At 39.2% G+C, this 104015-nt stretch overlaps 1 protein-coding gene and 1 pseudogene across 3 annotated transcripts; both read right to left on the minus strand.

The window, feature by feature from the left end:
* Positions 1-16142: 16142 nt before the first annotated feature.
* Positions 16143-80150, minus strand: EDNRA (endothelin receptor type A). 3 transcript variants are annotated; one of them, XM_023227299.2, is made up of 8 exons: positions 79688-80086; positions 74917-75408; positions 40765-40892; positions 28669-28867; positions 25051-25203; positions 21164-21297; positions 20630-20738; positions 17428-18633 (listed from the first exon to the last, which is right to left on the minus strand). In XM_023227299.2, exons 2-8 carry the CDS (start codon positions 75334-75336, stop codon positions 18493-18495), a joined length of 1284 nt encoding a protein of 427 aa, XP_023083067.1. In that variant the 5' UTR covers positions 75337-75408; positions 79688-80086; the 3' UTR covers positions 17428-18492. The 3 variants fall into 3 exon arrangements, with proteins under 3 accessions (XP_023083077.1, XP_023083067.1, XP_023083082.1); XM_023227309.1 differs by lacking the exons at positions 28669-28867; positions 40765-40892 and having other exon boundaries at positions 16143-18633; positions 79688-80150; XM_023227314.2 differs by lacking the exons at positions 17428-18633; positions 20630-20738; positions 21164-21297; positions 25051-25203; positions 28669-28867 and adding an exon at positions 33469-34520 and having other exon boundaries at positions 79688-79967.
* On the minus strand, positions 54343-61312 carry LOC111551826 (annotated as a pseudogene).
* Positions 80151-104015: the final 23865 nt, after the last annotated feature.

The raw sequence follows: 104015 nt of genomic DNA on the forward strand, positions 1-104015 counted from the left end.
TTTCTTTCTTTCTTTCTTTCTTTCTTTCTTTCTTTCTTTCTTTCTTTCTTTCTTTCTTTCTTCCTTCCTTCCTTCCTTCCTTCCTTCCTTTCCTTTCCTTTCCTTTCCTTTCTCTTTTTCTTTCTTTCTCTATCTTCCCTTCTTTCTTTTCTTCCTTCCTTCCTGCCTTCCTGCCTTACTCCTTCCTTCAAGCTTTCTTTCTTTCTCTTTCTTTCTTCTCTCCCTTTTCTCTGGAAGTCACTTGTCCTGTTGGGCATGGGAGGAAGGTAGTAGTGAATGTTTGGGCAACCTTCTTTAGCATGGAAAGCAAACCTCTCCCTTCTCTTTCAGGATTGGGAGATCCGGAAATACTGTTTCTGGAGAAAGCTCTTCCTGACCTTGAGGAAAGGAATCAATGCTCTGGGGTTCAGGTTTAATGGATTATCATTCCTGTTAGCCATTAATAGCTACTGTGTCAGAAAAAGAGAAAATAGAATTTTTCTGCTGTGGCAACAGGAGAAAGGGGACATAGGTTAAATTGGCTGAGGAAGGGGGAAGAAGTGTATGTGTGGAGGTGAACACAAGAGCTAGCAGGGAGGTCACTGCCAGAGAAGTTCCACGCCCCACCCTGATGGTCCTGGTCTGTACTGGGAGCTTCAGTGCTGGCCTTAAGCGTCCTGCAGGTGAATCACAGCCACTGTGGGTGCCCAGCTGAGTCCTCTCTCCTTTACTCTGCAGCAATCAGAGGAAGCTACTCCCTGATTTGTAACCTACCTCTGTCTCCAGGACAACTCTAAGACCAAAGGACTCCTTGGACACCTAGTCAGGAGGGTGGTGAGTTGAACTGAGCAAGCTTGAGCATTTCAAACTGAAACATTAGAAGTGAACACTTGCACTTTATACAGAGTAAGGCCCAAATTGAATTAACCCGGAGTGAGTCTGCAATAAGCCTAGCGTCTGCATTTCTATGACTGACCTCAGCTAACACTGGAGCTACTTAAATTTCCAATGATTTTAGAAAACTATTTTTTTTTAAAGTGTGTGATTTGAAGGTAAATGAACCTATTCCAATTTAACTGCTTTATTTTTGTGGTTGTATATATAATCATATTTAAGCAATTTAAAATCCAAACTCCCTTTTGGAGCTGTTTTATTTTCTGAAGGGTCTTCCTTCCTTTTTCTTGCGGCCAAGATGGTGTCTGGGTGCAGAAGGGAGCTTATTTACCTTCTGGCTTTGGGGAAGGGCTCCTTGCCCAAGTGATGTGGTTCTCTCGTTTCCCTGTTGATCACCAGTTGAGATATGTACTCACCTCACTTGGCTTCTTTCTTTTTTTTATATTAAAAAAAATCTTTTATTTCTGTAGATTTTTGGGGAACAGGTGATATTTGGTTATATGAGTAAGTTCTTTAGTGGTGATTTTTGAGATTTTGGTGCACCCAGCACCTGAGCAGTATGCACTGAATGCAATTTGTAGTCTTTTATCCCCCACTCCACTCCCACCCTTTCTCCTGAGTCCCCAAAGTCCATTGTATCATTCTAATGCTTTTGTATCCTCATAGCTTAGCTCTCACTTATGAGTGAGAATATATAATGTTTAGTTTTCCATTCCTGAGTTACTTCACTTAGAATAATAATCTCCAGTTCCTTCCGGGTTGCTGTGAATGCCATTAATTCATTCCTTTTTATGGCTGAGTAGTATTACATCATATAGATATATACACAATTTCTTTATCCACTCATTGATTGATGGGCACTTGGGCTGGTTCTGCATATTTGCAATTGCAAATTGTGCTGCTATGAACATGTGCATGCAAGTATCTTTTTCATGTAATGACTTCTTTTCCAGTAGTGGGATTACTGGATCAAATGGTAGTTCTAATTTTAGTTATTTAAGGAATCACCACACTGTTTTTCATAGTGGTTGTACTATTTACATTCCTCCCCCCCCCCCAGCAGCATAGAAGTGTTCCCTTTTCATCGAATCCACACCAACATTTATTATTTGTTGATTTTTTTATTATGGCCATTCTTTTTATTTTATTTTTTTATTATACTTTATGTTCTAGGGTGCATGTGCACAATGTGCAGGTTTGTTACATATGTATACATGTGCCATGTTGGTGTGCTGCACCCACTAACTTGTCATTTATGTTAGGTATATCTCCTAATGCTATCCCTCCCCACTCCCCCCACCTCACAACAGGCCCTGGTATGTGATGTTCCCCTTCCTGTGTCCAAGTGATCTCGTTGTTCAATTCCCACCTATGAGTGAGAACATGCGGTGTTTAGTTTTCTGTTCTTGTGATAGTTTGCTGAAAATGATGGTTTCCAGCTGCATCTATGTCCCTACAAAGGCCATGAACTCATCTTTTTTATGGCTGCATAGTATTCCATGGTGTATATATGCCACATTTTCTTAATCCAGTCTGTCACTGATGGACATTTGGGTTGATTCCAAGTCTTTGCTATTGTGAATAGTACCACAATAAACATACGTGTGCATGTGTCTTTATAGCAGCATGATTTATAATCCTTTGGGTATATACCCAGTAATGGGATGGCTGGGTCAAATGGTATTTCTTGTTCTAGATCCTTGAGAAATCGCCACACTGTCTTCCACAGTGGTTGAACTAGTTTATAGTCCCACCAACAGTGTAAAAGTGTTTCTATTTCTCCACATCCTCTCCAGCACCTGTTGTTTCCTGACTTTTTAATGATTGCCATTCTAACTGGTATGAGATGGTATCTCATTGTGGTTTTGATTTGCATTTCTCTGATGGCTAGTGATGCTGAGCATTTTTTCATGTGTCTGTTGGCTGCATAAATGTCTTCTTTTGAGAAGTGTCTGTTCATATCCTTTGCACACTTTTTGATGGGGTTGTTTGTTTTTTTTCTTGTAAATTTGTTTGAGTTCTTTGTAGGTTCTGGATATTAGCCCTTTGTCAGATGAGTAGATGGCAAAAATGTTCTCCCATTCTGTAGGTTGCCTGTTCACTCTGATGGTAGTTTGTTTTGCTGTGCAGAAGCTCTTTAGTTTAATTAGATCCCATTTGTCAATTTTGGCTTTTGTTGCCATTGCTTTTTGTGTTTTAGACATGAAGTTCTTGCCCATGCCTATGTCCTGAATGGTATTGCCTAGAGTTTCTTCTAGGGTTTTTATGGTTTTAGGTCTAACATTTAAGTCTGTAATCCATCTTGAATTAATTTTTGAATAAGGAGTAAGGAAGGGATCCAGTTTCAGCTTTCTACTTACGGCTGGCCAGTTTTCCCAGCACCATTTATTAAATAGGGAATCCTTTCCCCATTTCTTGTTTTTGTCAGGTTTGTCAAAGATCAAATGGTTGTAGATGTGTGGTATTATTTCTGAGGGCTCTTTTCTGTTCCATTGGTCTGTATCTCTGTTTTGGTACCAGTACCATGCTGTTTTGGTTACTGTAGCCTTGTAGTATAGTTTGAAGTCAGGTAGCATGATGCCTCCAGCTTTGTTCTTTTGGCTTAGGATTGTCTTGGCAGTGTGGACTCTTTTTTGGTTCCATGTGAACTTTAAAGTAGTTTTTTCCTATTCTGTGAAGAAAGTCATTGGTAGCTTAATGGGGATGGCATTGAATATATAAATTACCTTGGGCAGTATGGCCATTTTCATGATATTGATTCTTCCTATCCATGAGCATGGAATGTTATTCCATTTGTTTGTGTGCTCTTTTGTTTCATTGAGCAGTGGTTTGTAGTTCTCCTTGAAGAGGTCCTTCACATTCCTTGTAAGTTGGATTCCTCGGTATTTTATTCTCTATGAAGCAATTGTGAATGGGAGTTCATTTGTCATTTGGCTGTTTGTCTGTTATTGGTGTATAAGAATGCTTGTGATTTTTGCACATTGATTTTGTAGCCTGAGACTTTGCTGAAGTTGCTTATCAGCTTGAGGATCACCTCACTTGACTTCTATCCTCACTGTGTCTGCTGATAAAATGTCAGTTTTGTCCTCCATTAGCTTTCTGGCCTACCCTGTGTAACTTGAGGCCTTCAGTGTCATCTCACCTCTCTCTGTAGTGACCCAAAGATGAAATCATAGACTCCTGACTCTTGGCTAACTTCTATGACTTTCTCTAGGAACGAGTAGGAGCTTCTAGCTCTTTTCTATAGGGCAAGGGAAAGTGTAGGAAACTTGAGGATGGCTAATACACTCTCCTCTGACAACTCATGTTTCTTTCTCCTCTGCTGCAAACCCCCATGCTGGTTTAGGCCAGCAGGCACTATGTGTGATGTGGTGGTCTGCCCCCTGTCCCAGAGAAGAATTGCAGTGCTTGAGGGCCTTTTTCCACCCAGGGCACAACTCGCCAGTTTGAGGTTTCTACCTTATCTCTCTTCTCTGCCTCATTTCTGCTCCACATTCAACTCCTCCACTGGCTAAATATTAGGGGTCTGGAGTGGGACCATTGAGATCCTAAAGAATCCAGGCAGGGTGTGCACTTTGCTCCCTGCTAAGCTCTCCTGCTGCTCGGGACAGGTGCGTGCCCTCTCCTCAATCTGGTAGATACTTCTTTCATCAATGGTTTTGAAATCCTCCACTGATGACTTTGTTGTTCTGGGTGTTTCCTCTGTCTTCTCCTCTCATATCTTAATGGTGGATAGGGTTTTAGGGATTAAAAAAACCCTGGATTACTGAAAAGAAAAATGTTTAGAGAGGCATTTAAGATGATTTTTCTTATTATCACTTTTAAACCCATGCTGAAGGTCTAGGTCCTATACCTGTTCTGTTGGACTCTTGGCCAGTCTCACGGTTTTTCTGGTCATTCTTAGAACAGTTATAATGGCCTTTGTTTAAAAAAAAGTTTCATATGAAAACTAAAATCTGCGGGTCAACATAATGATCAAACCCTTATACTCTTACCTAAATGTCATTATCTAGGTTTCCCCAAAAAATCACCTCCACAGGGAGGCTTTCTCTGACCATTAAATGTAGCTCATGGAAGTTCTAGGCAACCTTTGCCATTTCCTATTGTAACACCTTGATTTAGCTCACTTAACATATACATACTGGGGGCTTACTACATGGCATCCAGAATTATTCTAGGCACTGGGAATATCACAATAAATAAGATATAGCAGGTCCTTTACCTAGTGGAAGGAGACAAGCAGTAGGCAAACAATTAAATGAGCAAGAAAAATATTGTTTAGCAGCATGTGCTATGCAGAGAATTTTGAGACAGAGTCTCACTGTGTCACCCAGGCTGGAGTGCAGCAGCTCAATCTTGGCTCACTACAACCTCTGCCTCCTGGGTTCAAGCGATTCTCCTGCCTCAGCCTCCCAAGTAACTGGGACTACAGGCGCCTGTCACCACACCAGGCTAATTTTTTTTTTTTTTTTTTGTATTTTTGGTAGAGATGGGGTTTCACTATGTTGGCTAGGCTGGTCTTGAACTCCTGACCTCGTGATCCACCCACCTTGGCCTCCCAAAGTGCTGGGATTACAGATGTGAGCCACCACGCCCAGCCTATGCAGAGAATTTAAGCAGAGTGATATGATAGGGTGACTCAGTGACTAGTTTAGATTGTAGGGTCAAATAAGATCTCTCCAAGGAGAGACCTGAAATCAGGACAACCACCTTTAACTTGTTGCATACTGTGTGATCAACAGAGGCAAAATCTTGTAGGATTGTATACCATGCAGCATTATTTCTGGATGAGATTTCATGAGCATAAGCACAGAATATTCTTTGGAGTATTATGCAACAACCTGATGAAATGATGAGTAATTCCATGCATGGTAAGAGGTAATGGTCATTCCATGCATGGTCAGAGGTAATGCCATTATTTTGCCTCAGTCAATTCATGGTTCAGTAGAATATTAAGCTCCCATGATCCTTCTATATTTTGATTCAAAAAGGCCTGAAATTCTGGGCTGATTACAAAAATGGGTGGCTGTACCACCTAACCAAGTCCAAGGAGTTTTGCGATTCTTAATATAATGGTTGGATATTTAAAATGATACTGGATCTGGATCTGAGAAATAGGGGAACAATGTGGAGAAAGTAGTGAACTCAGAATCCCTTCTGCCTAGTGAATATTGAGCCCAAGTATATTTGGAATCTAACACTTGGTGGAGGTGTGTGGGAGGGGAAGGAAGAAGTTAGAAAACAGTCTACTATTTTTTTTTTTTTGAAACAGGGTCTCACTCTGTCACCTAGGCTGGAATGCAGTGGCATGATCTTGACTCACTGCAACCTCTGCCTCCAGGGTTCAAGCAGTCCTCTAACCTCAGCCTCCTGAGTAGCTGAGTCTACAGGCATGCGTGACCACGCCTGGCTAATTTTTATATTTTTTTGGTAGAGATGGGTTTCGTCATGTTGCCCAGGCTGGGACAATCAACTATTTTACAGATTTTCCATGGACATACACAGGAGTGGAAGATAGGCATGTTAGACTGCCCTGGGGCTTCATCTCCTGCAGCTACCCTAACTGATAGATTTGGAACACTTAGAAAGACTCTTTAATGTGGAACAGCTTTGAGATTAGGACATACCTGTCAAATAAAAGATTAAGGGATAGTTATGCAGATAGTATACACCTTCAGCTTCTTGGAAATGTATTTTCTCTGACTGGTTCTATAAGAAAACATACATATATAAAGAAAAGATTTTGATTTAACTTGGTTATATAGTGTATAGTCAACTGTTAAACTGAGGAAGTTTAAACACCATTATCATAAAAATTATATATAAATATAAATTATGTGTGTGGTGTGTATTTGACCACCAGAGCAATGAATATTCCTTATAGAAAAAAGTCTGCACAGTTATGTTCCCACTGGTATCCAAAACTAGCCTTGAGCATGACTGAGATGCCTTTTGACTCCAGCCCTAGGTGAGTCTTCCCCTAGTTCCCTGGCTAGATGGTGGCCAAGGTAAAGTATTCATACTGGTGCATTGGATGGTTATCTTTCCAGGATGCTCCTATAAGGCACTATTTAAAAAGGCACTGATATAGTTTGGATATTTGTCTGTGCCCAAATCTCATGTTAAATTGTAATTCCTAATTGTATTAGTCCATTTTCATACTGCTATGAAGAAATACCTGAGACTGGGTAATTTATAAAGAAAAAGAGATTGAATGGACTCACAGTTCCACATGGCTGGGGAGGCCTCACAATCATGGCCCAAGGCGAAGGAGGAGCAAAGGCACATCTTACATGGTGGCAGGCAAGACAGCACGTGCAGGGGAACTGCACTTTACAAAACCATCAGATCTCATGAGCCTTATGAACTATCAAGAGAATAGCAAGGGAAAAACCTGCCCCCATGACTCAATTACCTCCCACCAGGTCCTGCCCATGACATGTGAGGATTATGGGAGCTACAATTCAAGATGAGATTTTGGTGGGGACAGACCCAAACCATATCATTTCACCCTGGGACCCTCCAAAATCTCATGTCCTCAAATTTTAAAACCAATTATGTCTTTTCAACAGTCCCCCAAAGTCTTAACTCATTTCAGCATTAACTCAAAAGTCCACAGTCCAAAGTCTCATCTGAGACAAGGCAAGTCCCTTCTGCCTATGAGCCTATAAAATCAAAAGCAAGTTAGTTACTTCCTTGATACAGTGGGGTACAGACATTGGGTAAATACACTCATTCCAAACAGGAGAAATTGGCCAAAACAAAGGAGCTAAGTCCAAAATCCGGTGAACCAGTCAAATCTTAAAGCTCCCAAATGATATCCTTTGACTTCATGTCTCACATCCAGGTCATGCTGATGTAAGAGGTGGATTCCCATGGTGTTGGGCAGCTCTGCTGCTGTGACTTTGCAGGGTACAGCCCCTTTCTGGCTGCTGGTGTTGAATGTCTGTAGCTTTTCCAGGTGCACAGTGCAAACTGTTGGTAGATCTACCATTCTGGGGACTGGAGGCTAGTTGCCCTCTTCTCACAGCTCCACTAGGCAGTACTCCCATGAGGACTCTGTGTGGGGGCTCCCACCCCACATTTCCCTTCCCCACTGCCCTAGCAGAGGTTCTCCATGAGGGCTCTGCCCCAGCAGCACACCTCTGCCAGAACATCCAGGGGTTCCATACATCCTCTGAAATCTAGGTGGAGGTTCTCAAACCTCAATTCTTGACTTCTGCTCACCTGCAGGCCTGACACTATGTGTAAGCTGCCAAGGTTTGGGGCTTGCACCCTCTGAAGCAATGACCTGAGCTGTACATTGGCCCCTGTTATCCACAGCTGGCACACAGGGCATCAAGTTCCAAGACTGCACAAAACAGCAAGGCCCTAGGCTCAGCACATAAAACCATTTTTTCCTCCTAGGCCTCCTTACTTGTATTGGGAGGGGCTGCCATGAAGACCTCAGACATGCCCTGGAGACATTTTCCCCATTGTTTTGGTGATTAACATTTGGGTCCTTGATACTTACGTAAATTTCTGCAGCAGGCTTGAATTTCTCCTCAGAAAATGGGTTTTTATTTTCTATTGCATCATTAGGCTGCAAATTTTCCAAACTTTTATCCTCTGCTTCCCTTTTAAATACAAGTTCCAATTCCAAACCATATCTTTGTGAATACATAAAACTGAATGCATTTGGTAGCACCCAAGTCACCTCTTGAACATTTTGCTGCTTAGAAATTTCTTCCACCAGATACCCTAAATCATCTCTCTCAAGTTCAAAGTTCCACAGATCCCTTGGGCAGGGGCAAAATGCTGCCAGTCTCTTTGCCAAAACATAGCAAGAGTCAACTTTGCTCCAGTTCCCAATAAGTTCCTTATCTCCATCTGAGACCAACTCAGCCAGGACTTTATTGTCCATATCACTATCAGCATTTTGGTCAAAGCCATTCAACAAATCTATAGGAAGTTCCAAACTTTCCCACATCTTCTTGTCTTCTGAGCCCTCCAAGTCTCTAGGAAGTTCCAAACTTTCCCACATTTTTCTGTCTTCTTCTGAGCCCTCCAAACTGTTCCAGCCTCTGCCAGTTACCCGGTTCCAAAGTCGCTTCCACATTTTTGGGTATTCTTATAGCAGTACCCCACTCTACTGGTACTAATTTATTGTATTAGTTCATTTTCATACTGCTATGAAGAAAACCTGAGACTGGGTAATTTATAAAGAAAAAGAGGTTTAATGGACTCAGGTTTCACATGGCTGAGGAGGCCTCACAATCATGGCAGAAGGCAAAGGAGGAGCAGAGGCACATCTTACATGGTGGTAGGCAAGAGGGCATGTGCAGGGGAACTGCCCTTTATACAACCATCAGATCTTGTGAGACTTACTCACTATCAAGAGAATAGCCTGGGAAAACCCTGCCCCCATGATTCAATTCCCTCCCACCAGGTCCCTCCCATGACAAGTGGGAATTATGGGAGCTACAGTTCAGGATGAGATTTGGGTGGGAAGATAGCCAAACCATATCACCGATGTTGGAAGTGAGACCTGGTGAGAGGTATTTGGTACATGGAGACAGATCCCTCCATGTACCAAAGGCTTGGTGCTGTTTTCATGATAGTGAGTTCTCACAATCTGATTTAATGTTTAAAAGTGTGTGGCGCCTTCCCCCTACTCTTTCTCCCTTGCCCCTGCTTTTGCCATGTGACATGCCTGCTCCCTCTCCACCTTCCACCCTCCCAAGGCCTCCCTAGAAGCTGAGCAGATGCCAGCACCATGTCCTCTTCTGTAAAGCCTGCAGAACCAGGAGGCAATTAAACCTCTTTTCTTTATAAATTATCCAGTCTCAGGTATCTTTATAGCAATGCGAGAATGGCTTAATACAGGCATTTTCTATGTATGGCACAAATAGGCCTTTATCCTTAAGCCTGACATGCAGACAGAGGGCATGGAACTCATAGGAAATCCTATGGCAGGAGACACAGGCACTTTTGATCATCAGTGAAGAACATTCTTCCTTTCCAAGGCTGCCATTTCCTCTCCATCTCACCTTCTCTGGGAACTTCATCCATCAAATATCTTTTTATTTTCATCCCTACACAATGTTTTCCTTTCACTGGCATCAATTCTTCTGTCCTAAAAATGCTGAGGTTGTTTTTTTCTTGAATATACATACACCTTTCCTTCACCCATGCTGTTTCCTCTGGCTGCCGTCCGAGTTCCCGAGTGTTCTCACAGTCACACTCCTTGCACACTCACAAGTGTGTGCTTGCTGCCTGCACTTTCCCGCCCGCCCTGACTTAATCTTGTTACTTCTCTTATTGGTTTGCAGCTTCATAAATGACTCAAATGTTCATGTGACAGTTACTTGAGAGGGGCATGTTCTCTAAAGGGCAATTGCAGCTGGCTTCTGGCATGAGTAATATTTGGAGACACAGAAACGCCTAACAGCCATCCCCGCCGAGAGTCTGAAATGGAGCTCCTACAGGGGTCGATGTAACTGTCCCACAGAAAAGCCATGCTCTTTGACAGCAGCTGGGACTGCAACTGTGGGGGAGGAAGCTTGGATTGTCAATTAGGAGAGAGATTTTAGTATATTATACTAAGATGGCCCAGTAAAGAAAGTGAAAGAATAGTTTTAAATAGGAGCCCAAATTTAGTATGCTGAAGAATCTAACATGATCAATGTCTGGAATTTGTCATTTATGTTCAGTAGTGAAATAGAAATGTGTGTCTTTGCTCAGATTCTTCCTGAAGCTGACCTTGAACCAAGGATTTGGGTGTAAGTGGTTTGTTAAGGCACAGCTTCCAGAGGAAATTAGTAGGGGAGTGGAAGAAGTAGGCCGCGGGAAGGAAAGAGAGAAGCTAAGTAAAGTTGAGATGTCAGGTGAAGTCCCAGACTCAGCCTGATCTCCAGGGTGCGAGGTGTTTACCCCACCTTGAGATACAAGAGCTGGTGTAAGTCCACACCAGTAAGTCATTGGCTATAGGTTGTGGTAGGGGTGGAGGAGGACATACAATTCCCAGGCAGTTCTTCTTCTTACAGTCTAGGCAGGCTCCAGTGTCCAAGGGCGAGCCACCGAATGTTGCAGATGTAAATATTAAGCAGTAGAAACACTGAAGCTGAGACTGCGAATGGTGGCTGATGCCTGTAATCCTAGCACTTTGTGGGACAGAGGCAGAAGGATCACTTGAGCCCAGGAGTTTGAGACCAGTCTGGGTAACATAGCGAAACCCCTGCTCTATTAAAAACAAAAAGTAAAAAAAATTTAAAAAAGTCAGGTGTGGTGGCATACACCTGTAGTCCCAGCTACTCAGGAGAACGGGGTGGGAGGATTTCTCGAGCCCAGAAAGTCAAGGCCATAGTGAGCTGTGATCACACCACTGCACTCCAGCCTGGACAAAAGAGCAAGACACAAACAAAATCCCACAAAAAAACTCCCAAAACATTGGAGCTGGAGATGAATGAAGAGAGCTGGTAAAATGGATGCAAGGGGGTCTGGACTGGTCTTTGACAGTGTCTGCTTACATGTCCCTAACGGTGTATGCTTCTGCATTGTGGTGGTTCCAGCGTAAAGTGGGGCAATTGCATGGCATCTGGAGCTGCTGAACTCTTAAATGATGGATCAATCCAGGACTAGAGTGGCCATTCTGGAGACATCCTGGCTGTAATTGGTGATATTAACTATGCACAAACCTTATGATCCAGCAGCAGTCCTACTTACATCTCCCAGAGAATCATGCAAATCCCCCTGGAGACTTGACAATGATGCACAGCACAGTCTTGTTTAGGGTAGCAAAGGACTGGATAAGTAAGATATATATCCCCATATGTATTAGTCAATTTTCAAGCTGTTGATAAAAACTTACCTGAGACTGGGCAATTTACAAAAGAAAGAGGTTTATTGGACTTACAGTTTTATGTGACTGGGAAGGCCTCACAATCATGGCAGAAGGTGAAAGGCATGTCTCACATGGCAGCAGACAAGAGAAGAGAGCTTGTGGAGGGAAACTCCCCTTTTAAAAACCATCAGATCTCATGAGACTTATTCACTGTCATGAGAATAGCATGGGAAAGACCTGCCCCCATGATTCAATCATCTCCCACTGGGTCTCTCCCACAACATGTGGGAATTATAGGAGCTACAAGATGAGATATGGGTGAGGACACAGAGCCAAACCATATCACCATGTATAGAGTTTCCCTCCATATATACATGGATTGTTCATTAATTATTGTTCTGTAAGAGTTTTAAAGACATTTTTGACATATTTGATATATTCTTTTTATAATTTGAAAGGGAAAATTATTTTTAAAAACTAATAACAATCGAATAAACTGAATATGTCAAAAAGGAGCTGAAATAAGGAGTAGCAAGATATATAGACAAGTCTCCTTTCTTTCTTTCTTTTTTTTTTTTTTTTGGAGACAGAGTCTTGCTCTATCACCCAGGATGGAGTGCAGTCCAGTGATCTCGGCTCACTGCAATCTCCACCTCCTGGGTTCAACCAATTCTCCTCCCTCAGTCTCCTGAGTAACTGGGATTACAGGCACCTGCCACCATGCTTGGCTACCTTTTGTAATTTTAGTGGAGACGGGATTTAGCCATGTTGGCCAGGCTGGTCTTGAACTCTTGACCTCAGGTGATCCACCCACCTTGGCTTCCCAAAATGTTGAGATTACAGGCATGAGCCACTGCGTCTGGCCAATTCTCCTTTCTTTGGGAGAACCACCCTTCTACCCCCAGCTCCAGGGGTTGGCCCTGCTTGCTAGATCTAAGTTGGTCAGCAGAATTCCATTTGTCCCAATGGAATTGTGACTAAGAGTGAGGGATAGCAATCCAGGCCTAACCCTATCAGGTTTCATAACACAGAGAAAAAGTTGGACCTGTGACATTAATGTTTCATTAGGCACAAATGTATTCCCTTTACCTGCTCACACTTAGATATTCTCACTTTAGGATATTTTAAAAGCACAAGCACTTAATTGAAGTTAACCCTAAAAGTCATATTCTGAGAGAAATAGAGAGCTATAGTTCATGGAGAAATGGAATTATTCTGAAAAAAGCATGCAGAAATGGAGTAAGTAAGAGGCTGAGTGGGTTGGCTCACGCCTGTAATCCCAGCCCTTTGGGAGGCTGAGGCAGGTGGATTTCTTGAGACCAGGAGTTTGAAACTTCCCTGGGAAACATGGTGAAACCCCATCTCTACTAAAAATACAAAAAATAGCGAGGTACGGTGACATGTGTCTGTAGTGCCAGCTACTGGGGAAGCTGAGATGGGAGGATTGCTTGAGCCCAGGAGGTCGAGGCTGCAGTGAGCTGAGGTTGCACCACTCCACTCCAACCTGTGCAATAGTGAGATACTGTCTCAAAACAGAACAAAACAAACCACCCACCCCACAAAAAAAAAAAAAAAAAAGAAAAAGAAAAAGGAGTGAGAGCTGTGCTCTGGAGGTGGCTTGGGCCTGTGATTTGGCTGACAATGTGGTAGTATGCAGACTGCACAGGGTCATTACTCCCACCTGGGACAAATCTATCACACGACATCAAGTATACAATTGCATCCACCTTCATAGAATCAAATTCAAGTAAAAGATGACCAGTTCCATTTAGATAAACTAAATGGAAGATAAAGATCCTGCGGTTTAGGACTAAAAGAGAAAAAATTGTGGCATTCTCTATATTCCTCTAGGAAGATTCCATGACTCTTCTGATTCTAACTAGGATTGGCATTGCTGTTCCTAATTTATTACCGCCCCCAAAGAAATATAGCTGATAGAATCTAGAATGATATTGATGCTAAAAGCTTCGGAAACTAGGAGATATAATGCGTTCTGGCTTCATCAAATCAAAAGTGAACCATTCTAGCATGCCTCATAGGGAAAGCCCAGTTTTGCAGTTACAATGCTATTTTCAATCATTGATTCTTTCCTGATTCTGGGAACACAAGTCTGTCCCCTTTCAGTTTTAGAAACAAAAAAGTCGAAGTATATCAGTGCTGACCAAATATAGACACTGGTTTGTCTTTGTTACTATTTAGAGAAAAGTATGGCAGAAACTTTTTCAAATGTAGGATTATTAAAAAACAAACAAACAAACAAAAAAACCACTGGGTTTTCATTGTGAAGACCTCATTGGAATTTCAGAAACATTCAACTGCATATGGCGAACTTGTGCTCTGATTTAACTTTGCTTTGAAGTATGGAGTAAAATCAATAAATACAGGGCTGTACTGTATTATTTTACAAATAAAGAAATAGAAGACTCAGAATCATGAGTTTGGAGTGGTTTGGGAAGGCTGGCAGTACGTTTCCTTCACTCTACACATAGAAGGTTTTCCATGTTATCTCATGGACTAGTAATACTCATAAGAAAAACAATAGAGGTAATAGACTAGTCAAAGATTGACATTTGTCTCAGGTATTTCCTAATTATATTTAGGAATTGTGTTTCATTATTTTGATAATTTTAAATTACTTTTGAATGGAAAATAATATGTATTTACTGACCTCATAAAAACTCACAATGTAGAGACAATACTATATTGCTTATTCTTGTGCCTTTCTCCTAGAGGTGACATAACATTCATGCAAAGTAAAATGAGAGTCGTGGAAGCAAAGGCCCTCATACTTGTCTGCTGGTGTTCACCAACTGAAGTTACTACTCTTTCCTTTGTGCCTTTACCAGCCCCTATGCTGACGTCTATTGAGTCACCACAAAGCTCGTCACTGCATTTATTTATTTATTCATCTAATTTCCTGTTCCCAGCTATTAGCACAATGTAATATGATGGTTGTTCATGGTATCTGTGTTGAGTGAACAGATAAATCAAGAAGGGGATGGAGGGATAGATGAAATGATGCAGCACAGGAATTTTTAGGGCAGTGGGACTCTTCTGAATGATACTATAATGGTGGATATGTGACATTATATGTTTGCTCAAACCCATAGAATGTCGAGCACAGAGTGAACCTTAATGTAAACTATAATCTTTAGTTAATCATATTGCATTGGTTCATTTACTGTGACAAATGTGCCACATTAATACAAGGTGTAAAAAATAGGGGGAAACTGTATGGATAAGGGGGAGAAAGGAGGGCATGTAGGAATTTTCTGTAATTTTGGATCAATTTTTCTGTAAACCTAGAACAGCTCAAAAAACATAAAGTCTATTAACAACAAAAGATGACTCAAGATAACTTACATGAGATGGTCTTACAATGTGTGTATTGCAAGCAAAAGAAAACCAGATTTAACTAGTGTAGTTGAAAAGGTAAATGTGTTGGTTTGTTTACTGAAGCCATGAGAAAGCATCAAGGAGAGCTAGAACTGGGGACTTTAATGCTCTTCTTCATCTTCATGACACTCTAGATTGACTTTCTTAATAATGCTCAACCACAGTGTCCAGCCACGCCCAGGCTCACAACCTCCCAGCCCTGCTTTAGTAGGAAAATAGCTCTTTCTGACTTAGTTCTTACTAAGAAACTCCCAGAGGATGGTGGTCAGCCTCGCCTAACCTAATCACTTATGGGAGAGGAGAGACTGGCTCCAACTGGAATACAGCTGTTTACAAGGCTGGAAACGAGTAGGCATGTCAGGAGCCTATTGTGGTTATCCTGGCAAGAGAAGATGGTGCTCAGAGTAGGGAGGTAGAGGCAGAGACAGAGAACTGGTCAGGTTCTGGATATATTCTGAAGACAGGGCTCTCAGGACTTATGGAGATGTTGGCTGTAAGGTGTGAGGAAAAGGAATGAGCAATGACTTCAAAGTTTTTATCCTGAATAACTCCTAAAAAATGTGACTGTCTATAACTGAGCAGAGGAATATTAGGCAGTGCAGGCTGGAAGATATCAGGAGCTTCATTTCGGATACATGATGGTGTACTAGCCATCCAACTGTGGATGTCAAATAAACAGTTGGATATATATGAATCTCTTCCTCCAGCTATCTACCTGACATATTGCTTATTGACTGTAATTGTTTATTGCCTAGAATGCAAGCTCCTTGGGATCAGGGACTTTGCCTGTTTTGTTTACTATGTCCCCAATATCTGGAAGAATGCCTGGTGCATAGTAGAAGCCCAATTAAACTTTCTGGAAAGGTAAATGAAGGAATGAATGACAGAGTTAAACGCTCAGTACAACAAAATAGGTTGGTTGAGAATAGAAGTAGAAGTACCTGTTTGATAGTAAATTGCTTTCCAGGATATTACTAAGGAGAGGTTTGCAACAGGCATTATGTAACAAACATTTTCTATGGAAAACTATGTAAAAATGAAGAGACACTTGCAAGGTTTCTGTAAACTTTTATACTTATGGGCCACTGCCAACTCAGGGCCTTGGCTTCTGGCTCATTCCTACAAAGTTACTTGTTGAAAAGATGTCGTAAAGGTAGAAACTGGAAATATTCCTACTAGTAAACTACAATTACTTACTAGTCCATAAATAAAATGCACATCGAAGCCTTCAGAAATCTATGACTTTCTGAATTTATAAAATGCATTTTTTTCATGTGAAAGAAACAGAGCATCTTGAAAGAAAGATAATTGTCTAAACAAAATGGTATGAACCTATGACTTATATTATAGGCATATATCACTGCATATGATGTGCCAGTGGAATAATAGATTTGACTGCTAACACACAAAGGGGCAGTACTTCTCAGCCTTGCAATTCAAGCAACTGGAACCTGATGTTATTTTATCTATGCCTGTCCTAAAATACGGCCCAACAAATTATCTTACCTAATTTATTGTCAGCAATCTGTCTGGTGAAGTCTGAAAGAAACATCAGACAACCTGGCAATTTCATCACCACATTGAGTTGAGGATAAGAACAATATAATACTTCAAAGTTTAATGACTTTTGCTCCAGCACAGGAAACAATACGACCCCAAATACTGCTTTATCAAACCAACCAACCAAACAAAACCCTATATTGCTAGTCTACAGCTCATCCGCTTTCCCACTGCCTCTTCTATCCCATTTGTAATGGTAACATGGTTACAGGATTTATGAATGCAGAAGATTGTTACAGGTTAAAATGGACTGAGGCAGGTTGTCATGATGAACAATCACCTAGATTTTACTCAGACTATGCACTTTGACACAACTGCGGGGCACAATTATTAGATTAGATTAAATCCATACATACCATCACACACATGCATATATCACACACACAATACATTCCACAGAGACAGTCTAGAAAAATGGGCTAAAAGAAATTTACAATTGTTTATATATATATATACACACACACTAGTAAAAGAATTTCTGCTGTACTTCGCAGTCTGTAAACATCTGGGAAAATGCCCGGCAAAAGTCACTGTGGGCCCTTTGAAATGGTGGCAGTGTGGGAGGGAGACGTTGGGGTAGGGATTTAGGTTCATACTGAAAACCCCGAGAAGTGAAGAATCATTAAGTTCTGGTGGCAGTTGGGGGTAATTATTTTTCACTGATGTGATAAACTCATCTGGCCACTTCAAAATTATGTTTCCTGTATGGAAAAGGGAATGACCAAAAAAGGGTTACTGCCAGTTAACATTTTAAGAAAAATTAAGAGAATAGGAGGTGATATGTATATACATATATATGTCACTATTACAAATACCTGAATGAAAATTTCCAAATCATCTGAAAAATTCAATCTTTTCCTCCTAGGTGTGCTTTAGACTTCTATATACAGTGCACTGAAAGTCTCAGGTAGAGTTACTGACACACACATTAAAATTTTGGTACTTGACATTGATGTTTCATACAAAATTTACATGAAAAACAGATTGAACTTGTGAAAAAGATCTGATTGAAGCATTACTTTTGAATTTAACATACAAAACATGCTCAAGATTTCTTGTAATCAAACACCATTTAAAAAAGATAACACAGTTTAAAAAAATTCTTTGAGTAACATCTATTAAACTGCCAAATGTATCATCAGACTGTGCTTTAAGGGCCTGTAGTATTTGTTGTAGCTTTAGAATTTGTGTTTTAAAAAAATAAACAGTGACATGGAAAATACGAACCTAATTGCTCACCTGAATACTATTTTCGTCTTTTTTTCTTTTCTTTTTTTTTTTTGCAAACTATATGTAAATAAGTTCAAATAGTCATGTTAGGCTATTATGCAGTTAAAAAATACTGGCACCAAATGACATTTCAAATAAAAGTGACTTGAGCCCATATTGTGTTTGGCTGAAGGACAAAAAATCAGTTAAAAAAAGTAGAAAATCTTGTCATAATCTCTATAGTTGCATGGTGACCAGTTCCCATTGAACATTCACCAGAACTACCATAAAAGCTAGCCATGTACTTGAAAGCTCTATTTTCATGCAAAAGTAGTAAATATCCTTCCGGTTTCATTGAACAGTCTTCATTCTCTCCCAGCTCCCACCATGTTTTAGTGCTGAATACAACACGCAGAATATGTAAATCAGATTAATTAAAGAAGTACGATTCGTAGATGTCGTGGGTGGCTAAACCGGTCTACCCTTGCGGTTCTGGAAAGCATTTCTTCTTGAGTGTGGGAGTGAGTTAAGGAAGAAGGATCAGAGAAAAGATTTCAGGAGTCACAGTTGCCTTGTGATTTTTTTTCTCCGAGAGGATTATGGGAGTGCCGAGGAGTGGCTTCGCAGGGTGGTCAGTTCATGCTGTCCTTGTGGCTGCTCCGGTCTGTGTTGTGGTTGTTTTGATCGTGGTTCTTCCACTGGATGCTTGTTCCGTTCATGGGGACCGAGGTCATCAGACTTTTGGACTGGTAACAGCAGCAGCAGAGGCATGACTGGGGGAAGCAACAGACTCGAAGTAAGGCAAGCCTACCAGCCCATTCCCAGCCAAACACAGCGGCCTTGGGCCACGCTAAGGAGGGGCAAATGTCCATTCACACTGGAGGGAAGTGAACCTTGACAGTAACCTAGAGTGGAGAGCCTGTTATCACCAGGCAGGAGTTATACTATCCATTCCAGTGCAGAGAAATAGAACCCTTGTGGCTCGTTGTATTACCAAGTACAAGAGAAAGGGAAGGCAGTGCTGGCGAGAGGGAGGGCTCTCCACAGCTTGAGGCAGGCATGGGTAGCGCTGGGCCGGCGGGGGGTCCTAGCATTTCTTCAGTGTGCACCACCTGTGTGGCTCTCTGCACCAGGTACCTCATCAGATCCTCACAACAACCTTGAATGTTCCCCCATTTTATGCTATTCCCCCATTTTGTGAATGAGGACAGTGAGGTCCAGAGAGGATAATGAGAGGCAGAACTGGAATTAGAACCCAGGACTCTCTAGATTTGGGCTCTTTCTTTTGGGTATGCTGCCTTTTTAGGAAGATTCATCAAAAAGTGGGATTCATTTCTGATAATTTTTACCTTGATTTTCCCTCCCCCAATGAATATGTAAATTAATGAGTAAGTAATAATTAATTTCAGCTTATATAATGTACTAGTTTTAACCTGCATGTTTAGTCAGTCCATTTTGGGCAGAGTGTTTTGTGAGGGGCAGACATTTCCAAGAAGACCTCAGAAATATGGCTGCAAACTTCCATACCGAGTTTCATCTGTTTGTGTGATTCCTTGGTTAATATATGTCTGCTTTGTTTAGACTGTGAGTGCCATGCAGGCAGTTACTGTGTTTTTCCTCTCTACTCTGTCCCTAATAGTAATCAACTCATATTGAGCACTTATTATTTCAAGCATTTTACATATATTACCCTTCTTATGAGAGAGATACTGTGATTATCCAATTTTATAGGTGAGGAAACTGAAAAAGCAGGAGAGGGACTAACCAGACCTGGGGTAGACAGTTAGCAAGTGCAGGGCTGTGATGTCCATCGCGGCTCTTTGCTTCCAGAGCCTGCATTCTTGACCTCTACCCTACTCTGCCTTATATGTACTGTAAACTAAAGTTAAACAGCCTGGTCCAAGATAACAAAATCCAGTGAGGATTAAGCCTATGCTAAAATCATTTCAGGAACCAGAAAATGGCACATCAATAAGACAGGCTTAGAGCTTCTGAAGGACGTGGGTGGCTGAGCTGGCTGGAGGTTTGAAAACAGAAGGAAACTGATTTTGAATAAAATTATATTTGTTCAGATTCCCACAGCAATAAGCATTTACTTTCCTTGAAGATTCTATTACTAAGTACACAATTAAATAGCATTTAATGAGAACTTTCTTTTCTTTTCTTTTTTTTTTTCTGAGACACAGTCTTGCTCTGTCGTCCAGGCTGGAGTGCAGTGGCATGATCTCAGTTCACTGCAAGCTCCGCCTCCCAGGTTCATGCCATTCTCCTGCCTCAGCCCCCCCAGTAGCTGGGACTACAGGCGTCTGCCACCACGCCCGGCTAATTTTTGTAGTTTTAGTAGAGGCAGGGTTTCACCATGTTGGCCAGGATGGTCTAATCAGTGAGAGCTTTCTTAACAATAGAGTTTATATTTTGTCGAGACTTTGGTTCAAGTCTAAGACAGTGTAAGGTACGAATAGGTCTTATGTACTCTGTGTGGCTGGGAGCATACATTGAAACATTTCTCTCTAAAAGGAGGGTTCTAAACTGGCATGTGATTTAGTCCTTTTGATTTTAACCTCTTTGTCTGTGGTTGTCTAAATAGGAACTGCTTTTCTGTTATGCTGACAATCTGACTCTCTTTCTGGGTGATAAAACATGATTTTCACTTCACTGCTAAAAAGGAGTACAGCTGATCAAAGTACTATTACAGCTGGAATTGGCTGTGTCGACTGTTTAATATACTCATTTTGTTGTCTTTAAAAAATACTTGAAAAATCATCTTACCTGGAAACAATTTTTAAATTTCTTGCTCACAAAATACAGAGCTATGGGGTTTATACATGAATTCATGGTTGCCAAGTTAATACCGATGTAATCCATGAGCAGCAAGAAACTACAGCAAAAGAAAATAGTGTAGAATAATTAGAAAATATTGTTTTAAAATCTGCTAACTAGCATTTATTCCTAGAATAAGCATTTTTCTTGCCCAGAAGCCATTTCTTGTGGGTGGCAGTTAGAATTTTGTAAAAAGTGCCTCTTTAAATGGCAGTTTCAGTTTTGCAGGACAGTTACAGATACATCACTACTTGGTTAGCTCAAACCCTTACGCACAGCCTCAGGAGGGGAGTGGCAAGATAACAGACGTGGCTTGCACGAATTTTGGGATCAGTTATAGGCTATGTCAGCTAAAGACAAAAAGTCAGCTTTGCGCTTTTACTTTTCAGGGCTAATGGGCATGTAGAGTAGCTGGTTTTGTAAAAGTATTGTAAATGAAAATCTGAGAAACTCCAATTTTCTAGCGAGTACATAGGATCGTACCTAAGTAATTCACATCGATTCTTGTCCATCTCATTATACACGGTTTTCTTCAATATACGGCTTAAATGAAGAGGGAACCAGCAAAGAGCAAAAATTACAACCAAGCAGAAAACTGTTTTTGCCACTTCTCGACGCTAAAGGAAAGTGAGAAAAAAAAAAAAAAAAGGACAACAAATTTAGTGTTTTTATACTAGATGCAAGAACTACAGTACCAGGAAGTAGCAGACAACAGGGAAAGAATAATTCAAAGAAGAGCCAGGAGAACAGCCTGGCTTACAGTGTCTCTACCTCTTCAAGATTCTAAGGTCAGCGTTCTAACCAAGGAATTGCTAATGATGCTTCTGGGCAGCTTCCAGGAAGGATGGGGACCTCAGGTTGGTTATTAGCGCCAGGACAGAGGTTATATGCCGAGAGAGGTGGAAACTGGCTGGAGGTGAGCCAGCTGAGTCTGCGGCTGTGTGTGTGTAGGTGGCTGAGTCTGCCTGTGTGTGTGTGTAAGGGGGTGGGGTGTGACTGCATGGGGGAAAGGGTTAGCTAATGGCTCTTAATAACAGGTAACTAATTAGCATTAATGATGGCACGGCAGGCAAGGAGACTGAACATCACATTATAATATGCATGGACAAATCAACAAAGACCTTGGGAAAACAAACTAGGAGTGGGGAGCAGAAAAGGAAAAGTCATAGCACTATGTTTTTTCCTTTTCCTGATCTTGAACACAGTTACTATTGGGATTTTTTGCTCTTTAAATTCTTTTCTTAATGACACGCAGTTTCTTAATGACATATAAAAATATTATATATTGTTTGCAAGCAGAAGGATGAGGGTAAAGTATTATCAGCAGTGAGGACTAGAAAATCTGGAACATGCTGACCTTGGACTGACTTCATGGAAGGTTTGCATGCCTTTGAGTCTGCTCAGGATCAGAAAAACTATAAATTAGGAATTATCTGCAACTATTCATTGGCGTGCATTATTTGAGTATTATATTTCATGCATTTGTGTTCCTGACTAGGAACACAAAATGCAATTTGTCTGTAACTGGGATCAGCTAATGTCCAAATAAAACTGATTAAAAACAGCGCCTGGAAGGGTAATGCTGGCTCAACCTGAAACATATAACATTAAGTCTGGGAAGCCTATAATAAACTCACGTGATTGGCTGAGCCATTCAAAAATATTCTGGGGCAGTTTTGATAACTCGCTAATCTAGCTCAAAGAATTGGGAATTCTTTAACCTCTCATAGTCATTGGGCTAGCTGGGATATGGCTTTGGAGTAATGATTGAGGGAAGAAATAAAATATTCAAATCTTCAGGAATGGGGGCTCTTTTTAAAGGGTCATTTTGTGTGTCCAGAAAGACAGTGTGCCCAGAAAAATAGAAAAGCAGTGTATTAGGGGAGAGGTTACCTTTCTTGAGTGCATATTCAAAGAGGATAATGCTTTTAAAAGGTAGTAATTAGTACACTGCCCTGATAGTCTGATATTTGCTTAACCAATATCCAGTCTCCTGTCTTCCTTACCATCACTCAGGTCTTGATTTGTTAAGGCAGCTGGGGAACCTGGCCTAATTATCTACATGCCCACTTGGCACAGTTTTGACCCACTAGATGAAATAGAAACCATTGCATGGGTTTCTGGAAGAGCTACTGAGAAGTATAGGGACACTCCTTTGATGCACACCCACGATATGTTGTTTTCTGTTCTTCCCCTCTTGCTGATTGGAAATCAGATATAAAAGTAGAGCTGCTGCTACTGTCTTCTCAGACTGAAGGAAAGGTCAGCAAAACAGTAGATACCTGGCCTCTAAGTTGGCTTGACCACTAAATCTTGATGTCTGAACTTTTTGCTATGGGAGAAAGATAAACTCCTTCTTGGTCAACTGTTATTTTGGGTTTTGTGTTCTCAGCATCTAAACACAACCCCTGATTGATAAAACTGTCATCATTACGATGAGGAGAAATTAGAGACAACCAAGTAAGAAGCAAAACTATGAGCCCCCCAGAGTATTAGTCAAGATGGCAAGGCTTTGTGCTCTATGCTGGTTCTCCCACAGTCCCATCTGCAGGACCTCCAGCTACCCTTGCTTTTCTGTTCTTAGGATTTGCTGCAGCTTTGAGGGGCACCAAAAGGAACTTTAACTGCATGAGGGCAAAATCTTGGGTTCTAATCTCCATTCAGTTGAGCAAACCTCTTAATCACCTGTATAATAAAGAATATATATCCTACCAATCTCACAGGGCGCTTGGAGGAATCAAATAAGAAAAAGACATGGAAATGGACATGCACTTTAAAAACTTAAAAAATGCTATGTAAACATGAAACAGCATATGACAATTATTCCTAAACCTTATTTAATTATTTCCACAGCAAATACCACTCATAGCTTAAACAGTCTCAATCATGGCATGAATGTAAAAATCTGTATTTTAAAACACTGTTTTTCACAAACCCATTCTAACTACCTCCATTCCAAGGATGAAAGGAAATAATTGTAAACATATTAAGCAACTGGAGTATTTGAAACTTTCATGCCTGAGCAAAGTCATACTAAGGTTTCTCAATGTAATCTTCCTGCTAAATGTCAATGAAAGATAATAGCTACCATTTGTATGGCATGTTAGATTTTATAAAGTACATGCATATACATTCATCCTTTTGATTCTCATAATACTATTGATTCAAATATTATGCTCAATTTACAGATGAAAAGCTGAAGCTCAGAAAAATCAGTATAGTAGTTCAAAAGAGTTGTTGATGAGGAATGATGCTTGCACATGGTAATTATATAGGACAGATTTACAGACTCCATCAACAACTTACATTAACTTTTGATGTAGTTGACCATCATTATATACTCTTCTGTTGCAACAGAGAACTTACCTGAAGTCCTAGGTTTACTCTTAGAATTAATGTAAATTAACATTTGTTTAATACCTAGTAGGCGCTGGGTGCTGTTAGGCATCTTACATGTCTCAGGACATCCCCAGGATGTATTATTATATACATATTATGAGGAACTAGATGTTCAGAGAGATTAAGCAATTTGCCCAAGGTCAGAGAGCCAAGTATGAGTCTAGTTTTGCCCTTGAAAGCCCACAGCTTTACCTGTTCTAATTTCACCCAGGAGGGACCAACATTAGCCTCCTGTTGATATGTTCAAATTCCTTCTAGAACTTTGGGTCTTCCAACATTTTACCTCTTCTAATGTACATGATCCCATTTCCTAGCGTAAGTCTCACATTAGACATTGCTCTGGAGGGGTTCATCTCCTTTTTCCCATTCCCCAAATGCATGGTTCCTATTCCACATTCTAACTAGACTCCCGTTCTTCCACCTGAAATGCTTTCTGTCAACTTCTTCCCCATCAAATCCCATTTAGCCTCCAAGTCTGGTTCAATCCCCCTCATCCATGAACAGCTTCCCCATGACTCTGTCTCATACCCTTCCTGGCTTTCCATAGCACAGGCTACTTTTACCACACCTGTGATTCTATTTTCAAGTTGTTTTGCATGCATATTTTATTTCTACAACGAGACTGTAAATCTGCATGGGGAGAAAGTCATATGCTTCTTTGTGTCCTGGTACAGTTCTAAGCCCAATTCAATGCATGAACTCACATACACACATGCTCAGTACACTCTTGGCAAAATAGAGGGATAGTTCTTCTCTCTCTGGGCCCAGCCTTCAGGACCACTTGTTTCACAAGCAGGCTTCCCATTTTACAAAAGAAATTTCTAACAATATTACCATAAATAAAACAGTTACAAGATAGTATTTTTATTTTAGGAAATCAGGCTAATTCTACTAAAGATGGTATTTGCAGGCCTGCTGCTGTCAAGGACTAACCAGTCCTGGCCAGATTTTCATGATGTTATGGGATTTACCTGCTTAAGATGTTCACTGAGGGCAATTCTCAAGCTGCCATTCCTTCTGTTCAACATCTCACAAGTCATGAGGGTGTAGAAGATCGCAGTGCACACCAAGGGCATACAGAAATAGAACCCAAAGAGCCACCAGTCCTTTACATCTTGGTAGAACTTCAAAGTGAAAAAAAAAAAAAAAAAAAAAAAAAAAAGAAAAAGAGGAGCAGAGTCATGTCAATTAACTGTGCTGTGCCTCTGGTAGCTTTAAGGTCTTTAAACTTGCAGATATGTCTTTTTTTTTTTTTTTTTTTTTTTGAGACGGAGTCTCGCTCTGTCGCCCAGGCTGGAGTGCAGTGGCCGGATCTCAGCTCACTGGAAGCTCCGCCTTCCGGGTTTACGCCATTCCTCTGCCTCAGCCTCCTGAGTAGCTGGGACTACAGGCGCCTGCCACCTCTCCCGCCTAGTTTTTTGTATATTTTTAGTAGAGACGAGGTTTCACCGTGTTAGCCAGGATGGTCTCGATCTCCTGACCTTGTGATCTGCCCGTCTCGGCCTCCCAAAGTGCTGGGATTACAGGCTTGAGCCACCGCGCCCAGCCAAACGTCTTTAAAATCATGCTCTCTTGTTGCAGTAATGGGTTTGGGAGTGGTCCTCAAAATTCAATTAAATTGGAAACTTCAGAAATTATCCTGGCTTTAAACAACACAAAAAGAAACTGCACTTCAAAAATTATCTTGACAAGGATACTTTTCATAGATGGAAGGTTTCAACTACACAATGGAAGAGCCCTAATCAATAAAAATAATGTCCTTCTAAAGCTCATAAAACATGATTTTGAGACAAAAGAATATATATGTTTATCTTTATTTCTTGATGAACCTCAACATTTTGTTAGCGCCTGCTTTACTTTTGACTGTTGTGGTGAAAGTGTATTTAACCTGAAACAGTGAAGGTTATGAATGGCTTGTCTGTGTAGCTTTGGTTAATAGGGTTTAACCCTCTGCCTGGTATGCCTGCTATGTGACCTCAAAGCCAGCCACTTTGAACATCAATAACAATACTCTTCTCCCTCCTTTAATACTTAACCACCTGGAAACGATTGAGGCTGCATATCTCAACTGGGCCATATCTGGTATTAGCTAACTGGGTGGGATTTATAAATACTAAGGTTATTCAGTTTTATGTCTGCTTAAAGAAGAAAACTTAATACCCTATAAAAATGGAAAATGAAAAATGATATCTAAATTCTTCTTCCCATGAAATTAATCACCAACTTGGGAAGAAATGCTTTTTCTTTCCTTATAATGCTTCTTCAGATTGTTAATTTACTAAGGACAATGCAGTTCCCACAGTAAAAAAAAAAACATGCTGCTCTGTAAAAATGTGACAGTTTCTGAATATAGAAAGAGGCTAAGTGGGCTGCATTTATAACATGTCTATTAAAATAATCTAAAAATGGTTCCCAAAGACAAAAAATTTGGGGGAGGAGTTCTTGACTATTTTTATACCACAGACCCTTTTGGAAGTCTGGTAAAGACTATAATCCCTTCTGAGAATAATATTTTTACATGCATAAAATAAAATATATAAGATTGCAATGGAAACCAATTACATTAAAGCACAGCTATCAAAATATTAGAAATTAAATTTTGATGTAGTAATATTGTGTTTATTCACAAATAACAAACTTAATGATGGTTCCAATAACTACCAAACTATTGAAGTATTGAAGTTCTGATCAGCATAAATAATATTTCGAGATTACACAACTGTTACATGGTAAGAAAATGTCTGCTATTTTTATTACTGAAAAAGTCATGATACTGTTAAACACTATGGTGATTTGTTGGGTACATTCATAATGGAAGGAAATGATAAATTCAGTTAGAAGTTAGTGAAAATAAACATGTTGTTTCTTTTCCAACCAAGTTCACAGATCCCTGAATTCTATCCTCAGGTTAAATGCAAACTCCCAAAGGAGTTGGTTTATTCTAAACTGCTTACACAAACATTTCCCTGTTCTCAACACACTGTAGGAAGATTTCAGTCCTGAACTTATAAAAAGTCAGAAGCACTCTCTCTCTCTCTTTTTTTTTTTGAAGTGCAACATGAACACTCCTTTGAGCACCCATTCTCCCTTCTTTTGTATCCTCTTTTTCCTGGTGCACTTGCTGACTGGGTATGAATGACCCAGAAGCAGCTGCAGAGGGTCTGGAGGCTGACCCTTGAGAGGGCTGAATGGAGTCCCCTGCCCCCTCCATGGCAAAGGCCCACAGAGAAATGGGTAATGCATCTCTTTGGAACTGATGTCATCCCCATGGGTAGAGAGGGGCCTCTCATCAGTCTAGGGTAAAGTTGAAGAGCAAGAATAGAAAAAAGAGGGAAAATAAATTTAGAAAAAAAGAACAGGACTTCAGACTTGGAATGAACTCTAAAAAATTATCTGTTCAACTCATACCCTTTACTACAACCGTCTAGCCCACCCATGCCTGAAGGGTGGCTACCCTTTACTTGAACATGTCTAGAAAGGAGACTCCGCCTTTAAGAAACAGCCCATTTCATTTTGTCCGGCTCTAAGGATTAGTAAGCTTCTTCTTATAGTGAACCTCTTTTCTCTAATGTTTGCGTCTGGAATATCTAGATTGCTTATTCACACTGCCCAAATTCTGACAATCTCCTACTGTCTGCTTTGTTTTTCACTTTGAAGACTGACCCAATAAGAAACTTCAATTTTAAGTTGTTAGTTTGGCAGTTTTCATGAGCACTTTTAATTTTAAAACAAGAATTTCCAAGCAGGATAACTGGTCAACTGTAAAACCACGAATTCTGTGAATTTTCCAAGTTGGGAAAGCATACCTTGAGATGTCTGTAAATAATTACATGTGGAATGTGAGCTACATGAAACTTACATCAAAGCACTAAATTACGCTGATTTAAGAGAAATAGTTATCCCTTTGGTTTTCCTCCTCAGTCCACATGTAACTAGTTTTGCAAAAAGATGCATTTTAAATAGGTTTCCCAAAACACTCAGTCATGTGATTAAGCTTTTCAGAAAAACATTAATATGGTCAGGTGTATTAAAAAAAAAAACAACTGAATTTGTTAAACCAAAATATTCTTTTAAAAATTCTACAATTTTATATTATTTGTATATTAGACATAGAAACCATTCTAAAGTAAGTACATGTAAGTACTACTCTCTACTTTGAATTAGTAAATTCATCTTTAAAGAATGTGAGAAATATGCTTCTCCCTAAGTGACATAAGATAAACATCAGTATGTCTTCCAGATGGAAATTGTTGTGTTGTATTCATTATTTCAAAAACAAATAGCATATGTGTACACACACACACACCCCTAGTCCCTCTTTCTTAGTAAATTTGCTTTGGTATTCTTAGTGGTTTGGTGCAGAATAACAGATGTGTCTACCATTGGGGTATAATACAAGAGTGAAAGCCAAAATAACTGTTCTATTCAAGAATCTAGACACAGGTTTAACTACTTTTCATGCAACTGAGGAATATTTGACAGAATAAACCACACTTGGCATTGTGGTGATGTCATCAAATCTCAAGATGGTGAAGTCTAACGGAGGACCTCCTCCCTTCCCCGGTTAATTAATTTTAAACGTTTAGTACCTCCATGAATTTTGACGTAGCATTGAGCATACAGGTTTTATGCTGTTCACCCCTATATTCAAAGGGTACCATGACGAAGCCAATCGCTTCAGGAATGGCCAGGATGAAGGACAGGATCCAGATGGAGACAATTTCAATGGCAGTTACCAAAGGAATCCCAATTCCCTGAACACGACTCCAGGAGGCAACTGCTCTGTACCTGAAAAAAACGGTAATGGAACCAAGTTGTTAGGAAATTTTAAATGTATTTCAATTAAACAAAAATTGTAAGTGCTGGGAAGCTCCTCCCCATTGCCAATACTAGTAATTGGCTTTTTAGGAATTTTCTGAGTCTTGATATGAAAACCAAGTGGGTTTTTTTTTTTTTTTTTTTGAGACGGAGTCTTGCCCTGTCGCCCAGGCTGCCAGGCTGGAGTTCAGTGGTGGGATCTCAGCTCACTGCAAGCTCTGCCTCCCAGGTTCACACTATTCTGCCACCTCAGCCTCCCAAGTAGCTGGGACTACAGGCACTGCCACCACACCCGGCTAATTTTGTTTTTGTATTTTTAGTCGAGATGGGGTTTCACCGTGTCAGCCAGGATGGTCTCAATCTCCTAACCTTGTGATCTGCCCACCTCAGCCTCCCAAAGTGTTGGGTTTACAGGCGTGAGCCACCACATCCGGCCACAAGTGGGGCTTTTAAGAGTTCCACTCATCTGGAAATCAATTGCCTGGCAGGCCTGAGTCTGAGGTCTTCATTTGGTCTAGTGAAATCTTAAGAGCGTTTAGAATGTGGCAGTAACAGACAGTTGTGCCTATGTCTTTTAAGCTGGGGGAGAAATTGGATGGATGGGAGGGATCATGAAAGCTGCTCGTACTTGTTACAGTCATATCTTATTCCTCTTTATAAAATAAAAAAAGAAACCTTAAAGCATTATCTATGAAGTGGGCCTAGATATCCTTGAGTGAATAATAACCACAGATATTCCGTTGTTTCCTCCCTTCTTTCACCCCCAAAATGTCAGCACAGTGGGCTTGTACCAGGTGGCAGTTTTAGTAAATACCTATTTGTGGTAAATGTTAAAGAGGGACTATATCACTCCCATTATGGCCCTGTGCTAGAGTAGATAAAACTTATTTAAAAATACTTTGGTTCCTAACCTTTAGGGTTTACAATCTAACAGAAAAGAATGGTTCATACAGAATATATAACATAAATGTGACTGAACAATTATGTCAGTCAAAAAACTATCTGGTAATAAGAAATTATGCTCACTTTATTTTTTACTTCACTATTTTAATGATAATAATCACATTTAAATGTTATGTCTAAGGAAGGTTTGGTTTAGAAATTCTATGCTCTTTGACCTGATGTGATGGTCTGATGCTAACTGCTTTTAGACTTACTATTAAGAAGAGGCCTGTGATGTGGTATGGTATTTTTGTGGCCTCATTCCTGAAATTTTTGTTGCTGCTGTAGTGGAAAAGAAACATTTTCTTTTTATAGTTTTCATTAGATAGTGCCAGAAGAAGGCTGTAAAACAGACCAAATGCATTGGAGACAGGTGCTCATGGGTTTGCAGCACATACAAAGTAATGTAGAAGATTAATCAATAAAGCCAAGGCAACATACAAGCTACCCATATCCACCAAGACGAGCCCCATCAGTTACATTTAGTGTACTGTCTCAGTACAGTTACACAGTACATGCGTGAAAACACAACTCTTAGAATTATGCTGACTTGATTCTTCACCAGAATTCCCTAGAGATGAGCATGTACAGATTTGTGTATTTTATGATGATGCCACATGGCGTACTATATAGCACGATTTGCTGCAGAAATGTTTTATAAAAGATTTTTCGGGTAAATAAGATTTATGTACAATAAAAATCTCAAAAAAGTCCAGATTATTTCAAAATGGGATAAAATACAGCTATGCAAACAGACCAAGAAAATCCTTTTATGATCTAACCAAGATTCAATTTTAAAATTTATGGTTATTTCCATAAATTGTCCAGTGGGATAAAAATCATTGTTTATTTTTCTTTGTTCCCTTATTAAACTGGCAGCCTGATACCCAGTAAAAGCTAAGAGGAATGGAGACGGGATGTCTATATCCCAAGGCTGTCAACGGAGTTACATCTATTTCTTCTTCCCTTCTCTCAGGTTGTTTACCGGGGAAGGTGATTTAAATAAAACACCCTATTTCAATAGAGAGTAAGAAAGCCTGATTTCCCTGCCGGGATTTGGGGTGAAAAGTGGCTTAAGGAATAAAATGTGGTCAACATGTTCTTATGGTGAACATATTCACAGACCAGCTTCATTTTTATAAAGTGCCATGAGTTCCCAGAATATTACACATCCATAATCCAATGTAAATTCAACATTCACAAATAAGTAAAAGTCATTTTTAGAGTCTAGTTTAGCAAATAATTCATGATCAGTCTGCTCCTTCATTAACCCACTTGCTGAGAATTAGAATATTTTCCATTTATAATCACACAGATCTTGATAACATCTCCATGAGCTAAGGGGAAAACGACCATAAGAGCAATTAGAAACAATCATTTGTGATCATGAAGGTGGGGAAAGGTATGGAAACCATGAAACACTGGATGTTTCAAAACTGATTTCTATTTGGAATACAATGGCACAACATACTGACATACAAATACGCTTTTCTTATGAGTTGCGATTATAAACAGCCTTCCATCTAGTCAGTATGTATATACATCTCTCTCTGTATATCTATGACATCTTCAGTTGTCATGGAAAATCTGCAAGTGTAGATTCCACCACTGACAACTGCTGTTCCAGAAAGAATCCCTCCTCTCTGAAATGCTTTCTTCACTTGGTTTCCACCACAGTCTCCCAGTTTTCCTTCTGACTTACTGGCCATTCCTTCTCATTTACCTGGCTGGACCCTGCTTTCTCCACAAATTCTTAGCACTGGATTTGTCTGAGGGCTTAGTGCTCAGACGTTTTTTCTATCTATGCGCTCTCCTTTGGTGATCTCATCTAGTCTCATGGCTTTAGTATCATTTTAACTATCCATCTACTGGTAATTCCTAAATGTATACCTCTAGCCTGGTGCCTCACCTTTAACTCTAGACTTGTATCTCCAACTGCTTACTTGCGAGCTCCACTAGGACACCTAATAGGCATCTAAACACTCCCAAATCAGCCCTTGTTTTCCTTGCCACTAAATCTTTCTGCAGTTTTTACCATCTCTGGCCCCAAACACTGGGTTAGATTTTACTCCTCTTCCACCACACATCCAGTCCTTCAGCAAATCTTGCAACAACTTCCTTCAAGGTATATCCAAAGGCAACCACTTTTCACCATTGTACCTGTTATTGCAGTGCCTTGATGATTGCCATAGCTTCCTAACTGATCTCCCTATGTCCACCTTGCTTTGCCACAGCCTACTCTGAACATAGCAACTGGAGTGAGGCTGTTGCGTCAGACCATAGCACCCTCTGCTCCAAACCCCCCAGTGGCTTCCCACCCCTGTGAGAATGCCCACAGGTGTCCTTAGAGCTGCTTCCTCACTTCCTTCAGGTTTTTACTCACTTGGAGTTTTTCACGGAAGCCTTCCCCGGAAACCCTAAAGTTTGCCAACTCCCCCTCCAGAATTGTTTCTCTCACCCTGATTCATTTTCCCCCAATGCACTACTATGCTCTATTTATTTATTTGGTTTATCATCTATGCTCTCCCCTCTCCTTTAGAATATAAGTTCCCAGCTGGGTGCGTTGCCTTGTGCTTGCAATCCCAGCACTTTGGGAGGCTGAAGGGGTGATCACTTGACACCCTGGGCAACATGGTGAAATTCCATCTCTACAAAAATACAAAAATTAGCTAGGCATGGTGGTGCGTGCCTATAGTCCCAGCTACTTGGGAGGCTGGGATGGGAGGATCTGCTGAGCCCAGGGAGGTTGAGGCTGCAGTGATCCATGATCATGGCACTGCACTCCAGCCTGGGCAACAGAGTAAGGTCCTGTCTGGGGAAAAAAAAAAAAAAAAAAAAAAAGAAAAGAAAAAAAGTGAAAAAAAACATATAAGCTTCATAAGGGCTGACATTTTGTATGTTGGTCACAATACCTAGAACCACAAATGCCGAATAAACATCTGTTGAATGAAGTGTTTTTTTGTTGGCGTTTTCATGTATGTTACCATGCATGTACCTTACTTTAATTGGCTAGGGAGTTCTTAATCTCTAGGGAATTCTGGTGACGAACCAGTCAGCATAATTCTTAGATTTGTGTTTACACAGATGTACTGTGTAAACTTACCTTACCTTAATTGGCTAAAGCTAATAACACACTACATTCTGATCATTTTCCTATTTTTCAAGCTAGCCATGAATTAGGCCACAGATTAAAAGCAAATACTTTTAGAGGTCTAGATTCAATAATTTAAAGGAGGGATTTATGGGCTGATCTTTCTGCCCCATATGTTCCAGTTGGGAACCTGAGAACTGGCATCTTGCCACATCCTCTGCCTGGTCTCCAGTGAACCTGGGGCGTCTGGACTGTGGCTCAGCGCTGCCAACTCCTGGTAGAGCCTTTTCCCATTATATCACCTTGTACCCTGTCATGTGATAGGCCAAAATAAAAGTATAAAATATATATTTATTCATGTAAAGATGTTTGTTAGTGTCTGTATCTATAAATAGATTTTTACATGTTATCAAGGCCAGAGGCATTTAATGCATGTTTATTGAATCTTGAAGGTGTGGTCTGGGAGAGTCATTAAGTTTAAAAATGTTTATTCTGAAAGAACTTTAAAGCATTATAAAATAAAATTTAAAAAGATCACTTCAACAAAATCTATTTTTTTTACTCTTTTCTTGTTTTTATTCTCATAGGCATAGTTTGAATAGACTATAATCATATGACTCACAATTTTTAAATTTTAGCTTTATTTACATTAAAAATACTCTTCTATGTTTCTACATGGGTGTGGCACTTATCAATTTAATGGCTACACAGTATAACAAGATTTTGATATAATTTACTTGAATCTTTTTTCTATGTTCACATCATTTCTAGTGTTTCACAGTTGTCAATAAGACACCTATAAGCTTGTTTGTACACGTAATTTTTTCTCTTTCTGAATGATTTTTCTGGATTAATTATCTTGAGTGGGATTACTGGATCAGGGAATAAATAGGTGGCTGAAGTGCCTTAAAAAAGAAGTTTCTACCAAGTGCCTATCAATGAATGCTTGCCTGTGTTAGAATTTATTATTTATTCTTATTTGCCACTTCCATAAGGTACAGTGCCACCCCTATCTTTACCTCTGCACATCTTTAATTAACAGCAAACTTGATCATTTGTAATGGTTGCTAATGATTTATATCTCTCATACCATATGGAGGTTTGGAAGCTAAATACTGGCAGGAAGAATTCTTCTTTAGAGACAGGGTCTTACTCTGTCATCCAGGCTGAAGTGCAGTGCACAGTCATAGCTGCGGCCTCAAACACCTGTGCTCCCTTAAGGGATCCTCCTACCTGAGGCTCCCAAGTAGCTAGGATTATGGGTGCGCACCACCCTGCCAGGCTAATTTTTAAAAATATTTTTTGTAGAGACAGGGATCTCGCTATGTTGTCCAGGCTAGTCTCGAATTCCTGATTTCAAGCCATCCTCCTGCTTTGGCCTTCTAAGGCTGAGCCACTGCAACTGCTTGGCCAATTCCAATTTAGAAGAGAATCAGGTATGGTGAATTAAAAGAGAGCCGCAAATGCTTTACCACTTCTTCAGCTGAGTTCTTAAATTGAGCTGACCTGTGACTACTTTGATCAATTGAGTGTGGCTAGAATGATGTTTTGCAGTTCCAGGTCTGGCTTCTGACAGGAGCCTTGAGCCTGCTGGAGCAAAAACGTTGCGAGGACCCTGAGACTACATGGAGGGGGAGATGGGCTCTGCTGAGCTCAGACTTCCAGCTGTCCTTGCTAAGGTGCCAGGCATGTGTGTGTTGGACCTCTGAAACAAGCTCAGAGTCAGCTGAAGTCCACCAACCGCAGCTGAAGTGACAAGGAGCAGAAGAATTGCCCAAATTCCTGACCTGCAGCATGGCGAGATATGATAAAATGGTTGCTGTTCTGAATTGCTAAGTTTTGGGGTAGTTATCCAAGAGAAATGGGGTAGCAAAATTAACCAGTTGCCTTATCTTAACAATAGAATAAGAAAAAAGAACAAATAACTCAGTGCAATAGTGAACAGACCCCCAAATAAGATCCTATTGCCCTAGCCAGCCCTGGACTTTGTCCAGTTCCTCGCTCGTGTCTTCTGGCTCAGACCCCTCCTCTGTGTCTTCACTATTGTCATGATGCAATAGAAAACCATAACACCAAGAAAATAAGGAGAAACCAAGTCCAGCTCTAACAAAGAGGTTTTTCTGAAAACCACCTTCATGTTTCTTAAGTTAGGATATGTCTTTGAGAATATCACAGAGACCACTGAGCAATTATTTGAAATGATAGGTTCAAGAACTGACATCAGGTTTTCAGCCATATAAAACAAAGCTGCCTTATTAATGGATCTTTGCAACTTTTCCAAGTATCTAATAACACATCATCTGGAATAGTTGTTAAAAGAGTTTTATCTTTTTACAGCCTACTTCCCCAGGCAACTTTTAACAAGTTGGATCTGTACCCAGACCTTTTTACTGGTCTGACTCCATCATCATCATCTTCCACTTTAACACGACTTAGCAAAGAACAACAGTGATCCCTCCTATCCCCCTCCTGCTGCTGCTGTTTTTTTTTTTTTTTTTTTTTTTTTTTTTTTGCCTCCAAACAAACTCAAAGTAATATATAAAACTTGTCACTTTCAGCATGTAAAAATACCTATTTTAATAGCTGGTAATGGCTGGTTATTCATTTTTGTTGGGAAAAGTTTATTCATTATAGAAGTATACTGCCTTAGAATTAAAAAGATATTTCACCGAGAAAGCTGGATTGGGGTCAAAATTTGTTTCTGAATTTCTTCAGTTCCTGATTTATCTTTTTCTCAAGTGACCAAGGATGTGAAGCTAGATTCATGGAGAATTATTCAAAAGGTTAAACTGAGACAAGTCCATAGTTGAAATTAGCAACGAAAGCCTATCCATTCTGGCAGAAATCTCGTGCTTTCTCTCAGTCCTGTTTCCCTTATTCAGATTAAAAGCTGATAGTGAGAAAGCTAGATCTTTTCTTTGATCTTACATCATTCTGTAATCATTGATTAATGAAGTAATAAAGAAATCCTATAGAACTTGGATGTATGGGTTCCCTCATTTTCTTTCAAACAACTCTGAAATGTGAGATAATAATTATATTTTAAAAATACTGTGTAAAAATATCATGGGAACTCTTTGTCCTGGGCCATAATTTATGCAGCTCATAAAACGAAAGTAGGGATTCACAAACTGCAACAGGTTCCAAACTCTCTTTTTATTCCTTGTTTTATTTGAAAAAGTGTTTTTTTTTTTTTTTTTTTTGTAGTAGAATATAATGCAACCAAATGGAGAGTTAAAGCAAATGGAATCTTATCTTCAGGAATTAAGTGTGAATGATTCATTCTCTGTGTGAAAGCTTTTGAAATAGAAATGTCAAATAGATTCCCTACATACAAGTCCTGGAGCTTACCAAATGAAATGTAAATGGTAAAGTGTGTGTCTAGGGAACAAAGAATGATTAGTTTATTTTCAAGGAAAAACTTTTTGGATTAAGGCTGATTTTTTTGTGAGAGTGGAATTTTAAAATAGTTCATCTCCTTGATCTACAACTCAGATCAAATCTTAATGAGATAGATTCTTGGCATTATTTTTTCTTTCTTTCTTTTCTCTTTGTTTCTTGTCTTTCTTTTCCTTCTCTTTCCTCCTTCAGTCCTTCCTTTCTTTTTAACTAAGAATGACTCACATTTCATTTGATACACAACTATTTATCGTGACGGAACATCTTATTTCTTGTTCTTCATGCATGAGATGAAGACAGGAGGTGGTATGGGTGAGGTGACCCAACACTAGACATAGGAATCTACGACCTAACCTTCCCCCATCTCCCCGACTCAACACTGGGCATGATTGAACTGGGCATGATTGAAGCTGGGCATGATGCTGTGAGATCCCCTCAAAGAAGAAAGAGGAGGCAGAACAAAAAAGCGAGGAGGAACCAGCTCTGCCCCCTGGGCCTATGAGAGGAGTGACAAATATTTTCCCCAGCTTATTACTTGTTTTTTTTTTTTTTTTTTTTTTAAGTTTTATGAATGTTTAATCTGAAGGTTTTAAAGTACTATATCGTAAAATACATTTATACTTTTATCCAGAATTTCTACCATTGTTTTAAAGTTCAGAAGGGTCTTCCTTCCCTTTCCAGAGATCAAAAAGATAGTCTATTTTCTTCTACTGCTTTATGGTGTAAACAAAAAATAAAATTCTAAGCCCCTCAAACGACTGAATGGATCCCTCCTCTTGGCCAAGGGGATTTCAAAGAAACCTAAAAAACGAGTTCAGGCCATGATGGGAAGGGGATGTCGGACCTGCCTCTTCATACTCTCGTCTCTTTGGAATTCAGGCACAACAGGCCAGCATTAACGTTAAAATAGATCTTAAGACAACAAAACAGATTCTCTGTAGCAGTGAGATACCAAATCCCAACCATACTCTAGTATAGCATCACATGACAGAGAGAAGGCCCTGAAAGAAATAGAACTATTTCACTCCAAAATATATTTCTTTGACCTATTTTGAAATGACCCTGTATAGCCATCTCTTGTGGGGAAAATTTACATTCTGTAGATAATTCCCTTCCATTTCCAGGTCTTTTCCTGATCCAGGAGAGATTTAACTAAGAGTCTGGCACCTTTTAAGATCTGATAAGAGATATTTACCATCTATTCTCATACTACCTGGAGGTTTCATCTACATAGAACCTTGGCTTCCACAACCCCCTTATCCTAACCCCAAGCACTTCTTGTCAGCATTTGCTGACTTCAAATCTTTAGGCAAAACTTAACTCTTTCAACTAAATGCCAGTCAGGAAATATTTGAATCCACCTATGACCTGGAGGCACCGCCCTGCCCTCCTTGCCCACCCTCCACTTCAAGATGTCCCACATTTCCAGGCCAAACCACTGTAAACCTTACATGTATGGATTTATGTTTTTGCCCGTAACATCTGTCTCCCGCAAATGTATAAAATTAAACTGTAACTCAACAACCTTGGGCACAGGTTCTCGGGACGTCCCGAGGCTGTGTCACGGGTCATGATCTTCACATTTGGTTCGGAATACATCTCTTCAACTATTTTTCAGAGTTTGACTTTCTTCGTCAACAATGGTTTGAGTTTTTACGTGCTTGAGTATAGTGGTTAAGAATGCAGACTACCAACATTTGATTACTGGCTCCAGCACTTAGTAGCCATGCTGACTTGGTTAATCTCTTTCAACCTCAGCTTCCCTATCTGTAAAGTGGAGATAACACACCAACTATCACCGTTACATAAACTAATTTTTTTTTGAGACAGAGTCTCACTCCATCACCCAGCCTGGAGTGCAGTTGTCTAATCTCGGCTCACTGCAACTTCTGCCTCCTGGGTTCAAGTGATTCTTGTGCCTTAGCCTCCCAAGTAGCTGGGACTACAGGTGCCTGCCGCCATGCCCAGCTAATTTTTGTATTATTTGTAGAGATGAGGTTTAACCTGTTGGGCAGCCTGGTCTTGAACTCCTGGCTTCAAGCGATCTGCCCACCTTGGCCTCACAAAGTGCTGGGATTACAGGCATGAGCCACCTCACTCAGCCCTAAACTAATTTTTGTAAAGTATTTTCAACAGGGCCTAACACTTAGTAATACTCAATAAATGATAATAATTATAAATATTATTATTGATATGTAGCAGAAGACTTTAACATGCTTTTTCCCTCAGATGGCTAAATAGCATTATTTATTGATAAAACTTTCCTTCCCTGATTATATTCAAAGTGATTTCAGCCTATATTATTAATACACTCTTGTGTATTCCAGCCCCTGAGTCGAGTTTTCCCACTGATTTGTCATTGTGTTCATGGGTTTGCATTATATTGTTTAAAACACTGTAGCTTTATAGCACTTAAAATGACCACATAGGCCACTGCATTCTAGTCTGGATGACAGAGCAAGACCCTGTATTTTAATAAAAAGACAAATCATATAGGAAGAACATGTGTGTGGGACACATTGATCTTTTTTCAAAATGTCATGATTATTTTCCCATTTCTTTTCTCTACATGAATTTTAGAGTTATAACTAAAAAATTTAATTAGATATTATAATGAAAATACATGGTTACATCTCTGAAAGAAATGTAACTTGATAATATACAGCTTGATGAATACAGGAAAAATTTTACTTGTATTAGCAATGTAAAAGAGGCGATTTAATGCCTTTAACTTTTAGATAATAGAACAATTTGAATGAAAGAAGAAATGATGTTGGGATGCTGGGAGTGGGAACATCAGAGTGAGAATTTATTAGTGAATCAAATCCACATCGTAAGTGTTTATTCAGCTTTTTATGGTCTGAGTTACCATGATCTATTTAGTCAAGTGGAGATTATACAGTTGCCACTTATGGTATGCAAGTGTTTTTATGCAGCAGCCTTTAACATCTAATATAATGTAGATGTAACCCAAAGAGACCCTAGGCTTTCCTGCAAATCAGTGAAGGGTCTTATTAATAGATGATAAAATTATTTCTAATCTTTGGGTTTACCATTGCAATGGGAACATTTTTGTCAATGGTATGATTGCATTTTAAATTACTAATGAAATTATTTTTTGTGTTTTATTTTTAATAATACTAACGATTTTTATTTTGTGTTTCACAGTTAAAGTCATTTATTCATTCATTCATTCATTCATTCATTCATTCATTCATTCATTCATTCCTGGGCTCAGGTGATTCTCCCACCTTAGCCTCCTGAATAGCTGGGACTACAGGCATGCACCACCATGCCCAGCTAATTTTTTGTATTTTTGGTAGAGATGGGGTTTTACTATATTACTCAGGCTAGTTTCAAACTCCTGGGCTCAAGCAATCAGCCCACCTTGGCCTCCTAAAGTGCTAGGATTACAGGTGTGAGCCACCGTGCCCAGCTGACATAAATTTATAACAAGGATACCATTCTAATTTTCTAATTACTGACTGAATGCACATTTTTATGTTTTAACAGTAACAATTTTTGTCCTAACAATAATTATAAATGTAAAATAACAGAATATCTGTAAACACTTTAATGTTCTTTAGGAGAGTGGGCCTTTTATTTCTGTAATGATGAGACTTAGGTTCCCTCATAAAGTGTCAGGGAATAAGTTAGAATGAAAACCTCTTTTAAATTGTATGTAGGCTAATTAAATAGGCCATTATACACCACTTGTGTGAAATTATAGTAAATTTAAAAGAGTACCACAGAATGTGTTATAAAGTTCCTAATTTCATTCTTTATCATTGCTGCTATGAAAACCAGAAGGTAAAGAAAATATCATCTAGAAGTTCACAGAATTCAGAAGGGCTTCTTTAGAGAATTCTTAACAATCATGTGTGCAGATTCTGGAAAGACTAAGGGACATTTGATGAAGTTTTCAGAATTGGATAAAGGGATGCTTCTGGTGTTGCCTTCTTTTTAAAACTTATGAAACATTTCAGGCTTTCAAAAAGGCAGGGAGAAGAACATAGCAATATGGAGCACTTACCTCTCACTCAATTAATTAAACATTACGGATATAATTGAACAGTATCATCATTTTTTAATGATAAATTTACCAGGTGAAATATAGGATTTGCATATCCTGGAATCTCCTTTTCACAAAGTTTATTCCATCTAATATGTTAATTTTCCCTTTGTTGTCAAAAGGGTGTCAATGGGTATTATTGATAAAATGCTCTATGTACATAATTGTCTGAGCCAAAGATGGCTAATAATCAGCAAATGTGGAAGGTAATTCTAAACAGCAAAGGCAAGGTGGTTAATGCTTTAATTCACTTGAAGCTGTATCAACAACTGTCCTGGGCACCAATTCTCTTGACTTCTCTTCTTTTTGAGAAAAATGCTTTTCTAAGCCCAGCAAAAGAGCAAAGGGAAAGAACCACGTTACCTGTCAACACTAAGAGCGCAGAGGTTGAGGACGGTGATCCCCACTGAGGACTTCTGCAAAAAGGGGAACAGCTTGCAAAGAAATACGCCAAAGTCATTGTGATCAAAAGGCCAGCGCCCAGCCAGCAGCTGAAAGAAGGAGACACAGTGGTAAGAAGTGGTAGAGCTGGCACGGAGCATGCGGGCACTTACATTTCTAGTTATGCGTCCCAGCTTCTAAATTTTATTCACAGTGCTTTTCAGTTAGCACTGTAGCAAAAGAATATTACTATTGTTATTTTTTTCTTTCATGTTTTAAAGCCTCAGCAATTTTTAGTCTGGAAAGATATAGAGAATATATTATAATTATTAATATATAGTAACATATGAATCTATTGATATATATTTAATATATAATACATAATATAGTGTATTAATACTATAATACATACTTATATATTAAATATATTACAGTTATATAACACAATTTAATAACACAAGAGATGTGGCTTTGATCTCACATCAACTAGTGATGCTGCCTACTTTTCAAACAGTAGCAAAAGTTTGGGATTTTGGGAGACAGCTCAGCTGAGACGCAGACAGTAGTTTTTTATCTGTGCTTACTAAACCATGGGTAAAGCAAATAATTTCAACTCCTGAAATTGGCAGATTATATTATCTCCTGACAAGCAGCCAAAACTATGAAAGGTTAGGGAGAATACTGGAAAAAAACAAAGGGGTGTAGAAGCTACTAATTTTGGCAGGTAGCTAACACCTAAAGCCACTTACCTTTTCCTCTGTGCTTAAGGGGCTGACTCTGCTTCAGTAGATGTGATGTAAGTGGCTTTTCTCTATTTAGGCTCAAACTTCCCCTTACTATACAGAAAAATGTGATTACCTTGCTCTGTTGGTATCATTTGCAGAAAAATCTGTTCTTCCATGTTGACAATTTCCAATCTTGTTTGCAAGGCAAGAGTGGACACCCTCTGGTGGCTGTGCTGGGTAGCAGACACATAACAATAGCTACCAGTACTCTGTATTTGTCTAATTAGGTATTGTACTGAGAGCATGGGCTTAAATAATAGCTCAGCTACCTAAAAGGGGGAAGGAAGTTCCTGCTGAACATATGATGCCTTTTCAAGTGTGAAAATGGTATTGATTTCCTTTCTAATTTGTTGCTTAGTGACTCAATTTAAACTTAACTCACTAGGAAACAGTATTCTACTAACCTGACAAACACTCCTTTTTCTCTTTTTTTGAAAAGTTCTTTTTGCCATAGTAACTCTAAGCTAGGCTTTGAATTTCTTTTCTACTATTTCCAAAAGATGATGTGAGGTTTAATTTCATGGTCAGTGTGATCCATAACACCAGTCTATTGAAAGAGATTGGGAAACCAGTACCCCGTAGATAAAGAATGAGAACTTGGTTACACAGGGAAGTGTCTCATTCTGTGATTTTTGGCTAAGACCCTATACAACTTCATTACAGAAATTTTCTCTCTTTAGTTTTCAAGCTTACTTCCCTTTCTTCTAAATTGTTTTTGAAAAGAACCTTTTTCTTCAATCCAATTGTGCTTCTGGTTTCTTCTTCATCTCACTATAAACAGTCTCGATTGGTGTCTTCTCAAAATTTCCTCATAAACTTTTGTCCAAGGACAACCACAAAACTCTGCACAAACACTGCCTTCATTTCTTATGGTTTTCATGAAGCTGACAAATAATTATGCCATTGCTGACTGCTGGTTATTAATGCTTGGTGCAAGTAAAGACGTAAAACACTATTTCTGGGATGAATCACCCTATAAAAACAAGAAAACCTGAAAACTACTTTTTATAGAGTAAGAATTTAGAATTCTGGCCTAGAATTATAATTCTTCAAAGACCACAGATATATAATTAAACAGTGTAGGCACGGTTATGAGATATGCTCTGGAACAGTTGAATTGTTTGTTTGTTCATTTCCGGAGATTAAGAGGACCCTGATAATCCACATGAATGGATTTCCCAATTCACACATCTAACAATGAGAGAAAAGAAAAAGATGTTCTTGCTTAATAAGGGAGACTTTGAAATCCTGTGACGGTCTCAGTGGCAAGTGCTAAGAAAATGATCCAGAAAAACCACAACTGAACATGGATTCTCTCAGATTCTTCCAATCTCAATTATATTTTTTCCTTTTACATGCTTCCTTAAACTTTTAACTAGGATTAGGTTAGGGTCAGGCATAAAGAAGGACAGAGAGGAAAGACATCATGGAATCGATAGGAAGCAAGAAGGTCATGGAATTGTCTTTCTTTGAGACAAACAGGGGTGTTGGTGGTGGTGGTGTTCTTTTTCCTTTTCCTAGGAGTGAGCACTGATTCTTCTCGGGAATTATAGATAAAGGGGAAGGAAAGAAATCATTGGAGAAAATTATTAGGGGAAATCATTGTGTAGATTTCCCTAACTTGTATCTCCTTCATTTTGAAAGGATGTATGGGTAGTAAGTGTCCAATGCTGCTAGTAGGAAATTAGGTCCCTGCCTATAGGCAACGTCCCCCTCTTTTCCTTTTCCTCTCTGGTTGCATGTGGCTTCCTCAAAGAGGCCCTCGTTAACTATCTAACCTCAAGTAGAACCTGCTTGTTAATCTTTTCCATGGAACCATTGTTGGAGCAGTCCTACATTCAAAGTCTCCTTTCAGCTTGCTTTGCTGGAGCAGAATCAGGAGTCCTCATGGAGGCAAACAGTGGGGCTCACTGGTTTTCTCTTATTTAGCAGAAACACTTGGAGCTTCTGAAGGACTACTGGGAATGCATCCTGTTATTTATTAGCACTTAAAAATATAATACATAAGATGGCAAAAATTAAGCTGTATAAAAGCTTATATAATGAAAAGTTAAGTCTCCCTTCCAATCAAGGCCCCCAAACTCCCTGCCCAAAGGCAACCACTGTTAATTGCTAAGTGTGTTTTCTTTGAGAAAACATCCTACATACATAGAAACATATGCTTTTTTTTTTTTTTTTTTACAAAAAGAAAACAAGTGGGAACATATAGAAATAATATGTTTTAGTAATGTATTATGATCTGTTTTTCCTGGAGTAATTTTCTGGAGAGCAATTCTATTGCTTAATCAAAAAGTTTTGATTTTTAAAAGCATACTAATGAAATAGACTAGGAGAGGAATAAATACGTAACTGTTTAAGAAAATACATCCTAGACCATGGTAAAGAACTCACTGATTTCATTAATGTTAACAAGCTACTGTCAAATCAATTAAAAAAAAAAAAAAAACCAAAAGAGTCTGACAACCTGACGAGTAGTATCAGTTCAAAGGGTTCATCAGGCACCTCAGATCAATCATAGCTTATTTTTGCTACAAAAGAGTCTATGTACCCTAATATTTATAATTTGCCACCCTTGTATTTATAATTTCCAAGGACATTACACAGTACCTAGCACAGGTAGGTGTTGGATGAATCAATGACTCCAACTCTTTAAATCAGATCGTATTTTCATAGTTTGAAATGAGACGGTATCAATTTTAACCTGAAAACACATTCACCTTGAAATTTATTTTCTATTTGAAAGTTGTTTATCAGTGTCTCAAAGTAGTGAGTAGTTTAAACATAAACACTCTTTATGTTTAAAGAAACCTGCCATGGAGTTGTTTGAGGAAGTGGGAGAATACTGTGCTATTTAAGAGTCTAGGCTGAAGAGAGGCTGCCATTCACTCTTTGCTTGGAGACATCTCACTCTGGGCTGTGATGAGTCTGCCCACCTTCCTAAGAGCTGCAGGGCAGGCCGTTGGAGGTGAGGCACATCCTGTGGTCTAAATGTACGTCATGTTCTCCTCTTCTCAAGCAGATCACAGAAGAACACCACAGAAAGAATCATGGAGACACAGAAGGCAATCTGCTGAGCCAGGATTTTGCATGCCTTTGTTCTAACTGAGGGGAGTTTTCTTTTCTTTTCTTTTTTTTTTTTTGAGACGGAGTCTCGCTCTGTCACTGTGGCCGGATCTCAGCTCACTGCAAGCTCTGCCTCCCGGGTTCACGCCATTCTCCTGCCTCAGCCTCCCGAGTAGCTGGGACTACAGGCGCCCGCCACCTCGCCCGGCTAGTTTTTTGTATTTTTTAGTAGAGACGGGGTTTCACCATGTTAGCCAGGATGGTCTCGATCTCCTGACCTCGTGATCCGCCCGTCTCGGCCTCCCAAAGTGCTGGGATTACAGGCTTGAGCCACCGCGCCTGGCCCTGAGGGGAGTTTTCTATAGTTGAAATATAGTTAAAGCCCCTGATCCCCACCTGAAAATGAAAGCGCTTCTAAACGGCATAGATTAATATAGAAATTTTGCATTTGTGTGGTTGATTTGGACTGTATCAAAATCAACATCATAAAAATTGACAGGCTGCACTTTTTAACCTGTCAAAAACAGATTTAGGTAAGAACTTGTACTGTATGATACATTGATATGCACCCTGTTTGTAGAATGGATAGAGCCAAATGCAGGATGTACATTCACCACTATATTTAGTGCAATGCAAGATCTCACTTGGCTGGGACCTCTTAAGTATGGGGAACATACTTGTTTACATTAGTTTTCTGGAACATATCTGACAACCAGAAAGTAAGGAGCCAAATCGTTGTGAAATTTATGCCCTAAAGCTCATGTGCTTTAGTCCTCAGCAAATTGCCTGAGTCTTCACTACAGGGGGATTGATTCTCACTTTACACCAGTGGTGTGAAGCCTAGCTCTTATTGTGCTCTAGCCCATTGCACATCCAGAGCTGTTCATTAATAGAGACTCTCCAGAGGCATAGTTCTCAGTGTTGCCTGTATATTAGAATGATTTTGGGAGCTCTTACATATCCCAGTGCCTTGGCCATCACCCTAGGCCAGTGCTTATCAACCAGGGGCAATTTTGCCATCCTCCTTCCCCCCACCACCACAGGGGACACTTGGCAATGTCTTAGATATTTTTAGTTATTACAGCTGGGGGTGGGTGTGCTACTGGCATCTAGGGGTAGAGGCTTGGGATGCTGCTAAACATTTTGCCATATACAGGACAGACCACCTTCCCCAACAAATAATCACCCCGCCCAAAATACCACTGGTGCTGAGATTAAAAAACTGTGTCCTAGACCAATGAAATTAGAATCTTTAGAGTTGGGACATAAGCATTAGTAGTCTTTGAGGCTCCTCGGGGGATTCCCAAGGACAGCCAAGGTTGGGAATCGTTGCTGTGCAGCAGCGGCTCCCAAGACTTAGCAGCTGCAGAATCACCTGGAGGGCTGATTGAAACACAGATGGCTGGGCCCCATCCCCAGAGTTTCTGATTCAGTAGGTCTGGGGCAGGGCCTGAGAATTTGCATTTCTAGCAAGTTCTCAGGTGATGTTGATGCTGCTGCTTCACCAACCATACTTTGAGGACCACTGCTCTAGAGGCACCATGGTCAGCAAAAATGACAGCTGACAGTCAGATGGAACAGGAGGAGCAGAAAAAGGTATAAAATATAGTCATAAGAAATAAAAAATCTTGGACTAGGTGTGGGGGCTCACACCTGTAATCCCAGCACTTTGGGAGGCCGAGGTGGATCGATCACTTGAGGCCAGGAGTTCGAGACCAGCCTGGCCAATGTGGTGAAACCCTGTCTCTACTAAAAATACAAAAATTAGCCAGGTGTGGTGGCATGCACCTGTAATCCCAGCTACTTGGGAGGCTGAGGCAGGAGAATCACTTGAACCCGGGAGGCAAAGGTAGCAGTGAGCCAAGAGCATGCCATTGTACTCCAGCCTGGGCAACAAGAGTGAAATTCCATCTCAAAATAAATAAATAAATAAATAAAAAACCGTAATGTTTGGGGCCATGTAGCCTGCATCCCCTTACATTCTTACCCAAAGACATCAGTCCCTAAAGACATCAGCACATAAAGTCACAGTACAATAACAGATGTTCTACTGCCCCAGGCCTCACCAGCTTAGCACTACAAAATAAGGTCATTCTCACCTATATTCAAGATGGGTTGTGAACCTATAAGACTTAGGTGCAAGTACAAGATTGACCTATTGCTAACTGTGATCTTGGGTAAGCCAGTTCCCTGTTTTAAGTCTGTGTTTGTGTATTTGTTAAATTTACAAACCTCATACCTGTCACAGGGATATGATGCTCATTTGGGGGGCTCAAATGGGATAATGCATATGAAAGAATCCTACAAACTGAACATACACCACACAAATGTTATTTTGAATCGCTACAATTTGTAATCACAAACTGAAATGGACCATTTATACACAACCATGAAAATATAATGAACTTAAGCCTCTTTATCCATTCCAGATGTTAATATCCCCTGCTACTTAATCCTATTACTTGTACGTTATTTTTGTTATTGTCATGGCATCTTAATATGGTACAAATGGTACAAAGAAAAACTTTGTGCTAATTTTCCTCTCATCCCATCCTGTGAGGCCAAGGGATTTTTTTTCCTCTCCTTCATCTCCTGCCCGTCCTAGACAGAAATGAGGGATTTACAAGTATGGTCTGTAATGGCTGCAAACCTCAAAGCAAAGAAAATCTTCTTTTCCCTTCAATATGAATTATTATAGGGTTACTTAGAATTGGACATGACTGACCAGGTATCAGGCTTTAAAAACTGAGGTTCTGAGGTTTTTCTTTCTTCCTTGGGGAGGGACTGGGATGTAAAAGTTGGTACATAGTTGACTTTAGTAGCAAACAAAAACATCTTCCAACAGCACAGACTGAGATGATTATAAAGCTTGTGATGCCCAGGACAGGCCATTTATGAGAACATGCTCTCTGACCACTGCAGATCTCAAATCAGATACTACAAAATAAAGTCACTGCGTGTGACCAAGAATAGATTTTGTTCTTCTGTTATGCATTAATTGCTTCAGGATTGAGACAGAGCGTTCATACAAATGTCATAAAAGCTATGGTGTCTCCCTATCCCCTGTCCATACACTTTTTCCTTTGAACAGGCTCTTCTTGCCTCCTGACCAGTCCAAGAATTCAGGATGTATGACAAATGCAGAGTAGAACAGAAATTCCATAAATGGTTTTGACTCTGGCCTTGGGAGCCCTCCATGAGCTGGGGGGATGGAAAAGCCCTCCTTTTAATCAAGACAGCTGGCTTGGCATAGTAGCTCAGAGCATGGGCCCTGAAGCTGGACTCCTTGGGGCAGACTGACCCCAAGCTCTGCTGTTTTCCTGATCTTGTGACATTGACGTGTTTGTTAACCTCTGTGCCTGTTAGTTTTCTCTTCTATAAAATGAAGATCATTCTGGTAGCTACCGCAGAGGATTACTGTGGGCCAGAGAAGACAGCGTCCAGAGGAAATGCTTAGCAGAAGTCAGAATATGGAAGGGTGAGCAATAACTATTGATGGTTCATAGTTATGGTCACCCATGGTACAGGTCAGCAAGTGCAGGGTGGTGGCAGGCCACACAAGAACAAAAGACCCCACTCTCTAGGAACTCATCCTACAAGATAAGCAGAAATAATGGCTTCTCAAGAAGCTCTAAGCAATCCTCCCTGGGCACTCCACAGAAGAGGATGGTATGACTTAACAATAAAGAGAACAGGCTCAGTGGCTTTGTCTCCTGGCGTGACTTAGACATGTTAACTGTTCCTCACGGAAAACTGCGGATAAAGAGAGTGCCCATGCATATGGCTGATGTATTAAATGGGTTCATACATGAAAAGCACCTAGAGCAGGGCCTGATCTAGAGCAAATCATAAACATTAGTTCCCGTAGGAGATGGATTCTGAGGAACTGCTTCTTGCTAAACTGCATTTAGATGGAAAGAGATGGAATTGTTGATACTCGCTAACCACATCTTTCACTATTGAATATTCAGTGTTTCAGTCTCTGCTGAGGTCTTCACTTTTTAGAATCTGAAATACATAGATGTTAATAACAACAAGGTGGATGAGAGGAAACAAGGAGAAAAAAGAACTTTTTAAAGCCAGAGTTCCAGAGCCATGAAGATTTTTTCCTTTGAGGACAGATTGTTCACCCAAGATATGGGCTTATCACCCCTGAGAGTCTCAGTCACCTGAAGGCTGGGAATCAAGAGGAACATCTCTTTTTAACAACTCTGTTTGCTGTAAGAGTACCAATTCAAAAGTGAATTGAAGCTTCTACTTATTTTATAAGCATACAACCAAAGGATCATTGCATAGAGGAAAATAGAACTTTAAAGAAGAAAAATTAGATAGCTTCAATATTGAAACTGCAAGGTTTGTGCTGATTGTATGTGTCAATACTTTAAGGTTTAATTCATAATGGAGAGAAGATTCATGCTAGAAAGAAAGAACCCTGGCTTTCCTGGAATGGAGAAAAGATTTTCCATGTGTTGTGAGTGGAGCCCTAGATTTTGTCATAACAACGTACAAGCACAGTTTTGGGCCTCATCTGTGTCTGGGTCAGAGCTCCCATCATAGAAATGGGGTGCTCGGACCTGGACAGACAATAAGTCCCAAAACCGAATGGAAACGTTTTATAGTTGATTTTAATCATCAGTCTCTGTGGTCAGACATGCTAGTGCTTATTTAAAATAAACAGGCAAACAAAACCAAAGCAGAACAAAACAAGATAAAATGGAATAGCAGAGATCCCCACATACAGATTTAGGTAGTGGATCCAAAATCTTATCAGTGATGTAGGTGATGATGAATAGGAAAAAGGAAAAACAAATGGTATATTTGAAAGCATGCAGCTGATTTAATGATCTACTATATAAGTTCTGAAGAAACTTGAGTTCTTTATTGTAAAGTTTGTCATGTGGTCACAATTATACTGAGTGTAGATGGAAACAATGAGCCAACAAAGATATGGTATGCAGCATAAGCAAAGTAATATCATATGTGTGTTTCGGGAAAAAAATAATAAAGTAGAATAAAGTTGATGCTCTCACTGACTTATTAGTAAATATAGTTGAGGTGATTTTAATATTTAATAACAGAAATTCGTTAGAAAATAAAACTTCACAATTACTCATAGCTGAGGCATAAAGCAAAATAGAAAGACAAAGTCAGGATGGCTGGGTTACTAACCATATTATGAAACCCCAGATAAGAACGGCATACATTTTAATAATTCACTCACTAAAGTTTTAGAAGCCAGGCTGTCTTCTAGGGAAATGCAATTTGTGGTGTCGAGAGTTATAAAACCACAAAAGTTCCATTGAATGCAGATATGGAAGGATGGAACATACTGAAGGAGAAGTTAGAAATGCTGGTTTCTAGTCTAGCTCTGTCAAAAATCTTAAAGATTTAGCTCCCTTCTCTGCCAAAGAAGAAGTGTTAGACTAGAACTAGATACTCTCTCAATTCTCTGCCAGCTCTGAAATTGTACGATTATTTTCATGTCAGAACTCTAGTCTGTAACTAGTTTATCTGAAACTGTTATTAACTCCATTTATCCCTAAATTAATCTGTACCCTTCCCTGTACTGTATATGATTAATTTTACTTTCTCAATTTCTTTTCATTCTTCCCATGAAAGAGTGTTTTAGTCCCTTTTTTTCTAACTAAAAAGATTAAGGATGTCAGAACTTGGGGAATCCCAGATTGAAGCCTTGAGACTATTTATTTACCTTGAATATATGAACAATATTTCATTACTCTCAAATGAAAAGTCAAAATCTATAGTAAATTTGCCCAGTGAGCTGCTGTAAGCATCATATTATATACACAATTTGAATTATATATAAAACGTAGAAAAAATATCAGTTAAGTGGTGATTTTAAACTTCCAACCAGGGGTCTGTTGTAAACAATAATGTAAAATTAAAGCTTTTTGAAAAAGTTGTAAAAATTAGTTTGATGTTACTTTACGTCTTATGGTTATTTGGAAATGAGATAACATTAGGTTGTACTAGTCTAGAATGATAGATTTTTACCTAGTTTTACTTCTAGCTTTGAGCTTTGATATATATTGTATCTCCACTATAAGCATTTTGTTTTTAGTAGAACAAAAAATACACAAATTTGAGGTCTAATACAATCAGCCTGCAGTGACACTGGGTTCCTTTCCTAGATACCTGCACACCTAGAGAGCCTTCTTTTGCCATTTTCTTGAGATTAGGACCAGTGTTCTATTTCCTTTCCATCTCTCTCAAAGGACTAGATACATTGTTCCACAGGCAGCAATTGCCTAAGAAACATTGACTGCCAAGAAAACCAGCCATTTAAGTACATTTTGTAAAGACAAATCTGGTCAACACTGTTCATCTTAGGTTTTAAAAATTATAGCATTTTACACTTGGATGGGGGCTTAGAGACCATCTAGATCAGCAGTCCCCAACCTTTTTGGTGCCAGGGACCCGTTTTGTGAAAGACAATTTTTACACGGACGTCGCAGAGGGGCAGGATGGTTTTGGGATGATTCAAGCATATTACATTTATTGTGCACTTTATTTCTATTATGATTACATTGGAATATATAATAAAATAATTATACACCTCACCATAATGTAAAATCAGTGGGAGCCCTCAGCTTGTTTTCCTGCAACTAGATGGTTCCATCTAGGGTTAATGAGAGACAGTGACAGATCATTAGGCGTTAGATTCTCATAAGGAATGCACAATCTAGATCCCTTGGGTGTGCAGTTCACAATAGGGTTCATACTCCTATGAGAATCTGATGCTGCTGCTGATCTGACAGGAGGCAAAGCTCAGGAGGTAATGCGAGCGATGGGGAGCAGCTGTAAATACAGAAGAAGCTTCACTTGCTTGCCTGCCACTCACCTCCTGCTGTGTGACCGGTTCCTAACAGGCCATGAACCTGTACTAGTCCGTAGCCTTGGGGGTTGGGGACCTCTGATCTAGATCACTGGTTCTCTCAGTGTTGTCTGCAGACCACTGGGGAACCCTGGGAACCTTCTGTGAGGTCTGCAAAATCAAGATAACACTCAGAGATTATTGCCTTTTTTCACTGGTTGACATTTGCACTGTTAGTACAAAAGCAATGGGTAAACTGCTGGTGCCTTCACATGAATCATGACAGTGGCACTAAACTACCTAAGGGTCATTGTACTCTTCACCATCACACATTCGCAGGAAGAAAGCTGATGGTGTAAAATAAATAGAACTTGAAAAAAGTCATAGGATACAAGATCAATATGCAGAAAACAATTGCATTTCTGCATACTAGCCATGAAAAATAAAAAAAAATTTAAAAAATTGCATTCAAAACTGTACCAAAAAAGAATAAAATAGTTGAGAATACATTTAACAAAAGAAGAATTAAGATTATTAAGATGGCAATTCTCCCCAAATTCACCTAAAGGGTCAATGCAATTCCTATCTAAATCCAAGGAAACTAAAAAATTCATCTTAAAATTTACATAAAAATATAAGGGATCTAGAACAGCCAAAACAATTTTGACAAAAAGCAAAGTAGGATAACTTATAGTACTTATTTAAAAACTTACTATTATAATCCTTTATAAAGTATAAAAAAGTTCTTTAAATTAAAAAAAAAAACTTACTATTAATATAAAGCTCCAGTAATTAAGACAGGATGGTATTGGCAAAACAATAGAACACAGGTCACTGGAGCAGAAAGAAAATCCAGATACAAGCCCTTATATTTATTGCCAATTGAGTTTTAATAAAGGTCCAAGGCAATTCAATGAGAATAGTCTTCAAAAAATGGTGTTGAAAAACTGAGTATCCACATGCAAAAAAAATCAACTTAGATGCCTGTCTCATATTATACACAAAACTTTAACCAGAAAAGATTACAGACCTGAATGTACGAGCTAAGCCTCTAAAACTGTTAGAAGAAAACAGAGGAGAAATTCTCTGTGATATTGGGTTAGGCAAAGATTCCATAGATAGGACACTAGGGCATGATCCATAGACGAAAAATGTGATAAACCAGATTTGATCAAAATAAGAATTTTTGCTCTTCAGGCTGGGTGTGGTGGCTCACGCCTGTCATCCCAGTGCTTTGGGAGGCCAAGGTGGGTGGATTGCCTGAGGTCAGGGGTTCGAGACCAGCCTGGCCAACATGGCGAAACCCTGTCTCTACTAAAAATACAAAAATTAGCCGGGCATGGTGGTGCATGCCTGTAATCCCAGCTACTCTGGAGGATGAGGCACAAGAATTGCTTGAACCCAGGAGGCGGAGGTTGCAGTGAGTGGAGATCGCCCCACTGCACTTCAGCCTGGGTGACAGAGTGAGACTCCATCGTAAATAAATAAATAAATAAATAAATAAATAAATAAATAAATAAATAAATAAAATAATTTTTGCTCTTCAAAAGACATGAAGAGAACAAAATCAAATCCACTAACTGGGAAAAATATTTGCAAATCATACATCTGATGAAGGACTTCTGTCTAGAATCTATAAAGAACTACAACTAAAATAAAATAAATATAAGTAACTTAATTAAAAATGTGCAAAGAAAGTAGATGTATAAGTAGGTAAGGACATAGAAAATGCTCAACATCCTTAGCCATTAGGGAAATGCTAGTTAAAACCACCATGGCATACCACTATACACTATTAAAATGACTGTAATGAAAAAGACTGACAATAATAAGTGTTGGGGTGAGGATGTGAAGAAATTAAAACCCTCATATAAAGCTGGTGGGAATATGAAATGGCACAATTTTTTTTATGTTGATATAATCTACCAATATTATTTTATTTCCCCAGTTTCACATATACTAATTTGCATGCATTTAGCTCTGTGCAATTGAGTAACATGTGTAGCTTCGTGTATTTATCACCAGTCAAGATACAGAACAGGTTTATCACCACAAGGATCCCTTTTGATGTCCTCTTCTACCCATATTTCCCTTCTCTCCCCTTCCCATTCCTAACCCCTAGCAACCATTAATCTGTTATCCATCTCTACAACTCTATCATTTCAAGAATGTTCTATAAATGGAGTAATAATAGTATGCAATCTTTTGAGATTGGTTTTTTTCACTCAGCACGGTTCTCTGGAGATTCACCCAGATGGTTGTGTGTATCAATGACTTGTTTCCTTTCATTGCTGAGTAGTAGTCTCTGGTATGGATGTACCATGGTTGGTTTGACCACTCACGTTGAAGAACATCTGAGTTGTCTCCGGGGTTTGGCTATTACAGGTGAAACTACTGTGAGTGTTAAGGTACAGGGTTTTAAAAATTTTTTTCCTCAAAATAAGGAACTTTGGCTTTTTATTCCTTTTAAGAGTTTCTGTAGTTGACTGTTTTTTTCTTGCTATACTATTCTCTCTGATTCTGTACTACCTCAGCCCCTCAGAGATACAGCGAGGGCAGAGTCCTCATTTAAAAACTGTTTCTTAATTTTACATGCTAAAAGCTAATATTTAAGAGAAATCCTCCTAATCCTTCAACCCTTATTCCCATTGTGAATAACCTGGCTTAATACAAGTTAAGTCTATAAATAAATTTGTTCTTTCTCCTCAAAAAACACTGAAGAAACTTTACAATAGTTACAGGTTTAGAAAACTTACCAAGAGAAAGGAAAGTATTGCCACTTAGCCCCTATTAACGTACAGTGTTCAAGCCTTCCAGTATCAACGCATTTTGCTTAGCATCGCTGTTGTTTCACTAACATGCTGGCCAGGAGCCGTCTTAATCACTCATTTCTTCTCCTTGATGATGTCTGTACTCTGGCTTCAGCTCCCACGTGTTTTTGTGGATCTCTTTTACATTCTGAACACCAATTTCTTTTAAGAGTTCCCTCAGGTATACCACAGGTTGTTTTGTGACGTCCACCAAGTCCTTAAGATGATAATATTGTTGTTTCTAAAGGCTGAAAATAGCATGTCTGAAACGTGTTGTTTATTAGCTGGAGCTTGTTTTCCATCTGCTTTCTCTTTCCTTTCATATTCAGTAACGTACTGATGATTAGCAACAGGTTCGAAACTGGCTGTTACAACTTTGTCCAGTTGTTTTGATAGCCTTACAGATTTGGAAGATTCTTCTATTTGCAATCTTTTTAATCTCATGTACTTTTCACTGGCAGTCTGTTGGCATTCAGCTCTTTTTACCACTGTTCCTTCCAAAGACAGCTTATCTGATGAGCTCTCAGTAAATATTGTTCATATATGTCCTCCAACACTTTGCAAGACAAATGGATGTTCTTTATGAGCACTGACTGAAGCTGCTTTTCCGCCAATATCATGAATATTTGCAAGATCTTCATTCAAAGTAAATGACACCTCAGTCCTTCCTTGAGTCTTGGCAATCCACAGTTTCCCAAGTTCACCGTTTTCAGGAGCTTTAGCTTATTGCTGTGCCAAATATTCAGGAAGCTGCCAGGATACTGGGACCCCGGGGAAAGAGCAATGTACAGTTTTTGCATGAACGTAATTTTCACTTCTCTGGGATACCTGCTCAAGAGTGCAACTGCTAGGTCTTATGGAAACTGCATATTTAGTTTTATAAGAAACTGCTGGCCAGACAGGGTGGCTCACGCCTGTAATCACAGCACTATCGGAGGCCGAGGTGGGTGGATCGCCTGAGGTCAGGGGTTCGAGACCAGCCTAACCAACATGGTGAAACCCCATCTGGTGATACACACCTGCAATCCTAGTTACTCAGGAGGCTGAGGCAGGAGAGACTCGCTTGAATCTGGAAGGCAGAGGTTGCAGTAGCTTAGATCGTGCCATTGCACTCCAGCCTGGGCAACAAGAGTGAAACTCCATCTCAAAAGAAAGAAAAAAAGAAAAAAGAAACTGCCAAACTCTCTTTTAGAGTGGCTCTACATTCTGTTTCTACCAGCAGTTTCTCTTCATCCTTGACAGAATTAGGTGTCTCTCTCTCTCTCTTTTTTGTTTAAACATTTTAGCCATTCAGATAGGGTTTAGTGATATCTCACTGTGGTTTGACTTGCATTTCCCTAGTGGCTAATGATATTGAACATGTTTCCATGTGCCTATCTGTCATCTGCATATACCCTTCAGTAAAATTTCTGTCTCTGTCTTTTGTCCATTTTCTATTTGGATTATTGATTTTTTTACCATTGAGTTTTGAGAATTCTCTATATATTCTAGATACGAATCCTTTTTTTTTTTTTTTTTTTTTTGAGATAGGGTCTCACTTTGTTGTCCAGGCTAGTATGCAGTGGTGCAATCTTGGCTCACTGCAACCTCTGCCTCCCAGGTTTAAATTATTCTACAGCCTCAGCCTGCAGAGTAGCTGGGACCACAGGTGCATGTCACCATGCCTGGCTAATTTTTGTATTTTTTTTTTTGGTAGAGATGGAGTTTTGCCATGTTGCCCAGGCTGGTCCTTAACTCCTGAGCTGAAAGTGATCTGCCTGTCTTGGCCTCCCAAAGTGCTGGGATTACAGGCGTGAACCACTGCACACGGCTGTTGTCTTTTCATCCTCTTAACAGGGTCTTTTGCAGAGTGAAAGTTTTTAATTTTAATAAGGTCCAGCTTTTTTTTTTTCTTTTATGGATCATGCTTCATGAATTTCCCTTAAGATATCCCTGCTGAAGCAGCAGAGAAATGATAAATTTTGAATATATCTTGAGCTTAGGTACATGTCTTTTTAATATTCCATGTGACAAAAGATTGGTGGTGATATTAATGAATGTAGTTTTTTGATATTATATAATTAAATAAGGCAACATTGAGAAGATCCTTGTAATTGGTAAAGTAGTAATTCCTAATGGCCAATGTCTGATGTTACAAAACCATGCGTATGTAAAACATCTATGCAAAGTATAAGAGAGACAACATATTTTAATGTAATAGTGTCTGAAAAGTTCATTAATATGGTTTCAGATTCCACATTGCAACTAATCTTTACAAAACTGCCAATGGGAGAGTTTTGATGTAGTATCAAAGAATATTTGCAATTATCTGAAAAGACGATTAAATTCTACATTTTTTTGTGAGGCTAGAGTTTTTAAATATGTTTCAACCAAAACAACATAGTACAACAGATTGAATGCAGAAGCTGATATGAGTTTTAGCTGTCTTCTATTAAACCAGACATTAAATAAAGAGATTTGTAAAAATGTAAAACAATGCCATTTTTCTCACTAAATAATTTTTTTGTTTTGGAAAATATAATTTTTTTCATAAAAATATATCATTTATGTTAACATTTAATGGGGTTCATGAAAATTAATAAATATTTTTTATAAAATGATTAGTTTTAACTTGTAACATCATAAATATCAATCAATATAACATACATGAAGAAAAATTTGGTGTCCTCAATGATTTTTAAGAGTATAAAAGGGTGTTGAGAACAAAAATTTAGAGAAACGCTGATCTAGTTTAATACTTTGTTTTGAAAATGAAACTCTGAAGGTCACACATAGCTAGTCAGAAGCATCTTCATAATATTTTAAATATTTAATTTTCTTTGCTGGTATAGCAAAAAAATTACAATCTGTATTTCTCTTCCTTTCAAAATTGTGGTAATCACTTTTTTGAAATAGGTGGTTGCAATTTCTAACCTACTGTAACTTTTAACATAATGATTTGTATCTACAATGAACAGTATGGTGGCAGGTATCAGTATGGTTCAATACAGAGGCAGCTGAGCATTGTTTCCATGAATGCAGAGACATTCTACACCTGGGAACTAAAGGACCTTTTCCTGCTATTTCCTGCTTCCTGTTCCCTGCTTGTCCTGGGAGATCCGCCTAGATGCTGGAAGGGCAGTAGATTGAGATTCTTGTCACTTAGCTCGGTCAGAACAAGACTTGCAACCAAGGTATTCATCCAGTTGATTAGATTATGTATTACCTATATTAAGTTAGAATTGGCTTTCTATTAATTTCAGCTAAAAAGAAGTGTGTGTGTAGGATGAATTTAACAAAATGAAGCCTCATATCTATAAACATATTGTACAAAATAAATTTTAAAACATATCTGAAAAAATACAATGGTGTTTTACAATTCTCCCCAATTTTAAAATTACATTTCTCTTTTTTATCAAAACTAAAGCTCTCAAAACAAACTCAAGGCTGAACAAAAGAAAATGTAAAAAGATTATTTTATTTACTGGAAAGTCATTGTTTTCTTCAAAACACTAAACCTATGAATTTAGGTACAAAATTTAAATGTCAATTTCAGGCTGAATTCACACTACATGAAGTTATAAACTAGATAAATGAAAAAAAGCAGTCATACCAGTCTTTAAAATATAAAGTATTTCAGCAATTAGGCTAAATACTTATTTTTGAAGAGATACCTCCCATTCTATCATCCTAGATTGTTTCCAAAAAAGCTACAGACATGTTATCAGATGACATTAACACTCAGTTGTCACCGTAAAGTTGTCATGCAGAACGTCTGTCTCAGTCCTCAACTACTGCCTGAACAGTGGAAAGTTCTGCGGTAAAGCTTGGATATTGGCTTCTGGGTTTTTCATTCTGATCTGTGTCAAAAAATGGGAGTCGAAACTGGATGGAACTTAGCTACTACAATTCATAAATTAGTTTTCAAAACTGTTATATTTGGAAAAAGTACAATTCTTCAGCCTCAATGCACAGGCTTATCTTGGTTTCCACCTGAAATATCAAAAAGCTGTTCAAGATGGAGATGAAAATAATTTGGTTCCATTATGAGTCCTTTTTTGATATGTAAATGACTGGGAAAAATTGACACAAATACTTTACAGATCCTTTTTCTAAATATCAATACTCTAATAATTAGAGTTTATATATTTGGCAATTTTCAGGTATATGAATTCTGAAATAATTTAGTGTATAGAATCCACTGATAATCAGTGACTGCTTCAGAGTAGAAAAAATATCTAATTTTCTATGATACTTTCTTGAATTAGTATCCTCTTCATTATGGGTAAAAATGTATACTTTTGCAAAAGTAAATGACACATAAAATTATTATTGGGCATTTGATTCAGTGACCCAATACATTTTCCAAAATTAGTTTCCTATTTTTTCACCATTTTTTATAAGCAATCTTAGTGTGTAGGAGCAAAAAAAGACTTCCTCCCTGACATTTTCTATTTAAGATAATCCAAAGGAAAGATAAAATATGGTTAGAAAATGGGGAAATAGGGACTCCTATATTGCTAATGGGAGTGCAAGAGAGCACAATTATTATGGGGGATAATCTGGCAATTTATATCAAAGTAATACAGACACTTGACCTATGGCACAGGAATCCTATGTGTGGGAATTTGTCATATAGCTGCACCCACAGATATAAACATGACATGCACATGGTTACAATTGTACCATAGTCTGCAAAAACAAAAGATTGGAACAATTGATTATATAACCTATGGCACTCTCCCATAATGGGATACTATGAAACTATTTAAAAAATGAGGCAGCTTTTCATATATTGATATTCAGAGATCTCCAGGATATACTGTCAATTGAAAAAAGCAACATACAGAACATTGTATAATAAACAGGGGAGAGAATATAAATATATATTTGGATTTTCTTATATCTGCATGAAGAAACACTAGAAAGATACAGAAGAATCTTTTAAAGGTGAATTCGCTATAGAGGGTGGGAGTGGGGAAATTTGGTGATCAGGACTGGTCTAAGAGGAAGACTTCTCAATGTGTACCTTTTTCTATTTTCTTGATTTTTGATCTATTCAAATATATTCCCTATTCAAAACATGAAAAATTAGGATTTTCTCTAATTTATACAAAGGCATAAATGTGTGAGAGCGTACCTGCTACTAGTGTGGGAACTGCCCCTGCACAGGCATGTTTTTAGCAGAGAAGAGGCAGTCTGAACAGAATGTGGCGTGTACCAAGGATCACAACCTAAAAAGTAATTGAAGGACAAATATTGAGCCCTACCTAAGGCACTTACTTTTCTCCACTCATTCATTCATCCAAAATTTCTGGCTAAGAAAAATATACTTCATTAGACATCTTCAGTTCTAATACCAGTTTTTTCCTCTGGGCCATTTCCACAAATAAACTAAATGTTTATCACTTCATGAGGGTTCATTGGAGCTACTGCAAACAAGTAAAGAATTTCAAAACCACAAGAGAGATGGGCTTTGGTGTAGATACTGAGAGGCTCTTACACCAGCCTGCTTGGAGGGGCGATCTGAACGAGTGCCTCTGCAAAAATCACGAATAGGTCAATGCTCTGGTTCTTCAAGCGGCTTTCACATAGTTGGAATTACAGATGTTGACTCCTCACATTTTGAAAGTACATGCTTCCTCCCTTTCTTCCTCAAATATATGAAATGTCACCTGGGTGCTGGCAGAATGACATGGTTGAGTCCTAAGGATGGGTCTCCACTACCCAACTCTGCGTTTTTTCCTCCATCCTCTGTAGCTCCCCTGTCCTTTCCTCCCAACATTTTTTTTTCCTTCCAAGCTGGAGCACAGTGGGAGCAATCATGGTTCAGAAGCCTTGACCTGGGTTCAAGTGATTCCCCAACCTCAGCCTCCCAGTAGCTGGGACTGCAGGCACATGCCACTACACTCAGCCAATTTTTGTATTTTTTTGTAGCAATGGGGTTTCATCATGTTACTCTGGCTAGTCTCAAACCTCGGAGCTCAAATGAGCCTCTGGCCTTGGCCTCCCAATGTGCTGGGATTACAGGCGTGAATCACCTCGCCTGACCGCCAACAGTTTGGAAAAATCTAAGGTAAACAGAGAACATCTGTGTCACCAAAAATAACATGTATGCATACATACATACACCTAGTGATAAAGAAATGGACGTGAGATATTTCTTATCCTCCACTTTCCCCTTTGTCTAAGACATGGTCTTTCTGTCCATTATTAAAGAAACAGTCCCTGATTTTCACAGCATAGAGGTAAGAAAATTCATGTTTTTAGTTATGATCACGTAATTCAATTGGTCCACCCAAAGAAATATAAAGTGTTATGATTTTCTGACTAAGTACCTTCAAGTATGTAAAGCTTTATCTTTAAGACTTTTAGAGGCTGGGCGTGGTGGCTCACACTTGTAATCCCAGCACTTTGGGAGGCTGAGGCGGGCAGACCACCTGAGATCAGGAGTTTGAGACCAGTCTGACCAAGATGGTGAAACCCTGTCTCTACTAAAAATACAAAAATTAGCTGGGCATGGTGATGGGCACCTGTAATCCCAGCTACTGGGGAGGCTGAGGCAGGAGAATCGCTTGAACCCGGGAAGCAGAGGTTGCAGTGAGCCGAGATTGCATCACTGCACTCCAGCCTGGGTGACAGAGTAAGACTTCATCTCAAAAAAAAAAAAAAAAAAAAAAAAAAAAAGACTTTTAGAGAGTAACTCTATTTTCATATGAAATTTCTCTAAAATAAATGAAAAATCTTCATCATCTCCTTTTCCTTTTTCTTTTACTTAACTGAAACATAAATGGCTACCCAAAAATCTAGCCACCTGGCTTAGTGCTGCTTTTAATTACCCAAAGGACAATGTATTGAATATTTCTAAGTGTGTGACAAAGAGTTTAAAAAGTGTTTATTTTGGTTAGAAAACATGTGAAATGTGGTTGCCAAGACCTCTCATGAGACCAAAGTTCTGATATTTACTAACATAAATCGAGACGACGAAGAGACAATAGACCTTGGTTGTTGTAACTGATGTTGGCTGTCAGCTTAGGAATAAGCCTAGTTTGTGTCATTATGCCTAGTGGGATGCCATGAAATGGTCCCTTCATTATTTATTTTTTTCAAATAAAAATAATGACCTGGGCATGGTGGTTCATGCCTATAATGCCAGCACTTTGTGAGGCCGAGGTGGGAGGATCACTTGAGTCCAAAAATTTGAGATCAGCCTGGACAACACAGTGAGACCCTATCTTTACCAAAAATTCAAAAAATTAGTTGGGCATGGTGGCATGTGCCTGTAGTCCCAGCCACTTGGGAGGCTTAGGTGGGAGGATTGCTTGGGCTCAGGAGCTTGAGGCAGCAGGGAGCTGTGGTTATGCCGCTGAACTCCAGCCTGGGTGGTAGAGTGAGGCCCTTTCTCAAAAAAAGAAGAAAAAGAAAAAGAATGATGTAAGAGATCAAGTGATTTATTCAAGATCAGTGACAAACCATTTAAAAAAAAAAAACATATTTTGATTTCTTGAGATTATGCCCATTTACTTCTTGGGGTTAAGGCATGAGGCACTTAAAAATATCAAAGGTTATGAAGTGTCTGGGTGTAGTGGCTCATGCCTGAAATCCCAGTGTTTTGGGAGGTTGAGGTAAGAGAATTCCTTGAGTTTAGGAGTTCAAGATCAGCCTGGGAAACATAGTGAAATCCTGTCTCTATTGAAAAGAGAAAAAGGTTATGAAGCCTTATTCACATTTCTGAAGTTCAGATCTTGAGCTTTGACTGCCTGTGGGTCCAAGTGGAGGCAGATGAGAGGCAAGGATGAAAGGCAGGGGCAGGGCAGTTGGTGAGATGCCACCAGGCTTGACAAACTTTTTCCATAAATGGCCAGATCGTAAATATTTTAGGCTTTCTGGGCCATATGATGTCTGTTGAAACTACTCTCAAAAGCTGCAACAGAAAATACATAATAGGTATGGCTGTGTTCCAATAAAACTTCATTTACAAAAACAGGTGGTGGGCCAGATTTGGCTCACTGGCTGTAGTTTGCCAGGCCCTGGGTGAGCGAATCAAGCAGGAGAAAGCAGCAATGCTTGAAATTGGGCTCTGGAATATCACCTTAGTGCATACCACTCCCTCTGGGTTGACTTCCTTTATGATGGTACAGGAGCTGGAGATGATTCTGAAGTCACTGCATACAATTAATGAAAATATTACTGTGAAGCTATTTCCCCAGAACAAAAAGCAGGAAAAGTGTCAATGACTCACTTACATTTAAACTCTTATTCATAAGATTGCAAAAATCTAGTGCTCAGACATTTCACAGAGTTCTGAATGATTTCCTGGGAGTATTTACATTGTAAGATGGTTCCATTTCATATGTGGTCAGTGGGTTTTCATAAATAAAATTTCTTTTTGGGATGTTGCAAATGCAAATTTTGCTGATGATATTAAGGTAAATTTTTCTTTTAGGCCTGTCTTCATGTATCCCAATTTGGTAAATTTCTATGACAACCATCCCTACCCTGGCAATCTTGTATTGAGATGACAATCTTTGTACTTTCAATGAACACTTTTAGAGGTATTTCACATTAAAAATCGTATCTTTGTTCTTTGGTTTCAAGAAGTCCAAGAGAGGCCGGGAGCGGCGGCTCACGCCTGTAATCCTAGCACTTTGGGAGGCCGAGGTGGGTGGATCACGAGGTCAGGAGATCGAGACCATCCTGGCTAACATGATGAAATCCCATCTCTACTAAAAACACAAAAAATTAGCTGAGCATGGTGGCGGGCGCCTGTAGTCCCAGCCACTCGGGAGGCTGAGGCAGGAGAATGGTGTGAACCCAGGAGGCAGAGCTTGTAGTGAGGCGAGATAGCGCCACTGCACTCCAGCCTGGATGACAGAGCGAGACTCTGTCTCAAAAAAAAAAAAAGTCCAAGAGAATACTTGAGTATAAAACTTGAGTATAAAAACTCTGCTGGTATCCAGGCTAACTTTATTGAATATTTACTTGTATCCTCAAATAGAACATAAGCAACTTGAAGCCTAGATTCCTGTGTGTTTTCTACAGGTGCTTAGTCAATGTGTGAGTTGATCTGGGAATTATCCATTATGAAGGCAGATAATAGATTTTCTTGAAAGGCAAATAATTATCATGGACCAACTTTATATACAGGCCACACAGGTCTTAAAGCTTTTAGAATTAGAAAAGAATTCTGGGCCAGGCATGGTGGCTCATGCTTGTAATCCCAGCAATTTGGGAGGCTGAGATGAGAGGATTACTTGAAGCCAGGAGTTTGAAACCAGCCTGGGCAACAAAGCAAGAACCTATCTCTAAAAAAACAAAAAAACAAAAGAAGAATTCTATTGTCTAGTTCTTAATTCTGTACCTTACCCTCGTGTAATTCTCCAACATTACTGAATAGTAAAATATAAAAGGGTTATGATCAAGAAAAATTATATGAGAAGTATATATTTAGTATGTAGCTATATATGTTGATACATAAATATTACAGATATCATTATATACACAGCTATAGGTTTTTATATCTATATACTTACATAGATATTCAACATATATATGCACCAAAAAGATGCATAGGAGAATGTCCACAGCTGCACTATTCAAAATAGCTCAAAACTAGAAACTACTTAATAATGCCCATCTTTAGCAGAATTCATAAAGTGTGATATTCACACAGTTCAGTGCTATACAATAATGGGAATGACTGAACTACAACTGAATGCAACAATATGGATGACTCTCACAAACATAATGTTCAGTAAGAGAAGTCAGACACAAAACAATACATACAGGCATCATAGGATTCCATATGCTAGAAACACAAAAACAGGAAAGCAAATTCATGCTGTTAGAAGTCAGGAAAGTGGGTGGCTTAGGGGTTAGGATAGTGACTAGGAGACTTCAGCGTGCTGGTAATGCTCTGTTTGTTGATCCTGGTTATACATGTGTTCATTTTGTGAAAATTAACAGAGCCGATGCTTAGGCACATTATTCTATGTCTATGCTACATTTCAATAACGTGTTTAAAAGTTTAAAAAGTATTAAGATTCTTAAATGATATAAACCTAATTTTCATAGGTTTAGCTTCTTTAAGCAAGTAAAATTTGTGGAAACTGAAAATATGCAGAGAAATACCATACTTATGACATCAATGACACCATTTTAAAAGAGAAACTTTGCTGTATTCTAGATATTTCTATCTGGTGAAAACTGAGATTTAAATCTTCTTTCAAACTAAAAGTTCACAGTGGTTAGAGATTTTTTGTACAGACATTCTGCAAAATTACTTTATGTGACATAAAACTTATGTGGGGTGAGGTGTAATGTGTTATTCAATATTTTGTTAAGAAACATGTATCCATTACCTTTCATATTTTGATAAGCAATATTTTGGACATTGAAAAAATGTTCAATAGTGTTTCCTTTATTTGTTGCTTTTAAAATTAGGAATTAATAATGAAGTTCCTTATGTATTAGATTTCATGGAAAAGTTTCACAAAAGGTAAATTTTATATGCAAATCTTTAAAAACTGAGGATTACTGGCTTCTTTTTAATGATCAGTTTATACATATCCACAAATGTCATCTGTTATGCTTCCACATCCTCCTTTTAACTCCTGCGCATCTGGTAAACCCCCAAGGAGGAAGGTCTAGAAAAGCAACCTCTAGCTTTATCAGTCAAGCCTGATGTTTCTAACCCAACTGAAACTATGGGCTAGCCATAGACATTCATTCTTCTGTATCCTGTCCACAGACAAATTGCCTCGCCTTTCAAGTGATAACTAGATGAGCCATTCGTTTGGCAAAACGCATTTCTCTGAGCAGATGTGTTGAGGCAATTAGTCCATCAGAAACTCAATCTTTCCTCTCAGTTTATTTATTTTTTATTTTCTGGCTCTCCTTCTGTCAGTCGACCTCACTGACATGACAATGAATATAGGCTACACAAATCCTGTTCACCAGATGTCCCAAGGCCATCTGCAAGACTTACAACATAGATGCTATTTTGGAGTGCAATCTATTGTACACATTTTCTTTACAATGTGTTACTTCTGTCTTAAAGAAGGAACTAATGAAGCTGTTGGATTTAGTGGAGAGATAAAAGGGAATGATTTTCTTCTTTGAACAGTCTTTGAAAATCTATTTGTGTTAGGGATAACATTTTGGTAATTATAAGGTTTGTCTTACGAGGTGTGTGGAAGAACAGTATGGCAGGCTGGCTAACAGCACAGCCTCTGGGGTCAGGCTGGATCCAAATCCTGGCCCTGCCATTTCTAGCTGTGTGACTTTGAGAAAGTTTCTTAATACTCTGGGCCTCATTTTTTTCATATTCACATTCAAGCAACAGTAGCATGTCATAGATTTGTTGGGAGGCTCATATGACTTAGCTTGGCATAGAGTAAACACTACACTTTAGGTAATATTCTCATGTTATACATTAGTATATATAACATATTTTAAGATTGTATATTTTCCCTTCATTGATTTAGGAAATACTTTTCAACATAGTAGCCAACTCCTAGGCTCAAGCTAGCCTCCCACCTCTGCCTCCCTAGGTGTTGGGATTACAGGCATGAGCCATGGTGCCTGGCCAGAATGTTCCTGTTAAAATGTAAACCAGTTTGGGCCGGGCGCGGTGGCTCAAGCCTGTAATCCCAGCACTTTGGGAGGCCGAGACGGGCGGATCACAAGGTCAGGCGATCGAGACCATCCTGGCGAACACGGTGAAACCCCGTCTCTACTAAAAAATACAAAAAAGTAGCCGGGCGAGGTGGCGGGCGCCTGTAGTCCCGGCTACTCGGGAGGCTGAGGCAGGAGAATGGCGTGAACCCGGGAGGCGGAGCTTGCAGTGAGCTGAGATCCGGCCACTGCACTCCAGCCTGGGCGACAGAGCGAGACTCCGTCTCAAAAAAAAAAAAAAAAAAAATGTAAACCAGTTCATGTCACTCATCTGGACAAAACCTTCCAAAACTTCCTATCTCATTCAGAGAAAAAGCCAAAGACTTTTAAAGGTGTATAGGTTTTCCTTGTTTACCCAGGACAATAGGTTTATGCCTATTGTCTTGACATAATAGTGTCTCCCTTCACTCTCAAAATTGTCCTGTTTGGACAATAGATGATACAGTCACCATACTATCAGGCTCTATGTGCTCTACCTCTCCCCTACTCTTGCTCTATCCTCGTATCCTTGTGATCTCATTCACCATGACTCTCTCTCTCCCACTCAACCACCATGGCCTCCTTGCCCTTCCTTTAATCCTCCAGGCACATTCCTGCCACAGGGCCTTTGCACCTGCTGTTTCCTCTAACTGGAATGCTCTTACCTTAAATAACGGCATTGTTTTCTCCTTCATCCCTTCTTTTACTCAACTGTCACCTTGTATTGAGGTCACCCACTCAATATCTCTCTTCTTTCCACTCCCTTTCCCCATTGTACTTATCTACTTAGCACTTATCTTACATACTATGTATTTACTTATTTATTTCCCTTTTTGTCTTGCTCTTCTACCAGAATCCACAAGGGCAAGGATATCTGTCTGTTTTGTTTGCTGCTATTTACCCAATGTCTTTATTGAATAAATGAAGAGCAGTTAGAGAATAAAGACCTTATATTACTGAGTAAACAAGTGGTGAATGAGTTGCCATCTTTATTGCCTTCTAGTACAAATCTGATCTAAAATAACAGGAGTCTTATGTTTAGACTCCTGTTGCAAGTATGAGATGCAAGATTTGACTTGCTTCTTTACTTGGTACTAGTCTCCAAGGAAGTTGTTTTAAAAGTCAGAATGTCAATAAAACTCTTAGAGGTGTTTAAGTTCTGAGAAGCGACCTCTAAATGTGCACAACCAAAAATAATACTAAGTCTTTCTGAGGGCAGATTTGATTTTAGGTTCCAGAGCCCAAGAACACTGAGGGCTTCAAACCTTCCAAATTTATTTATTTTATTTTATTTTCCAGGTTGCTCTTCTGCAAAAACGTACCAAATTTAAATAGATGCTTCAGAGCAGAGTTTTGTGTAATATTTGATGTTCAAATTTAAACATAAGGCTACCAAAAATTAACACTGAATGACACATTCAGTTTTATTATTAAATTTAATTTCAACTACTAACTTTTAATCTTAGGACAGTTTTTCCAACAAAAACTAGACCTAGTTAAAAATAAAATTGTAGCTATAGAAAGCAGTAGTCCTAACTCCCAAGAGAATGTGGTAGATCCAGAAGGCAGTTGTAGAATTTCTGGCAGTATATCAAATTTATTTTGATGGAATTTCTTAGAACAGCCTTTATTTAACCACTCCAGTCTCAAAATCAACTTCAGAGACAGCAAATTTGATTCCCCAGCCCCCTGCATTTTAGTTCGCACACTCTTTATACTAACTGTATATACTTTGCATAATAATCAAGCAACTTATAAGACTACCCTATAGAAATATTTCAGGATAAAATGGCCTGAACTTCTGCTTTTATTGATCAGAAGGCTGAAACCAGAGCAACATTTACACACACACACACACACACTCATATACAATGTATCCTGTGAAAATTCTTTTCTAAAACCTAAAACTTTCCTGCATCATTATTTTATGTTAAATTTAGAATATAGCAAACTCTTCCAATGAGCTAAATGAACTCTTCGATGGGGCAATATCATCGGCCATGAATCTACATCTCAACACCTTACTAACAAGAACAGGACTGAAACCATCTCTCCCTCCTCAGCCATGGGAACAGTCTTGCAGTGATGGACGGTTTCCACCCCCCATCACTGACGCGGGAATAACTGTGCTGTGAGCCAAATGCTGAGGGTTAGCAGAGTAACCTCACATGAGAATAATTACTTAACATGACCATGAGAGAAGGCAAGGAGGTTCCCAGACACAGGAAACGAAAAGTCAGAAGGGGAGGTAGAGCTGGACGGGGCTCTGAAGCCTTTCCAGACAGCAACCTCCTCACAACAAACAGCAAATTGGCTGATACATTTATCACTCTGTCATTTTATACGTACATATATTCTTAAGCCATTAGCATAATGTTTTGCAAGGTACATATATCTTAGTAACGCCAGAAAAAATCAACCTATTTCCTATTCTCTCAAGAACAAAAAAAAATCTTCTGTGACATGAATGTTTATTTTGATATTCCAAATCACTTATAGGTTAATATTTCAATCAAAACTACAGTTACAACTATGCTTAAAGAATGGATATTGCACAGAAATAGTTAACACAATGCCTGAACCATGACACAAGAACTCTTGACCCCTAGAGACAAAGGGAAGGGGAAAATCATTTTGCTGTTACGTGCTGCTCTGCTTCCCACGAGCTTCTCACAGATTTATGGACCCTGAGACATTCTGGTTTTCAGAAAAAAAGGTAGAAATTCAATAAACTCAATAAGCAGGTCTGGTTGTAGATCTGTAATTGCAAGGGAGAAAAACATTCTAATAGAGGCACCTACAGTGCATTTTCGTTTTTCACTTATTTATCAAATATTTTTAAAGCTGGGCACTGGAGATACAGTGATAAATGAGAATGATGGCAGCACGCCTCAGGAAACTTGCAGACAGGCCAAAGAGCCGGTAAATACGATAGATTATGTGTTAAGTGCTAGTACAGGGTTAATAAAGGGGGTCTTGGGAGTGGCACTAACCCAGTTTGGATCACGGATACTTGCCAAAGAGATGATTAAGCTGAGATCCAAGGAATAAAGTGGAATAAGCCAGAGAAGGCCTGAGGAAAAAATATTCCAGGTAGAAGGACCATATTCCAGGTAGAAGGACTCAGATAGGTAAACCAGGTTAGCTGGAGTAGAGAGAAGTAGCAGAAAAGTGTGGAAAGAGAGGTGCCTGCAGAGGAGGCAGCATCAGGTTGGAATACAATCTAGCTGGAATACAATGCACCAGTGAGGAACAGGGATCTCCGTCAAGGAACACATTTTCTCTCTTAAAATTTAGAGAATACAGTTTCTATAGCTAATTTTATTATAGCATGATTCTTAGAAGACATGAGAAAAGTGTGTTTTTATTTGCTTGATGATGCAGTAAAAGGGAAATACGCTTATCATGTACAGAATTTGGTGGGTAATTTGACTAAGTTAGGGAATAGTATGTACATACCACAGATAATGTCTTCTGCCTTGTCTATAAATGAAGAATCCCTTTGACAAATCATCATCATCATCATCATCACCACCCCCACCCCCACCATCATTATCATTTTAATTTGAATATCTCAGATTAATCTGATTTGAAGTTAAGAGTGAAGGCCCTTATCAAATCAAATCATAACAACAAGCATTACTGAACATCTGCTATGCTTGAGGCATCTAATCTGTAAGTTGTGACAATTTATTTTTAAGGCACAAATTGCTGTGGTGATTTGATATGTCAAGAAGTAACTTTTGTAAAGCTGCCCCAGAAGGATGGATTCCAGTTGCACAAGATGTCAAAGGCTGTGTGAACATGGAGAAAACTGGCTCTATGTGAATGTCTCTCGTTTCCACATTGTTCAGATCCTCTGCCAGAGCAACATATTGAGAGTCTTGACTTTTCATTGCAAAATATTCGTGGTAATTTCATGCAGAAATAAGATGTGTTTATTATTCATTGTTGTCCTCAATAAGGGGTGGTTGCTTAGGGTAGACAAAATTAGTAATCAACAGTTACTGGATTCTATCACTGTTGTTCTCACAGATCTGCTTTGTGCCACATGCTAAGTGGAGACGTGATTTACGTGGCATATTATCCATGGTATCAATTCACTGCTATGCATGTCAAAAGCATCTATGGCAAGCCACTGGACTGTACCTCTTGCTTCTTTCCATGGCCACCATTCTAATCCTCTTTACTCCATCTCTCTCATACATACATTTCCCTGCATTCTTGTTTCTGCTTAAGAGATGAGATACAGTGGTATATGGAAATGTCTGTGTATACATATGGCGGAGCTGTTATCCTGAAGCTACACGGTGCCAAGCCTTGGCTCATGCACAAATATCACTTTTAGGGCTTCCACTCTGTTCAAAATTACAACCCATCTCCCTATGGACAACACTCGATGGCATATATTTCATGAATCATTAAATAATTATTAAATTCTATACTTTTCATCTATTTTGTCATCTAGTAATCAGGGGTTATTTTTGGTCTCCCAACATGGAGACAATGTTTTAACTATTTTGCCATTCTAACAAATGTAAATATCCTATATACAGATTAATTTACTTAGCTAAGTTTTTGTTCTTCTTGAAAATTTCAGATATTAGATAATGTAATTTATTGACAAATTGAATCCACCAGCAGTATGTGTTATAAGCTTGGGTATATGAAGAAATCTGCTGACTCCTTTCCCTTCCTCCTTCCTGCTTTTGTCAATCTTCTACTGCAATTAGTAATATTATACTTTTTTTGAACAACTAAAAATCAGTTATCCTTTGATAATCTTAGAAATAGTTTTTCTTTAACATTAACATCTGCAAGGCCATTGTGTTTGAAAACCAAGAAGGCAACTGGCATTCATTGGCTTGCCTTGGTTCCTTCTGCCTTGCATTTTACTTTCTTAGATTGCTGACTTTCTTTTATCATCAGGTTTTGTGTGTGTGTGTGTGTGTGTGTGTGTGTGTGTGTGTGTGTGTGTGTGAGTGTATGTAAGCAAGGGCTATAGGAACTTCTTTTCATCTTTTGGGTTATTTCTGTTTGATGCAATGTATATAATTCTAGGCCTAACTCATTTTTCAAACTAGGATCTGTAAATGCTTCAGTAGCAGTAATTCGGTGACTATATTCAGTCTCTCTGAGAATATTATTTAGGGCAAAGTATGTTCCCTGGGGGTAGTGATAGCATTTCGACAGACCTGAGCCATGTGTGTTGGGAATTACTTAGAAGGAGGTGAAGTATGGTCTAAGTGTGGAGGGCCTCGATTACTAAACATGGGGGACAAGGGGACAGGTGGGAGCTCCTGGGTGCTTTTGTAGAAGCAGTGGCACTTGACAGATGAAAGCAAAGTCCTGGATATATTATGGGGAAGAAGCTCTGAAGATATGGAGATCAATTAAGAAATTTCTGAAAATTTAGGTGTGGAATGACCCCACCCCACCTTCCATGCCACAGGCCATCCAGAGCCACCAAGCAACAGCTACACGGGTTAATGACATCTGAAATAGCCCAGCTGTTTGATACCTGTTGCATTACTTTTCAGTTGTGTTTTGTATCACATTGATCTATGAAACCGTTTCAGTACAATCTTTTTCAAAGTGAGAGAAAGGGAATAAAACATTAATAGGAAGAATACTTTATCATGCCTTCTTTTTCTTGTAACATTATTATAGTCTTATCAGCAATTCTAGCTTGCCTCAGCTATTAATACAATCTTTAAATAGTCTACTTCCACTTATGCTGACTCTGATATGACTCAAAGCAATGTTGTCTGTCTGGAGACACCTTAGAACTGAGCATAAAAGCAACTCAGAGTGGATGATGAGAAATTTCATAGTGGGCACAGCGTATGTTATTCTGGTGACGGATACCCTAAAAGCTTTGACTTCACCACTATGCAATATATGCATGTAACAAAGCTACATTTGCACCCCATACATTTATACAAATTAAAAAAGAAAAACAATTCATATAATTGTTAAACACAAAAATAGGTGTGGTTCAAAACTCATCTTTCTTTGAAGAGCATATTAGATACTTTCAACTATTTATTCTTCTTTCAAACTAATCCTTCTAATAGTGAGGGAAATAAAGAAGGCTCATGCATCCCTTTAACTGAATATTCTCCAATTGTATGCATTATTTTCACAGCTACATAAATGTAATGGTAAAGTGAGACGGACAGCTGCTACCTTGCTCTGCAATATAGAGGTAGTGAACTTGATATGGTTAGAGGAATCTATAGGTTTAATATGTGACAGACTCCAAAGCACCAGAATTTTACTGTGGGAGGCAGCTGTGGGGGAAAGAGATGGGGGGCTGTGACTCACATTGCTTGGAAGGATCTCTTGAGTATTCTGGTTAGAAGTCAGAAAAATAGCAACATGTATGATCTCATGACCTAGAGAGGAGGATGACAGAAAGATGTGGAGATCGCTCCTAAATACTGTGAGGCTCTTTAGCACACTCCAGTGCTTTTTTCTCTTTTCCTCTGGAAAAAGATTGAAATAACTAAAGAGTATTTTTTTTTTAGCCTAAAGGTTTACTTTCTAAAATTAATGATGTTTAAATGTACTCCTATGATGTGAAAGTACCAGTCAAACTGTCCGCATTATTTAGAACTACAGTAAGGTATACAAAGTATTGGATTCCAAGGAGGGGAGAACAATATGGTCAAATAAAAATGTGTTAATTTTTATTCATTGCTAGGTGAATGTAAAGCAAAGTTCTATTTGCATTTTTACCAAATCCAGAGACATTCCAGATGATCTGACTTAAAACACTGCCATGGAATAGAAATGATGTTTAGTCTGGTGATTGGCAGTATCACCTCCAAGAGATAAGCAGGTATCCTTCCCAGCAGTTGTGGATATTGATTGGCTAAGAAGCTGCTTTGCACATGGTCAAATCTACATAGTGTGCTTCAGGATGAACAGCAGCAGGGAGTTATTAATGCAGAGATGGTTAATTATTTTCTTGAGCCATGATGGGTTGGTTCACTAGTTCATAAGTATGAATAATCAATGTTTGATACTCCACACTCTGACGGCTGAAGAGTCAAAATTTGAATTTTCCAATTTATCATTAAGGAGAAATGTCAGGAAAAAGTCAAGTGGTTGCATGCACATAGTATTTCATAAAGAGAAAACTTTTTAAAAGAAAAACTTAAAGTTATGTAGCATATGCTAAACATTTTAAATCAATTATGCATTTTCAATTTTGCATCATAGTTTAGTTCTCAATTCCTATTTTAAGCTCTAATAGAAAACGCATGTATTTACACTATCCTGTGGAAAGAGATGATAATTTTTTGATTATTTGTTCTCTAATCTCTTCAATTTTGGAAACAGTGTATTGGTGTAATTTTGGGAAGTTTTTATTTGTAATGTCAAAATTGTAACCATTGTTTTCATCTATATTGTCAGACCACTGATTTTTCTGCTAGGGTAATATAATGTAATCACAGCTTAAGTGTACTTATTGGAAACTGAGAGATTACTGTTTTACTTAAAATGTGTTATATCTTCAATTGACAAAACTTGCCATTTAAAGTAATATTTCAGAATATTACCTCTTAGAATAGTTGCTTTCTATGTGTAATACATAGAAGGAAAAAACAAGGCTGAGGAAAATACTCTTCCTGGGTTTAGAATAAACACATTTCATAAAATCTGGCATAGATCAAGCCATTTCATTTGAATTTTAGTACATTTGAATTCTTGCAGCAATTTTTCCCTCACAACAACTAGACCAAATATGGAATATCTAATTCCTTCGGCTTTAGTTTGTTTTGGGACTAAGTAGTCTCTGATACAGTTTGGATGTTTGTCCCCTCCAAATCCCATGTTGAAATGTAATCCCCAATGTTGGAGGTAGGAACTGGTGGGAGGTGTCTGGCTCATGGGGGCAGATCTCCCATGAATGGCTTGGTGCTGTCCTTGAGTTAGTGAGTGATTCCTGAGACATAGGGTTGTTTGCAAGAGTGGTGCCTTGCCCCCTTCTCTCTCACTCCTGCTCTCGCCATGTTACGTGCCTGCACCCCTTCCCCTTCTGCCATAATTGGAAGCTTCCTGAGGCCCTCACCAGAAGCAAATGCTGGAGCCATGCATGTATAGCTTGCAGAGCCGTGAGCCAATCAAATCTCTTTTCTTTATAAATTACCCAGCTTTTTTTTTTTTTTTTTTTTTTTTAAATAGCAATGTAAAATGGCCTAATACAGTCTGTAAGCAAGGTGATCACAGACTGGTTAGTTATCTTCCTCTCACACTGAGGCACTGGCTTTGTTGTGTTTCTCTTCAGTTCCTTACTGCCTGGCTCAGGGGTGGGCACACAGTGGGTGCTCGATAAATGCAGACTGAAGAAATGAAGGAGACCACAGTGAAGCAGGCCAGTTTTAAGTGGTATTAGTAATGCTGCTCAGCAAGGTCAACACTGGCCTGCTATCATGTGGACCCCATTATCTCTAAGTCACCCAAATCACTGAGAAAAGCCAGGATGCCCTTTGGCTTTAATCATTAATCTAGACAGTCAAAATAAAATAAATACCATTCATTTCAAGTTGGACTGTAGATATCCAGCTTCTGAACAGCATCATATTCAACAGGTAACTAAACTCAAGGATATGTTTGTTTTAAGTATTTTCTGGGCTCAGTAGCTCTTATTCTGGAAATTACATTTCATAAAAATCCAGGGATCTTGGCAAGACTGCCTGTCTAACCAGCAAGCTCAGGGCTGGCATGAGAATCCAAGTCATGAAACACTATGATTTTGAACTATCATCTCTGAAATACTATTTTGTTACAATTGTTACAATTAAGGTAGAAACTAAGTGTAACATGAGACAGATAATACAATTTTTAAATCTTAAAACTAGTAGTTAGAAGATAGCAGAAATAGCTCTCAGTAAAAACACAGATAAAATTCCAAAGGTCAGAAAAGTCTGCAGCAACTCTCCATGTGGAATCAGAGCACGGGTTTAAATCTGCAAATACATTTGTGGTTACTTCCTACCTTAAATACATTGATAGGGAGATCAATGACCACATAGATAAGGTCTCCAAGGGCAAGGCTGGCTATCAGCGCGTTGGGGCCATTCCTCATACATTTGTTCTGGTAAATGATCCTGAGCAGAGTTGCATTCCCCACCATTCCCACGATGAAAATAGTACAAGATATCACAGTGTTAATGTATTTAAAAGCTGAAGTAATTTTAGTCTGCTGTGGGCAATAGTTGTGCATTGAGCCATTGCTGGGTAGGACCAAGTTAGTGGGTTGATGAGTGGTGACCAGGAGGCTGAGCTCTGTGCCATGAAAAGTGGTGAAATCATCCACATGATTGCTTAGATTTGTGCTGTATCTCTCAGGATTATCACTGATTACACATCCAACAAGTGCCAGCCAAAAGGATGCCCTGAGGCAAAAGGTTTCCATCTTGAGGCAAATTTGAGGAAATATCTCTTATTGCACTTGTGCTGCTTTTACACCTTCACTTTTTTTTTTCACCTGAAACAAAAGGAAAAATAATTTTTGTTACAAAACCCAGTTGCCAAAATGATTAGAGTCAATGATCATTTATTGATTAAATTAAAATGCAGGATATATTTGGTGATTAGATAAGATATATATCAGGTTACCCTATGGCAGAGTAAAGCCAGAAAAAAACCAAAGCTCTATTAGGGCAAGATCTATCTCCTCTATGTCAGTCTCCATCTCCATCTCCATCATTTCCGTCATCTCCGTCATCTTCGTCATCTCCATCTCTGTCTCCATTTCCATCTCCATTTCCATTTCTATCGCTATCTCTGTCTCTATCACCATCTCTAGCCCTATCTCCATCTCCCTATCTCTCTTGCTTTGTCTCTCTCACTCATCTCTATACATAGCTATACTTTTATCTACATCATAATATGGATGAGGCTATGGCAGTTTTTCCTTCAAGTAGTAGTTACTTATTTCTCTACATTCAGGTTGATGAGAACCTGAATTACAAAAATCTTCAACAGTTGAGATACAAACATATTTTTTAATGAAAGAGAAAAGGCATTATATGCTGAGTAAAAGGTACAGAGTATTGAGGCATAAAATAAAATTATCGAATGTAAAAATTCAATCTTCTAAAATGTGTGCTGTCTTGCATATGGTAAATAATGAACATAGGAGTGAAGTGCAGCACAGGTAGCCATCTAACGTGTTATGAAATGTTAATCAGAACTCCGGTTAACACCATTAACACATTTAACAATTTTAGTTTCAATTAAAAATGAAATAATTGATAAAAACAAAACATTTGTTTTGAAAACCTTGATGATTAATATATAAAATCTAAATTTTCTACATACGTTTTTTTGCTTTTTCATTTCTCAGAAATTATCATCATAATATGGTATTTGTTGATGAATGAAATGGGAGTAATGAACTTTCCCAGGTTAGTCATAGTATTGGTTTTCCAAGGGACATCTGTCCCCATGCTATCTTTTAACCATCCTATATAGCTACATTTGTTTTATGCCAGTCACTGTACCCAGTACTATATGTGCATGATGCCCTATAATCCATACAGTGGTCCTATGGCGGTAGATCCATGGCTCAATTTTGAAGACAGGGAAACAGAGGCCCAGGAAGGTGAAGCAGCTTGTCAAGGCCACGGGTGATGGGTGGCAACGCTGCAATTCTAAGGCAGGTCAGTCCAACTCTGAGCTGGAGCTGTTAACCACTAAACTATCCTGTCTCTCATTCTCATGCTTTATTTGTACGTAAAATATTTTAAAGAAGTCTCCAGAGTTTAGATGAAGCAATAGACTCAGGAGGGTGGTTAGACATTTTCAAAGACCATCTGGTGTGGTTGGTTGGTTGGTTTGTTTGTTTGTTTATTTATTTATTTATTTATTTATTTATTTATTTATTTATTTATTTTTAAGTCACTTGCAGAGAGCAAGTGGTCCTTCCTGTCCAGGAAGTCTAGGAGACTTTAATGAGGAATAATCAAAGATAATTAAAAATAGCTTATCCTATTTCAATATTTTATATATTTCCTTTTCTGTAGGCTTTTATGAATCTTCAAATGAAGACATAATCTGATTTATGCAATGGTGTTTGTATGTGTCTGTGAGGTATATACCCAGGTCATAATTTAATCTTAAAAAAATTGAGTCCTGGCTGGGTGTGGTGGCTCATGTCTATAATCCCAGCACTTTGGGAGGCCAAAGCAGGAGAATCGCTTGAGCCCAGGAGTTTGAAACTAGCCTGGGCAACTTAGTGAGATCCTTTCTTTACAAAACATAAAAAAGATTAGACAGGCATGGTGGCATGTGCCCGTAGTCTCAGCTACTTGGGAGGCTGAGGTGGGAGAATCACTTCAGCCCAGGAGGTTAAAGCTGCAGTGAGCTGTGATCGAGTCACTGCACTCCATCCTGAGCAGCAGAGAGTAAGATCCTGTCTCAAAAAAAAAAAAAAAAAAAAAAATTTAAATAAAATGTAAAAAAAATTGAATCCTTTTTCTGAATCTATTCAAGGTTGGTATTAACCACTTTTAGGAATTTTGACAATTATCTTGGGAAATCAGTAAACCTTAGGTTTGGCTAATACGTGGATAAAATAAGCTTTATTCAAGTTGTATAGGGTATATCTACATATATACCTTCCCCAGAGACTCCCCCCCGAACTCTGAAATAATAATAGTGTTTACATATAGTAACTTATTATATATGTATCTGTTATCTGCTTTGAGCTTTACAACTCTAGGTAGGCAGGAGCAATATCTCCATTTTACTTATAAGGAAACCGGAGTATTGAAGAAGTATTTAGGTCAAGGTTTCAAAGCCAAGAAATGGCAGGACACGTAATTTTGCTTATAGGACTTGACTCACTCTGATTAAATGGGAAAAATATCAATTTTTCAAGGTTAGAGGCAGGCCATGTAATTTTCAGCTCTGATTAGACTTAATTATAAACAGTTTGCAGTTTTTTCCTGCTTCTTACAATCTGGAGTGAGTATCTGGCCAAAAATTGATAGACCTATGAAATGACACCATTTCTATTCCACAGGGAAGACCAGGACTCCAAGAGAAAAGCTTCTTGTCATCCTCCTCTTTGGATCACAGAGACAGGGGGAGAAGAAATACTTTCATATCTTGTGCTGTTTAGTGACTAATGTCTTCCAGCTTCCCAACTGAAAGAGAACCTTCAATAACAGCTTTCTTAAAAATGAGAGAGAGAGAAGGCCTTTTCCAGAAATGGAATGGCTCCCCTCTGTCGGTCCCAGTCGGCTGGGAACCGACCTGTGAACTGACCTGGCTACGGTGGGTACTGCTCTACTCATCAGAGCTCCCGTGGTGCTTTGAACGTTAGCATGCTGGTCTGCTTGGTTAGCAGATTATGGCAGGAGGTAAGGCCAACGCTGTGGGTTCTTAAGGCACGAGCTAGCTATCATTAAAACCCCCTTCCTTCCTCCTCCAACAATGACACCACCACAGAAATAATTTCTGATGACTTCTCTGTCAGCTCTCCACACGTGGTAAGCTGCAAAACGAAGGGATACTTGGCAAAGGCATGCGGATGTCATATTATCATTGGGTGAAAGTACAAAATCAAATGAAAGAAGCCCATCAACTGCAGGTTCTTCCAAGGTGGGCCCGTAGTTCATTTCCAGGAATCTGAGTCAGGCTGTGCTTTGAATCATCAGTCATAATCAGTCACAGCGCTAGTGAAGCATCTCAGGTTCAGACCTGAAGGGCCTGGTCTACAGATTCAGCATTCTTCCTGTTTGGGGTCTGAGAGTTTGGGGAGTGCAAAAACTATTATTAAGGAAGAGGGCTGAATCCTTACGCTTACATTTTAACCATTTAACATATGAGACTCTCAGGATCAAAGTTCACCTATAATTGGTAATTTGGAAATTCAGACCTTATCAAAATGGCATGAGTTTAGAGCATTCAATTTACATGAAATGACTGCCAAGGTGTTTCTCAATTAGCTAACACATAGACAACTACAGGTGAGGGAAAAAAAACAAGTAAACTAGGAACTTTTTACAAGTTTTCTGTGGTTTTGCTCTCCGGTTAAGAAATGAGCAACTCTCCTTAGAGACAACGCCTGACTTTAACATGCCTCCCACCCCCAACTCTATCAGGGGAAAGCCATTAGGATGATGTAAACAGAGGGTGATTATCTAGAAGCAGCCCTTGTTTTCTGCACGTGCGAAGCAACAAGTGTCCTTTAAAGGCGAGCACAGAACAAAACACCCAGACCTTCACAGGCAGATTTCCAAAACTAGCTACACTGGAGGTTTTCCCAAACACCTCAGTCCCTCACACCGAGTGCCCTTGGCTACCCTTGGCATACCCAGACCCAGATGTGGGGGAGGAAAAGCAAGCGAGTAAGAAAAGGCTGTGGAACCAACTTCACAAGTAGGCGCTGGAGCAAGCCACAGAGCTCGGTGTTCCTCAAAGTTCTTGCATGCCTGGGGAAAAGGGTTCACCCAGGGAAAACTATTGGGCTTCCTCTTCCTAAAACTCCGAATCCTAAATCCTACACGTGGGGAGGTGAAGTTCCCCGAACCCTACACGTTCCCGGACCGCACCCCTCACGGAAGGCGCCCGCCTCCCCGCGCGCCCTGGGGCAGGTGGGTGCCAGCCCCTGCTGCGACGGGTCGCCCAAGCTGCACGGAGTTCGGGCCAGAACGTTCCTAGCTCTCGTCTTCTCCCGACCCAGGGGCCCAGGCAGCGTATCCGCCATCCCCGCACCCGCCCCAGTCCTAGTCCGGATAGGAAAGACTTGCACCGACCGTGGAGCTCGGCGGGCGCAGACAGCTGCCGGGTCCGCGAGGCGCCTGGGCCAGAGGAAGCCGGAGCCGGCGAGGGTGGGTGGCGCGGAGGGTGGCCGGTGTCCCGGGCTCCGGAGCGGCGGCGGCTCCGGCTGCACAGCTACCCCGGCTTCAGAAAACTTCCTGGGCACTGCTTCTCCGGGGGAGGTCTCTCTGGGACCCCAATCCCCCGCGACGACCGGGTGGGATGGATGAAGCCTCTCCACCTCCTCTCCACAATCGTCAGACCAGCCGGATGACTGTACGCGCGCGCGAGGGATCGCACGAAAAAGAAAACTCCGGAGGAACACGCCTCCAGTCTGTCCTCCGCGTCTCCTCCCAAAGCTCCAGACCTTCCACTCCACTCTGGGACCGCAAGAGAGTCCTAACCTTCCAGCTATCCTGGGACACAGCCACCACTAAAAAGCACAAAGCTGCCGCCCCCTTCCAGGCCCTGAAGGGCAGGAGTCTTTTTTAACTATTTCCTTCCTGAAAGAAGAGGTGGGGGATGTGGAGGAGAGAGGGCACAGTTTGACAGGCAAGACTCAGAATTCCGAAAGGCCTTGCAGAGGAACCCATCCTCTTAGTGCAGGCAGATTTGATTTGTGATGGAACAACTGGACCCAGAGCCAGGGCCTGCGAGTGGTTTCTTCTCCGTCTTCCCTGCCCCCTTTGCTTAGCTTGTGTGCTCCCTTTTAGGCTTGGGGGCCGTTGAGGAGCCGAAGTGGACAACAGTTTACTGGATCAGGTTCCCTTGTGGCCGGCATCCCACGGCTACAGACCTCCAGCCCAGGGCGAAGAAGGAGCCTCAGGAGAGACGATGGAAGGTTCCAGTGTATGGCTCCGTGAAACCTCAAGAAATTCAAACAATGAGGAAGCAGACCTTACAGAAAGTGGGTCTCAACATCTTTATCATGGCAGAGACTTTATCCTAAATTGGGGGTGGGAGAGGAGATGAGGGACAAAGGCCACTGCCTGTGACATGTGAGTAAAAACTGGGGGCTCCTCAGGGAAGGCCTGCCTTGGAGTCCTTCAGTGCACTGCTAGAGTCAGCACATTGTAGAAACGTTAGGTTGGAGCACTGGTCACGTTGTATCCCATGCTGTTCGGGTTATCTGTTGCAGCTAAACAAATCACTATAAAATGTAGTGGCTTAAAACAACAACACTCATTTACTCTGTTTATCAGTCTGCAGTTTGGGCAGAGCTTGTCTGGGACAGCTCGTTTTTGCTCCATGTAACAGGCGCTAGAGGATCCACTTCCAAGATAGTTCACTTGCTTGGTGTTGAGTGTTAGTTTTTCTCCACGTGCGTCTCTCCACAGAGACTTGTGGAGACTTGTGGTTTGGGCTTCCTCACAGCATGGTGGCGGGGATCCAAGAGTGAATGTCCCCAGAGACAGAAAGTGGAAGCTGCCAGTTTCTTAAGGGCTGGGCCCAGAAACTGGCACTGTCATTTCTGCTCCATTCTATTAGTCAAGCAGTCACAGATCCCAGATTGAAGGTGAGGATCTATAGAGCCCAACCCTCAATGTGAGGAGTGTCAAAGAATTTAGGGACCATTTTGTAAAACCATCAAAGAGATCTACAGAACACTACCATTGAAAAAGGCCTTAATAGTCATCTAGTAGGGTTAGACTAGGTATTACCCTGTGCATTAATCTTACAGCTTCTATATGAGGGAGAATTGGCCAATCAGAATAATAGCTTTTATAAGTGCCATCGTTTACATTAAAAAAAGGTGAGCCTTTGGACATGTGGCTTGGCAAGCTCACAATATTTTCGGGAAAGGAAAAGTTACTGCTTTGTCCCAGAAGAGGCAGTTCACATCTTGGCCTGTGAAACATGTGCTGGATTTCAGCCCTTATTCACTCTGTGGCCAGACACACTTGGACAGTGCATCACCTGCATATCTGAATGTGTCAGTCTGTCCAGTCTTTGCTAGAACACACCCATCAGGCCCTACCTCTTGGGACAGCTGATCTTACTGTGGTGTAGGACTAGTTACTAAAAATTCTTCCTTCACACCTATTAGGATAGCCATTATAGTAAAACAAAAGCAAAAACAGCAAAGAACAAGTGTTGGCAAGAATGTTGAGAAATTGGAACCCTTGTGCATTGCCAATCTGAATGTAAAATACAGTGTAGCAGCTGTGGGAAAACAGCATGCTGACCCTCCAAACATTAAACTTAAAATTACCCTATGATCCAGCAATTCCACTTTTTGGTATTTACCTAAAGAATTGAAAACAGAGACTCAAACAGATATTTGTACACCCACGTTCATAGCAGCATTATTCACAAAAGCCAAAAGGTGAAAACTAACCAAAAGATGGAAACAATCCAAATATCCATCAGTGGAAGAATGGATAAACAAAATGTGGTATATACATGTATGTATACGTATATAAATGCATGTACACAACACAGAACGTTATTCAGCTTTAAAAAAGAATGATACATGTTACCACATGGATGAACATTGAAGATATTATGTTAAGTGAAATAAGCCAGACACAAAAGGAAAGATATATATTTTATGATCCCACTTGGATGAGGTACCTAGAATAGTTAAATTCACAGATACAGAAGGTAGAATAGTGATTACCAGGGGCTTGGAAGTGCTAAGGGGAGAATGGGAACTTACTGTTTCACATGGTTCAGATATTTAGTTTGGGATGATGAAAAAGTTCCAGCGATGCATGGTGATGATGGTTGCACAACAATGTGAATGTACTTAACACCAATGAACTGTACACTTTGAAATGGTTAAAATGGTAAATTTATATTATGTATCTTTTACCAAAATAAATTCTTCCTGACATCAAAATGAAATCTGCCTCTATACATTACCTGTTGATCTGCCCTCTAAATTCATAAAATGAGTTTACTGTCTCTTTTAAGATCTTTAAATATAAATAAGTGTACTTATGTGAATCATCAGCACAGACGTGCTTTTGTAAGAGAATAGGATTGCCTAATTCTAGATGAGAACAACATAAATGTTCTTTAGCTGTTGGAGATTTATATCCTCATTTTCTCAGCTTTACTTTGGGAAAATGACTTCAGGGGACTTGAACCAGTTTTTAGTCAAGTTAACTTTACCTCCAGCTACCCTTCTCCCCATAGGTAATACTGTATATACTTGCCCCAATCTATATTCCATGCTTTGTACTTTCAAAGAACATATAACTAATATATTTGACTAAGCTTTTCAACTTGACTTTCAAAGGCTATTTCTTTCCCCCGGAAAGTGAGTTGGATGCAGATTTGCAGGTTTTCTGGGTTTCAGGGAAACTATCCTATTCACACTTGACTTCTGGTTCGAGCAGCTCACTAAGTGGAGGTTACTGTAATGAAGTTATCTTGGCATCATCTTAGTATTGTATTGATTTCATGAACAAAAATTGCTGAAGATTAAGAAGTACTCAATGTAGCACTTAAAAAACCATTTTTTTCATGTGTCCTTGGGGCAAATGTTCTTCTGAATTTAAGTTTCTTGATTTAAATTTACAAATCCATTTTATAGTTGCTAACTCCCAAGATTCTCAAACTTGAAATGCAGTAGTGGTTTTGCGTCTTACGGTATTTGCTAGAGATGTTATGTTCATGGTTAAGCTCTCTGGAAGAAATGAAACATGAAGGTTTCCCAGAAGAACCGCAAAGACTGGTTGTGAGAGTAAAGGCAGAGGAATTGGGGAAATGTATGTCAGAGATCTGAAACTGTCACTACAGTGCTCTCATTGGTTAGTGCTGTGGCCAAGACTATTGGCAGCAAACAACACCTGCCTGGAGATGAAAAGACAAGCCTTATTAGTTGAAGATCCATTTTTAATTAAAACTGACTGCAGGCAATTTGTTTTTGAAATAAGCACAGTCATGTGCCACATTACATTTTGGTCAATGGTAGAACACGCGTGGTCCCGTAGGATTATAATACCTAACTTACAAGAAATTTGAGAAATATGCTTTTAAAAAAAGAAGAAAACAAGATTATAGTACTATATATATATATTTTTTACCATACCTTTTCTATGTTTAGATATGTTTGGATACACAAGTACCATTGTGTTACAACTGCCTACAGTATTTAGTACAGTAACTTGCTGTACAGGTTTGTAGCCTATGAGTAATAGGCTATACCATATAGCTTAGATGTGTAGCAGGCTCTATCATCTAGGTTTGTGTAAGTACACTCTATTATATTCACACAACAATGAAACCACATTTCTCAAAACATATCCCCGTCATTAAGACACATGACTGTACTCCAAAATTAGTCTGTAGATGAGCTGCTGGAGATTCTAAAGTGTTTATGAATTGCAACGATGTTGCACATGGTGGTTTAGACTAGGTTATTCCATTAAAATATATTTAATATATCATGTAGCCCAAGGTTTTTTTTTAATTGCTGGTGGCCCCATTGGAGAGCTGAGAAATCAATCAATCTTAGTATTACTAATGATAGGGTAACCAGATATTAAGTGTCCACTGATCATGTATTCCATTCATTTAAAAATGTTTCAGTTGAATATAATCAGGTCTTCAGCTGTGACTTCCAGTTTCCAACAAAGATAGGGAATAGATGAACAAGGTAAACAAATACCATGAGGATGCAAGTAAACAAATCTGGAAGTTACAACATTTTACAGGGCAAGTAGCCTGTCTCTTCAACAAGTCAAGCAATGAAAAGATGATTATCTTTTTCTAGATTAGAAGAGATTTAAAGGAACACAACGTTCAGTTGCGCTGTTCTGGATTGGATCCTGGTTTGATTAAAACAACTATAAAGCTCAGTTTTTTTGTGGGGGGGCAGCTGAGAATATTTGCATTTAGACTAGGTACTAGATACTATTAAGGATTTATTAATTGTATTAAATGTGAAAATATTATTTTGGATATATAGAAGAATGGTCTTATATTTTAGAGATTCTTTTAGGGGGAGATATACCTTACTTTTAACTACCAAGACGCAAACAAAAGTGACATGAGTTAAAAAAAACTGAAAAGTACAATGAAATATAGTGGTGGACAGGCATAAAACAGACATTCCCACTCCAAAGGGAGACATAGGCAGGACCATAGAGCTATTCAGCTGCAAACGTGCATGGGTTATTCTTCAAGGAAAGGGAAGAATGGCCCCAAAGGTGATTCAGAGATCACTGGAGCTGCCACTCCAACCATGGGCCTGGAATCAAGGCTGTTTCCATTCTCACTTTCAAAGAGTGGGATTGCCTCTTAGTTTCAGCAGGCCAGGATGGCACCTCCCAGTGCCTCAGGGGCAGGGTTGCCCCACAGAGCGACAGGGTGACACTTTCACCCCAACATGCCTGAAGGGCAGAGTATGGAACTAAAGAGGATTATTCTCCAGCCTTAAGATCTGGTGGGATATTCCCTGCTAGGTTTTGAATTTGCTTGGGAGCTATCACTCCTTCCTATCTTCTGGTTTCTCCCTTTTGGAATGAGAATGTTTATCCTCAGCCTGTCCACCACTGTATTTTGGAAGTATGTAATTGTGTGTTTTCATAGGCACACAGCGAGAGAGAAATTTTGCTTCAGCATGAATTATACCTTGAATCTCACCCATATGTGATTTAGATGATTTTTAAATGACTTTGGACCTTCCACTGTAGAGTTGATGCTGAAATGAGTTAAAACTTTGGGGCTGTTGGGGTGGAATGAATGCATTTTGCAGGTGAGGAGGACATGAATTGTGAGGGGCCAGGGGCAGAATGTTATTTTTTGTATCATCCCAAATTCATATGTTGAAGCCCTAACCTCCATTGTGATGCTGTTTGGAAACAGAGCCTTTTGAAGGTAATTAGCATTGGATGAGGGCGTGAGAGTGGTGCCATCATGGTGGGATTAGTGCCCTCATTGGAAGAGACACCAGAAAGCTTGCTCTCTCTTTCTTTGCTATATGAGGATCCAGTGAGAAGGCAGCTATCTGCAAATCATGAAGAGAGGCCTGAACAGAACCAGACCTTGCTGGCACTTTGATCTTGGGCTTCCAGACTCCAGAATTGTGAGAAAATAAACTTTTGTTGTTTAAATTGCCCGGTATAAGGTATTTTGTTATGGCAACTGACTAAGACACTAATTTTGCTATTTGTAAATTTATTTCAATGTTTCTGATTGCTTATATGCATGTGGGTTTATTGAATTTTCTTTTGAACTTTTAGTGGGAATGTTCCCCATGGCCATATTTCTTTTTTTTCTTTTCAATTTTTTTTTTTTTTTTGAGATGGAGTTTCACTCTTGTTGCCCAGGCTGGAGTGCAATGGTGTAATCTCGGCTCACTGCAACCTCTGCCTCCCAGGTTCAAGCGATTCTCCTGCCTCTGCCTCCCGAGCAGCTGGGATTACAGGCACGTGCCACCACACCCGGCTAATTTTGTATTTTTAGTAGAGATGAGGTTTCTCCACGTTGGTCAGGCTCGTCTCGAACTTCTGACCTCAGGTGATCCACCTGCCTCGGCCTCCCAAAGTGCTGGGATTACAGGCGTGAGCCACTGCTCCTGGCCCTTGGCCGTATTTCTTCTACAGATAGTATTACCTTTAGTTAGAGTGGCTTTTCCTAATCTGCATATTTGCCAAAACATAACAATGGCAGTGGAATGATCCCTTTAAAATAATAATAACAAACACTGTTTTTCCATTTGCCACATGCAAACATGGTGTTGAGTGCTTTGTGTGTGTGATCTCATGTAAATACTACAACAGCACTACAAATTACTGTTTTGACTCCTAGTTTACAGAAAAGAAAACTGAAGCCTAAAAAGGTTAATTGACTTGCCCAAGGTTATAAACTTAGAGCTGTGGTTTGAATGTGTCCCCTCCAAAATTCATGTTGAAACTTAATCCCCATTATGATGGTATTAAAAGGTGAGGTATTTTGGGAAGTGATTTGGTCATGAGGGCTCTACTTTAATGAATGGATTAGTATTCTTCTAAAAGAGGTCAGAGTGAACTAGCCACAACCCCTTTTAGCCCCTCCATCCCTTCTGCCATGTGAGGACAGAGCATTCATCTCCTCCAGGAAGATGCAGCAACAAGGCGTCATCTTGGACACGGAGAGCAAACCATCCCCTGACATGGAACCTGCTGGTCCCTTGGTCTTGGATTTCTCAGCCTCCAGAACTGTGAGAAGTAAATTTCAGTTCTTTATGAATTATCTAGTCTTACATATTTTGTTATAGCAGCCACATAGACTAAGACATTTAATAAGTAGCAGACAGGGGGAAATGATTTTTGGGGGGCTGGAATGAACACTAGCAATCATCTATATCTATTCCCTCATTTTATGGAGAGGGAGAGAGTGTAAGTGGATTAAGTTTCCCAGTGGTGGCAATGGTTGCTTAGTAATTATGGTTCCTAATATCTGGCAAGTACTCTAATAGTACATTAACAAAACATCATAGAAAGTTATTGTTTTGCCTCCAGTTGCAGTAAATTTTCCATCATGTCATATTTAATTGACTCCTACCTACATTTGCCGTTAGTCTCTTTTACCATGGCACTTACTGCTGCCTCTTTGCCATCTTTTACTATGCTCCCAGGAAACTTCATCTGTTAATTCCAACTGCATTACTCCATGTTAACCAAAGAGTGGGAATCTCATATTTCTTCATTTTGTAGGCATATATAGCAATTCAATGCTCTTTTGAAGCTTCAAAATCTTCCTGCTATCATGGCAGTAAATCTTTGAGCAGCAAGCAACTTAAAAATCTACAGACAACCTGCATTCTTTTTCTTTGGAAACAAACCATAAAGTAGTATCTGTGGCTGGCAGAAAGGCTTTATTATAAAATTAATTGCTTCATTTCAATTAATAGAAAAGATAAGAGAGGTTTTGTCTAGACACAGAGAAAATGAAATCCAACTACAACACTGTACATTAAGAAAATTATGTTGACACAAAAAATAAATATAAGTGAAGGGAAAGAAGTCTCCAGGCAAAAAAAAAAAAAAAAAAAAAAATCCAATTCTTTGATGTGTATTTTGCTGTTATTGATAGTGTCTGTGACAGTTAAATTGATTAGAGCATGACCAGAGTGGGGTCATTCATGAGTCTGAGCCCTGGAGAGCCTATTAAACTTGTCCTTGTCATTGTTCTGGAGTGAGATTGCCAACTTTTTTTGTAAAGGACTGGATGTTAAGTATTTTTGACTTTGAGGGTCATATGGTCTCTGTTGCAATGATCCAATGTTGCCTTTGTAACTCAAAAGCAGCAATAGAAAATATGTAAACAAATGACCATGCTGTGTTTCAATAACACTTTATTTATAAAAAACATACGACTGGCTGAGTTTGATTCATGTACTGTAGTTTGACGACCCTAATAGAGAGGATCAAATATTAGTAGGCTAGCTTGCAGATAGATGACCATCACTAAGAAAAACAAAAAGCCATTTATAATGTTCTTTATGCTTCCTCTTGGGTGATGGTGGTGGTGGTAGCAGTAGTGAATTCTTGTCTCACCAAAAAAATTATCCAGGTAGTGCATAGATATATTGTCACTTCAAACAATGCAGAAGTATTTTTAAGATATTGTTTCTTAAAAAGCCTAAAAAATACAGAAATATATAACGTAAAACATAAAGGGGCTCCCCCATCATATTCTTTGATTTCACTTCCCTCTCTTCAGGTTGTCGCTTTTAACCATTTAGTGCTTATTCTTCCAATCCTTCTTCTGCTAATTTAGAAACATACATACACACATCTTTACATCTACACACATACACATATACTTTTTCACTTTTTTGTTTGCTTATTTTACATAAATGGGATAATATTATATCTTATGTAATGCGGTATGTGAATTGCTTTTCTATATAACTATATATCTTAGCAATTTTTTTATTTCACAGATATATAATTCTATTAAACAGTACTTCTTATTATAGATGTACCATAATTTGTTTCATCTGTCCCCTGCTCATGAATGTTTAGGTTCTTTACAATTTTTTCCTTTTATAAACAGGGTTGTAATGAAGAACTCTGTATATTTTCTACTGTGAAAGAATATACAGCAGTACGTTTTATATTATGTGTAGGTTATTCCTCTAGGATTGGTGATTTTGAGTGGCAGTTGCTGTCATCAAAGAAAGAATGATTGATTCACCTTAGAAAATGGTAAGCTCTAAATATGAGGTGACAGCTGACAGGATTCGGAGGTGAGACTGAGGATAAAACTTCCCACCATCATGGTGAGAAGCCCCTATTCCAAATGAACACTGTCTGTGGCTATAACTTTTAAAGTAATGGAGAATCTGGTCTTCTAATGTAGGAGTTCATTCAATAAGAAAAAGGTTTTTTTATAAGTTTTTATAGCATATCACAATTAAAAGAGAACTAGAATGAAAATTGGGGAATTAAAATTCTAGTTCACGCCTAATGTTAAGTAGCTGTGTAATCTCTGGCAAGTTCCTTTGACTTTTTGAGTCTCAGTTTCATCACATGTAAGGGGAAGTTGTAAGATTAAATGAACTAAAAGCATTCTCATGATTTGTAATTTTACAGTTTATTTCTCATGACAGTTCTCTTATAATTGTTTTAAGATCAAAGTAAATGTTTTGAATATAAAAATAGGCATTTAGGATAAAAATTGACTTTATATTTAGAAAATAAAATGCCATTACTTATCATTGATCAGGATGTGGTGAAGGAAAAGTTTTAGGAAGATTAATTTGGCAGAAGTGTTTTATATACCTGAATAGAAATTAGAGGTAAAAAGACAAGTTGGTGAGTTATTCTAGTATGGAGCATGAGGGTGGAGTATGTGATGATGCATACTGCTTCATTGGTTTGGGGTAAAGTTTAAGGCACAAATCCTAAAGATGTTTATAATGAAGAAGATCAATGTAGCGGCTAGCTTATGCTGTATAACAACCCCCTACCCCTCCCCACCTGCAAACATTGGCTTAAAACCGCAATGGTTTATTAGCTCATGATTTTATGGGTGAATGATTTGGGCTAGGTTCACTAGTTGTTTTTTTTTGCTGGCCTTGGCTGGGCTCATTCATGCAATGAGGTTTCCTTATGTACCTGCAATCAGCTAGCATTTGATGGCTTCACTCATCTCTCTGGCTCTTGGCTGCAGTAGGGGAGTAACTGGGCCGTGTATCTTTCATCATCCAGCACGCTAGCTTGGCTGTTTCACCTGGTGGCATCAGAGTTCTACATCCGGCAAGAGAAGTCAAGTTCCAGTGTTCGCATACCCTTCAAATGTCTGATTGCATCATATGTACCATTACTCCATTGGCCAAAGCAAGCAGCATGTTCAAGTCCAAAGACAGTACTGGAGGGCCCTAACCAAGGACATGGAAAGAGACAGGGAATTATGACAGCCATTTTTGCAAATGATCTAATGCAACAAATACTTTTTTTAGGGTGGCAGATTGAATCTAGGGGATATAGTGAGAAGAGTCAAAAGATGATTCTAAAATTTCCTAGAGGGAGTTCAAAATAGTTCAAAATTCCTTGAGTAAATACTGTGTACCAGGTGCTGTGCTAGGTATAGAAATAAAAAAAAGAGTAAGACTTGACCCTATTCTAAAGAAGCGTAGAGTCTAATGGGGAAAAGATGTGTGAACTGCTTAAAAACAAATTACTAAATGTTAGCATAGAGTTGTCTGCTAGATAGGAGGTGAGAAAATACTTCCTGTAAAGGACTGTCTAGTAAACATTTTTTTCTTTGTACATCATCTAGTCTTTGTCAAAACCACTGTACTCTGGTGTTATAGCACAAAAGGAGCCATAGACAATATGTAAAAAAGTGGTTGGGTAAGAGAAATAGACAGCAAAGAAAGTTTGAAAGGAAGCCAGATTTGGAAGGAATGCAAAAGGGGTTTATGTGGGAAGGAGAGCAATTCAATTTCGAAGCAGCTTGAAAACATTCCAGTGGAGATCGCTGATACCTGATGGCATATGGCACTGTAGGCCTTGGTCTAGGTGAGGACTTCAGGTTTGAAATATGAGAGTGTAGTAATTAGTAACTGCAGCCAAGAGTTGGATGCATTTGATTTAGAGACAGAATCTGAAAAAGAAAAGGTCAAAGAGACCAGGACAAATCTCATATAAGGCATGCAGTTAGGAAAAGCACTGGCTAGAAGCTTATCAAAAAGAGAAAGAAACATCAGGGAGAGAGTCAGGGAAGGGCAGTGTCTGCAGCACTAATAAAGAGGAGAGTCTCAGGAATGAATGGGTGGTCAGGAGAGGGCAGAGGTCACGAAGAGTGAGGACAGGCCATGGAGGGTCGATGAGGGGTATTGTTCTAAGGGAGTCAAGCCTCGCCTTTAGGAAAATTCTTCTTCCTGACATGCATTGAAGACAACTTAGTAATTAGAAACAGTGCAAAAGACATGCAGAAACATTGCTTAGCAGTGAGAATAACTCTTTTTGCTAAAATTTTTTACTTATTTTATTGTATAATAAATGGACAATTTATAGTTGTATAAATTTATGGGATACAAGGTGATATTATCATTCATGAATGCAATGTGAAAGAATTAAATCAAGCCAGTTAGTATATCTATCACCTCAAGTACTTAACATTTTTATGATGAGAACATTTGAAATGTAGTCTCTTAGCAATTTTGAAATATACAATACTCTATTATTAACTATATTCACTATGCTGTTCAATAGAACTAAAAAAAATCTCCATATTCGTCCTGTTTAACTGAGACTTTGTACTCATTGACTATCATCATTCCATTCCCCACCAGGCCCTAGCCTATGTAACCACCATTCTACTCTCTGCTTGGATTGTTTTAGATTCCACATATAAGTAACAATATTAGGTACTTGTCTTTCCGTGCTTGGCTTATTTTACTTAGCATAATGTTCTCATTCCATCCATTTTGTTGCAAATGATAAAATTTCTTTCTTTCTTCCTTCCTTCCTTCCTTCCTTTTTTTTTTTTTTGACAGAGTCTTGCTCTGTCACCAAGGCTGGAGTGCAGTGGGATGATCTCAGCTCATTACAACCTCCGCCTCCCAGATTCAAGTGATTCTTGTGCCTCAGCCTCCCAAGTAGCTGGGATTGCAGGTGCCCACCAGCATGCCTGGCTAATTTTTGTAATTTTTAGTAGAGATGGGGTTTCACCATGTTGGCCAGGCTGGTCTTGAACTCGTGACCTCAAGCGATCTGCCTGCCTCAGCCTCCCAAAGTGCTGGGATTACAGATGTAAGCCACTGTGCCTGGCTATTTTCTTTGTAAAAGCTGAATAATATTTCTTTATGTTTATATACCACATCTTCTTTTATTTATTTATGTGTTGATGGACACTTCAGTTGGTTCCATTTCTTGGCTATTATGAATAGTGCTGCAATAAACATGGGAATGCAGACATCTCTCTGACCAACTGATTTCAAATCTTTGGGTAAATACTCAGAAGTAGGGATTGCTGGGTCATACGGTAATTCTATTTTTAGTTTTTCTATTTGTGGAAGAAAAATCAACACCGTCTATTGTTAGCATGTGCTACATTAAGCTTTTTCAAGACTTTTTGGTAACTTCTGGAAAAGAAATTGTCTTAGGAAGCAATTCTAATTCTATTTTTATATGGAGGTGAAAAAGAAAGCAGTAAAGTTGTGAGAGAAAGCTTGAAGCAGTGCTGTTTTTTTTTTCTAATTTCTAATTTATATTTTTAAAATTTGAAGATATTCTTCATTACCTTAGCTGAATTCTGAGTTTAAAAAGCAATAATTGCCAAGCCTGGTGGCTCACGCCTGGAATTCCAGGTGTGAGAGGTCTTTGAGAGGCCAAGGTGGGAGAATCTCTTGAGCCCAGGAGTTGGATAGTAGCCTGGGAAACATAAGGAGACCCTATCTCTATAAAAAATTTAAAAAGTTATCTGGGTGTGGTGGCATGCACCTGTGGTCCCAGCTACTTGGGAGGCTGAGGAGGGAGGATTGTTTAAGCTTAGGAGTGTGGGGCTGTGGTGAGCCATGACTGCACTACGGCACTCAAGCCTGGGTAACAGAGCAAGACCCTGTCTCAAAAAATAAAAATTTTTAGAAAGGCAATAATTGAGACTTTCAGCTCTTAATGTAATTTTCAGTAATGTAAGTTTAAATAATGTCTAATGCAGAGTGTGTTCTGTAGCAAAGACTTACAATTTTTTTCATCATTAATTGCCAACCAAGGTTTTAAGACTACAGTTCTGAAATAGATGGGTTTTGTGCTGTAGAGAATTTTGAATCAAGATTTCAGAATTGTGTTCTTATTGTACCATCTCCAGCAACTCAGCCATATTCCATGGATATCCAATATTCTTCTCAGGCATTCTTTTTGTCCTGCAGTTGGAAGACTGAGAGGTAGAGGATGATAGATAGATTAGATGGTATTCCAAGGACATTTTTCTACAGCTTTCTGACTGAATATATTTAGGAGGGTGTCTGTATTAGTATGCAAAGGCTGCTGTAACAAAATACCAAAGACTGGATGGCTTAAACAACAGAAATTGCTTGTCTCACAGTTCTGAAGGTCAACAAGTTTGTTTTTTCTGAGATCTTGCTCTGTGCCTAGGAGATGGTTGCCTTCTTCCTTTGTCCTCACATGGTCTTTTTTCTGTAAGCATGCATATCTATCCTGCGAGTGTCTGTGTCCTAACCTCCTCTTCTTTGAAGGACACCAGTCCTACTGGATGGGGCCTGCTTACAGCCTCATTTTACCTCAGTTACCTCTTTAAAGGCCCTATTTCCAAGTATTGTCACATTCTGAGGTCCTGAAGGTTAGGAATACAATATATAAATTTTGGGGGATATAATTCAGCCCTTAATAACATCTCCAGTTGCTCTCTATGGCTTGAAATGACATTTTGCAGACATTTTTGTACATACCGCTGTACTCTGGACTCTGTAGCTTTGTTCCAACTTACTGCCTCGTGAATTGCCCTTTGGGCTTGAAAGAATTAAAAAATGTTCACAGATTGCTTTATATGCTTCATAAAGGTATATATTTCTGTGGAAGTACTGTAAAAATTATAGACATCATGACATTCACCCCAAGTACTTCATTATGTATCTCTAAAATATAAGAACATTTTCCTACTTAATTTATTTGTGATTCTATTCAATGTTTATTTCTTCTCAAACCTATGGATTCAATTTTGATATTTTCTTGAAGCATTTATTTTTTGCTCTTTCTTAATAAAGTGTGCACAATATCTTCTAGTTGGTGTTTTATCAACATTTTATAATTCCTAAAGCATTCTGTAGTTAAATCACATTAGGAAATGCTGATATAGGTGAGTCTTGAGGATGTGGTTATGCTTTATTACTCATCATTTTAGTGATACTATGTTGATGTTAGTCACTACAGATAAGGTTTACTCATGCTACAGTTTGTAATTTCTGTCTGCATGAGAATTAAAAAAATCATGCCTTGGAGATGCTAAAGAAGTGTCATGTCTTCTTTTGAGAAATGTCTGTTCATATCCTTTCCCCACTTTTGGATGGGGTTGTTTGTTTTTTTCTTGTATATTTGTTTGAGTTCTTTGTAGATTCTGGAAATTAGCCCTTTGTCAGATGAGTAGATTGCAAAAATTTTCTCCCATTCTGTAGGTTGCCTGTTCACTCTGATGGTAGTTTCTTTTGCTGTGCAGAAGCTCTTTAGTTTAATGAGATCCCATTTGTCAATTTTGGCTTTTGCTGCCGTTGCTTTTGGTGTTTTAGACATGAAGTCCTTGCCCATGCCTATGTCCTGAATGGTACTACCTAGATTTTCTTCTAGGGTTTTGATGGTATTAGGTCTAACATTTAAGTCTCTAATCCATCTTGAATTAATCTTCGTATAAGGAGTAAGGAAAGGATCCAGTTTCAGCTTTCTACTTATGGCTAGCCAATTTTCCCAGCACCATTTATTAAATAGGGAATCCTTTCCCCATTTCTTGTTTTTCTCAGGTTTGTCAAATATCAGATGGTTGTAGATGTGTGGCATTATTTCTGAAGGCTCCGTTCTGTTCCATTGGTCTATATCTCTGTTTTGGTACCAGTACCATGCTGTTTTGGTTACTGTAGCCTTGTAGTATAGTTTGAAGTCAGGTAGCGTGACGCCTCCGGCTTTGTCCTTTTGACTTAGGATTGTCTTGGCAATACGGGCTCTTTTTTGGTTCCATATGAACATGAAAAAATGCTCATCATCACTGGCCATCAGAGAAATGCAAATCAAAACCACAATGAGATACCATCTCACACCAGTTAGAATGGCAATCATTAAAAAATCAGGAAACAATAGGTGTTGGAGAGGATGTGGAGAAATAGGAACACTTTTACACTGTTGGTGGGATTGTAAACTAGTTCAACCATTATGGAAAACAGTATGGCGATTCCTCAAGGATCTAGAACTAGATGTACCATATGACCCAGCCATCCCACTACTGGGTATAAACCCAAAGGATTATAAATTATGCTACTACAAAGACACATGCACACGTATGTTTATTGCGGCACTATTCACAATAGCAAAGACTTGGAATCAACCCAAATGTCCATCAGTGACAGACTGGATTAAGAAAATGTGGCACATATACACCATGGAATACTATGCAGCCATAAAAAAGGATGAGTTTGCGTCCTTTGTAGGGACATGGATGCAGCTGGAAACCATCATTCTTAGCAAACTATCACAAGAAGAGAAAACCAAACACCGCATGTTCTCACTCATAGGTGGGAACTGAACAATGAGATCACTTGGACTCGGGAAGGGGAACATCACACACTGGGGCCTATCATGGGGAGGGGGGAGGGGGGAGGGATTGCATTGGGGAGTTATACCTGATATAAATGATGAATTGATGGGTGCTGACGAGTTGATGGGTGCAGCACAACAACATGGCACATGTATACATATGTAACCTGCATGTTATGCACATGTACCCTAGAACTTAAAGTATAATAAAAAAAAAAAAAAAAAAAAAAAAAGAAGTGTCATGTCTTGAAAATACTAAAGTGCTAGACGTTGTTTAAACCAAATTCTTGAAGATACTAAAGTTTTAGACATTGTTTTAAACAAAATTCTAAACTCTTTTATTTGAAACCCTAACCTGCTTTATTCATTGGAGATGTTCTCTCTCTCTCTCTTTTTTTTTTTTAGTTCTGGCTGTGGTAGTGTTTCTCAAGAATATTTTCTTTATCCTTAATACCTCATAGAAATTAACTTGAGAGTTTGTATGAAAGACTCCATTCCCATTCCCTCTTTCTATCTTTATTCAAAGCCAGTTCCAGGATTCAGAGAGCCATTATGTTGTTAGCTTCTTAGTCCATTTGGGTTGCTCTCACAAAGTACCATAAACTGGGTGGCTTGTAAAAACAGAAATTTATTTTTCATAGTTCTAGAGGCTGGGAAGCTCATGATGAAGGCACTGGCAGATTTGGTGTCTGGTGAGGTGTTTGGTTCCTGGTTCACAGATGGCACCTTCTCTCTGTGTCCTTACATGGTGGAAGGGAGAGCCAAGCTCTCTCAGGCCTCTTTTATAAGGGTGCTAATCCCATTCGTGAGCAGTCCACTCTCATGACCTAATCACCTCCCAAAAGGCACCCCCTGCCACTCCTAATACCATTACTTTGGGGTTAGAATTTCAACATATGAATTCTGGGGAAACACCAACATTCAGCTGTAATGGCTTGGGTCTACACCTCCATTCCAGAACCCTGCAAGGACATTAACTTTCTTCTACCCTGAACTACATTAAACTAAAACTTCTGGTGGTCTCATCTCTCCAACAACATTGCAAACTAAAATTCTACTTGTTTGTATTTATTATTTGACATGGGTAAGTCTCATCCTTGAGCCTGCATGCTCTTTGAGTTGAGTCAGAAAAATATATTTGATAATTTTCATGCAAGTTTCACCCTCTCTTCCCTCCAAGCCTTCACATATTCCACTAGCTCTGACCAGAATACCCTCCCAATTCCATTTCAGAAACACTCTCATTCTTTTATCACAACCTGACTCACCTCACTAGTGGGCTATCTTCAGATTTGGCCAGCTGAGTCCACTTACCCTCATCTCTCTAGGGGTTAGACTATATCCATTCTCTCTCTTCTAGATTACTGAAATGATTGTTAAATTACGTTCTTTTTTGTTTTCCTTATTTGGATTTTATAATGGAAACATATATTGTAGGTATAATCTTTGGTCCCACAAATTTTAAAAGCCATGTATAGCATGCTGGGCACCTTAGGATGGAATATTCCAGGGTATGAACTGAATTTTTTGATAGTAGTTTGCATCTAGTTCACTTAATTTTTTCAAAATGCAATTATAGCCAACACTTATAAAGTTTCATACTATTCCTGTGAGAAAGGTAGGACAGGTATAGGCATATCTCATTTCCTTACCAGTTTCTCTGAAAAGTGCATCATAAGGTGAATCATTGTAAGGAGATCCTACTTTCCCCAAAGGGCCGATGTTAAATTTGAGGGCTATGTACTTTAGGAAAAGCTCCCACTTACCTTAGAGCTATTCTAAAACAACATAGTAGGTGCCCAATGACAAACCTGACAAAATGCTTTCACATACTTCTTTTCACTGACTGTGTTCTTTAAGAGTGTTACCTTTATCCTCTCCAGCATGCTCAATTCATTCGAAGGTACAAATGTAGTTGCTTAATAGTAGACAGATGGAAGATTCCCAACCTTCAAAGATATTGGACCTCCAGACACTTTGTTGACAGATACCAGATATCAGAATTCCTCACACTCAATGATAAACTGTAAGTTGCATTACTAAGGTATAAGACCAGAGCTTTAAAATGAAACATTATTATAATAGTGCTACAATTGGAATAAGGTACTGTCTTAATTCAAGACTATAGACTTTTTTTGCTTGTTTGCTGACAGTGAATTGTCCCCGAGTGCCTGGATGGAGCCCAGCACCTCCTGAAACATGAAAGTGTGTGCATCCCCGGGGAAGTACGCTTCTTTCCTGGCTCCCATCTCCTCTTCCAAGCTGTATAATGAGGTCTGAGCCTGTAGGGAGAAGGATCATGACCCCGAGGCCCATTTTGAGGTGCCTTACCTGGTACGACTGCACAACTTTCACCAGCTGTCTGCATCCCAGCCCTGTTTCACCTTCAGCCATCCCAACAGAGATCCTACGATTGACAACAACTGCTACTGGACCTTGGAGTTTCCCAAGGAGGTGAATACAGTGCTGCATGGCTTTGCAGGCTACATTGAGACTGTGCTTTATCAGGACATCACTCTGAGTACCTGTCCAGAGACTCACTCTCCTGGGATGTTCTCATGGTTTCCCATCCTCTTCCCTACTAAGCAGCCCATAATGGTGCATGAAGGCCAGATCATCTGTGTGCATTTCTGGTGATGCAGCAATTCCAAGAAGGTGTGGTATCAGTGGGCTGTGACAGCACCAATCTGTTCTGCTATTCACAACCCCACAGGTCGCTTATATACCATTGGCCTCTAGCCCTGTGTGCAAGTGTCCAGAGCCTTGGAAGCAGCTTCAGGTTCTGCTCCTGTAGCATAGAAGATGCAGTACATCTATGGGCTGTGATTCCCCTTGCCCAACAGACAGGAGCATTTCAATCTGCTTTCCTGCCTTATATCAAGGTGGGCAAGGGATTAGAATTAATTGCAGGGCTCAAACCACCAATCTGTGAAGACCTCAGGCCAGGGGTAGAGGGACTAGTGCTGGATTTGAAGCTACACACTCAACCTCAAGAGCTCCCTGGAATAACTCAGCCTCAAGAGCTCCCTGGAATATCCCTGAGAACATGGGGTTTGAACAGATTTTCAGCCCTTCTCTGTTCTTGTTTTGATGGTTTTGTGTAAGAGGAAATACAAATAAAGTTACAGCCCTTTCCTGCACTAAAAAAAAGAATATAGACTTTAAAAAATTATTTGTTTATTTAATATTATTTTTTAAAATTTTACTTTAAGGTCTGGGATACATGTGCAGAACGTGCAGGTTTGCTGCATGGGTATACATGTGCCATGGTGGTTTGCTGCACCTATCGACCCATCATTTAGGTTTTAAGCATGGCGTGATTAAGTATTTGTCCTAATGCTCTCCCTCCCCTTGCCCCCACCCCCGACAGACCCCAGTGTTTGACCTTCCCCTCCCTGTGTCCATATGTTCTCAGTGTTCAACTCCCACTTATGAGTGAGAACATGCAGTGTTTGGTTTTCTGTTCCTGTGTTAGTTTGCTGAGAATGATGGTTTCCAGCTTCATCCATGTCCCTGCAAAGGACATGAACTCAAGGAATATATACTTTGGATAGTGGCAAGTATGGATTACTAAAGGCTATAAAATTAATGTGTGTGTTAATTATAATTGCATGAATATAGCATCAAAATCACTGATTTCACAAACTTAATTTTATTTTACTGAACTTCTATAGGCCAGGCAGTGGCCTACAGGCAAGAAGAGTATATTTGCCTTTATGGAGCTTATATTCTAGAGTAGGAGTCAGATGATTGACAACTGGACAAAATATACATATGAAACAAAATTTTAGTGATAAATGTAATAAGAAATGGAAATCGGGGTAGGTAAAGATTCTGATGGGATGGGGGCTCTTTTAAAAGAATGATCTAGAAGTGTCTCGCTGTAGCGTGGCATTGGAGCAGAGAACTGACTGAAAGAGGGAGCAAACCATTCGAAGGTTGAGAGTAGAGCAATCCAGGAGAGAAATCAGCATGCACAAAAGGCCTGGGCAAAACCACTTGGCAGGGGATAAATGAAGGGCAGTGCTGATAGAGTAGTATTTGTAAGGAAGAGAGAAATAAAGGCAAGATGGACAAGGCGGTCAGGAAGAAGATCAAACAGAGCCTTGTGGGTGTGCATGTTGGTCTGGGCTATCCAAGCATCAGATGTGAAGATGAGATTAAAAGTGGAAGCTATTCAGGAGGATGAGGCAGGAGAATTGCTTGAACCTGGGAAGTGGAGGTTACAGTGATTCAAGATTGCGCCACTGCACTCCAGCCTGGCAACAGAGCGAGACTCTGTCTAAAAAAAAAAAAGGGTGGTAGGATTTTATGAAGTGAATACCTGGGTGACAGAAAATAGCGAGAATCTAGTGAAGGCTAAGAGAGCCATGAGACTGTGATACTGGAATGTAAGTTTGCCCTGGGCAGAGGAGAGAGGAAGATTGGGTGGAAGTGTGTGGACTGTCGAGCAGTGTGAGGAAGGTGCAGCAAGATCATTGATGCTTCCTTGAGTTCTGGTTGGCCATCAGAAGAGTATTGTGATTCCTAAGAAATTAGTTTGATTTAGTATTATTCACTGGCTGGGAGCAGTTGGTGGAAAATGTGGCTTTGGTACAAACACAGTGATGAATCAGAATGTCCTGAGAGGCAGGGACTTTTGGTCAATCATGCTCCCTGTAGTTGGTGCGTTCTGTAGGCAGCCATGGTGTGGTAAAGAATTTGGAATTTATTCTAAATTGGAGGGAAGCATTGGAGAGTTTTGAATAAGAGGAAAATATAATCTAATATGTATAAAAATGTCACTCTGACTCATGGCAGGACTTCAAATGGAAAGATAAGCACTCTGACTAGGATAGTAGCAACAGAGATTATGAGATGTGGTAAGATCATGGATGAATTTAGAGGCAGAGCTAAGGAGCTGCCAATGGATTGAATGTAGGTAGTGAAGAGTTAGGGATGACTTCTAAGTCTTGAGATGGAGCAAGTAGGTACATATTCTCATTCACTGAGACGTAGAGCACTAGGGAAGGGAGGAGCTACATCAAGGGTTCAGCTTTATGTATGCTAAGTTTGAAATACTAATTTCAAATTTAGGCATCTAAATGGAGATATGTGGTTGGTAATTGGACATATGGGTCTGAACAGCAGAGGAATTGTCCTGGATAGAGATGTAATTTTTTTTTTGGTGGAAGGGAGATCATCTGTGTTATTTAAAGCCATGAAACTGAATGAGGTCATCTAGAAAGAGTGTGGTAGTGAGGACAGGAAGCTGAGGACACAGCCTGGGCCACTAGCTCTTGGAGGTCAGAAAGAGGTCCAAAAGAGGAAGAGATGGGAAAGGAAACGTCAAAGAAATAGCTACTGATGTGAGAGGAGAACTGGAGGATGTAGCGTCCCAGAAAACATGGGCAGACAGTGTTTAATGAAAAAAATGACCAATTTTGGCATATGCTGCTGAGAAATTGGTGGGGACTCTCAGCAGTTAGACAAGATGAGGGTCTTGATGCTTTGATGCGAGTGGGTTCATTAGTAGGAAAAAAAGTAGATGGCTCAGAGGGTGGGTGTTGATCAAATGCAGACAGTGAATGGAGAGAGTCCTCTGGAAGGAACTGCAATAAAGGGAGCAGAGAAGGGAGTTGTATCTCAGCATGTTTGTATTTTGATGGGAATGATTCAGAAGAGAGAGAGAGAGAGAAATTGAAGATGCAGAGCAAGGGGCTATACTTGCAGGAACTAACCTTTTAGCCGGCTTCTGGAAAACGGCTGAATTCATAGCCCCAGTGAATGATCTGGCTTTACATAGGAACAGGGAGGGATTGATCATTGTAACAGGAGGAAAAGTTGAATGTAGAGGTACTGGCACAAATGCCGGTGGATTATGTGGTAGAACAATGAGGAAGTTATTTTCAGATCACTTCTGTTTTCATAGTGAAATAGGAGGGAAAGTCACTAGTTGAAAATGAGGATTGAGGAGGAATTGATGGAAGTTTGAGAAAAAGAAGGAGTGAAATAATTATCACTAGTTCTAGACTCCAGGAGAGTATGAGTGATTGACTAGGGTATAATGTAAGAATGTCGGGCAATATAGAGGGCCCATCTCTGATTTGTGTTACCAATATTGCAATGTGGCAATGTGCACCGTTGAATGTACTTTATCTTTCATAGCAGTCGTTCTCAACTGCAGGCAATTTTATGCCAAGGGGACATTTTGGTTGGCACAGCTGTGAAGTGGGGAGGGCAGTTCTACTCACATTAGGGGTTGAAGATTTGGGTGGCAGCCACAGCACCAGTAGAGAGTTTAGATTTATTGTAAATTCACAGAAAGTCATTGACGGGTTTTGATGCTATGCTTGATCTTAGCCAAAAGGCCGAGAAGCTATCATTGAAGGGTTTCGAATAAGAGAAAGAGGTGATCTGATTTGTTTATAAAAACAAGGCCAGGGATGTTGCTAACCATCCTGCAATGCACAGGGCAATCTCACACAGCTAAAAATTAGATGCTCTCAAATTCAGTAGTGTTAAGGCAAGTGTTTTCTTAGGTCCTGATACGAGGTCAAAATTCATGTGTGCCTGAAGAAAGCACACTGTGTCCCCTCATTAGAAATAACTAGATGTTCACCCTTAACCACATTATTAATATTAGATTTGTATGTAATATTACTCAGAGGTTACAGGCATTTGATCTTTGTGGATTCTCCACAGTGTATTTAAAATGTTCTTAAATTGCACAGTCTCATCAGCTTCCAGACTCTAGGGATTACTCTGGCCGATCCTGATACACTGAGGTGCAAGGGTAAAGAAGGCTTTATTTATGTCCTGTTTCATAGATTTCCTTCACCATTGCTGATACTGGACATATCCTGGAGGGGTGTGTGTGTTTGTGTGTATGTATATCTGTATCTATATCCATGTTTACATCTATATAGCTATATTTTAACATGGATTCTGTGTTTTAATTAGCATGGCATTATAGTTTGTTTTAATATTTGTTAGGGCAAATTTCTCATTTGTTTTTGTTTTTAAGCACCTCTTTTGGGGGTCAGATTTACTATTGCAAGTAAACTTTAGAATCAACTTTTCAAGTTCTTTTGAAAATGGTTTGGATTTTCATCCGAATTGCATTGAATTTATAGATATCAATTTGGTCAATCAATATCTTTACCAATGGAACCTTCCTATACTCAAAGGAATAATGTATTTTGATGTTTATTAGGATTTTTTAACAAAAAGTTTTCAAAAAATATTTAATAATTTTCTTACACCTCTCATTTGATTATTCTTAAATACATTATATATAAATTTTAATGGTTATAAATATGCAATTTTATGGCATTTAATGGGTTATTGTTGTTTTATAGTAATGGCATTATTTTGGTATACTTACCTTGGATCTTGACACCTTAGGAAACTCTTATTAGCTCTAATAATTGTAAATTGAGTATCTTCTACTAGACCTCTGCTCCCTTTGTGTGTGTGTTTTTGTGTGTGTGTGTGAGAGAGACAGGGTGTTCGTATGTGACAGAGACAGAGAGAGAAAGTGTGTGTGTGTGTGCATGTGCCAATTGTGGATGTCTGGAGTTACCTCAGAGTCTGCTGTGCTTCTGTTTCTTCCCTTATTTTAGCAGTCCCGCCCAGCTAGAGTCTCTAGAGTGAATAGTCCAGCCAAAAGATATCCATAGACAGGGACACAGCTGGCTTGATTGTTCTATAGGTATTTCTTTGTTTTCCTAATGATTTCATCATCCACTTTGCCCTGCCCATATTTATGTATTTAGAGTTTGCAGTTTCTCTCTAGCTGAGTCTCATCAAGAGACGTCATTCCCACACCTATTGTGTGTAGTAGTTTTCTCTGCCTTGAATTTTCCATCAGTTTGATACCATCTGCTTTTTATTTCCTAAAGATTTCTGGTCTACTGGTTATACTTTTCCTTGTTTCCAGTGCTGTTGGGGATTTATTCTTTAAGACATATCTTTTCATATTTTCAAATGGGGTTTGGGAAGGAATAAGAAGTAAACATATGTGTTTATAGTCTGTCACCTTAGACCAAAAGCTTTGTAAGCTCTGTATAGCAAATGCTATTATTTTATTAGACTCTTGCATGGTCTCTTTCCTAACAAACATATGCTTTTTTTTTTCTGTTGTTGATGAATTAATATTAGAGATTTTAAAAAAATGTTTAACATTGTGGTATTGACTAGAAATATTTCTTTTAATCACTGCTGAATCTTTAGAGTCTTTATTATGTTAGAACCATTAACTTAGCCTGACCAAGAGGGTGAAACCCCGTCTCTGCTAAAAATACAAAAATTAGCTGGGCATGGTGGTGGGCACCTGTAATCCCAGCTACTCGGGAGGCTGAGGCAGGAGAATTGCTTGAACCCAGGAGGTGGAGGTTGCAGTGAGCTGAGATTGCTTCATTGCACTCCAGCCTGGCTGACAAGAGCGAAACTCTGTCTCAAAAAAAAAAAAAAAAAAAAAAAAAAAAAAAAAAAAAAAAAAAAAAAAAAAAAAAAAAAAAAAAAAAAAAAAAAAAAAAAAAAAAAAAAAAAAAAAAAAAAAAAAAAAAAAAAAAAAAAAAAAAAAAAAAAAAAAAAAAAAAAAAAAAAAAAAAAAAAAAAAAAAAAAAAAAAAAAA

Source organism: Piliocolobus tephrosceles, chromosome 3, assembly GCF_002776525.5.
Source record: "Piliocolobus tephrosceles isolate RC106 chromosome 3, ASM277652v3, whole genome shotgun sequence".
Classification (NCBI taxonomy): domain Eukaryota; kingdom Metazoa; phylum Chordata; class Mammalia; order Primates; family Cercopithecidae; genus Piliocolobus; species Piliocolobus tephrosceles.

Coding starts and splice junctions, on each gene's coding strand:
- EDNRA (XM_023227299.2), bottom strand. CDS start 75,336: ATGGAAACCTTTTGCCTCAGGGCATCCTTTTGGCTGGCACTTGTTGGA. Junction 40,893..74,916: donor TCCCTATCAATGTATTTAAG/GTAGGAAGTAAC, acceptor TCCTTCTTTCAG/CTGCTGGCTGGGCGCTGGCC. Junction 28,868..40,764: donor TGCGCTCTTAGTGTTGACAG/GTAACGTGGTTC, acceptor CGTTTTTTTCAG/GTACAGAGCAGTTGCCTCCT.